This window comes from Dunckerocampus dactyliophorus, chromosome 7 (assembly GCF_027744805.1).
Source record: "Dunckerocampus dactyliophorus isolate RoL2022-P2 chromosome 7, RoL_Ddac_1.1, whole genome shotgun sequence".
Taxonomy (NCBI): Eukaryota; Metazoa; Chordata; class Actinopteri; order Syngnathiformes; family Syngnathidae; genus Dunckerocampus; species Dunckerocampus dactyliophorus.
Window position 1 is genome coordinate 5,808,717 of NC_072825.1, and position 103,784 is coordinate 5,912,500.

General features: G+C 42.2%; 6 protein-coding genes and 1 long non-coding RNA gene across 11 annotated transcripts in view; 5 read left to right on the forward strand and 2 right to left on the reverse strand.

Moving 5' to 3' along the window:
- Nucleotides 1-12,800: 12,800 nt before the first annotated feature.
- On the forward strand, nucleotides 12,801-32,220 carry rspo1 (R-spondin 1). The gene is made up of 7 exons (XM_054781760.1): nucleotides 12,801-13,095; nucleotides 16,581-16,814; nucleotides 16,932-17,101; nucleotides 23,211-23,405; nucleotides 25,016-25,159; nucleotides 26,219-26,407; nucleotides 31,407-32,220. Exons 3-7 carry the CDS (start codon nucleotides 17,005-17,007, stop codon nucleotides 31,547-31,549), a joined length of 768 nt encoding a protein of 255 aa, XP_054637735.1. The 5' UTR covers nucleotides 12,801-13,095; nucleotides 16,581-16,814; nucleotides 16,932-17,004; the 3' UTR covers nucleotides 31,550-32,220.
- A 4,620-nt stretch (nucleotides 32,221-36,840) lies between these two features.
- gnl2 (guanine nucleotide binding protein-like 2 (nucleolar)) lies at nucleotides 36,841-43,262 on the forward strand. Its single transcript, XM_054782969.1, has 16 exons — nucleotides 36,841-37,050; nucleotides 37,463-37,547; nucleotides 37,632-37,726; nucleotides 38,013-38,152; nucleotides 38,595-38,779; nucleotides 38,890-38,956; nucleotides 40,123-40,281; nucleotides 40,365-40,478; nucleotides 40,547-40,675; nucleotides 40,788-40,892; nucleotides 41,007-41,165; nucleotides 41,678-41,785; nucleotides 41,858-42,315; nucleotides 42,375-42,457; nucleotides 42,919-42,995; nucleotides 43,080-43,262. The coding sequence occupies exons 1-16, from the start codon at nucleotides 36,987-36,989 to the stop codon at nucleotides 43,236-43,238; spliced, it is 2,187 nt and encodes a 728-aa protein (XP_054638944.1). The 5' UTR covers nucleotides 36,841-36,986; the 3' UTR covers nucleotides 43,239-43,262.
- A 5-nt stretch (nucleotides 43,263-43,267) lies between these two features.
- dnali1 (dynein, axonemal, light intermediate chain 1) lies at nucleotides 43,268-49,346 on the reverse strand. The gene is made up of 6 exons (XM_054782970.1): nucleotides 49,158-49,346; nucleotides 48,655-48,782; nucleotides 48,416-48,585; nucleotides 43,747-43,925; nucleotides 43,482-43,646; nucleotides 43,268-43,413 (listed from the first exon to the last, which is right to left on the reverse strand). Exons 1-6 carry the CDS (start codon nucleotides 49,236-49,238, stop codon nucleotides 43,378-43,380), a joined length of 759 nt encoding a protein of 252 aa, XP_054638945.1. The 5' UTR covers nucleotides 49,239-49,346; the 3' UTR covers nucleotides 43,268-43,377.
- A 233-nt stretch (nucleotides 49,347-49,579) lies between these two features.
- On the forward strand, nucleotides 49,580-54,962 carry snip1 (Smad nuclear interacting protein). Its single transcript, XM_054782545.1, has 4 exons — nucleotides 49,580-49,869; nucleotides 50,376-50,469; nucleotides 52,227-52,768; nucleotides 52,851-54,962. The coding sequence occupies exons 1-4, from the start codon at nucleotides 49,724-49,726 to the stop codon at nucleotides 53,125-53,127; spliced, it is 1,059 nt and encodes a 352-aa protein (XP_054638520.1). The 5' UTR covers nucleotides 49,580-49,723; the 3' UTR covers nucleotides 53,128-54,962.
- Nucleotides 54,963-55,139: 177 nt separating this feature from the next.
- On the forward strand, nucleotides 55,140-71,324 carry si:ch211-1i11.3 (mitogen-activated protein kinase kinase kinase 5). Of its 2 annotated transcripts, XR_008572072.1 has the most exons (29): nucleotides 55,140-55,585; nucleotides 55,792-55,931; nucleotides 57,381-57,568; nucleotides 57,684-57,852; nucleotides 59,190-59,296; nucleotides 59,392-59,562; nucleotides 59,639-59,751; nucleotides 60,504-60,663; nucleotides 60,735-60,885; nucleotides 62,162-62,266; nucleotides 62,590-62,639; nucleotides 63,632-63,727; nucleotides 64,138-64,222; nucleotides 65,039-65,172; nucleotides 65,263-65,390; nucleotides 65,546-65,682; nucleotides 65,747-65,852; nucleotides 65,924-66,081; nucleotides 66,149-66,347; nucleotides 66,448-66,619; nucleotides 67,506-67,671; nucleotides 67,797-67,982; nucleotides 68,056-68,161; nucleotides 68,253-68,466; nucleotides 68,553-68,659; nucleotides 68,936-69,042; nucleotides 69,525-69,622; nucleotides 69,709-69,785; nucleotides 69,914-69,984. XR_008572072.1 is itself a non-coding variant. In XM_054782544.1 (28 exons), the coding sequence occupies exons 1-28, from the start codon at nucleotides 55,237-55,239 to the stop codon at nucleotides 70,008-70,010; spliced, it is 3,969 nt and encodes a 1,322-aa protein (XP_054638519.1). In that variant the 5' UTR covers nucleotides 55,140-55,236; the 3' UTR covers nucleotides 70,011-71,324. The 2 variants fall into 2 exon arrangements, 1 of the variants encoding a protein (XP_054638519.1); XM_054782544.1 differs by lacking the exon at nucleotides 68,936-69,042 and having other exon boundaries at nucleotides 69,914-71,324.
- A 17,764-nt stretch (nucleotides 71,325-89,088) lies between these two features.
- The window catches only part of map7d1a (MAP7 domain containing 1a), a 23,480-nt gene continuing 8,784 nt past the window's right edge, over nucleotides 89,089-103,784 (forward strand). Inside the window, exons 1-10 of one of the 2 annotated variants that reach the window (XM_054780839.1) lie at nucleotides 89,089-89,205; nucleotides 93,733-93,927; nucleotides 97,653-97,721; nucleotides 98,066-98,086; nucleotides 100,359-100,522; nucleotides 101,033-101,132; nucleotides 101,832-101,936; nucleotides 102,665-102,787; nucleotides 102,866-103,011; nucleotides 103,101-103,231. In XM_054780839.1, coding sequence (XP_054636814.1) covers nucleotides 89,166-89,205; nucleotides 93,733-93,927; nucleotides 97,653-97,721; nucleotides 98,066-98,086; nucleotides 100,359-100,522; nucleotides 101,033-101,132; nucleotides 101,832-101,936; nucleotides 102,665-102,787; nucleotides 102,866-103,011; nucleotides 103,101-103,231 — 1,094 coding nt within the window. In that variant the 5' untranslated portion in view covers nucleotides 89,089-89,165. The remainder of the gene's footprint in view (nucleotides 89,206-93,732; nucleotides 93,928-97,652; nucleotides 97,722-98,065; nucleotides 98,087-100,358; nucleotides 100,523-101,032; nucleotides 101,133-101,831; nucleotides 101,937-102,664; nucleotides 102,788-102,865; nucleotides 103,012-103,100; nucleotides 103,232-103,784) is intronic. The other variant, XM_054780840.1, reaches the window with a different exon arrangement.
- LOC129184682 (uncharacterized) overlaps nucleotides 95,057-103,784 on the reverse strand; it is a 68,692-nt gene continuing 59,964 nt past the window's right edge. For 2 of the 3 annotated variants that reach the window (XR_008571939.1, XR_008571937.1), the window contains exons 2-5: nucleotides 98,100-100,483; nucleotides 97,241-97,740; nucleotides 96,640-96,710; nucleotides 95,057-95,281 (exon numbers count right to left, since the gene is read on the reverse strand). This is a non-coding gene — a long non-coding RNA (uncharacterized LOC129184682). The remainder of the gene's footprint in view (nucleotides 95,282-96,639; nucleotides 96,711-97,240; nucleotides 97,741-98,099; nucleotides 100,484-103,784) is intronic. The other variant, XR_008571938.1, reaches the window with a different exon arrangement.

Here is a 103,784-nt window from a genome sequence, read left to right on the forward strand (position 1 = left end):
ATGCACGAGTCCGTGAGGACCAGGTAGCTCTTTATTTGACAGGAAGAACTCATGAGCTATGAAAATCTCACAACGAGTTTGTCAACTTTTGGAGAAGAAATTGGAGAAGGTAATTTCTCAATATACCAGTCTGACTCACGGTGTCATCGTACAAACAACATTAAACTCATCACACAATTACTTAACACTCAAAAGGTATACCTAAGAAATATACAAACATGTACCAATACGAGTTTAAAATAGAAAATAACAAGTTTTCCCATAAAGCATTTTGTTTGAGCAACACATTTCATTGGAGGACAAGCAGGGTACAAAATGGATGGATGCTGCCTCTGTCCACCTGAGGGACCAAAGGAGCCCAGAGCTCAGAGCCCAGAGGGAAGCTGACGTCATTGCAGCGCCCCAATGAATGCGTTGCTCAGACACAATGCATTATGGGAAAACTTTGAAAGAGTTGGGGGTTTTTTTCATTTCAAATGCGTATTGGTACGTGTTCGTATATTTCTTACCTTTTGGGTGTTAAGTTACAGTGTGATGAGTTTAGTGTTCTTAGTAAAGTGTTCTTTGTAAGATGACACTATGAGTCAGACTGTGTTGTTATACTGCGATTTCCAATGGGTTGGAAAGCTCATTGTGAGTCCACTGATAGCTCGTGATTGACTCTTGCTAAAGAAAGAGCTTCTGTTTCCTCACTGACTTGCGAGCAGCACAGTAATTAAACAATTAGTAGTGGTTCTGATGTAAAGGAGATGTCACGAGATTAGAATTTAGCCATAAATTAGCCACACTGCTGTATAAGCCACAGGGTTCTAAGTCTAAGAAAAAAGTAGCGGCTTATGCACCAGAATTTATGGTACTTTAGACCAGTTGTTTGTCATGTACAAGCATCGTAATCAATCCATTTATTTTCCTAGCCTGCCTTCTAGCCTCCGCAAATATCCAGCATTACATCACAGCAAAAAGGACTCTGACAATGCTTTTTATGACTTTCCATCTTACAAATGTAACTTCAGGCCAGCCGGCATATTCATACTACCCCTGCAGGACCACTTTTCACGGCCATTTCACTTTCACGACCTATTCTGAGGTAGGTACTTTTGAGTGCCTTGGAGATATTTGCCAGACAAAGTTGGAGGCCAATCGGTGCGCTCTGACTTTTCAGACCAAAAGTTGGAAGACGTCACAGACTTTTGTGGCACCTGGCTGGAAATGATGGTTCCTTCCATGGAAAACTGACTAATGATGAAAACGAGGCACATTAAAGGGTTGTCAAGGTGAAGTGTAAGTCATTTCAAGCTAATTAACGACCATACTGAAGGTGGTTTTGAAAGCCAAACGTGTGTCATCTTTGTGGACAATGACCTTTCCTTTTGTCATGACTCCTCCAGATGTTTTAATGGAAAGAGCTGATATTAATATCTGAATTAAAAAACAGATGGAACAGTGGAACCTCGGTTTTCGTCATTAATCCGTTCCAAACGGTCCGAAGATACCCAACAGTACGAAACCCGAGGCAGTTTTTCCCATCAGAAATACAAATGCAAATCCTATTAGTTCATTCCAACGTTCCAACAATCCTATTGTATCAAATGCTACTTTCATAGTTTGCTGCAACACTTTCTTGAATTCCATTCTCTCACCTTCTTTATTAAAGTTCTGACGCTTGTAACTTTTTTGAAGCCACGTTTTATTATTACTATTTATTATTATTAGTTGTTATTACAAATCTAATATGTATAAATATATAATATATGATTCATAATTATATATTTTATTATTCATGTATATTATTTATTATTATTAAAAGCACAGATTCCTCTAACACTCAGAAGTAAGTGGTACTCTTGAATGCCTTCTCAGTGTGCTTATTAAGAGGAAGAAATGAGACAGAAACAGAGTTGTTCATTGGTCTCTGTGCGTTCTATGAACAAATACAGCACACACACACACACACACACACACACACACACACAATAAAGAAGATTCATGGAATCACTGGCCGGAATCTGTCCATACTGTCCCAACTCTATAGGAACCACTACACCATTCTTCACAGAGAGTGAGTCACCAGTGCACGGATGCTGTGTTTTCACACTCAATTCCACAGACTAGTTTATTCAGCGGACTGTTTGGCAGTACAAAAACTGATAAATATTTTTAATTTTCATTGAAAACCGTGGATCCACCGTATGTGCCTCCTCTTTAAGCTGGACCTGAGCCGAGGAGAAGAACAACAACTGAAAAACAACAAGATTTGGCCCTGATGCGTCCCGCGCCAACTACAACACTCTCAAGGGTGGGCCAGAGGACTTATAATTTTAGACTGGCTGCCCTCAACAAACTCCCTTTTTTTTTCTTGATGGATCAGTCATCTGACGGTGCTCTGTCTCTCTCTGGGCAGGAGGATCTGGCAACCCTACGACTGTCTCTGCAGAGCCCCATAAATTTTGCTATTGCTGATGTTGATCTGTCCTTTCTTTTCCTGACTACGTCCACCCGCAGGACCAGCAGGACGCCCGCCTAGTAATGTTGCGTTAAACTTCGGCCAAATTACAAACTCAGGAACATTCCATCATATGTGCACCATTAAGTTTGGTGTGCGGCGATGTGCAATTTCTCAGATCACACTTTCTGGTCCTCCAATACTGGACCATTCCGATACACTGTGTTTGCAAGCAGACAAATAATCAACAAAAAAAATCTGCCATTTTTGAATTTGGGGTTAAGTGGAACAGTTCCATCGAGAGTCAAAACTATTTATTGAACTTTATTGACTCTATTTATTGAACCATGGCTAAAAGAGTTGTTTCAGATGGTTTGAAATCACGGGCCAGATTGGACATCTGCTCCTAGCTGGAGCACAGAAAAAAAACAAAAGCTTAACTTACAAATGTATTTGGGTCGTTGTCATCGATGCTTTCCAACTCACACCGAAACGCAATTTAAAGCAGGGATGGCGACGTATTATTTGTACTTGGATGACACACTCAGACGCAAAGCGCTTTGACGCTTCACATTTCACTTCGCATTTTCCATTTGTCGCTAATACCCAGTACAGTTACTTGAGGAGTACTGTGGTTATTGAAGTGATCGTGTTACGAGACACAATTTTTCAGTTAAACACAGCATGAAATCCAGAGAATTTACTCTTATAGCACAGCTATCATCCAGGGAGGCTGCCAATAAATTGATTGAAAAGGTTATAAAAAGACAAGCAACTCATTCGGGGGGAAAAAAGGGGCTGTAAATACAAAAAAGGGATGGACCATCAGGCACAATAATCCCGAATAAAAAACACAGGCTTTTGCTGCTGCAGTAACCCACACCAAGCTTAAACTCAACTCTGAATCCCGGACTTCACTTCCTGTCTGTCCACCACTCAGCTCCGCTAGGGAACATTTATAGCGACACACACAAGCACGAGTGCTTACTGTATGTCTTAAATGGCTTATTTACGCTTATTATGTCTGCTATATTGGGTAACACAAGTGTAATGATGACTGCAGAGGTGTTAGTTCATGTCTAGAGCGCTCTAATAATGTTAAAAAACGTATTTAGAAAGTCATGAACAGGTTTTCTATGCTCTAACTACAAAAATATTTTATTTATAAAGAAGGAATCCTACTTAGTGCAAATTCACTTATCACTGTCAGGTCTGAATGAATTAACCGTGATGAATGAGGGCATTGTAATCCGTTGCAGACACCCAAAAATGAACAAAAATAGAATTTATAGAGAATACTTATAGTTTTACATGCAGAAAAAATGCAAAATAATCATAAATGACAAATGAAATGTACAAATAAACATTGGACGTCACTTACCCACTTACTCCCTTACCTTTATTGGAGGAGTAGAAGGATGAGCAGAGGGCAGAGACAGAAGAAGATCCACACCAGCAACAACGTGACCTCTGTTTTGTTAACACCTTCCTTGATTTCCTGATTTCTTCCTTATTGGCCAGGATGGAAGTCATTGTTGATGCAGACGTCCTGTACATTCTGGCCAGATTTGACCACGTGGACGCCATTTTTGTACTTTGGATGTAGTTCATTATTGAATTCAATAGTGTTTCCTCACCTTCTTTGTCAAATTGCTGGCACAGCTTTCTTCGGCCCCGTGGCAGGTTAAGCCACCTTGACACTTGCACAATTTTTGTCCCCTCAGTGGTACGCAGTTTTGTGTGTCAACGAGCAAATTTGTTGTAAACTGCTGTGAAGCATGATCTTCGTGCCACTTGCGTGAACTAATCGTGAACTAGTCGTGAACGTTGCGCAAACAATGTGGGAGGTGGGTATATTTCGCAACCCCACATGCATTGATTTTACGCACTCGGCAGCACGTAACAACGTGCCAAGTCCCGGCATTTCCCAAGTCGTCAGCGAACAATACTGCTACAGGATGCCTTCCAAGAAGACAACCAGAGGGACAGCAAACCCAGCAGTGACAGGACTTGAAGAAGAGGCAAGAAACCGAGACAGAAGACGTTGCAAAGATGGATATTTCTCCCCCCCCCCCCCCCCACAATAATAATGCAGCTGCGAGATAATATAGAAACCTCTTCTTTTCTGTAATGGCAGCTTCTTCTCTGGAGTTCAACATCTTGTAGGTCCCCTGCAAAAGGAGGAATTCATGAAGCTAGGGGTGATGCCTGCTATAGCGTGGCGTCACACAGGACAAGGCGGGACCAAGTAACGCCACATCTTCACGGATGCAGGAAGTGGTGGTGACAGTGCATGCCCATGCGGGAACAATGCGCGTCACACGTACCACAGCATGTCATACACTAGCCGTAAACTGTACTTGACTGAGGTGTAAATAAGTCGTGCAGGAGCGTGGCATTTCTTCAAAGTGCACATTTTCAGGCAAACGTTGGTGTGCCAAGTGCGTAATTTATGCATAAACAGAGCGCAAGCAGTGTACAAACCAGTCTTCACGCGTTCAGGCGTAACATCTAAATAGGACAATTGGTGCAGCTGTCGAGGTGGGTTCCTCAGCAGCTGCAGAGATTTGGTCAACAACGAGTAGGGTGCTTAGTTTGGGCGCACGATTCCGTGGAATGATACTGTACGGGGCAAACAAACTAGTTTGTCACACGCAATGTTGTACGGTAACCGAGGTGGTTTACAAAATCCAGGACAAAATTTGGGCAAAAATTCCGAGCTTGGATTGTATTATCATTGTTTGCTTATTGTTGTCATTTCCAGTCTTGTACCCTCAAATGTGAACTGTGAAAGTGTGTCCAATTGCGTCAACAGTGCACAAAGTTTGTTTTTACGGAGACTTTCACCTCTCACTTAGCAGTTGCTGATGAACTCATTAGCCTCTGGCAGAAGAAAAACACACAGTGAAGGATTTGTCGGTGAGAGGAGGCCAGCCTGCTTCACACGGCCGAGGATGTTCCCTGATGATTAACACCCTGGACAGCTCCAAAACATGTGTGGGAGGACAATCATGGTGGTGAGTAACGCAAACAATATCTCTCGGGGAGGAGAAGCATGTCTGTATGTTAAAAAAAAGGAAAAAGTAGAACAAAAGTTGTAGAAACAATCTTGTAGTCAAATAGGGTGTAATAAAAAGTAATCCTTTTTGAATACAACATAGATATAAAACTTGTTGATTTAGCTGTTGTTGAGTTATACATCTACATGAATTTGTTAAAAACCATGTTGCAAAACCATGTCACAATTCACCTGGCGTTGCAGACAGGTAAGACAGTGCATGATATGCTGCTGCTTGCTGCATAAAGACTTAAGGTACATAGAAGGTGTACTTCTATGTACATGATGTACTTGATTTTTAAAAAATCAGATTTTATTAAGTTGCTTTTCATTGTAAGATAATATAAGGGATTTAGATGTATTGACGCCTAATCGCTAGCATTGCTAATCCCATCTTTTCCATAATTTATGTAGTTATCTGTCTTTAAGACTTTCCTCCACCTGGTCTGAACTAGCATTGGCTGGCCAACACCCCTGAAAATAAAACCTCTCTTAATACAAATCGTGAGGATCAAACCGCGGATGAGTCACTGAGAGTAGATAAACTAAAATACTGGCTGCCGCGATTCATCATTTTTTCAGTCTTGTGTTTTTGAGGGCACTGGCTTACGACGCATATTTATTGTACAAAGTTTAAGTGACTTTGACATGGACGGGATGGACTCTAACATTAAGTGCAACATTTAAAGAGCAAGCAGTGAGGGTTCGCAAGGTGATACTCAGCCTTGTGTACTTGAGAACCATAATATGGCAAACACATGTTGGCAGCCATCAGCACTTCTGGGGATGTTGTTGGAAATGCGACCGATCTTGTTTTCCAGGGAAAAGTGAAGCTATAAATACATCTACCATTCACTCGAGGCGATGGTGTTTTATGATTTTATGAGGTTGAATAATTGTGATACCATGCTGTCTGCGTGACGTTTCTGACGAGATTTAGGGTAACACTCACACACGCCCTACGTATGTGTCATATAATTAATTCGATCACTCCTCCGACCAGTTATTCATGAGAGTCGCCACCTTGCATAATAGAAAGAAATAGAATAACGCCAAATAATCCACAATCTCAAAGCCCATGCTGCACTCACTCATTAACACGTAAGCACATGTGTGCTATGCACATGTTATATAATGCAATTAGTCCTCCCACCAGTTATGTATGCTAGCCAACACCTCGCAGAATAGAAATAAAAGGACTCAAAACAATCCAAACAGTCAAAGCCACGTGGACAAGCATATGTGTGCTATGCATCCATCCATCCGTCCATCCATCCATTTTTATGTGGCTTATCCTCATTCGGGTCGCGTGCATGTGTCTTTGACTTAATGCGATCACTCCTCCCGCCAGTTATTTATGATAACCACCAGCCTGCAGAATAGAAATAAACAAAGGACTGAAAATATTCTGAAAGTCAATGCCGTTGTTCGCTCACAAGTGCGTGTGTGCGCCATACAGCATGTGTGATATCATTAGGCGATCGCTCCTCCCGCCAGTTATTAATGATACCCACCACCCTTCATAATACAAACACGATCACAAATAAACTACAAAATCGTTTCAGTAATACAGCGTTGATTAATGAAGTGAAAATGTATTCTTCTCATGAGGATTTCATTATTATTATTTATGTGGGCGATCTGGGAAAATGTGCACTGATGATGACCTTTTGAGGAGCGTGGTGTGGGAGAACCTGCCTATGTTCTTCTTCTTGAGTGCAGAAGTTTGTTCAGTCGCAGTGATGTTGTCATTGTAAAATTGAGTTGTCCATAGCAATATTGCGGTTTGATTATCGCTCCCTCGCGGTTTTTCAAAAATGAAGTTCTGTGATTGACTATGGCATACTATTAGTCAATAAATATAAAATATGAAAAAGAAAAAGGTATATGTAGTATTCTGGCGAGTCAGCCATGGCATGTGCGACATGATAGAGTGAAAAGAAGCTATCCTCCCATTCCGTGTGGAAGTGGTAAATTTGGTGGTTCTTTGTCCTTCTTCCCTAATCTGTTTAAATCCTTTCTTAAGTTTAGAATACAGTAAATAAAATGGAGGCTAAGTAGTTAGCTCGCTAGCTTGCTAATGTTTAAAGCCATGGCCGTCTTGTGCAGTGACCCTGTTGCGTGCACATTACAGTTGAGCAATGTGTTAGGAACGTAAAGGCAACTATAGGGGTGTTATAGGACTCTAATAGTGGTATATATTATATTTACAAATTCTTATAGTTTTTTTTACCAAATTATTCAATTTATTAATATTGAATCCACTTATCACGGTGGGGTCTGCAACCAATTTACCACAATAAACGAGGGATGACTTTAGTGCTTATCTGTGCGTCCAGTTTCTGGCTAACATTGAACTGGATCAATGTCCCAAGAAAGCTGCTACCAACTGACTCTTTGGGGTTGTATTTGGCCTGAACTTATAGTGACCAACAATTGCCAAAAATGGCAGTAATGGGAACAAACGTTGTCACTAAAACATGCATCCTTTGGCACATCATTGATAATTAATCAAAGTGGTGATGCTGTCTTGACATTTACAGCAGTGTTCACAGCAGGTTTACGGAAAAAATGTGACATTCATGCATTCACAGCCTGCATGAATGCATGAATGCATCACTGTACTGCTTTTGGGTTGAGCTGAGTAAAAAAGCGGAGATAAGAGTATCCTGGATGTTTCTGCCAGGGTTTCTGTTTTTGTCAGGGGATTTGTTTTGGCAGGTTAGCTTTTGTTATCCATGCAGAATTGATGCCTCATCTCACTCGTAGCAGATGTCTGGCCACCAGATGGAGGTCTTGGCTCTAGCACTCGCTCAGCTCCTGGTAGCCGTGGACTAGATCCAGGACATTTATTCCCGGTGGCGTATGGATGAGCGTTCAGTGTTGGCACAAGACGGAGAATATCCCGCTGACTCAAATAAGTGGCAATTGCTGAAGAGCATGTGGAGTCATCCGGATCGTGACTGGCAGAACAGGTTCTTCCGACAACACCTGTGTCAAGAGAGTTTTTACTATCAGATCTTTACAACTACATTGTCCCGATCAAAGAGATATTTGTGGTACTTGGTTGTCTGGTCCTTAGTAGAATCCTTTCTCCTTCGCGAAGAGTTAATACCTACAGAGCTTAAGGTAGGCATGATGGTCTTGAAGCTGAGCTGTCCCAGTCTTGAGGTTTTAGAACTTTACGAAGGACCGTGTTTTCAGTGATATCATGTAATGACTACAAATTTATGATATTGTTTTCTGTCCTGGCGTGTCCCCAGATGTTTCCTGGTCTGCGCTCTCAACCATGATTCTATCTGTTCATTTAAGCTGATATGGTTCAGAACACAAGGACCTATTGACCTGACGGTATTTTTTGTTAGGGTTCCAAAGAAAGGCCCTCTTGAAACAGAGAAGGAGGTTTGCGTCATCATCGTCTGCTTCTAATAATGTCCAAACATAATGTAACAATGTCCGAACACAAAGGGAGTCAAAGCTTTTTGAGGCGTTATGATGCTAATTTTAAGATAATTTTGATCAATGAAGCACAGAAGCCAAAAAAATATGATAAATAAAAGCTGACGAGTGAAATATGAAACAAGTCTTGAAAAAGAGGCGGTAGTCTTATATTCAGGGTCGTCTCATATACATCTTATATCTACTATCAATAACTTGTGGACTCATGAAACATCTTCATTAATGTATCAAGTGCTGTCCCGAGTCTGATTTAGGCTGAATCCCAATTCTATCCCGTACCACTTATGTTAGCCCTTAGCCCTAGCTTTTGCACGTTCCTGAAAATCAAATGGTGTCCCAATTCTCCTTAAGCCAAGACATTCATGATTAGGCAATGATTAAATAGCGACCACATTAGCCTGCTAATTGGAAGTTGTATTTTAAAATCGCTCACTAGCGAGGGGAATCTACATTACTGAACTGTACTGTAACGTTCATGTTTTATATTAGCTAGTGAAGTCTGTTTGCAGTGAACACTAGCCACCGTAGTCCACCAACAATTGTCGTGGTGAGATATGTTTATTGTATTCGGCATACAGTATGGATGGACAGGAAGTGAGCTAAATAAAAGATGTAAACAACATGGCCGTATGTGGACAGCACACCACATGATCAAACTTTATTCAACTTTAGGAATCTAACACTGTCCCATCTATTTTTTTAACATTACTCTATATTTGTTTTTGGCACACTATTAAAATACTACTATTATTACTGTATTTCCAATGAGTTAATAGTTGTAGCCTATCAATCATGCATGTGTGTCATTCCTGCAGGAGATGCTGAGCCAACTGAAGTTATCCCTCTGCTACACCACACAGCACTCCAGGACCATTCAAAAGCTGCAGTCCAGTAGGGAAAAGTCAAATGCAACAAAATGCCATTGTGGACTCTCTTACAAGAACAGTCTGAGAGACAACATCAATGACAGGAGGAGACCGACGCCAAAACAGGGAGGTTTTTAAACCTGGAAGTAATGGTTGATATACTGTATTGTTATTTCTATTTCATATGTATATTTGATACATTTTCTATTTGTATAAATGGTGTTACAGTGCTGGTTGTAAGATGTTATTTATTAGAGTTGTTTGTTGTTTTGCAATAAATGTTACTACAATTAAAATATTAGAACACACAATGAAATAATGTAGAAATGTATGCAACTTACTTTATGGTAGGAAACATTTATAATGAACAGTTGAATTATCTCATCTGCGTATGCCACAGCCAGCAAGAAGTGAAGGGTGATGATGTAATGACAATCAAGTGGTGTCCCCTCTTTTAGTGGCTTCTTCCTCTTGGCACTAGGTTTTAAGGGGTAAGATGAAGCGCAAGGGCTCAGGGGTAGAATTGGGATTCAGCCTTATAGTCCTCACGGGGGTTTAACCCAGCACCAACTGCATGAACGTCAGCTATAGTAACACCTCAGCATTTTAAGCAAGAAATGATGACTTTAATACTACACTTACATGCATAAGCATCTAATAGCTGACTGACTTTGGTTTAGGGCTCCCCCTGGGCTCGTTATTGGCAGACAGTGGACATCCTCCATAACTTAACAGGCTGTAAAAGTGATAGAAATATGCTAGAACGACCCCTGAAGCACCACTTTGTCTTTTTAAATGTCAGCTGCCAGTATCATGTGTCACAAGTATCTTCCAACATTGACAAAGGTCCATCTATAACATCTATGAGGAAGGCATAATGACATATTAAACATTGTCATACAATGCCTGTGTGCTTGCTGGGTTCAGATGCTTGACTGGCAACCGCAGAAATCCTTTAAGATGCAGTTTTGGAGACGAGAGAATAACAAACAGGCTGCAGTGTTCAAAATAAATCTTTCAGCGGGAGCAGAAGTTGTTCACACAGCAGGCTGATAAGTGTCACGTTGTGAAATAATTAAGCCCCACTTGGACAAAAGGTGGTCGATAATCTCTGCTGCAAGTGATTCTGTTATTTTCGCCTAAAAGGCATGAAAGGAAAACTGCACTTTTTGGGGGAATTTTGTCCATCATCCACAATCATTATGTGAGACATGAACACACATTTTTTTTCTCTTTTCTTAGCGTTCTAAAGATCTAAAAACAGATAAAAAGGGACAGCTCAATACTTCAAGTATGGGAACCACTCATTCCGCCTTTAAAGCCTTCTGAAAAAGACTCCAAAAAGCGCCAACGATGCTCCATTTACATATAATGTGACATGCATATAACCAAGCTACAGCGACATTGTTATTATTATTGTTATTAACATGGTTACATATACAGTATCAAACTACAGTACATTACTGGCGTATTGACACTTAGCCAGAACGCACCGGCTAGCTATTAGCCAGCTAGCAACTAGCTTCACCATAGACTCGCCTGATGCACGTCAGCACCACTACAAAAAAGGGAAGGCTACATAAACTTTGTAGGCGGCATAGTTGTGTCCCATTACGTGCAGTAATGAGCTGTCTCTTTTTGTCTGTTTTTATATCTTTAGAACACACAGAAACGTTTAAGACATGTGTGTTCATGTCTCACATAAGGATTGTGAATGATGGGCAAAATTCCAACTAAAGTGCAGTTTTCCTTTAAGGGTTACCTATAAATCCGACTTTTTAATGATGATTGAACAGTAATGTGTGCCTAGAGCCTGTTTATGAGCACCAAACGTGAGTAAAAATCTATCATTACCCTCCGCTTTTGAAGTTGCAGCTTTTTATGACGTGATAAAGGAAAATCCTCCTTCCCCATGGACACGACACCACCTCTGCTAGATGAGCCTGCCTCCTGGACACGCCCACCACTTTACAGAGGACAGCTTCTAAATAAAAATTATTAAAAATCAGGCTTCACTGCGCATCTTAAAATAAAGCCCGTAGCTCTGCCAACTAGCCGTCAGGCGTGGGAGCTGTAGTTTAATCATTTTATTTTTCTTCAGCGACTCGGCTAACCTACAGTATAGCATGATGTTAGCGCTGTAGCTCACAAAGCTGTGCTAGTGCTGCTAATGTTTGTGTCCCACTCCTTAAAGTTACGCTGTAGTATGTGATACCGTAAATCTCTGCGTTACGCAGTGATTACATTCCAACAGATAGCAAAAATCTGTGAGTAATTAAGGCATTCATAAAAGCGTCCTCCCCTTCTCTCTTCAGTATGCCTCACACACGTATTAAACATATTTTTAGGTATAAAATGTATATCAGCTCACCACTAATGAACGATGATGTAAAAATCCATGAGCAGATCCATGAGCAGTCACACTAAAGGCATTCCATTATATAAGTTTCACTTTTGCATCTCACTGCAACTATGGCGCATTCAAGGACCGCCGAGCAAAGTGCAAAATCTCAACGCTTGATGAGAAAACAGTGAAGCATAAACATGTCAAAATAACAGTGGTACATGTATGCTGGACATTTTACCTGTATTATTATACATTTATCAATTATTACCGACTTAGGGTGAGTGAAATGTATTTTCTGCGGAAAAAACTGCAAATTTGCGGGGCTGTGAATGCTGAATGGCAAATGTGCTGGTGTTCCACTGGAAATGTCATTTGTTAAGTTGGACAAGTGCAGCGTTAGATTGTATACGTAAGACGTGTCTGAAGTGCACTACAGTAATGTAGTGTACATGTATACAAGCATTCTTTAGCTACGTATATATTCAACTCAACTCATTAAGTACATGTATTAGTACTTATGTGTACTTACGGGTCCAGTGCAGTTCTCTGCTATGTGGGTGCAGAATTTTTGTGGGCGTGGCTTCCATTGCTCCTGGCAGCGGAGAGCATTGGATGCAAATATCTCAGCTAGCAGTCCACTTGCAGCAGTTGGAGGCTGCAGTGCTCCAACTTGGATTTCAAACCCTGCGGGAGCGTCAACACTTTTCATGAATTCCAATGGGGATGTATTCTTTTTTCACTTTTTTTTCTTAAAATTGGAGTATTTCCTTATTGTTTGACTGCATCTGGCAAAAAAACATACAAATTTCCAGTGATGGCAGAGTTCTGGTAGCTGTTTAATCAGTGAAAGGGTTTTTCTTTTCCTTGAAGACGCCACAGATTGATTTCACCTAACAAATCTGCAGTGGACTTTGATACACAGGTGAGCTCATCCATTTTTGATATTCTTTTTTCAGACTTTTTAAAGCATGGATAACCTACAGTATATTAAGTGCTGGTATTTGATTTCTCAAACTATGCCAGTGCACCAAATGTTGAGGCAAGTGAGTGTTAAAGCTTCAAGGGGGAAGGGGTGGGAGTGTCGGGGTGGTCTGTATCATGTCGCTCCTCTGTCTTCGTAGAGTATTACACTTGAAGAAGAGGCATCATTGTGACTTTTAAAATAAACGTAAATACCTTAGCCTGGCTGGATTTTACCCCAATGTAGAACAAAGCAGGTAGGAAAGGTCTAAAGCCAGACACAAATGTAAAGCTTTCCCACCTAGCCATAAGTTCCATTCCTGGTTCCATGGTTATCATCACATCTTTTCTCTTAGCCATCACTAAGCCTTCTGTGCCTACCTGTCAACCATCCCATTTTCACGACCTCATTTTGCCCTTTTTTCCCAGCGCCCTCACGTTTAAATAGTTGAATATATTTTACCAGTATTTTTATTTCATTTTCTTTTACCCATATTTTTCTTTTAAATTGAGGAAATTCTGGTGGGAGATCAGAAATTCCCTTATTTTCACCCATTTTCCCTTATTTTTCTGGAACATTTCCCTTATTTTATAATGCAAATGTTGACAGATATTCTGTGGGGTCATTTGGAATTGGAAGTCGTCGTCAGCATCACCAAAAAGGCAAAAAAAAAAAAAAGCAAAAAAATGCAAATAATTCTGTAATTTTTGGTCAAATTACCTTGCCCATTACCTTAATTACAATGCCCATCTCCACATTGTCCACCAACCACAAGAGTTCATGTCTGTGAGGTTCATAGACAGTTTTGTTGTGTTACCAGCGCATAGGGTGACCGTATCTTGATTACCGAAAACCAGGACACTCGGCCCGGCAATGAAATACTGAAATGATACTCATAGTTTACCCAACGTAGCAGGGATGTCCAAAGTGCGGCCGGGGGCCATTTGCAGCCCACAGCATTTTTTTTATTGGCCCATGGCACATTCTAAAAATAGAATTTAATAATTTAACAAGAAAACTAAAAGTAATTTTAGAAGAAATGTTATTAGCGTAATGTAATATTATGATGACATATAATGTCATTTTAGTAGCAAAAAGTTGAAATATTAACATTTAAAAATGATTTATTAAAAATATTATTTCTTTAAAGTAGTAATATGACAAACAAAGGACAACCAATAAAGCTGTAATTTTTAGGTTGCAGAAAAAGTTAGAATGTTATGAGAATAAAGTCAAAATATTATGGAAATAAAGTCATAATTACGAGAAAAAATTTACAAGCAAGTTAAAATAGTTGGTAAATTAAAAAAAACGGCAGAATAAAAAAAACGCTGTAACTTTATGAGAATAAAGTTAAAATATTAATATAAAATGTTTTATTCTAACAAGAAAACAAGTTGTAATTTTAAACTCTTAATATTATTATGAAAAATAATGTCATTTTAGTCGCACAGAGTTGAAATATGAAATAAATAATTTAATATTATTTTTTTTAAGTTGATATATTATGAGAAACAAACAATACAAAATAAATATGCAATTTTTATGGCAATAAAGTCATAATATTTCAAGAAAAAAATACCCAAACATTATTTAAGAAGAAAGTTGGAATATTTGGAAAATCCAAAAAAAATAACAGCAAAAATTATGGGGGGGAAAAAAAAGAGTGAAGAGCGAAGTTCATTTTAAATACACTTTTTCACCTACTGTATATCACAAAGCTGAGATGTTTTTTAAAAATATACATACAACTTCTTAGCATATCTACTGTACATGTGTTGCTTTCCAAAATATCAAAGTGGTCCTTCTATCCTTTCATTTTTTAGTGTGTGGTCCTTGGTGGAAAAAGTTTGGACACCCATGCCTTGATACCTTTAAAATATGCCTCCTCCGTATGGATAGAAAGTTGTTATATTACAAAATACTGTCTATAGCCAAAGACACAAATTCCAATGGAAGACCGTTCAAAAACCAGCGCGAAAAGTGGAGTTTTGGAATGTAGCTATTATTTTCGGAAAAACTGTACCATCTAAAGTTGCAAGAATTTAGGAATTTGAATTTGAACCGCCATCGTGCATGACGTCCCCAAATTTACGAGACTTCAACTCAGCAAGCATCGGAGGATAAACTGTGCGTTTGGTTTGCTTCTTCTTTGGCTTTTTGGTAATGCTGATTCCAAAAGCTGCCCACATGGCAGCCTTGCAGGGATTACGTCAACTGTGGCAGAGTGCCCTAATTCCACTCAATTTAATGGCACAATGAAAAACAATGAAAACTTTTTCATCATTTAAAACAAAAAAAAAACAGGACATGTCCTGGGAAAACAGGGACATTTGGTCACCCTATGCATTGCCTATCAGTGCTTGAATAATTGATAGATCCCACTTGGATCTTACAAAGGAGGCCATTTAATCCACAAGGCTGTGTTTCATAGGGCAGTAAAGGCTTGACAGTGCACTCTTAGCGCTAAAGAGCCTTTTTACTGTCACATAAACGAACACACGAAAGTTGACCTCATGTATTGAAGTCATCCAACCTGGAGGTCGTCGGACGTAATCGCTCGTCCCGAGCTGCCCCAGAGCAGAGTGTGTAACGTTGAAGTTATAAAAGAGTTTCTGGCACGTGTGCTGCGTTATTCAGCTGTTGTTCTCAGCGATCCAGGCGTGTGCTGATTGCCAATTATCTGTCTTTCATGTAAGAAACAGGTGCTGCATCTTTTGTTGCTTTGTTTTGGCTCTATTAGGACTACAGCGGAAGGCTTTCATTGACTTGTTTTTTTTCTAAATGAATACTACCATTTAGGAGAAGCTAAGTACCTCTGTTAGTTCATAATGACTGAACAGTGTTTAATTAATTCCATGTGTTACCATGTTTAATTTGCCTTAGTCACCATTAGCATTTATTGTAAAAATGAATGTAAGTCATTCATGTTGTGAAGAAAGGAAATTGTGCTATTTGGAATATACCTTAAATGCGCCAAATAACAGCTGGATTCATTTAATTGCTGAGTCTCCTATAGTTTCTGGGTGAGTGAGTGAAGTCTCTCGAATTGCTCCTCAGCTGTTGGTGTGAAACCCACGCGTTACACCTCCCGTACAGTACTGTTGTTTACAGTAAACTCGTCCGTGCTTTTTTTTCCCCTTAACATTGGCTCTGTTGCTGATGTGTTGTGCAATATACTTGTTAATAAATGACCATGCGGTCAAAGAGAGGGATGTTTTTCCTTTCCACTTTCTCATGCACTCCAAATCATTATTAAAGTTAAAAAATAAAATAACTTGTTCGAAATAATGAGTTCTTTGATTTAGGAAACGGCAGCCTCTCTCCAATTGTCACTTGCTTCCATTTAATGCCCTGTCCTATCATCATTACAGCATTTACGGTACCTCGGGTACCTTGGTACCCCTTCCAAACTTTTTCTTGACTCTTCTCTCCATCCTATGCAGGTTTTAGCACAAAGGTGTCAACCTGCAAGCCCTCATTGGAGTTAATAAGATGCACTTGTGAGCTTTGATGATAAAAGAGAAGCCTCCCCTGCAGCTTCATGGGTTGAAACGCCAAACGACCTCCATCTCCATTTTCCTCTTCACTAAAACTTGATTCATCTACACCAATGCTGCCACCAAAATCCATGGCGTGTCGTGCGCCAGCCTCGGCTGGACCCGCCGCTTCATAGACCGGTCAGTGCAGCAACCTCTCGAGTGAAACCCAAAAACAGAACGCAAGAGCCCATCCATAGAAAAAGCAGTCATCATCCATCCATCTCCGCGAACGTCTGATTCCCCTGTCGATCACAGGATAGGCCACCTGCCATCCACCACCCTCCTAGTCCACAACGGACCCTGCATAGCCAGGAAGCCAACAGGGACTATGCAGCTGGGACTGGTGGCATTGGCGATGTTCTTCCTCAGCTCCATGTGTCACGCCGATGTGGTCAAGCACTCCAAGGCCAGAAGGCAGAGACGGGGTGAGTAGGTTTTGCCAATCTTCTCTGGATTGTTCTTCACTAGTGTCAATGCTGTGAAGTGTTTACATTTGCATCTCAACGAAGTTCATGTGTTGATGTATTCAAGCGCACTGGTAATGTAGAGCGTTATGCATAGGCTTTGAAACATCAACCAATCAGAGGCCTGCTAGCTGGCCCTGTGAGGCGAATCTGAAATCTGATGGTGAAAATTTGGTTAGAGAAACAGCCCCATTACTAATAGCGTTTATGTGACATGGCCCAGCACTCCTGATTCTGAAGGCCCTGGGCAGATTACATTGACAGGGTAACACACAGAGGCTGCAATCTGATTGGACCAAAAAATCGAACGCCCCCACAGAGCCAACCTCCGTGTACAACCCCCATTAAAAAAATAAAAATTAATAAATTAAAAATATATAAATAAATAAGAGCATGCACATACACCAACACCGTGGTCGCTCCCCCAACACCTGGAAGCTGCGTCGTAGCACCTAGCCCAGGGCACCCAAAGCACAGACGGGTAGGGTACCCTTGGCTCCCAGACCAACAACCCGAGCTGCAGAGAACACGGACCGCTAGGGAGTATGAAAACACCAGGCCAGCCCTCTCCCTCCACCACCACGACAGGACGACCCCAGCAAGGTAGACATAGGAGCAGGCGAGGGGGAAAGCCAGCAAATGAGCAAGCGGGCAGATGAACGGACGACCAGCAAGGCAACCCAACACCCCGCACCAGCCGACACCCGCAGGGCAGCAAACCCCCGGAGGTAGCGCCGCGCCCACAAGCCACAAAGAGGCCCAGCGCCCAGCCCTGGCAGAGCACCAGAGCCAAGAAGGTGAGACCAGCAGTCGACCCCCCGCCCCCAAAACCAACCGCGCACTGCCCACCCACAAGCGACACCCCCACAAGCCCGCAGCTAGATGAAGGAAAGGCAAAGACGCGGAAAACAGCCCAGTGAAGCACGAAGACAGACGGCAATAAACAAGATTCAAGATTCAAGATTCAAGAGAGTTTTATTGTCATGTGCATGGTAAAACAGCAGTTATACCATGCAATGAAAATCTTATTCTGTTCATTCTCCCAAGAAAAGAAAGAAAACAAATGAAAGAATAAGAACATAAGAAACATAAACACATAAACATATATACCAATAAATTAAGCAACAACAACAGACGAGACATTAATACAAGTAAATAATACAAATAAATAAATAAATAAAGTGCTATGAGTGTGTGCGTGTGTTGCGTGCGGCGTGTGCGAGTGCTTCGTTGAGAAGCCTGATGGCCTGTGGGTAAAAACTGTTTGCCAGCCTTGTGGTCCTGGACTTCAAACTCCTGTAGCGTCTGCCTGACGGTAGGAGTGTGAATAGTGAGTGTTGTGGATGTGTGCTGTCCTTGATGAGGTTGTGTGTTCTGCGTAGGACTCTAGATGTATAAATGTCTTGCAGTGTGGGGAGGGCTGCCCCAACAATGTTCTGTGAGGTCTTGATCACCCGCTGGAGTGCCTTCCTATCACGTGTTGTACAGTTACCGTACCAAACAGTGATGGAGGCGGTAAGGACACTTTCGATAGTGCATCTGTAGAAGCAACTCAGGATTGTGGTGGACATGCCAAATTTCCTCAGTCTTCTCAGGAAGTACAGTCTCCTTTGGGACTTCTTCAGAATTTGTTGGGTGTTGTGAGACCAGGTGAGGTCCTCGCTGATGTGTGTGCCAAGGAACTTGAAGGTTTTCACCCTCTCCACCTCAGTCTCATCAATAAACAGGGGTCTGTGCGGCTCCTTTTCCCTTGTTCTTGGGTCGATGATCATCTCTTTAGTCTTATCTGTATTGAGAAGGAGATTGTTATCACGACACCAAGCTATGAGGTCCGCCACCTCTCTTCTGTATGATGTTTCAACACCACCAGTGATCAGTCCGATGACTGTAGTGTCATCTGCAAATTTAATGATGCTGGTGTTGTTCTGGGAGGCCACGCAATCGTAGGTGAAGAGCGTGTAGAGGAGTGGACTCAGCACACACCCCTGTGGGGTCCCAGTGCTCACAATTCTTGAGCTGGATGTGCGGTTGTGGACTCTGACTGACTGGGGCCTGCCTGTGAGAAAGTTAAACACCCAGTTACAGAGGGAGGGAGACAGGCCAAGTGTGAGGAGCTTATCTGTGAGTTTGTGGGGGCTGACTGTATTGAATGCAGAGCTATAGTCTATAAATAGCATTCTGACGTATGTGTCCTGGCCCTGTAGGTGAGAAAGGGCTGTGTGGATGGCAGTGTTGACTGCATCATCCGTGGACCGGTTCTGGCGATATGCAAACTGTAGAGGGTCCACGGTTGCCGCCGGGATGCTCTTTTTGATGTGGGTCATGACTAATCTTTCAAAGCACTTCATAACAATAGGAGTGAGTGCTATAGGGCGATAGTCATTCAAGCAGGTCACGTTGCTCTTCTTGGGTACGGGCACTATGGTGGTGGACTTAAAGCAGGTCGGTACAGATGCTTGTGCAAGCGACAGGTTAAATATGTCAGCAAGCACATCAGCTAGCTCTGATGAGCAAACCCGAAGTGCACGTCCTGAGATGTTGTCTGGCCCTGCTGCTTTTCGTGGGTTTGTTTTGTTTAGAACCCTGCGCACATCAGCTGATGTCACCATGAGAGGTGAGTCCTGTGTGCTCCCCAGGTTCAGCCACCCTCTCTGCTCATCAGGAGTTTGGGTATCAAAGCGGGCATAGAACTCATTCAACTCATCAGGAAGTGTGGTTTGGCTGGACGTGGCTACGCTACTCTGCTGTCGATAGTCTGTGATGTGCTGGAGCCCCGCCCACATGCGCCGAGGGTCTGAGGTGGAATAGTAGCCCTCCAGCTTCTGTCTGTACTGCCTCTTGGCCTCCCGTATGGACCTCCTCAGGTCATATCTGGCCTTTTTGTAGTCATCAGCGGTGCCCATGACAAATGCAGTCGAACGAGCACGTAGCTTAGCCCTTACATCACAGTTCATCCACTGTTTTTGGTTAGGGTATTTTCTGTAATACTTGGTGGTGGTAACAGTCTCTATGCATGTGCTAATGTAGCCAGTAACAGCAGAAGCATATTCATCCAAATCAACAGTACAATCTTCCCTCCCCGCTGCAGTTTTAAACACATCCCAGTTTGTGCAGCCAAAGCAGTCCTGAAGTACTTGATCAGTTTCTTCATTCCATACTTTAACTGCTGTACGTACAGGGGGAGCTTTTTTAAGAAGTTGTCTGTATGTTGGATAAAGGAATATAGAGATGTGGTCAGCCTTTCCAAAGTGGGGTCTTGGAACAGCCTTCAAAGCACCTTTCATGTTGCAGTAGACTTGGTCCAGGATGTTATTTTCCCTTGTGGGAAAGCTCACATGCTGGTAATATTTGGGGAGGACAGTCCTGAGGTTACAGTGGTTGAAATCGCCAGATATAATAAATACAGCGTCTGGGTGTTTGGTCTCGTGTTTATCAATGATGTCATGCAGGAGGCCTAGTGCATTAGCAGTGTTAGCTCGTGGTGGGATGTAAACAGCAGTTAAATACACAGCGCTAAACTCACGAGGCAAATAAAAAGGTCTGCATTTCACCATCAGCAGCTCAATGTCCTGCGAGCAGTGCTTTTCCATCGTCTGTACGTCTGTGCACCACCGTTTGTTTACGTAAACACAGACGCCGCCACCTCTGTGTTTACCAGACGCTAAAGTCCGATCTCCCCGGTAAGCAGCAAATGATTCCAACTGGATCGCCGAGTCCGGTATATCCTCCGTCAGCCAGGTTTCTGTGAAGGTGAGGACACAGCATTCCCTGATCTCACGTTGAGCTGTAATCCTTGCTCGTAGTTCGTCCATCTTGTTTTCAAGAGAGCGGACGTTGGCTAGCAGCAGGCTTGGTAGCGGTGGCCTCGTCGCTCTAGCTTTTAGCCTAGCATGCAGGCCGGCTCGCTTGCCTCGTTTACGCCTCGGATGCTTTGCTCGCCGGGTATTCAGCTCACCAGGTCCGCAGGCTGCTGCGTTCTCCCGGCGCAGAAGAAAGGCACAGAAAGGCAAAGAAAGAAACACACAAGCACCTGGCAAGCACAGCCGGGTGCTACAATTTCACCGGCCGACTGGCTGTCCGTCAAGACACGGGACGATCCTCGGCCCAAATGAAGGTTGTAACTGGTGCCAAGTGCAGTCCAATAACCATGAGACAGTATCTGTGAGAGAACAAAATTGAACAAAAATTGTTTTCAAAGGCCTCGTCTCCTTCAACGGCACAAAATTGCCCATTCGTAATTTGCACGAGAGCACCAAACATGGAACATTCAAAGGGGGAAGAAAGTTTAATTCTCTGATGAGAAAAAAATGTAACCTTGACGGTCCTGATGGTTTCCAACGTTACTGGCATGACAAGGAGATCCCACCTGAGATGTTTTCCACACGGCAGAGCGGATCTGGGGTGCTTTTTCCTTCAATAGAACAATGCAGCTTCACGTTGTGCAGGGGCGTCGAATGGCAAATGGCTATGTGGAGATGTTGCAAGGGGCATCCCTCATGACTGAAAGCCTTCGTCTGTGTGGTAATGACTGGCTTTTTCAACAGGACAACGCTGCAGTTCACAATGCCCACCTGACAAAGGACTTCTTCCAGGGAAATAACCTCACTCTTTTGGACCATCCTGAGTGTTCCCCTGATCTAAACCCAATTGCGAACATTTGGTGATGGATGGCAAGGGAAGTTTACAAAAATGGACATCAGTTCCAGACAGTGGATGCCCTTCCTGAAGCCATCTTCACCACCTGGAGTAACATTCCCACCAGCCTCCTGGAAACACTGGCAACAAGCATGCAAAGCATTTTTTGAGGTGATTGAAAAGAAGGGTGCATCTGCTCATTACTGAGTTCTTTTTTGAACATTTTATTTCTATTTTAGGAGGGGGGTTCAGTTTTTTTTTTAGCTATGGTCTTAAAGTTTTCATCAGCTGATGAACAGCCTATTTCAGTTTAATGGTTAGCATGGGTTAGCATGCTGGCCACACAGTCAGGAGATCGGGAAGAACTGGGTTCGAATCTCTTGGAGTTTGCATGTTCTCCCCGTGCGTGCGTGTGTTTTCTCTGGGTACTCCAGTTTCCTCTCTAATTCCAAAAACATGCATGTTAAGTTGATTGGAGACTCTAAATTGAATGAATGAATGAATGTCAGCGTGAATGGTTGTTTGTCTATATGTACCCTGTGATTGGCTGGCAACCAGTCCAGGGTGTACCCCGCCTGTCGCCCAAAGTCAGCTTGGATAGGCTCCAGCATACTCACAACCTTAGTGTGGATAAGCATAGAAGATGTATGGATGGTTGTTTGCAATAAAATGTTTACTCAAAAATGTTTTTGTCCCACTCCCATTTCTTCTCTTTTGCATCTGAAGCTCTGCTTAGTACAAAATGTAAATTCTTGCAATTTTTCAACTGGTCTAAAAATTTTGATCAGGAGTGTAGCGTGAAACCGCAAAATTCGAAAGGCAAAATCGTGAGGCATCACTGGCTCAGACCGTAATATTACCACTGATGAGTGTGTAACGCACATGAGTTTCACACAACATTTTTAAAGCGCATGCGGATGTAGATGTAGCTAAAGCTGCTGGATGCTGACCATTCATGATACAATGCATCCTACTCCCATTTTGTAGATGTAAAAAAGTACATCGGGAGGTTGCCTCCACCCACAGTGGTTCATGCCAATGTTTTTTGATCTAGCACAAATTTGAGTTTATTTACTTTGTAGACTGTGCACCCGGTGCAACAACCGTTGGCTACAAAAAAAATCATCCTTAACTAAAGGTAGCACGGTTCGGCTGCAGAACACCAAAACCACAAATACCCCTTCGACCTCCTAAAGATTTTGTCATACTTACGGTTAAAAATGACACCTTAGCTACAGCCGTCCTGCATTCCAAAAACGCCCGCATTCCGACCTGTGTGTTTTTATAGCTCAATCTGTGGGAATGCCAGTAAAATATCAACGCAAACAAATCTCCTTGTTAAAGTGGTTCATATCTTTCTGGAAACAATTTATTTCCTTTTATGTGATGCTGTCGACAAAATGACCTAATTTCTCTTGTGTGCCTTTCTCCACAGTTAGTGGCGAGGCGCTGCCATCTTGCCCCAAAGGTTGCGAGCGTTGCTCCGACTACAACGGCTGCATCAAGTGCCAGCCCAAACTCTTCATCTACTTGGAGCGCAATGACATCCGTCAAGTGGGCGTGTGCCTGGCCTCCTGCCCCATGGGATACTTTGGCATGAGGAACCCGGAAGGCAACAACAGATGTACCCGTGAGGTTTTACTTTACTGTGTGTTGCCAGTAATTCAGTAAATCTAGTGGGTTTATTCATCAAATGTCATATTGTTATTATAAGAAACCCTCCGTTTATCTTTAAAAAGTTTGTTATGAAGGCAGCATTCCCATACTTTGTAGCAGAGGAGAGCCAGCATCCTCAGTCTGTAGTCTGGTTCTGCTTATGTCTGGGCAAGCAGCAGAGGACTGGAACAATACCATGAACCAAAACGCATTGTGGTTTTGAAGATGGTGTCTGTGTTTTTCAATTTGGCCATCACATGCAGGGATTTGCCAAGGCACAATCCATGTTGGTTTTACTGTTAATTATGAGTGGTACTTGTTATTCTTATGACTCTTATTATCATCGCCATCATCATCATTATTATTATTATTAGTGGTAACAGTAGTGGTATTATGATTATTATTATTAACAATCAGTGTTATTTATTTACTTTTTTTGTTTGTTTTTTATTTTAGAATAATGATGATTATAAGAATAGTATGACGAATATGATTAATAATAGTAATATGAGGATTTTTTATTACTTCAGTGTTTTCTGCCATCCATCATTACGTTAAAAATAATTTTAATTGTCATTTTTATTGTCATTTTTTTTGTATTTCTTATGTATCAACAAGGTTTCCATGATTATTATCTCCTTTCTGTGCTGATTGGCTGAGAGAAATCACACGGTTCTGCTGCCCTACAGTGAGGAAATATGGTTCCTCCTTCAATAAGGGTCTAAATATGTGCAGTAGGACATGTTTCATTGTCATTTTTAGTTCAAATGAATGTTGATGTATGAGTTCATCTAAATAGTCTCTTCGTACATTGACCAGGTGTTGTCATGAATTTACTATCAGCAGCTTACATACATTTTAGTCTGTAATAACAGGGAATACGGGGAATTTGAAAAATATGACTCTAGAATTACAAACTCATTTAGATAGTGTTTAACATTTATAAAACCAGATTCTTCCCTAAGGGGACTATTTGTAACATTTAATGTCTCTAATGTGTTTATTTAACCTCATATGTCTTTGTTAATTAGAGACGACACTGGGGGTTTACTTTCACATGGGAATGAGTTTAGAATTTAAATTTCAACAAATGTTTTTTTTTGGGTGGGTGGGGGTATGTTTAGATCCTCTGTCATTCTGGCAAGGAACCACACGCAGTCGATGCTCTTTTAGGTCTGCACACGAAAACGATGCCAAGAAAACTGCCAACTGGCACAGAAAAGGCAACAGATTCCCGACTTGAGCTGCTGTTTTTCTGGAAAACAACAGCACATTCCGATATTAACACCATAATAAGGGAACTACCTCTCCTCTGGCGTGTATACCTCCATACCTCACCCACTCAAGTGATGTTTTAAATTAGACAAATGTCAACAAGTTGTTTGTGGAAAGAGTTGGACACACTGTCTCTGCTCGTTCACACCAAAAAACAAACACGTGTGTCGCACATGTTCTTAGGGGGCTGTAACTCATTGAAGTGTTGCTCACTAACTAAACGGTCAAAGCTGCTTTTAGCTGCCAGTGAGTTCAAATGGTGGATGAGTGACATCATGTCATCCACTTTCTCGTCTTTGTGTCTTCCAGAATGTAAGATAGACAACTGCGACGCGTGCTTCAACCGCAATTTTTGCACAAAATGTAAGGAGGGCTTGTACTCGCATAGCGGCCGATGTTACGTCAGCTGCCCAGCTGGCCAGCGCACCGCCAACGACACCATGGAATGTGTGGGTGAGGCACCTATGACTTTTAAACATTATCCACTGCATCACACTTACTGCACAAGGAGCATTTACATGAGGTAAGCCGTGTTGCGCTTGAATATGCCCCACGTGGCGCCCCACCATTCACGAGTGGGGGTCCCATTTGTCATGAGGCATAGCGCACCAAGTCAGCCTGAGGCTGATTGACATTACTCACCTGACAGTTAGTGATGGTGTAATGAACCAGCTGCTGCCCCTTAAGGCAGAGTTTGTGGGTTTGATCCCAGCCCCAGACATGTTTTTAAATTAGTTATTTTGTAGTAAAGATAATGTATTAAACAATTTGTTTCCCATGTTGTCGTACTACTCCAAAGCATGCATCTAACGAAATTCTGCTTAGGGTCTCCAATTTGGCCAGGGATGGCCCTGAGTACGCTTGACATCTAAAGTCTGTATTGCCGCGTTCAAGCGTGGTATACCTTCTGTGGGCCTTGCATGGTTACTCAGGCATGAGCACGCCATACTTGTCAGCCTTCCTGCTTCTTCCCAGGAATTTTATTTCCGTAAATTCAAACTAAATTATTGCAAAATACAAGTGCTGTCCACTGTTGGCAAGTATGGACGAGCGACTGCATGAGCTCTCAACCTGGACGCGTCACATAATGAAAGTCATCGATGCTCCTGCCAATGATGACAAGTAATCCACAAGGTCAGGAAAGTTGCAGTAATGCATGGTTTTATGATGAAGTGATGCCGCATATACTGTCATTGTGCTGAAGTCCAAAAAATGCTGGTTTTCCTGGGGTGGTGGGAAAAAAGCAAGTATGTGTCTTTAAATAAAGGTATCTCTTGATGAGCGACTTCCTGCCAACTCTCCCGATCCATTGTCCACTGTGTGGGGCAGTTGCCAAAGGAAACAGGAGACTCTAATAAACAAGAAAAATCAGAGCAATTGTGTTTGCTTGCTAGCTCAATTGCCAGTCGTGAAGTGCAATGTGAAACTAAACTTGAATAGCCGTGTTTATTTGCCATGAATGCATTTCTAACGCCAATTACTCATTGCCTTTTATGGCTATTTTCCATGCAGAATGCGAAATGGCCGAGTGGAGCCAGTGGGGGTCATGCACCAAGAAGAACAAAACATGCGGCTTTAAAAAAGGGACGCAGTCTCGGGTGCGGCACCCTGTCACCCGCTCGTCTGGGACTCCTTCTCAGAGGTGTGCAGCGCAGACTGAGAGGAGGAAATGCACGGTGGCCAAGACGCCCTGTGTGAGAGGTGAACACACGTTCCACACAATAGCAACTTGCAGAACAGTGATTCCCAACCACGGTGCCCGTGAATAATTCATTTCAACTAACTGGTCAGAAAATTCTAACTTCTTTCTTTCTTTGTTCATCTATCTCTGCCGGTAACGTATAGTGACAGGCGGAACAATTAAATGCTCTTCCACTAAATGGCAGAAGGTACATAATTAACCGGTGTATCCACGCCTTTCCATTCACACAGCAGAATAAGTCATGGCACGCTTGGTTTTCTCATGTAACGTATGTGCCTTGGCAACATAAAGGTTTTGAAACACTGTTGTAGACCATTGTATACATTCAGTACACCTACACAAGCTAATGCAATGCAGAGGATTTCTAGTATTTTGGTTACCTTATTTAGCTGCTTTAGTATGATGCAGTGCAGTTGTACAACCTCAACAATAAACATATTGTTCAATGAACTCCTCTCTGAAGTGAGCTTGAGTTCCCACTCGTGAGTCATTGACCGGCTGTGTGCTGATTGGGTTTGGTTTGGCCGAGCTTGCCAAGAGGATTCCGACTCTCTTGATTTCTCGGTGTGTAAACAATAAACTCAGTGGATTGCGCCAAAAAACTTGAGGAAAGCAAAGCTGGACACCAATCATCGCGAGAGAGGACACTGAGTCGTCTCGGTTGCGTACCTGCCATTTATCGTCCATATTCACCCGTTATCAGCCTTGCTTGCAGACTAGTCATACCTGTCAGCACTCCCGTTTTGCTCTGGATACTTGCGTATTTTGCCCTTCATTCGCATTGGCTTCACGTTTTGTTTTGTATAAACCTGCAGCACTGCTTGGATCGTGGATTTATTGGTTTGCGAGCCTCAATGGGCGACGCTTTCAAAGAGATACATATTTGGCAGATTTGTCTGGTACAACGCTTAATGCTAATCATAAAACACATCTGGAAAATCAACAGAGTGTGGCATAAACAGGCTTTAAAGCTTTCATCTGAGCGATTTAGGGGGACAACAATCAAATATTGCACAAATGCTAACGACTAGAGTGATGTCGCAACATCTTTGCATGCATAAACAAAAATAGGTGTTTGCATCATCGGCACAACAAGCAACGACATTTACATTTAAGGACATGGCTCGATTCATTCTGTTTCCAGTATGATTTTTTTTTTTTTTACAAATGATACTGCCATCTATATTATACAGTATTATACTACATGATATTATGTAATAAAGAGAGTTCACTGGTTCAGCACCGAGATGCTACATAGAACAACAGCGAACAGAGTGAGACCTCTTGTCAGTCATACAGTCGCTTTGTCTCTGTGGGGGAGGCGGGGCCGCTAGCATACACACGGCAAAAGATTCAAGATTCAAGATTCAAGATTCAAGAGAGTTTTATTGTCATGTGCATAGTAAAACAGCAGTTATACCATGCAATGAAAATCTTATTCTGTTCATTCTCAAAAGAGTGGTAATCAATACCGGTGAAAGGCCAGCATTTCAAGAAATGCTGCAAATGATTGACAGACAGTACAAATTGACTGTGAGAAAATACATGTCACAAATTCCGCAACTTTACAGCGCAAAAGATGACATATGAAAGGAAATTTTCCATTATTATAATATATTATTATTATTATATATTATCATAACAGTGGTTTAGTTGGTCTCAAAAAATGTTGACAACAATATCGTTTAGAGTCAATTTGTAGGACAATAAACATTTAAAAAAGCAATTGTCCAATCATATGTTTTCATTGCACTTTTCTTAAAATGTATGTAAAAATCTCGTCTTGTCTTGTCCTGCTCTCGTGGACCCAATCTCGTGCGTCGTCTCATCCTGTGAGTTGGGTGTTTTGTGACACCTCTATTATCCTCTGATTGGTTTGTATTGTGTTTTCTTATTTCGAGTACGCACACAGGAAGGGACTTGAAGTAAGCGGGCTCAGATTCAAATCAGTAAGACTCCAGTGTCAATGCAGGCATCTGCGTTTTACGCTGGTTAACTTCTTTTTACACTTGTGTGACACACGAGAACGTTAAGAAAACGTGATGTAGCAAAGTGAGACTTCAAACATTGCTTGTGCATTTCATAATGGTTCTATGATGGCGGGAGTTTGTCCTTGGAAATGACTTTTTCTGTTTCCATTATTTCTGATGGGAAAAAATTGTTCCAAATCCAATCAAATCGGAGGTTGTTGCGTTCACGCTTCACATCACAGGCTCAGGAAGCACAGATTTACCTCAGCATTAAAATGGTGCAGGTGTACCTAATGCTGCTAATGTGATAGACCCTTCCATGGAGCAAAGTCAGCTGTTCAGCGTACGGCCACAACAGGCCCCGTTTTTGAGAAATGAGACGTTCACCTTGGAAGGAATTCCAGCGCGGGGTCGGGAGAACAATTAGCAGTGAAATATTATAAACCCTCTCATAAAAACTTCAAAGTGGTTGGCCGGGATGAGGTGTGGGGTGTCCACTGATGAGCAAGATGACGTACTTCTTGAGCTTCATGAGGACACACTTCTGCCAAAATGCACAGGGGTGGGGGGCTGCTGGTACCCTGAGAGTGATGATGGAGCAGTTTGGGATTGATCGTGGGAGTCGACAGGCTGTGGTATAGCACACTGAGGGCAGGGCTTGTATAACAATGTGTGATTTAGTGCCGCACACATCACCCACACCGCCTTTTGTGAGGTTCCTCTAAGGAGTCTCACGCGAAAACTTCTCTGGACGCCTCATTGCATTTGTCAGGCAGAATTGTTTGGACTGGATGGAGCGGAGGTGCAATCAGGGCAGTCATAAATGGATGGAGATGTAATTAAATCCTTACACAAGAAACCACCACGGCCTCCATTTGCATGAATCTACTACCGCTGTATTGATTTGAATGATGACCTACGTTGTTTTTGGTGACATTTGAGTCGCTCTGTTAATTGTTTAACGTTTGAGCATGAAAATGACAACGCGACGGCGCCCGTTGACCTTTGTGTTGTGTTGTCGACGACATGCTGAACACTGTCCAGCCCTTGTGCGCGTGTGTGCTCCTTTAGCCAAGTTCATAACAAACATCCGTCAGTGTAGCTAACTAGCCCGCCTAGCATAAACAAAACGGACTACTTCTGAGTGCAGCCTGAGTAATAGACGTCTGTTCATTTCCACTTTCCTTGCAGGGTCGATATGTGAGCGGTTAGCTTAGCTTGTGATTTTTGCCACAAAAATGTGTGCTACTTGAGATGTTTGTTCATTATTAACGGTAAAATATTATAGTAAAGTGTTTGTCACCAATGTGCAGTAGTAGAAGGTGAAAGTGTGTTGTTCAAAATCTAGCCTTGATGATGGAATTTAGACAGTTTAAAAGTGTTTTTATGTAATCTTGTGTGTCTGTATCTTTAATGCTAATGAGCTGTGTTTGTCACGCCTGTCTCCAACAGAGTGTGTCTCCAGAAAGTGCTATTTTGCACTTTATCTACTTTTTACATACACAGTCGTCCCTCGTTTTTTGCAGTTGATTGATTCCAGACCCGACCGATAAGTGAATTTCCGTGAAGTAGGATTCAATATTTATAAATAAAAAAATATCTTTGTAGTTAGAGCATAGCAAACCTGTTTATGACCTACTAAATACGTTTATACCATTATTAGAGCCCTGTGGACATACAGCAACACACCATAGTCACCTATCCACTTGTATGAGTAGACGTAATAATGGAAAATAAGCCATCTTAGACATGAATAAGGTAAGATAGACTCACCCAACAGCGTACTTCCTGGTGGCTATTGTCCCACCAATGCAACATTACTGACACCTAGAGACCAGTGTAGAATACTACTCTACTGCCGCTGTTCGTGGTTAAGGAGAACCTCACGATGCACTTCAATCACTCTATTAACAAGCAGAGAACATAAATTAATATTCACACAGGAGCTGCTGTCGGCCACTGGCTACACTACAAACCTGCTGCTAGCACTCACCTAACAGTCCACTCTAGCTAGCTGATGTCACATGCGTCACTTCCCAGGCCCCGCTTCTTAAAGGCGTACACAACAAGTCACAGATACCGTGTTACACTTACTTCACGCCTTGTGACTCCCTTATATTTATATTTTCATTCATTTAGTCATTTTTATGCTTGAAAATGCATCATTTAGGGCATGAATATGTACAATTTGCTTAAATATGCATAGATTTTTACTAATAATAGACTATATTCAACCACAAAACAGCGATCAATTATTAATTAATTGATTTTTGAAAAAACGCAATAGAATGAGCATGCAATGTTCGAACCGTAGTGAGGGACGACCGTACCCTGTAACTCTGCACTTGTCTAACGTAATAGATGCCATATATCACATGCAACAACGTAGCGCAAACGTTTGCAACACTAGCATAGCTACGTGAGCTACAGTGCTAACATCACACTCACATTTTAACAGCAACATCATGCTTGGCTAGTGTAGTCGCTGAAGAAAACAAAATGATCACACTTACAGCTCACACGTGTGCAGCTGACAGACGGATAGTCGGCAGCGCTCCAGGCTTTATCTTAAGATATGGAGTGGAGCCTGCTTTTTTTTTACATTGTTATCCTATACACAGGGTGGGCTCTACTAGCTAGCGGCGGGGCAGAGGCGGCATCATGTCCATGAGGAAGCAGGTTTTTCCTTCATGATGTCATGAAAAGCCACATCTTCTTCTCTCAAAAGTGGAGCAAACAAGTGAGGGAGATGATAGATTTTTTTCACGTTTGGTGCTCATAAACAGGCTCTAGAGACACATATTATTGTTAAAACATCGGTAAAAACGTATGGGTACCTTTCATATGCATTGCCAGAAGTCACAATACCGCCAACGGCGCTGCTAATAGTTCCCTAAGGCTGTACAGTGTTTATATTCGTTAGTAGGCTTATAAGACAAATTACCATAGTCTATTAAATGTAGTAAGTACAGCATGATCATTTGCAACTTCTTTGCCTGCAGCCAACATATTCATTTTGCCCCACCAGACAAGAAGAACCAAGGTCGTGCGAGGGGGAACACACCAGGAGGAGACGTCAAAAAAAGCAGTCGAGGCGATGGAGCGAGAAGTAGTAAAGGCCAAAGCAGGACCACCGTCATTCCCAACATCACAAGCAGCTCCGTCACTTAAACTCCAACGGAGGCGTCACAAACCTAATCGTAGACATGTTGATGATGGCACATGCTGACATCTTGACGAGCTTGACTGCGACACAGAAAAATTCCACTGGGCAGCAAAGGCCCGCTTGTAGATGCTGACTCAGCGTGCTTGCATAGCAGATGCAGACTGGAAGCCCAGAGCTCCTGTCGGATTTGAACAAAACTTTCTACTTGTTCGTGTCATCAGAGGCGATGGATGGATCGTCTCCTCTTCAAGGTGATGCAAGGACATGAATAAGGGCATGAAAAGCTTAAGTGGGAGCACATGGAAAGACACTGGAACACATTAGTGGTTGCTCTACACAAGGTTTTCTGTGTGCTATTTTGTAAGAAGTACACTCACATTCAATCCACTCACAACTACAATGTACTTTTTTTTTTAATGATGCTACACAAAACCAGATACAGGGGCTGAATGAGCCGCGAATACTCCAAGTATAATCCATGGCTACTCAGTTATATGTTTGCAACACAGGGTTTTGATGTTTTTGCACAGTCATGAACATTTAGAGTTAGAGTTAGAGGTATTTGTATGCATCGTTTTTTTGTTGCATTATTCATTTATGCTCAGGCTTGTGACCGCACATAAACAAATATTAGTAAATCTATGTATATATTATTTCTTTTCCAGTGAGAACCCAAATAAAGACACTTCTTAAACTCACACACTCATTTAGAACATTATTGTTTTCTGGAGATTTTTTTAGAGCAAGAACCCTACTGGTATGGGATTATGTCCAAACTGACCAAGGTGGATGATGGTCAAGGGCATGGACCCCCCTAAAAAGTTCAGAAGCAGCAATTTTAGCTTTTTTTTTCATGTACAAATTATTTCAGGCAGGCACTCAATTCATATATGAAGCCTATGTTGGTGCAATGAAAAACTTCTCAACTCACAACTAGAGGCTAAGCCATCCCATCTTTCAATCCGAGTGACGTCCATTGTCAAGGGTCAATGAAGTCACACAGAACATGTGATTTTCTAGTTCAAAACAAGAACTGACTTTAAACAAAGGCTGATACAACACTGAACACACTGTAAAATATTACCAGGATTCCACAGCATTGAACAGTACTATTTCACAGTAAAATACTGTAATCCCCTGTAAAATTGCAACAAATAAATATAAAATTACACTGTACCCTTGCATAGTATTTAACTGTTATTCCACAGTAAAGTAATGTAATCAAAATCCGCTGTACTTCCACAGGATATACCGTAAGTGCAAAAATCAAACACAGCAGGTGGCGGTATGACGTTAAAGTTAGAGGGAACAATGAAAAGAAGAAGCTCTTCCGGAGTGCCACACCATGGAGCCTATTCTTTTTCTTGAGGCCTTCCAAAATGGGTCAGATGCGCATGCGCAAGGACTACGTCACTTCCTCCTTTAGCCATACTTCATATATGTAATACTGTATGTTGGGAGGTTATTTTACAAGTGACTCTTGTTAAAATACTTGGTTAGCATGCTCATGTGCTCCCAGGGAGTTCCTTAGCAAATTACTGTAATGTTACTGTCAAAGGCATGTAATATTAGCCAGTAATTTAGTGTGAATTTACATTACAAAAATGTACAGTGCATGATTGAGGCAGGTGAAGTCATACTAAAGTACAGTAAATGTGTTTCTTTTCAGCTCTCTAGCCACCACAATTTTAGCACCCACTCTCAAACTTTCAGACGCAGATAAGTCTCAGGAAAGAATTGAGTTCTTTCCTGAGACTTATCTGCTCAATATATAAGAACCTAATATTTTACCCAAGGTGACTGAGGCAACTGAGGACAGATGAGTAGGTGTAGCCTATGCTTTTGTCAGTTTCAAACCAGTTTTCAAAAATACCAAAACCAAGAAAACTATTAATGTTGAGGTCAAATGAATTTGCATTTTCTTTTTGCCGTTTCGGCGTTCACAATTTTATCACCCAACCTCAAACTTTCAGGAGAGGTTCTGTGTCAGGAAGAACCCTCTCCATTTTGAAGGTTATTTGCACCATTGCAGTTGAGGTAGCAGGGCACATGGTCATAATTGCAAATGCTATTTTTTATTATGTGCGTATTTACAAAGTCATCCAAAAAAAACTAAGATTCTAATCAAGAACCCTACCTGATTTTGCAGGATATTTTACCAAAGGTGGCTGAAATAACTGAGCTCAGACGGGTAAGTTTAGCCGACGCCTAATTTGTCAATTTGGAACCAGTTTTCGGGAATACCAAAACCAAGAAAACTATTCATTTTGAGGTCAAATGAATTTCTTTTCTGCACTCAAGCAGTCATAATTTCATCACGCAGTCACAAACTTGCAGGAGAGGTTATATCTCGGGGAAAACCCTGCTTGGTAACTGCCTTTTTTATTTCTTTTTTTTTTTTACGATCTGCGTGTTTACAATGTAATCCAAAAAATCTGACTCTAATCAAGAACCCTACTCGACTTTACAGGATACTTTACCAAGATGGCCTACGCTTCTGCTATTTGTCAGTTTTGGGGAACATCAAAACCAAGAAATCTAATCATTTTGAGGTCAAATAAGTTTGCGTTTCTTTTCGGCGCTCGAGCAGTCATAATTTTATCAACCAATCTCAGACTTTCAGGGGCTGATTTGTTTCTTCCAGAACCCCGCTAATTTTTGAAGGATTTCTGAACCAAGGTGACTGAAGGCACTGAGGTCCAACGCCATACATTATGAGTACGTGTTTATTTTCCGCGCTCTGGCAGTCACAATTTTCCGGTGATTTCCAAACTTTGGTACATTAAAACAGGCATTTCTTCTCAGCCAGTGAGCATGCAGCTCTCTTCCTGACCATAGATGTCTATTCTGTCTCTCGATGACCCACCCCATGGCTTAAATGTTTCAAGAGAAATGAATGGTAAGGTCTTCACAGCATATGAGCAGCTTTCATCATCTAACACCTTAAGGCAGGGGTGTCCAAATTGCAGCCCTTTATTTATTCTCTTAGAATATTGTAAAAATAAAATTCTGTCATTATTCATGAGATATGTTAAAAGTGCTTTGTCCCCTGTTTCACAAAGCTAGATGTTGATTCAGATAGATTACCTTATTTTGACCTACCCTGGGTTGAGAATCTTTAAAGTATAAAATGTAAGCAAGTGCCCCCCCCCAGCATCCTTCAGCTTTTCTATTCAGGAGTGTGCTGCCTGCGTTGAATGCACAAAAGCACATTTTAGCTTAACTTGACTAAACGTGGAGGTCTGCGCAAGAGATTGTAGTTGTCAACAACATCATTATTAACATTATCTGACAATTCCTCCCAAAGGGTCTTAGCCAAAGCCTGTGATGTGATTTTTGTGATCTGAACTAACAACGTTAATGAACAATATGTTACAAATTAGCATAACAAAACATCCATCTCTATTTCATTCCAACATGATGGTTTCATTTTTGTTTTGATTCCTAATACTTCACATTGGGCCTCATCTTTCCTTTAACAGACGCAGTGTACAAATGAGGTGTGGGATATGGCTAAAGACAGGAGCTTCTGGCCGCCTCTTTGCTCTATCCAGTGCTTACAGATGGGGAGAAAATGCCTTTCGAATGAGTTATAGCCTCAAATGTCAAGAAACTAGCACATGGATGCTGTTACAAAGTGACTATTAAGTTTTAACAATAAAACAGAATTTGCTTTGTGGCCTCCACAAATGTTTTTTCTCTGTTATAGTACACTTAATCAACTTGGACACAATGGTGGCTGTCGCTCTGTCTGTATTTGCAACAGATTTCTTTAGCTCCAACACAAAGTGGCCTTCATCAGTCGTTTGTCTTTGTTTAGTCGACCCCATCACCTTGCCGCTGTTCCAGTTTTTTGACTCAAAGCAGAGACTCTGCATGTTGGACAGGCTGACGTATTATCCACAAATGTGCACATTCACGTGCATAGATACGGACCTGTCACGGTGACCCCTGCCTCGATGTGTAGTGATTCCCACTACCTTTTGCCCACTGAAATGCATCTGGAATATCATTTTGCGAGGGCCGTGTGTGGGAGAGAAGACGCAAATGTTTTCAAGGCAAATTCCTACATCTGTGTATTTGATCGTCTGTGAGAAACTGAGAAGAAGCAACTGTTAACAGTGTATTGTTTATAATGCACATGTGTACTCAAGAGGTTTTATAGCTGGCTGGAAATGTGTCGCTGCTATTGTTGTTGGAACGTAAGGATTCAACTATTTTTTACATTTGATATTTGGATCATATTTTTCCGACTTATTGTATCAAGGAATGTACATGTTGAGAAATGATAACATAAGATCTTGTTTAATGTTTTAATCGTATTCTATTGCTTCTGTTCGGTGTTAAAGGAAAACTGCACTTTCGTTGGAATTTTGCCCATCATTCGCAATCCTTATGTGAGACATGAACACGCACTTTTCTGTTTTCTCTAAACATATAAAAACAGACAAGAAGAGACAGCTCATTATTGCACGTAATGGGACACAACTATGCCGCCTACAAAGACTGCTATTAAAACACCTCCAACAAGGTTTTTTAGTATTATAAACATGCTGTAACCATGTATTAACAGGTACATTCATGATAACATGGAATACTTACAGTATTTTGTCGTATTTTGTTCCTTTTAAGCATTGCCAGAACTTCCTTCCTTGGCGCATTGGTTTCACGTGGCAACATAGAAACGAAGATCTACACCTAGTATTAACTTTTCCAAACTCCAAAATAAAAACACACTGCAGCAGCCCAAGTTTGGTTAATATGCATGTCACATTATATGCATATTATATGTTTGTTTGTTTTTTTAGAATGCTTTACAGGCGGAATATGTGTTGAATACGTGCATTCTTAGCTCCTTCTTTTTATTAGTTTTTATATTTTTAGAACGCACAGAAAAGAGAAAGACTTATGTGTTCATTTCTCACATAAGGATTGTGGATGAAAATCCAAAAACACGTATTTATACATTGCTTTGCATATTATTTCTACGAATATTATTATTATTACTAATATTAATGACTGTGTTCCAATTTATGCTTTGCATATTATTACTGTTAATATTATTGAATGTGTGCAACTTTACATCAGCTATTTTATTGTTCTTTAATTGTTTAGGCTACCTATATAGATCAAACTGTGGATTCTGGGATAATCAAAAAATAATTATAGAAAACGTGATGATTTGTATTTGATTAGGATTCGTATCAGTGCATATTTACTTACGTTCATGACAGGCTCCAGTCAAGCGTCTCCCTCTGATTGGTCATCTTCACCGTCCCGTTTTGATGACGTTTTTCCGGCTCCCTTTTCCCGTGACACGTGTTAGTACAGTTTCGAGCTGAGGGGAGGACAACAGCGACTAAACTTTATATTTTGGACACATTTATATGCTGCTTCTGTTTTTTAAATATCACTGAAGGGTTGGCCGTCTAAACAGTCAAGATGGTGAAGCCTCAGTTTAAGGGAAAGATGTCTATTAATCCCTCAGCCTCCAGCAGCAACCCGGGTAAGCTAGCAGCATTAGCCGCACGGTTTGTTTATAGCTAGTCGATTGACATGCAACTTGCCAAACCTTGTGTGTGTTACCATATTTTTAAAAAGTGCAACCATAATTCCTAGTTTGATTACCTGCTGTACTGAAATGTGTCACGTTTGAGTAACGTCTTTATGTAGTTTAAAGTTCGATCATTTGGCTTTTTACATAAAAACTCCGACCGGTCACAATATTAGATACACTTAAGCAGTCTAATGAGATGCACCGCCGCAGTCTACAACCACAATGGTAGACACAGTATTACGTCAATTCAGTCTGCGTAGCAGTATCTTAGCAAATGAGTATTATCTAGTTAATTGGCGTAATTATGCTTGTGTTGTTGGTGGTCTGTGAACTGATAAATGACATAAGTACACTTTATCAGATCGGGTGAAAGGTGCTGGAGGCAGCAACATGAGGGACCGAGCCACCATCAAGCGTCTGAATATGTACAGACAAAAACAGAGATGGTAAATGACAGATTTCATTGTTTCTTGTGTGCTGATTGTGTAAAAGTGACTGCACTGCACTTAATCCACCTTTTTATTCCACAGTAATAACAGAGGAAAAGTCATCAAACCTTTACAGTACCAGTCCACTGTGAGTCCCGGCACGGTGGCCCGAGTCGAACCGAATATCAAGTGGTTTAGTAAGTATGCTAACACATTTTGTGATACTAAATTCATACTGTTTATCACAAAATTATAATGCTTAGGCTGTGGTCATTATTCTGCACACATGCAGTGGAACCTGCATATCTCTACACCCCTCAGATTGGCAGACTGTTGTCGACATACTTTAATAGTAAGAGTAACACTGTGGATCGGGGCTTAAAGACTTGTTTGATATATCCGGATCGGCGACATCAACAGCACAGACAAGCGGGTTCTGCGCTAATCCCTGCCTCTGTTTAAACTAAACCTGTTGTGTTCCAGCAAACACACGTGTCATCAAGCAGACCTCCCTTCAGAAGTTCCAAGACGAGATGAGTGCCGTGCAGAAAGATCCGTATCGTGTCGTGATGCGACAAAGCAAACTACCCATGTCTCTGCTGCATGACCGAGTCAAAGCCCACGTGAGTCCATACCAGGCTACAGAACTCCTGAGTGTAAAACAGGGCAACCTCTGAGATGATGATTTGTTTCCTGTTCTGTGGTTATCATCACACTTCTCTTCTTTGCCATCACTGGTACCCTTCTGTGTTGGCATCATAAAGAAGTCAAACTAAAAGAAAAAAAACACTCATACAGATAATCCTTCACTGACCTGAATTTGTTTGAAATTTGACGTTTTGCGTACCTTCCAGTAAAATATCTGTTTGGTGTGTTTATCCGTGACTTTACCGGCATTGAATGTCGAAGCATACCACTGCATTTGCGTTTGACTTTAGATGTCCCCCTGTATTTTTAGTTTTTGTATTTTTCACTGTTAACACTAACCAAAGCGGTGGAAAATACCTTATGATAGAATAACCCCTTGAAGTGTAGTATAAATCATCTTTATTGTTTATTTGGCAGAACTCTAAGGTGCACATTTTAGACACTGAGGCTTTCGAGACCACATTTGGGCCCAAAGCGCAGAGGAAGAGGCCCAGTCTGGTGGTCAGCGATGTGAAGGACTTGTTGGCGCAGGCTGAAGCTTCTAGTATGAGCTACAACGCAGACAAAGACAAAGACTTGGTGACAGAGGACACAGGGGTCCGGTAAGCCCCACTGAATTATTACTCACTGAATCACTTTTCCACCTCATCTTGTGGGTCCAGTCGTAATCAGTTTACATGAAAGACTTCATGTTGTCATTTTTTGACAACAGGGACGCGGCCCGTGAGGAGATCTTCAAAAAGGGTCAGTCCAAGAGGATATGGGGAGAACTTTACAAGGTATCGTTTCCTCTTCTCTTATTTTTGTGGAACCGTAGGCATGCTAGACCGGAGTGTAGACATTTCTTTTGATGCCCACATGGTGCAGCGGGTAGGTTACGTTGCTTGTCAAGTGTGTTGACTTGTGGTGGTGGTGGTGGTGGTGGTGGTGTTTTTGTTTTACACTGTGGTTGAGGTGACTGTCTGAATGATGGAACCTTCTGTAGACTATTTTCCATGCAGCTGAAGCTCATCACAGTAGCATTGCAAGTCATGTTGCCAGCTAGATCTTACTGTACCTGTTAAAGGTTCAAATGAAATACTTTGGAAGTGTCTGGCGGGCCAGATTAAAAGACTTTGCAGGTCGAATGTGGCCTGTGGGCTGTAGTTTGCCCATCCTGTGAGGATCACAGGATTAACTCATTTACATTAACAGCATTTGTTTTTTTGTGGCCTTTTTTGCAACACTTAACAAGAATATACACAGGGCGTTAAAGGACTGGTGTCTGCATATCCATTGTCACTTGTTTTCAAGGTAAAGGTAGACTGCTTTTCTATTCACGTTGCTCAACTTCTTTTTACACTTATGTGATGTGAACGGTCATTATATGTCATTAAAGTTAAAAATGTAGTGTTTTACATTTGATTATTTAACAGTGGTTTAAATTATTTTTACACGTTGTGTGATGTAAACTATTGTCTGTACATTTAATAAGCAATGGCTGCACGGTTGGCAAGTGGTTAGCTTGTTGGCCACACAGTCAGGAGATCAGGAAGATCTGTGTTCGACTGTGTGGAGTTTGCATGTTCCCCGTGCGGGTTTTCTCCGTGTACCTAGCGGGTACGGCTTCCTCCCCCATCTCAAAAACATGCATGTTAGGTTAATTGGCGACTCTAAATTGAGTGTGAATGTTTGTTTGTGTATATGTGCCATGCAATTGGCTGGCGACCAGTCGAGGGTGTACGCCACCTAGCTCCTTGCGACCCTAATGAGCGGAAGCAGCATAGAAAATAATGAAGGAATGAATAAACAATGTTAGCATGATGTTGATGATAGGTTGACATTGGAACAGATTATTTCCATTTTGATTCTCCTATGGCAAAAATGGCTTGTTAGCAATGCTAGCGCTTGTACTTGTACTTTATCCTAACATTTAATTGTTAACATGTTTAATTTGTTGCCTAAGGTGATCGACTCATCTGACGTCGTCATCCAAGTCCTGGACGCCCGTGATCCCATGGGAACGCGCTCCCAGAACATCGAGGCTTACATCAAGAAGGAGAAGTCCTGGAAGCATTTGATCTTTGTCCTCAACAAGTGTGACCTCATCCCCACATGGGTGACTGTACGTGGTTTCCTTTGGTGTTTCTCCTGCAACGTACTGTGAGCTGCTGCACTGACGTGTGTCTTTTTGCCGTCTTGAACCAGAAACGCTGGGTGGCATTGTTGTCCCAGGAGTATCCCACCCTGGCCTTCCACGCCAGCCTCACCAACTCTTTTGGTAAAGGCTCCCTCATTCAGCTCCTCAGACAGTTTGGGAAGGTAAACACGCATCCCAGCCCCAAAGCCTTCTGTTAAAATGACCCTTGTGACTTTCCATGTTCCTGCAGCTCCACACAGATAAGAAACAAATAAGCGTGGGCTTCATAGGTTACCCCAATGTGGGGAAGAGCTCGGTCATCAACACGCTGCGCTCAAAGAAAGTCTGCAATGTGGCACCCATTGCTGGAGAAACAAAGGTAGTGTTTCTTGTAATTAAAATGAGCAAATGAGCTTTGTAAAAGCTACTTGTTATGAATCCATGCAACCATGAAAACCATGAAACAAAACAAATGACATTTGGTATTCCAGGTATGGCAGTACATCACTTTAATGAGGCGGATCTTCCTCATTGATTGTCCAGGAGTCGTCTACCCCTCAGAAGACAGTGAAACAGATATCGTTCTCAAAGGCGTGGTACGTTTTGGTTAGTTTCAAGTGAAGCTGATTGGAATCACCCACAAGCATCACTTCTTTGAAGCCGTACTGCCCTTTTAACTGAAAGCTTCATGGCTTTTTCTCCTCGTGAAGGTTCAAGTGGAGAAGATCAAGAACCCAGAGGAGCACATTGGGGCGGTGTTGGAGCGGGCCAAGCCGGAATACATCCAGAAGACCTACCGCGTCCCCACGTGGACATCCGCGGAGGATTTCCTGGAGAAGTTGGCTTTCCGCACTGGCAAACTTTTGAAGGTTTGAGAAGACAACGTATGCTACTTATCACAAGTAAATTACAAATAAAATAAAAAATCTATACAGCCAGTTAAATAATTAAAATGTGAAATTGTTTATAAAAGTGTCCATTAATTACATTTTTAAATTATAATCGGAAATAATTGTATCGAACATATACATGTATTCATTTTGACAAACATATGTATTTAACATTACATAAAATATATATGTATTCCATTTGTTAACATATATACAGTGTTACCTCAGGGGGATAGGTTCCCAAAATAGAGAGGAAGAGAGACACTCCCACAATGCATTTCTTAAAGGGCCAGGCTCAGCCTGGAACAGCGTTCATACACTGTAATAAAAAAAAAAGAAGCACTAAAAAAATGCCGCAAATACGCAAAAGGTGAACTGTATTAACGTTTAATACAAAAAAAAATAAAATCTACAATTTTTATATTTTTTGTATTATGAATTAACAGTGTAGCATGTCCTCTGATTGTATTGTATTGTGTTTTCTTGGGCAGGGAGGCGAACCAGATCTCTCAACAGTGTCCAAAATGGTGTTAAATGATTGGCAGAGGGGGCGTATACCTTTCTTTGTGAAGCCCCCAGGTCCCCAAGGAGACCAGGAGGTAAATATTTCATGGATAGTCTCACAATATTCCTCCCATCTTTTTTACTATTAAACCTTTATCTCGTACAAGGAACCGTTGCCAGTAGAAGGCCCCTCAGAGGCAGTAGACGGAAAGACAGAAAACACCGCCCTTGTCCCCGCTGTTCAAGACGAAGAGAAGCAGAAACAGAAGGAGCAGCTCGACAAGATTGTCTCCAACGTGCAACAAAACTTCGGCAAGATCAACGTCGCGCCCGAATTCAACGAGGAAGACTTGGTTCCCGTGGAAATGCCCGACCTAGACATCTCCAACTTCTCCGGCTCGGAAACTGAAGAGGAAGAGGACAGTGAGGAAGAGGAGGGTGTAGAGAAGAAGGAGGAGGAGGAGGAAGGCGCCGGTGAACCAGCCGGCCAAGAGGTTCAGGTCGACGAGCCCGCCACGGCTCCCAGCAAGAGTTCCCGGCAGGTCATTCGCGAGCTGGACGAGAAGATTGCCAAGTACAAGCAGTTTCTGGACCGGGCCAAAACCAAGCGCTTCTCTGCGATACGGTCAGTCAACTTTTATCTTAGTCAGGAGACCAAACCAACCTGTTTCTCTTTTTGGACAGGATACCGAAATCTCTTTCTGACAAAGTGTTGACTGACATCAAGACCAAGCGAGAAGCCTCCAAAAAGCAAGCACAGAAGAAAGGTACAACACGACGTTTTAACAGGCTATCATGATTAGATTAGCCTTTTCATGGAAGAAAGACAACTTGATCTGTAGCAGACTCACTGGTAAATGGCTCCTGGCTTTATTTTAAAATGTGTAGCGAAGCCTACTTTATTTATTTGACAAGGTCTGTGACGACATAACATCATGAAAATACTTCAAAAGCCAGCATTTAAGTTCCTCTTCATTAAAAAAATCTATTTTGCTCAGTCAAGGACCGATAAACGGTTTCATTTGAACTGATTGTTTTGTTGAGCCTGCCTATATAGTACATTTACTGTTTGTCAGTACCATAAACAATTGGAGGATGCCTGGCGGAATACGTTGTGGTCATCTAGGACCACATATTTCTATTTTTTCCTGAGTTAGTCGAATAACACAAAATGATGCATGGTTGTTTGACCTTTTTAAGTTGAACGTTTATTTGTGTTCCGCTTTAGCTGCACCCCAGAAAAACAGGAAGAGGAAAGCCGAAGATGACGAACCTGCCCAGCCACCCAAACTTACATCCAAAGAGGTAAGCCTTGTCCTTAGCTACTCCCATTTTCCTTGAAACGAAAAAAAATATATTCATGTGTTCATATATTTTTTGCCTCTACAGAGAAGAGCGATGGACCGCGCCAAGAAGTCCAAGAAAGTGGGCGTGCGCTATTACGAGACACACAACGTTAAAAACAGGAATAAGAACAAGAAAAAAGACGTTCAGTCGGCACCTTCAGAGGGCAGAAAGGCAAAAAGGTCCAAACTAACGCTAAAGTAGAGCAATAAATATACATCAAAAGACTTTTAATCATGCTTTATTGTTCAAATGAGTGTTGGATTCACTCTCAGGGGAACAATCTTGCCTTAACTTCATCGTTGGCTTAAATGTCGTCATCTTTTGGACGCTTTTATGGAAGTTACTTCTTTGGCATAACAATCCCTTCCAGCTGGGCCTAAATGGAAATACAAATCCAAATGTTAAGATAAAATAAGACATTTTCTTATTTTTTTCTATCCTCACCTTGATCTGCTGGTTGGTTCTCTTCAGAAACTGAACCTGCTCCATGTGCTTCTTTTCCTGCACTTCTCGCTTTTCCTCTTCCCTCTTCTTGGTGGCAACACACTCGGCTTTTTGTTCATTTAGTTGACTGCTCAGCTCCTGCATCTCACTCTCCAAATCCAGAATCTAAATGTGTAAAAGTGAAGGAAAATCTGCTTTTTGCATAAAGGCTGCCCTCTGCTGGATATGCAGGAGAAGTGCACGCAATAAACCTAGTCCTGCTTACTCTTTGCTGCATGTCCACCTTGCCCTGCTCGGCCTGCAAAGCTTTCCTCATGCCAAACACCACGCTGCTCTCGTAGAGCTTCTGGTAGGCTGAGATGGTCATTTGGATCTCATCTCGGACCCGCAGCAACAGGAGGCCCCTCTCGGCGCAGTTGATGGTCACCTGTCGAATCAGCTCCTCTAATATAAGAGAGGAAATTAGGCTTATGTGCTGTTTTGGCTCCAATTGGTTCAGATTTGCAAATAACTTTCCCCCATAAAAAGTAACAGTAATTGAATTCTTAGTAATCTCTTTTACATTTAACCATTGTTAATACGGTGAGGGTGCAATATATCACATTTTGAACTGTCAGACAAAGTAAAAAGTTCATCAGTGTGCATCTGTTAAGGATGGTGTAATATGTCTACTTATTAATATTTTAATAAAATAATATACAAATATAAATAAAATAGATGTAATATTTAAATATTCCTAAGTACTGTATTAAAAGATGTTAACCGTTGCCTATACGTTAAGGAGGATGCAATATGTCGCATTTTTAACTGCCATGCCACACTTTTACACGATTTTAACATTTTTAGCGGTCACACCAATGTAAAAATCAGTTAACCACTGTCAATATTTTAAGCAGGTTGTTTGCTACAGCTCTCTTTGAAACACTCTTACCCGTCAAGAGTAAAAAGAAGTGATTCAGAAGACCCCTATGAATAAACACACGAGGAGAGACCGCACCTCGCCCGGAAGTGGGATACCGGGGCCTCACCCTGGAGCCAGGCCTGGGGGAGGGGCTCGCAGGCGAGCGTCTGGTGGTCGGGCTTTCACCCGTGGGACCCGGCCGGGCTCAGCCCGAAGAAGCCACACGGGATCTCCCCCCCGTAGACCCACCACCTGCGGGGGCAAGCATAAGGGTCCGGTGCATTGCGTTTTGGGTGGCGGTCGAGGGCGGGCACCTAGGCGACCTGGTCTTCGGCAGCCAAATCTGGTTCTTGGGACATGGAACGTCACTTCTCTGGCGGGGAAGGAGCCCGAACTTGTGAGAGAGGTTGAGACATTCCGACTAGATATAGTCGGACTCACCTCGACCCACAGTTTGGGTTCTGGATCCAAACTCCTCGAGAGGGGCTGGACCTTGTTCTACTCTGGAGTTGCTGCAGGGGAGAGGCGGCGAGCTGGTGTGGGCTTATTAATAGCCCCCCGGCTCGGTGCCTCTGTGTTGGAGTCATCCCCGGTAAACGAGAGGGTCATTTCCCTACGCCTTCGGGTTGGGGAAAGGGTCCTGACTGTCGTTTGTGCGTACGCGCCAAACGGCAGTTCAGAGTACCCAGCCTTCCTGGAGTCCATCAGAGGGGTGCTGGAGAGCTCCCCAACTGGTGACTCTGTCGTTTTGCTGGGAGACTTCAACGCCCATGTGGGCAATGACAGTGTGACCTGGAGGGGCGTGATTGGGAGGAACGGCCTCCCCGATCTGAACCCGTGCGGTGTGATGTTGTTGGACTTCTGTGCGAACCACAGTTTGTCCATCACAAACACCATGTTCCAGCATAAGGATGTCCATAAGTGCACATGGCACCAGGACACCCTAGGCCGCAGGTCTATGATCGACTTTGTAGTCGTATCATCAGACCTGCGTCCGCATGTTTTGGACACACGGGTAAAGAGAGGGGCTGAGCTGTCAACTGATCACCACCTGGTGATGAGTTGGATTAGATGGCGGGGGAGGATGCCGGACAGACCCGGGAGACCCAAACGTGTAGTGAGGGTGTGCTGGGAACGTTTGGCAGAGTCTCCTGTTCGTCGAGTCTTCAGCTCTCACCTCCGGCAGAGCTTCTCCTGCATCCCGGGGGAGGACGAGGATATCGAGTCCGAATGGGCTCTATTCCGTGCCTCCATTGCTGAGGCAGCCGATCGGAGCTGCGGCCGCAAGGTGGTCGGTGCCAGTCGTGGCGGCAAGCCCCGAACCCGATGGTGGACACCAGAGGTCAGGGCTGCCGTCAAGCTGAAGAAGGAGTCCTATCGAGCATGGATGGCTTGTGGGACTCCAGAAGCAGCTGACGGGTACCGGCAGGCCAAGCGGCACGCGGCTTCGGCGGTGGTCGAGGCAAAAACTCGGGTGTGGGAGGAGTTCGGTGAGGCCATGGAACACGACTTTCGGTCGGCCTCAAAGAGGTTCTGGCAAACCGTCCGGCGCCTCAGAAAGGGGAAGCAGTGCCCGGTCCTCACTGTTTACAGTGGGGACGGGAGCCTGCTGACCTCGACTGAGGATATAGTTGGGCGGTGGAAGGAATACTTTGAGGCCCTTCTCAATCCCACTGACATACCTTCCCTAGAGGAAGCAGAGACTGAGGATACGAACGCGCACAGTTCCATCACTGTGGCTGAGGTATCTGGGGTAGTCAAAATGCTCCCCAGTGGCAAAGCTCCGGGGGTGGACGAGTTTCGCCCTGAATTCCTCAAGGCTTTGGATGTTGCGGGACTGTCTTGGCTGACATGTCTCTTCAACATTGCGTGGAAGTCGGGAACAGTACCTCTGGATTGGCAGACTGGGGTGGTGGTCCCCCTTTTCAAGAAGGGTGACCGGAGGGTGTGTTCCAACTATAGGGGGATCACACTCCTCAGCCTCCCTGGGAAAGTCTATTCCAGGGTGCTGGAGAGAAGGGTACGACCGTTAATCGAACCTCGGCTACAGGAGGTGCAATGTGGTTTTCGTCCTGGTCGCGGAACACTGGACCAGCTCTACACCCTTACAAGGGTCCTGGAGGGTACTTGGGAGTTTGCCCAACCGGTCTACATGTGCTTTGTGGACCTGGAAAAGGCATTCGACCGTGTCCCTCGCAGTGTCCTGTGGGGGGTGCTCCGGGAGTATGGGATTGGTGGCGCGCTACTACGTGCCATTTAGTCCTTGTACAACCAGAGCAGGAGCCTGGTTCGCATTGCCAGTAGTAAGTCAAGCCTGTTTCCGGTGAACGTTGGCCTCCGCCAAGGCTGCCCTTTGTCACCGATTCTGTTCATAATTTTCATGGACAGAATTTCTAGGCGCAGCCAAGGTGTCGAGGGAGTCCAGTTCGGGGGCACTAGGATCTCATCTCTGCTATTTGCAGACGATGTGGTCCTGATGGCCTCATCGAGCTGTGACCTGCAGCGTTTACTGGGACGGTTTGCATCTGAGTGTGAAGCTTCTGGGATGAGACTCAGCACCTCCAAATCCAAGGCCATGGTTCTCAGTCGGAAAAGGGTGGATTGCTCCCTCCGGGTTGGGAATGAGGTCCTGCCCCAGGTGGAGGAGTTCAAGTATCTCGGGGTCTTGTTCACGAGTGAGGGAAGGTTGGAGCGTGAGGTGGATAGGCGGATCGGCGCAGCGTCTGCAGTAATGCGGTCGCTGTACCGGACCGTCGTGGTGAAGAGAGAGCTGAGCCGGAAGGCAAAGCTCTCAATTTACCGATCGATCTATGTTCCCACCCTCACCTATGGTCATGACCGAAAGAACGAGATCGCGGATACAAGCGGCTGAAATGAGTTTTCTTCGTAGGGTAGCGGGACTCACCCTAAGAGACAGGGTGAGGAGCTTGGTTATCCGAGAGGAGCTCAGAGTAGAGCCGCTGCTCCTTCACATCGAGAGGAGCCAGCTGAGGTGGCTCGGGCATCTAGTCCGGATGCCTCCCGGACGCCTCCCTGGTGAGGTGTTTCGGGCATGCCCAGCCGGGAGAAGGCCCCGGGGAAGACCTAGGACACGCTGGAGGGATTATGTCTCACAGCTGGCCTGGGAACGCCTCGGTGTCCTCCCGGTGGAGCTGGAGGAGGTGGTCGGGGACCGGGAAGTCTGGGCTTCCCTACTGAGACTGCTGCCCCCGCGACCCGGACCCGGATAAGCGGAGGAAAATGGAATGGAATGGAATGGAAATTAGGCTTATGTGCTGTTTTGGCTCCAATTGGTTCAGATTTGCAAATAACTTTCCCCCATAAAAAGTAACAGTAATTGAATTCTTAGTAATCTCTTTTACATTTAACCATTGTTAATACGGTGAGGGTGCAATATATCACATTTTGAACTGTCAGACAAAGTAAAAAGAAGTTCATCAGTGTGCATCTGTTAAGGATGGTGTAATATGTCTACTTATTAATATTTTAATAAAATAATATACAAATATAAATAAAATAGATGTAATATTTAAATATTCCTAAGTACTGTATTAAAAGATGTTAACCGTTGCCTATACGTTAAGGAGGATGCAATATGTCGCATTTTTAACTGCCATGCCACACTTTTACACGATTTTAACATTTTTAGCGGTCACACCAATGTAAAAATCAGTTAACCACTGTCAATATTTTAAGCAGGTTGTTTGCTACAGCTCTCTTTGAAACACTCTTACCCGTCAAGAGTAAAAAGAAGTCGACCACTGCCAATGCATTAGGAAGTGTGTGCCACATCTCATTTTTTAATAATTGTAAAAATGTGTTAACCAGTTAATGTGGCGTGTGTAATATATCATTTTTTTTTAACTGACATGCAAGTGTAAAAAGAAGTTAACCACTGCTGATATGTTAAGGAGGGTTTACTACACCTCATTTTGAAACATTCTAATGTTGCACTACTACTGTGTCGTGGGATTGCTATGATATGCTGTGTGATGTACCATCCAGTGTGAAGTTTACACTTCTATGTGTTTACCAAAGCACTGCGAGTAGAGCTCCCTGCGGACAGGGCAGATACCCGTTTCTAAGGCGCGCCTCTGCTGCAGCTTCCTGTCCAGAAGTTCCTCCAGGTTGAGGACATCAGCTCTCGTGCACGGTGCAGTGGACACTCGCTGCAGCCACACCTGGTTGCCCTCTGTCCATTCCCTGCCATGGACAAACTATCATCTGCAATGGCTTTGTTCATGTTGTAAAACGGAAGGAGATGAGAGTTACCTGGGTGCAAACATGACATGGAGGATTTCCTCATTTTGCTGCTTCGTGCCATCAGGGGGTTTGGTTTTAGGGGGAGGGGGCACGGGAGAGTCCACAGGCTGGTGCTGGCTCACTTTAAATGGACGTCCCTGGATAGAGAAACTTTTCAGCTACTTTGTCAAATACCCTAGCTTAGGAAATGATCATTTTTATTACCATAACCAACTGTAAATATACACTCACTTTTCTAACATGGCAAACTCCTAATTGTTAAGTATAAATTAAATTAATTTCTAGATTCAAATATTTTTTCTAAATTAAATTAGATTTGTTCCAAATATACTAACCAAATGTTGTTTAAAATGTTTTTATTATTCTTGGAGCATTGAGAAGATAAAATAGACAAAAGATTACAATAGTTAAGCTGTTTATAGTTGCACTTAAGCTATATTAATGTCCGAATAAACAACATACAATTAATGTTTTTCCTGTCCAATTGTGACTATAAAATGTTATCCACTCACCTTTACTGATTTCCTAACAGTGCCTTGGTTAGCGACAACCGGAGTATCATATTTCAGGAGCGACTGTAAGGGCTCAATCATTGTACTCTTTTTTTTTTATATAGTCAAATTATTGTATTATTCTTGCAACAGGTGGATTTCCATAAGGAAAAAAGTTCGCGTTGACGTTTTGCGTTGTTATGACAACACCCTCCGAGTGTTCCATTTAATTGGTCCGAGTGGAATCGAAAGAGGACGCTAGCCAGTTATGAGTTACCTTTTATTTATACGTTTAATTTAGCACAAATATCAAACGCTAGCCTTTATTCTCATGTTTTTAATGTGTTTCGATTATATTTTATTCATTGTAGCTGAAATTGCTATTGCGTCTGTGAACAAGGCAAGCGGAACTAGTGAGAAAAGGCCTGTTTTGCCGAGATGTTTTATCCGCGTAACACCGGAAGCGGAAATAGGCAACAAAATAAGTTCCAACAATCAGCTACTGGTAAAGTCCTCCGCTTTATTTTGTGGAAACGGTGATGTACGTCTAATCAAAACCGACACTTATTTCTCTAAATTGTCGAATAATGGCCAAAGAAAAGCGCCACAAGAGAAGGGATTCACCGGAAGTGAAAGTTAAGGTGAAACAAGAGAAGCTAAGCCCCGAGAGGCCGCGAAAAACACGCCGCTCGCCGAGCAGCAACACCAGCCCACCTAGGAGGAGACCTAGCAGGTTTGTTTGTTTTTTTATTTCTCTTGAGTGTTTTTGAAACGAATCTGAGACAGGGTCAACAGCTTGGCCTTCTCTCGACATCTGTGGTCTGTTTGTTTGCTAGCTTAGCTGTTAGCATTTGTTGCGCAACCGACGTGTGGCCTCTGGAAACCTTTAATCAATTTAACCACGTGAAGGGACTGTATGTAACTCAATCCCAGTTACACTTACTGAAACTAAAACAACATATAAGAACACCCCAGCCATATAACACAAAAGCGATTTCAGGCAGTTTACATTCATGTTGTTGTTAAGATAGGCTATACATTCAGGGATAGCCAAACTTTGCCAAATAGCTATCATTAGCTGACAACAAACATATCTAGTGTGTGTCATGTTGGCATAGCTTACTCAAAAGAGGAAGCGGCGGGATATAATTCTTGTAATATGAACGTTCAAATGTTGGCGGCATGCGAGGAAGGAAGCACCAAACAGTCCCATAAATTAATGACATTTCTTTTATGTAGGTCACCTGGCAGGACAAGGGACAGACGAAGCAGCAGAAGCCCACGAAGGAGAAGCCGAAGTGCGCATCGCAATGCTGACGTCAAGTTAAAGCGGGTAATTCAGTTCTAGTTTTTATTTATTTTTTTACTTGTGATCGTAAAATCAAGACAAACTTTTAGTAGTTGCCGGAATTACAATGGATTTTAATCGGAAATAATGCGATTTAATTTCTGTCAACATTTTGTGTCGTTTGTATGTGTTGACAAAAGTGGCAGTTAATTTTGCCATAGTTTTTTTGCCATGTGTGTTTGTTTTGATTAGTTGTGGTCTCTTTTCTCGTGATGGGGAAAAAGGTCTATGATGAAAATTATTTGTCACTAGGCCTGTCACAATAACATATTTTGCTTCACGATAATTGTCCTACCAAATTATTGCAGATAAATGATTTTGAGACCATTTTTTCATTAAAGTAATGGCAATATATGGCATATTAATGTGAGTACACCATATCAAAAGTAATAAACCTTAATGTCTGAAGAGTATTTTCTGATTACTGGTTTACAAGAGTATATACTAATTACTATGTATGATTATTTATTCTGATTGTAACAAAACACTGACATTTTTATTACCACATGGACACATTACCTATTACTTTTCTATGCATTAAAAGATACATGAAATACAGGAAGTGAATAAATGTACTGCAATAGATGTAAAGCGATGGGGGGTAGGATTAAATAATCTTTGCTTCTTCTTACTCCTTTCGGACGTGTGGAACTGCGAATTGTACTATGTGATGTATTTCATTGCAACTTGTATGCATGTTCAAATAAAATGAAACCATTACCATATTTAGCATTGTAATTGGAATGGCAAGAGCGTTTAAATAAATTCAACAAGCAAGATAATAAAATAAATATTGGTTGGCACAAAATAAGGACATGCGCATGTCTTATAAAAATGTTTACCTAAAAAATACTCCTGTTCAATTTAAAGTATTTTTGAGTTGCTGACAATTTCCCCTTAAACCGGGCACTCCTTCATAGTTTGTTCTTCTGTTATTAGCTGACGATTTGAGCATCGCTAAAGGTTTGTTATTAAGAAAAAAGATAATTGACTTATTAGTATTTTTTAAGTATTTATTTTAATAAAACATCTTGACACTAATATTTGGCGTTGATTTTGTCTAGACTCGCTTTGCTTTAAAAATATTGAGATATATATTATATACCGATATTCAACCTAAATATATCTGGATATGCGTTTTGGTCCATATTGCCCAGCCCTGCACGCAGTATATCCGTTCGCGTCTGTATGCAACTAATTACTAATCCGGCACAGTGTGGAAACAACTTTTTTTCAAAACGACAAAAAAAATTCTCAAGAGTGTTCCCATGTGGACAGGGCCTTAAGTTCCACTGTTTTGTATTATTTATACAACTTGTCACCAAAATTACCATGCGCAAACGGGCTGAAATTGACACCAGATGGTGTTTTATACACAACAGGCACCAAGACAGTATTCCACACTGTTTCCTCTGTTTATTCAATATGTTTGCAGTATACTTTCACATGGCTATGGTTTGAAATCACTGTAGTCTGTGCGTCATGACCCTCGAAGTACGGTAACTGCGCTGTCACTGGTACGCCTGTGAATACTCTCATTCACTGGTACCCATTTGCGTTAGCTTGCTTGTTACTCCTCACGACACTCACACTCTGTGTGCACTCGCTAGTGCCAACAAACACGCATGCACATGTCAATTTATCGAGTTACTTTTTATTTATCATGCAGTCAATTGATTTGATTATCGCGACAGGCCTATTTGTCACTGGACTTCAACCGTCTTTTTACCAAATGAACACAGGAGCGTGAAGAGCATCGCTCTGCTGGAGAAGACCACAGAAGAAGAAATGAGCTGCCGGAAGAAAGGCGTAGCAGGTGGGAATCGGACCGACCTCAGGAGAGAGACCGCAACGGCGACCGACGCCGGGAACGGGACGCGACATCTTCCCAGCAAGCCGAGCGTCGGCACCACGACGAACAGCGCAGGGAAACCCGTCGGCAGCGTGAGGAAAACCAAGAGTTTGACTTTGGGCGACCCAACAGTGGGGGTAACAGCCCGTCAGCGCCTCCTGCTGACAAGGAGAAACCAAACTTTGGTCTGTCGGGAGCGCTTACGGAAGACACAAACACGTTCCGTGGAGTTGTGATTAAGTACAATGAGCCGCCCGAGGCTCGCATTCCCAAGCGACGGTGGCGACTGTACCCTTTCAAGAATGACGAGCAACTTCCAGTCATGTACATTCACAGACAGAGTGCCTATCTGATGGGGCGACAGCGCAAAATTGCCGACATTCCCATTGATCACCCATCCTGCTCCAAACAGCATGCAGTATTCCAGTACAGGTCTGTCTTTTTACTTAAGTAGAAGTAGCTTTATGTGGTTTTAGCAGTGTCAAATCTACCTTCTCCATGTCTGCTTCTACAGACTTGTGGAGTTCACACGGGCCGACGGCACCACGGGGCGCCGGGTGAGGCCCTATATCATCGATCTGGGCTCCGGGAACGGCACTTACCTAAACAACCAGCGCATCGAAGCGCAGCGCTACTATGAGCTCAAAGAGAAGGACGTGCTCAAATTCGGCTTCAGCAGCCGCGAGTACGTCCTCCTGCACGAGTTCTCCGACACCAGCGAGGTGGATGCCAAGCAAGAGGAAGAAGACGACGAAGGCCTCGACGAAGTTAATAACGAACCAGCAAGTTAATTTTTTTTGTGTGTGTGTTTCAAAAACAGGGAACAGTTAATTATGATACTATTGTGTATAGATTGAATTCCCCCCTTTTTTTTAAACATTTTGTCTGCTCAGAGGGCTCACAGCGATAAATGTACATTTACATTTTTGTACTGTAAATAAAGACTGTGAACTATTTATCAGCCTCCAGCAACTTTTCAGGAGATTGTGGGATCATATAACATCTCTGTGTGGACTTTTCATGTTCTCCCCATGCGTGCATGGGTTCTCTCTTGGTACGCTGGCTTCCTCCCACATTCCAAAAATATGCATGATAGGTTAATTGGAGACTGTAAATTGACCATAGCTGTGAATTTTTTTTTTTGGTCTATATGTGCCCTGCAATTGACTGGCGACCAGTCCAGGGTGTGCACCGCCGCTCACTCGAAGACAGCTGGGATAGGCTCCAGCATACCCGCGACCCTAGTGAAGACAAGCAGTATAGAAAATGGAAGGATTTTATTCATTATTCATTCATTCAAATGTACATCATGCTGAGGCCATTACACTTCTTTTGTATTTTATCCATCTGAAATTTCTCACCGGCCGCACGGTGGTCTAGTGGTTAGCACGTTGGCCAACACAGTAACAGCTTGGAGATCGGGAAGACCTGGGTTCGATTCTCCCCTGGGCATTTCTGTGTGGAGTTTGCATGTTCTCCCCGTGTGCGCGTGGGTTTTCTCCGGGTACTCCGGCTTCCTCCCACATTCCAAAAACATGCATGTTAGGTTAATTGACGACTCTAAATTGCCCATAGGTATGAATGTGAGTGTGAATGGTTGTTTGTCTATATGTGCCCTGCGATTGGCTGGCGACCAGTCCAGGGTGTACCCCGCCTGTCGCCCGAAGTCAGCTGGGATAGGCTCCAGCATGCCCCCGCGACCCTAATGAGGAAGAAGCGGTATAGAAAATGAATGAATGAATGAATGAAATTTCTCACTGAATTCTCTACATGTGAATTCCAACTAATTCTGCTATTCCTGATTTAAGATGGTCCTGGTTTTAGTGGTCACAAAAAAAGACAAAGAAAAATAAAATGTAATGTAAAATGTGATCAAAATGCGAAGCGGGCATAATTATGTAAAAATGTTTAATGGTTTCAATGTAGGTATTCAAAACAATGTAGGTAACTGTTCAAACTATATGAAGAGGTTCACGTGGATCTGAAAATTCAAATTAATGAAATTATGATTGTTAAAACCGAGCATTATTTCCTTTTTAAACGCACATTAATTAGTGTAGCGCTTGGGTCGTGTGATTAGATTGTGTAAGTGGCAGGAAGTATGAATGGAGTATCCACAGTCTGATGAAATCTCCTTACGAAGCCTGAAACTTCAGTAGATGCCATTCTTGTGTTAATGAAATTGTTTCTTTGTGTATTTGTAATTGCAGTATTCAAGGCAGTCGTAATAGCAACAGCAACAAAGCGTGCGAAGTGAAAGTACAAATAAAGTAAGAATAAAAGAAGTTGTGAAAATACAGTGAAAACTATCCAAGGCCAAAGCTAAATGATGGCACATTTTCTGTTTTAAAAGTGTATATATCTATAAATACACCGGACAAGACTGATTAGTGGAGGTTTAATGTTCAGTGTTCGGTTTGTGGTACGTTGCTACATTGGAAATAGCACAAAAACGAGTAAAAAAAATAAGTAACTACTTTTACTTGAGTACAATGTGTCTTTACATCTCTGTTCGGAAACATTAACTTCCAATAAAGCCATAAAAAGGATGCACTTGTTATGTAATCCAGCGTTACAGTTAAAAAAAACTATGGTCACAGCAGAGGAAGTTCTGAGGATTTCTTTTCAACTTTATTTTTATCGTAAAAAGTGAGGACATAAAAGGTCAGAGGTGATCTCGTGTTTTTATTTATCTTTTAGTCAAGTTGGTGTCGCGTTGGTGTCCGGTTTTAGGATCTGTGGCGTCACTTGTGGAAGGGCGGGGTTTCGGGAATGTTGGCGAAAACCTCAATGGGCGGGGACACACCTGGAGAACCACAGGCGATCTACACCAGGCAGGACGCCTGCTCGTCTACTTTAAAGTATTTTAAGTATTAATAAAATTTAATAAAAACGACATAATGTACACGACGGAACGCAGGCGGATGAGCCTCCGCGAGACGAGGAGGCGGGAGAACGGTTGGCTGTTGTCGGCTGGAAGTTTGTGGCAGGACCCGCTGGCCATAGAGCTCAGCTCCCGAATCTCCACCAAGCAGCACGTCGTCTCCCCGAGGAGCCGCGGCCGGCCCGTGACAGTGGTCTACATCGCCAACGAGGAGGCGGCGGTGGCTTCTTCCCCGGCCGAAGGGAACTTGCCTCTGGTGTGTTTAAAAGAAGCGTGCGCGGAGGCCCGCGCGACCTTTAAAAGTATCCCGTTTGAGAGGATCTCCATGGCGACCACGGACGTTCTAGATAATTTCTACAATGCTGGTGAGTTTTCACTAATTAATGTTGATCTATATTTCAAAGCAACCAGATGAGACATACAGTCACACCACGGCTTGGAGTTTTCCCTTGCCTCTGTCGCCAAAGTGCTTGCTCGTGTGGGGTTCACTTGTGAGGAGTATGGTTCTACACCTGCTCATCGTGCAAAGTGTTACTAGCTAAATTGATGACACTGATCTCTATCCTCACAGACGTTGCTGTGCTTGAGATGAGCGACTCTTTCTGCCAGCCTTCCCTCTTCTACCACCTGGGAGTGAGGGAGAGTTTCAGCATGACAAACAACATCATTCTGTACCGCTACAAAGACGACACAGACATGCAAGCTGTCAAGGTAGAGCTGATGGGAGTGGAGTCAGTTGTGGAGGCTTTACAGTCTTTTGCCTTACGCACTATTTCAACCAGAGACTAAATCAGGGGTCACCAACGTTTTTCCTTGTGAGAGCTACTTTTACAAAATGAAAATTAGCCAAGAGCCACTCATTTTTGTAACATTTATTTTCATAGCTTATTTCAGCACTAAGAAACTGAATATGCTTGTTTTACCAGAACATTAACAAACTGCTGCTATCCACAATTTACATTTTGTATTTCACAATTTTTTTTTTTGTAGTGTTCTCACATTATAAACTGAAAACCTGAATGAAAAGTAGGCTTGCAGGCACCTCAGGGGGTCGTGGGAGCTCCCTGGTGCCAGCGGGCACCATGTTGGTGATCCCTGGACTAAATCATTCACACATTATTTTGCTTCTCTCTAATCATAGCCGATGACAAATGTTGCACCGATGATAACTTTCTATACTCACAGGACAGTTCATTGGGTACTTTGACACAATCCAATAAAATTCTTTAGAAAGATAATTATACCATGTTTGGATTTTGACACTGTAAGGCATTGGTTCCCTAACCTTTCACAGTCACGTACCACTTTAGACATCTGACTGGAACTCATGTACCCCCTACACCTGCACACCACACAATGAGACATCTTTGATATATGAGGGGGTTTTTTTACACATCTTTTTATTGAATTTTTTACAGCAAGGTCATCTCAGCGTATAAAGGATATACAGCGATATAGTACACAGCTGACCAGCAGCACAACGTTCAGGGGAACAACAACCAAGAGCTTACAGTGGTCCCTTGTTTGTCGTGGGGGATAGGTTCACAAGATAGCCTGCAATAAGTAGCCAACTTAATAGCCAACTTTATTTGTTTACAATTATCATATATGTTTTAAGGCTGTAAAACCCCTCACAATACACTTTATAAACTTCTCTCAGACAGGTATTAACATTTTCTCACATTTTAAACTCTCTCAAAGTTCAAATTTTGCTTGAATTTTAATGATCATCATTATTTTTGTAATATTACTACTAATTTTGCTATTTTTTATGCTGTTTTTTTTTGTTTTCTTGTTAAATTATATTTTTAGCTCATTTAAAAGCCACCGGCCTCAAATGAACCCCAGGCTGCACTTTGGACACCCTGATTCTGATTTTCTGGTCTTTATCTACATGAGAAGGTCAAAATATTAGAAAATATTAGAAATAGTACCACTACAACTACAATAAGTAATAATAACAATGAAATAATAATACATTTTTCAAATGCATACCCTTTGACAGACATTTGTACGACTTTTTCGTTTTGGGGCATAGTTATTTTGAGCTGTAAACAGAGATGTACAACTAAAAATTATATTACGCATTAATGACAAGGCTGTCCAGTGAAAACAATCCCATGACAGGGTTTTCACTTTTCTTGTTCCTGTGTCCTTCAGGAGCAGTGTGGAAGCTACACATTCCTCCCGTACGTGGTGACGCCTCAGAGCAAGGTGTTTGCCTGCGATGGCGCGATGATGACCGGCATCAAAGAGCTGATGCAGCCTGGCTTCCAACTGGACTCTCTGCTCACGCCGCTGGTGGACAGACTGGTTCACGTGCTCAACAATGTGCACGTGCAGTTCAGGTCAGACCTCTCTCAAAATACCATCATCTCACATTACGCCTGCCTAAGCGTGTTTATGTCACCTTTTGTTCTCTCTGGAGATCTTTGAAGTGACATTGTGTCTCTATCCCGACAGCGAGTACTTCCGGGAGTCCATCAGGCACGACATCCGCATGGCCAGGGAGCGTTTTGGCGGTCAAGCCCTGAGCGAGGAGCTGAGCCGCATCCAGAAGCGTCTGGACAGCGTGGAGCTGCTCACGCCTGACATCGTGGTGAACCTGCTGCTGTCATACAGGGACATCCAGGTGAGGACTTCACACAACACTATGGACTTATTTGCAAGGATCATACAAACGTTCCAAGGTAAGATTCAGACACTTTGGACAAAAGATTTAGACATTTGGAACTGGTTCCTTGAGAGTCCATTGCATCCTGAAGCAATTGAGGCACAATGGAGTGCACTATTTGCTGTACCAGAAGAGGCGCTGTGGATTCAGTTTGTAGGTTACTTTGTTGTATGGTCCCTCACTCTAGCGCATTGTTTCGCAAATAGTGGGGCGGGCCCCCCATGGGTGGCGAGGTGAACTGTCGGGGGGGCGTGACAGGCAAGGAGGACTTTCAATATTAGTGCAGACCTGCCAGACCTGATAAGTGAATTTCTGCAAAGTAGGATTCCTTATATATAAATGGAATATTTTCATAGTTCGAACACGGAAAACCTAATACGACGCTGTAATTTTTTAACATTATTTAACATTTTAACATTATTAGAGCCCGCTAGACATGAAATGACACCTCTATAGTCACCTTTACAATCGTATTACCCAATATACAGTAGAATTGTCGCACTCGTGTGTGTTGCTCTATGTGTGTTCCGGTGCCAGGGGAGCTGAGAGGGGGGCGGTCAGGAAGTGACGTCGGGGCTTCAGAGTTGAGGTTTAGCTTGATGCGGGTTACGACCGCAACAAGTCTGGTGCTTGTGTCTCTCACCGAACATTACCCAACATTACTGACACCTAGTGACCAAAGTAGAATACTACACATAATCACTGAATGCTTTATATGTATATTTTACTTAATTTAGCCATTTTTATGGTCGAAAATGCTTAATTTAGTTTTTAAAAAAAATAAAATAAAATTAGCTAAAATATGCATATTTTGAGTAATACACAAAAGATACATATATATGTTGAAAAGGAGATATATCGGAGTGGTGGTGTGCATGGAGGAAATGGGGGTTCAGTGCCTTTCTCAAGTGCAATTAGTACATTAGTACATTAGTGCTAAAGTAGCATCATCTTTTGCTTTGTGTCATTAAGTCCTAGAAGACTGAACCATAAATATTTAAAGATCCATTTTTGAGCTAGTTCAGCACCATACAGCTGTGGTAAATTTCACATATGCATGAATAAATACATACATTATTAAAACGGTTATATAGCTATAGCTATTGTGTTGCAGATGGTCACCATCTTTGTCTTTATGTTTTGCTTGCTACAATGTAGCGTCTGTAAAGTAGACTACACCCTTAGGAACATTGGGCTTGACTTAAATATGTACAATACTTCACCATGCAGAGGCCAGATAGTGTATGTCCTGTGTGCCCATTGTAGTCTTGATGTGTCATTTGTGTTTTTCTCAGAACTACGATGCTATGATCAAACTGGTGGAGATGCTGAACAACTTGCCCATGTGTCTCGTGGCAAGACATCACAATATCAAGTTTCACTACATATTTGCTCTAAACAGGTACGCATACTATTCCTGTTGCTGTGCGGCGTTCAACTGCACTGAAATTTTGACCTTTTTTGACATAAAAAAATCATGAATTCTTGTCCTACCAGGAGGAATCAGCCAGGGGATCGCGCCAAAGCCTTGGAGGAAATCTTGCCCATCGTGGAATCAGGTGGCAAGGTGGTGTCGGACGTCTACTGTCTGTGCGGTCGCATCTACAAAGACATGTTCATCAGCTCAGGCTTCACTGACCAGCACTCCAGGGATCAGGCCTGCTACTGGTACAACTATTACTAGTATCACTACCTTCATAGCAGTATCATTATTCACCTTTCCTGCATGTGGATGTATTTGTAGGTATGGAAAAGCCTTTGAGACGGAGCATACGCTTCACTCGGGCATCAACAATGTGGTCCTTCTCATGGCGGCGGGACATGAGTTTGACACCTCCATTGAGCTGCGCAAAATAGGTGCTCAAATTACTTCTCTTTGTCAAACATAAAGTCTTTTGTTGCTTCTAACGTTCATATCATTCAACATAAATTATATCATTAATTGCAGTACTGTGTGGTCAACATTTATATTCTGTTATGCTTCTCATATACATACATGCATTGGTGTGAAAAAGTGTTTGCCCCCTTCCTGATTTCTTATTTTTTTGCATGTTTATCACACTTAAATGTTTCAGATCACCAAACAAATTTAAATATTAGTCAATGACAACACAACTGAACACAAAATACGGTTTTGAAATGGAACTTTTTATTATTAAGGTAGAAAAAAATCAAAGCCTACATAGCCCTGTGTTTTGGGCCACCCTTAGCAACAACAAAATAAAAAAATAAGAAATCAGTAAGGGGTCAAACACTTTTTCAAACCAATGCATGTGGATGGATAAATGTATTGTCCCTTCCTCACACAACAGGAAGTGAATTTCTTTCCACAAGAGTTTGGATTTTTTACACACATTTGTCCCAAAACACTAAACCCATCCAAACATGCCTTTTATGGACCTTGCTTTGTGCACAGGAGGTCAGAAAGGGCCTTCTTCAAACTGTTCCCACAATATTGGACGCATATGATTGTCCAAAATGTCTTGCTAAAAGGAAGAATTAAGATACAGGACGGAACTGCAAGGTCTAATCCAGCTCCAATACTTTCAGCTGTGTAGTGTACGTTGATTAGCCCGACCAGCTATTAATGTTAAATGACTGGTTTGTAGGTGTGGCCATAAGCACTCTGCTGGGCCGTAAGGGCAGCTTGGAGAAGATGAAGGACTACTGGGATGTGGGCTTCTACCTTGGCGCCAACATCCTGGCTAACACGCACAGGAAAGTCATCGAGGCTTCAGAGAAACTCTACAAGCTCAAGGCTCCGATATGGTGAGACCACTCTCCATTAGAACTACATGAAACATCACATCTGCTTTATTTTCTTCACTGCACTTTGTCAGGTACGTGGCATCCGTGATGGAGACGTACGTTCTGTACCGACAGTTTGCTAAGCCTCCTGAGGTGAGGTCTCCCAAGCAGGACACGTTGGACTTCTGGATGGAGCTTCTGTTGCAGTACTGCAAACCCAAAGTCTACACCGACCACTGCCGGGTGAGAGAACTTTGTCCTACACGGTGTCGTTAACCCTGTTTTTGTAGAGTGTGGTGCTAACAAAGCTAAAGGTCATAGGTTTGATTCCCGTATGGGCCATCATTCATTTATATTGCAGTAGTGAAAGCATTGTGTTTTAATCTTCAGGAGTCCTTTTAATTTACTGCGCTAGGAGCAGAAGAGCACAAAAAGTCATGTCTCAAACAGTAAATATGACAAATTGGACTATTTTTCCAACTAAATGAAACTCTGCAATTACAAATTGCATGCTTATATTGTGCAATGACGTTTAAATATTGTGGTTATAATGGGAGTCACTGGGACTTTTCTAATCTCACGGGACCTCACAGAGCAGTAATCTGACACTGTAAAAAAGTAAAAAAGCATCAAAATAGATTTGATTACTAATCTTATATATACTGTATTTAATTAAGCGTGATCTTTATCCCAGCCCAGCCTCGTCACATCCTTCACATTTTAGGATTAAATGGAAAATAACTCAGTGTGTGTGTATTTTTCAAATGGGCATTTTAAAAGGTTAAAATAATAAAAATAATGACACCTTTGGTATTTTTAATTTGGATTGAAGTTGACTGAAAGATCTGAGCAAAAAAATATGAATCTGTTATCTTTTTATAGCAGTATTATTTTTTTTTTTTGGAAGAATGTTTTTTGTCCTCTTGGGACCTTAAAGGGTGATACATTCTCCCCAAGTATCTGGTTGACCTATGAACAAATTTTATGATTTTTCATGAATATAACCTTCTTGGGGCCAAAATTCTGAGGAAAGAAATCGACCCAAGAGAATTAATAATACAAATAATACTTGAATTGTGGAAAGCCTATGCAAAAGCAAGAAAGTGTGGATGGTTATGTACAGTATACTGTATGTATGGTTAATATATGAATGGTTTGTTTTGAAATTCGAAGCACGTTTTTACCTCCTAATTGAACTTTTTACTTTACCTTCTCCTACTGACTATGTTTCCTTTGTAAGTCCTAGCAGATCTCTCTTTGATTTGAATAATATCTAAGATGTTCAGTTGATGCAGTTTATAGGTCTTGCACCTTTTTCTTTTATTAACCTGTAAACTAGTTGACTTGTTAGAAAAACTCTTTACTGGAATTATCCCAGCCAATATAATAAACCTGGTAAATGTATCTGATGTAAAAGCTAAGTATAGCGTGTGCTACTTGTTGGCGCTCATCTTACTTGCTTTAAGTCAGATGATGAGCCCGGTTCGACTTTGAGTGAATACAAGCGTTGTTTTTCCAGGTGCTCATTCTGGAGCCCAGTAAAGTCCTTCAGCCTGCTACCGTGTCTGTGAGTGAGGGGGATGAAAGCTGCACTGTCCAGTTGAAACACGTCACCCCATTTAAGGTGTGCAAACCTCCCCACCTTCTGTCATTGTCTCATCTTGGTTCTACGTCTCAGGACTTGCACAATCTAGAAAAGGCCCAACTTTGTCCACTGAGCTCATCTTTCAGTACAGTGAATGTTTGGTGCCAAGTATGAGGGCGTGTTCTTTGTGCAAATGCGTTGCACCTCAGGCTGTTTACTTTCTTTTTCTTGTGTGCGTGTTTGTGTGTGTACGTGTACGAACTGCACTCCACTAACCTTTATGAAGTTGCCCTGTCATGCACAGTGTGTATATTTCCTTTTTAAAGCCGCTGAGATGAACCATGTCATGTTTATACCAACAGAAAGGCTTACACCAGTGGACTTTCCCAGCTGCTGCAATCCGGGGAGTGAGGTATGCTCCAGTGCTGTTGCGTGTGCTGACATCTTTACAAATATGTTGGGGTGTGTTTGAGCCTGCAGCAAAAGCAAGTGGAACCCAAACACTCACATTTGGCTGCTGGTTTGAGGTTGGGTTTCACTTTCACGTATATTCTCAAGACATAAAAGCTTTATCCATTTTTATCATTGTTGAACACTATTGGCAGAGATGTGCAGTTAAGCAACTTTTTGTCTTTTTGTGGCAGTGGAAAACACACACAATACAGTGGAAAAGTGTAAAAAAAAAAAAAACAGCTGTTGTAATGGAAAAAAAAATGTTGTTTTTTTATGAGAATAAAGAAACTCATAATATTATGAGGAAAAATTACGTCATTTTATTAGCATAGAGATGAAGAAGAAACTTGAAATATTTGGAAAATAAAAAAAAAAAAAATAGAAAGAAAGAGCAAAGACCTAAGGTCACACTAATAATACACTTTTTCACTTATATCCCAAAGCTGACATGCATGTTATTCTTGTACTATGTATAAGGTCTTAGCATATCTGCATGTATTGGTTTACAAAATATAAAAGTGGCCCTGGCATCCTTTCATTACTGAGTATCTGGCCCTCGGTAGAAAAAGTTTGGACACCCCTGCACTAAATGGTAGTAGGTACTGCAATGGTGGTTAAACTTGGTTATTTTGACATCCTTTACCATGGATATGCAACAGAATGCTTGCCATACTGACCTGAATCATACCAGGAGCAAACAGGGCTTACCGCGAGGGGCCATTGAGGGAGCCAGGCCTGGCCTGACTGCCGGTTGCTTTCCCCCATGGGGCCCTGCCCTCTCAGACCCATCGCCCACAGCGGGATCCAGCACAATGTGTGCAGTACACTTTCTCTGGGAACGCTTTTACTGTATATCCCGCCTCAGCGGAATTAGCAGGGGAAAAAAGCCACATACAAATGGATGCATTGACGTTATTACGTTGAAAAAAACTCTTGTCTGTCCTCTCCAAGCGTGTCAAAGATCGATGAGCGGAGCTGCTTCCTGTACGTCCACTACAACTCTGACGACTTCCAGCTTTGCTTCCCCTCTGAGCTCCACTGCAAAGGGTGAGTGGCCCATCAGAAGTGAAGAATCCTAAAACACACGACTGTTGTCAACGCATTGATTCATTCAGTAGGTCGGTTGAGAGGATAACCTTGAAGTGGCATCAGCAGTTCCTTCATGCCCCAAAGAAAAACCCATAGTTTTTCAATAGTTTTTCAAAACTCATAGTTTTTCAATACTCGTGATTATCAGTCGGGTCAGCTGTTACTTGAAGAAATATACCAAAAAAATACTGTCACTCTTCACAGAATGTGGGTTGGGGGAATATGGTGTTAGTCAAGGAAGAACATTTTGGGGTACGGGTTGTGGATCATAGCAATAAAAGTTCTGTAGATTTGGACAATCGATACACTTTCATATGCACTTTGAATCCAGAGTATCATGAATGTTTCTTCCCCTGTTTTCTCCTCAGTTTCTGTGACATGGTCAACTCTCTGCTCCATCAGGCTGAGGATGCCTCTCAGGACGTCAGCCATGTCACTGATGGAATACTCGAGGTTGGTCACTTTATTTGATGAAAATTCAATTGCTTGCATTGCATCTTGAGTCAGATGTGAGTGAAAAGTAAATCCCTATTTTAAAATATGTTTAAAAATCTTTCTTTATTGTATTTTTGTGCATTTGTTCTTTAATAATAATCTTTTATGGCCATATTATTGAATATTTTTCATGCTAGACAGCGCATCTCCACATTTTGCTATTGTCGTTCGGAAGTGACCGAACGCCCACTTCCCCGGGAGACGGATGGGTCGTCATGGTCCGTATGAGTGGCTTGCCAGGAGTCCTGACTTGACACCCTGTGACTTTTTTCCTTGGGGTCGGTTAAAGGAGCAAATATACTGTGCCAAACCGAGCAACTATGTCTCCCGTCCTGCTAGGGTTCCTGGTAGCTGATAGCGAATTCTGGTGCCCATATCAAATTAAATTAATATGCATTTCTTGTAAAAATAAATAAATAAATAAAAGTTAATAAATAAATAATAATTATTTTAAAATCGATTGTTACTTTTCAATCAATATAGAATAGCAATGTGTTGGATTCAAAAGGTGCAAGGCCATACTGTTCTAATCCAATCCTTAAAGTTTGCGCCACCTGCTGGATCTTGTTAGTCACTACACCTCTTGGCCCTTGAAATGTGAAAAGAAACCATCACATCTGCCTTTATTCGGATCGTCACCAAAATTGACTGGGTGTCTGCTCAGCACATGTGCCACAAAGGCAGTGACTCTCAACTTTGCGCTTTAACGTCTGCCCTCTTAAATATCCAGTTTGTCATTAATGGGATCCTTGCCATCTTCCTGCTGTGTTGCAGTACGTCTATGAGACCAACGAGAATGCTGGCAAGGTGGTTCTCGGCAAAGGGACGTACGGTGTGGTGTACGCCGGGAGGGACATGAGCAACCAAGTGCGTATCGCCATCAAGGAGATCCCAGAGAAGGACAGCACGTGAGTTGGACGCTGTTAAAGTCCTCTTTCATGGGTCTAGCACCACTTAAAAACAAACACAACCCAACACTTGTATTTGTGTCCTGATAGTTATTCCCAGCCTCTCCACGAGGAGATCCGGCTTCACAAGAGGCTGAAGCACAGGAATATTGTCCAGTACCTGGGCTCCGTCAGTCAGGACGGTTTCATCAAGATCTTCATGGAAGAAGTACCAGGAGGTCTGCATCTAAACATGTTGACTTTGAATAAGAAGGAAGTTAACTTGAGAGGGATTCATTCGGAACTACTCACTTCCTTTAAAGCAACTTACAGTCAATATTGCACAATGTAGCGTCTCACACCATGAAATGTTGAAACATTCCCGCCATGGCAGGAAGTTTGTCATCCCTGCTGCGCTCCAAGTGGGGTCCTCTGAAGGACAACGAGGCCACTATCATCTTCTACACCAAGCAGATCCTGGAGGGGCTCAGATATCTTCATGACAATCAGATAGTTCACCGAGACATCAAGGCAAGCACCTGTTTTTGTTGTTGTTTTTACCAAATGCCTGTTTAAATGTATGTTTTTGCTGCAGGGTGACAATGTGCTGATCAACACTTATAGCGGTGTTCTGAAGATCTCCGACTTTGGGACCTCCAAGAGGTTAGCAGGGATCAACCCCTGCACGGAGACGTTTGCTGGTAAGATGGCTTGAAAGGTGCGAGCATTTGGGTTGACAAAGACATGTTTAAAGAGTATTTACCGATAATAGGAACTCTTCAGTATATGGCGCCAGAGATTATAGATCAGGGGCCTCGGGGGTATGGAAAACCGGCTGACATATGGTCCCTCGGGTGCACCATCATTGAAATGGCAACAGGCCAAACTCCCTTTCATGAGCTGGGAAGTCCACAGGCAGCCATGTTTAAGGTAACGATGGAACAGGCTTAGTATTCTAAAAAGCCTGGTCGTACTAATCCCAATCCTCCTACCCCAGGTCGGGATGTTTAAGATCCACCCCAAGGTTCCAGAGAGCATGTCAGACAAGGCAAAGAGCTTCATCATGAACTGTTTTGAGCCCGATCCGGACGACCGGGCCACGGCAACGGATCTGCTCATGGACACCTTCCTCAGGTCGGCTCCCAGGAAGAAGAACAGGGCGGTGCAGGATTCTGACCCTGAAGACATTTTTGCTGGTGGGACTTTTCGTTTACAATACGATGCATGCGCAGTGTGATATCATAACAGTATCTAAGGACATCATAACAGCGCCTGATGAATGGTTTTGTTTTGTAGGTGACTACCAGCGCAGCCTATCAGTGCCAGTCTCCATCCTTGTGGAGGACACAGACACAGACTCATACTCGGATTCATTGGACCTTTCATGCTCCCTAGACCTCAGGAATACGCAGTCCGCCTTTAGAGCACACATCTCCGAGAGCCCACCCATCAACGGACAATTCCTGCCGTGAGTAACTGAACATTGTTGGAAGAGAAAAACATTTTAATCCTGGGCTATTTTTATTTTCCTTCACTATTTTTCTTATGTTGTATGTAATCACTGCAAGCACTATCTTTACACTAGTCAAGATCTTTTATATGACAGCAACGCGCTGCTGTTTTTAAGGAAAAACGGCAAAAACGCTTGCAGATGTTCTATATAACAGGAGCACTTTGCTGCTTTTAGGAATCCATCCATCCATTTTCTATGCCGCTTCTCCTCATTAGGGTCGTGAGGGTATGCTGGAGCCTATCCCAGCTGACTTTGGGCAACAGGCGAGGTACACCTTGGACTACCAATCGCAGGGCACATATAGACAAACAACCATTCACACTCACATTCATACCTATAGACCGATTAACCCAACATGCATGTTTTTGGAATGTGGGAGGAAATCGGAGTACCCAGAGAACCGGGAGAACATGCAAACTCCACACAGAAATGCCCAAGGGACAATCGAACCCAGGTCTTCCCGATCTCCAGACTGTTACTGTGTGGCCAACATGCTAACCACTAGACCACCGTGCGGCCCGCTTTTTTGGAATCTACTGCAAAAAATACAAGTACGGTAAAAGATCCTCCATATGACAGGACTGCTGCTGTTCGCAAGAATATATTGCAAAAACACAGGTCAAAGTTCCTCTATTTCCTAGGTTCCCAAGGTGGGAGTGGGATACGTGTACCCCTAAGGGTACACCAGTTGTAATGGGGGATGTGAATAAAAGTGAAAACCAATGCGCGCCTAACACTCACAATTACACGTGCGCCTGAACACCTCACGGCGCAAGGAGAATGGAGCAGAAAGGAGACCGGGTTTTAAAATAATGTTTACTGCCCCACCCCTGCTGTCCAGCGTACCGGAAGAGTCCCCTCTGGACATGAGCAGTCCGGCATCCACAGATGAGAACATTGGTCTGTTCATGCTGAGGAAGGACAGCGAGAGGAGAGCCACGCTGCACCGAGTGCTCACCGACTACATCGCCAACGTTGTGGCCAACATACAGGAAGCTGTGCCTCAGGTAAGAACAAAACACTTGTAGTTTCCTTGCAACACAGTAGCATACATCTTCTACATCTTCCTCTCGTTGGGATTAAAAGACCCAAACAGCGTACCATTAGTGCGAATCACACCTGTTTTTAACAGTACGGCGAGGGGTCATCGCTGACTGAGGTACACATCACTAAGCTCATCTGCTGCTTGCGAGACAACATCTGCTCCCCGGACAGGAAGCAGCTAACCAGCAACCTGCTGGAACTAAGAGCAACTCTGCTCTCCACCGCAGTGCCCCAAAACGGCCTGCAGGCAGTGCTGTTCAGCTTCCAGGATGCGGTATGTTGACTCAAAAGCATAATTAAGACACCTGGAAGCTTTTGTGGATTAGATGTTCTTCTGTTTGTTGCAGGTGAAGAAAGTGTTGAGGCAACAGCAGGTGAAACCTCACTGGATGTTTGCCCTGGACAATCTGCTGAGACAGGCCGTGCAGGATGCCATCACTGTGCTTCTTCCAGGTTACAGCACGTCATCTCCAGTCCGACGCACATGAGGCTGACCACTGTCAATTAACTGATTCACTTGATCCTCCCTCCCTACCTACCACAGAACTGAAGCTCCAGCTGCAGTCATCATTCGAGGTAGAGGACAGCACTCCCGAGGAGCAGCCCCCCGTCCCAAATGGCGACCTGCTCAACGAAGCGGCACACTCTGACCAGTCAGAACCTGTGAACAAATTGGTTTTGGCGACGTCGGATGACCTCCTAGACAGCAACTGTCCCCTTAGCGATGAACTGAGAGACCTTCGAATAGAGACCAGAAGGTGCACCACCAAAGTTTTTTTTTTTTTTATGTCCCTGCCTTATTGAGGAACAAGAATTTAAATGTGTACTTTCTGTTGTCTCTCAGACTGCTGAGGCTGCTGAGTGACAAGGAGAGAGAGTACCAGGACCTCCTGCGGACCTCAGTCCAGCAGAAACAACACCACATTGATGCTATGAGGAGAGACTCTGCAGGTACGAGATATTTAATAAAGCCCACAAAGGAGTTAGTTTATGCAAAATAACTGATGATCCTTAATAAATAACAAAAAATCTTCATAAAAAAATACTAGCAGGGTGGGGTGGAGTGGAGTTTGCGTGCGTGGGTTTTCTCCAGGTACCGCCCACATTCCCGCATGCTTGTTGGGTTAACTGGTCACTCTAAATTGTCCATAGGTATGAATGTGAGTGCGAATGCTTGTTTGTTCTTTATGTGCCCTGCGATTGGCTGGCTGTACCCCCCGCTCGAAGTCAGCTGGGATAGGCTCCAGCATACCCTAAGTGAGGATAAGCAGGATAAGAAAATGGATGGATGGATTATGGAAGACAAGACAGTGGACATGCCTTCTTGTCTAATAGTGAGTTTGCACCATAACAATTTTTATATACAGTATAGTATGTAACATGTATTTTGTAATTTTTTTATTTTTTTTTCCTTATGAAATGCATTTTTATGCGTAAAATAAAGTCTGCAATGAGTAGCCTCTATCACTAATAAGCAGCATTGGAGGCAGGCCCATCATAATAAAGTGTGCTTGTGTTGAGCCGTGGTGTTGTGCTGTTAGCTATTGATTGATCACACAATTGCATGACATCTTCAGTGTTTGTCATCTGGCCTACCTACCAGTCAATGGCGGCCACCTCCTCGGCTTCAGGCTTTTATAGTTTCTGCCTGACCGGTTTGTGTCAGGGGTGTAGTCTCAAAACCTGGCTACATGAATATTCACAGCGTCTGCATGGACATGTTTTTCATGTTTCAGTGTGATATTTTCATACCGAGGCACATGTTTTTGTGAAACTGGATCCATCATGGCCTCCTTGTTTGACTCTTACAATGCAGATGATGACTCGACTCCACAGAGGAGATGTCACCCAGAGGTAAAGGACATGGTGCGCTGGCTGGAGGCCGTGCCTGTGGATCACAACACTGTTGACAAGGTGATTAAACAGCAGCGTGATCGCTGTTTGACACCTCTCCATCTACTTCCTGTTTGTTCTGATCATGTGTCACCCTGTTTACCTAGTTGGTGGCTCACGAGTTCACCTTGGACTGTCTCCTCCACATGGCCTGCAGGGACGACCTGATGTACTGTGGAATAAGGTGAGGACACATCTTGATGAACTAAACATGATGAAGGCCAATATTCATCTTCCTAAATGTCCAATTACACGTGTCCGTCCTTTGCATCTAAACCCATGAGGTTGTTTTCCCCCCACTTTCTTTTCCAGAGGCGGCATGCTGTGTCGCATCTGGGCGGCCATCACGGCTCATAGGACGTCCCAGCGCAGCATACACCACCAGGACAGCGATGGTGCTCTACTTTGACAAGACACCTTGTGTAGTGGACAGGCTGGTCCTGTGAGCGTTTTTTTAGTATATATTTTTTTGTTCTTACTTTTCACTATGAAACACATTTGAATGTAAAAACTGTGAGTTGTTACATTCTTATTTTTGTACATCTTTTTTTACTATACCTCCAATGCAAAACTTGCATTGAAAAGGGTTGACTTTTACGTAAAATGAATCTTTTGTCCAAGAGAGAGTAACTTATTCATCGATGTTTGTTCAATTCACTTCCAAAGTGGCGAGCAGGAACACTTCTACTCTGTGCTTATTTGCTTTGACAGTGCTCCAGTAGAACACGCGTGCATGTCATGCATGTGTTCATTAAATTATTCAGCATTAAATGAAGTCTTGTTATGGTATTACCTTTATCATATCTACTGTACATGTACTGTCATATATGACTAAAATGAAGGAAATGAGGAATGACTAAAATTAATTATATTTTTAATGATGAAGACTTGTTAGAGTCTTTCATCCAAAACCCTGGTTAGGGTCAAGGGTTAAGGTTAAAGGTTTTTAATTAGATTAGGATTTCAGGCTGGGGCGAGGGTTAGAGTCAGGGCTGCACAATTCTGCAAAAATATGAATCATGACTTTCTTGCTTAGAATTGAGGCTGCAATTCTCTCTGATGATTATTTCACACACACACACACACACACACACACACAGGGGCAGCGGAGCTATCACTATTTTTTTCCACAGCACTAGTTTAGCGTTGGGTTAGAATATTCTGCAAACCTACCAACTCTTTTTCTCAATAATATGACCAAAATATAACTTTTGTGTCATATGAAATGGTTCTTTTTAATAATATTACAAGTATATTCTCAAATTGTGAATTTTTTTTTTGCAAATTCATGACTTCTTACATTATTATAAGTCCATCCATCCATTTTCTGTACTGCTTGTCCTCACTAGGGTGGCGGGCATGCTGGAGCCTATCCCAGTTGTCTTTTGGTGAGAGGCGAGAGGCAAGGCCAGCCAATTGCAGCGTACATATAGACAACCACTGGCACTGGCGTTCATACCTATGGACAATTTAGAGTCTCCGATTTAATCTACATGCATATTTTTGGAATACCCGTGGAGAACCCGTGCACGCATGGGGAAGCATGCAAGCTCTACGGAGATACGAACCCACGGTCTCCTGACTGTGAGGCCAGTGTAGACATTCTTAAACATGTGGCCTTCTTTGGACCGCGTCCCACATCTTGCAGACTTTCATGGAAATCGGTCAAGCAAATTTAGCATAATCCTGCAAACAAACAAACATCATGAATACATAATCTCCTTGTCGGTGCAATTTTTACAATAAATGCGTGCGTCCTCTTGTAATTGCAGTGTTAGTTTTTATACAAAACCCTAATCAAGTCTCATGAAAACTGAACCTAGCACGTTAAGGTGGACTGAGAGCAAGCATGATTTCCTCACGTTTATACCTTATTTTTATGTTTGCTGGTGAAGGCGGAGCAAAGACATTGTCACATCATGAGGGCTGATGTTTGGGGGATGTCAGCAGGCTTTGTGGGGGATTGGGGACACCATGCTACACTGGGAGGCCCACAATCTCTGGGATTACGGAAATCACAGCTCCCATAACACCAGCGGACCCGGACCATGTGACAAAAGCGGCTTCCGTTGCAAAGTCGGCTCTAAGGAACAATTCTCCTAATGGTCCCATGTTATAGTATTTTTCTTCAAAAGTGAGCATTTGAGTGCGTCTTCTCTCAAAAGTAAAGCTTTTTTTTTGTCACATCTGGTGCTGTAGGGACACATTTAACTGTGACACATTCTAAAATGATCATTTTAATTGTTTATGAGTTCGTATTTGGAATATTTGGAAAAAACAGCAGATATTTTAGAATTTAAATTAATTTTAGAATAAAGTCAAAATAATAAGCCAAAGAAAGCTTACAAGAAAAAAAGTCACAATTTTACAAGAAAAAATAATGTCATTTCAATAGCATAAAAGCAAAAAGATGTAATTAAAAAAAAAGAAGTACCTAATATTATGAAGAAAAAAACCTCAATGAAATAAAGCTGTAATTTTTGTTGGTTGGGGGGAAAACTTTTAATATTCCAAGTATAAAGTCAAAATATTAGGGAAATAAAGTCATAATTTGCGAGAACAAAATTTACAAGTGTTGGAGATTAAATTCTCCACAACCTCCTAAAGGTCAAAGTACCACTTTGGAAAATTAATTCAGGCAATTTGACCTCCCCCTTGCGTGTTGTTTAATCTCCAGTTATGAGAAGGAAAAAAGACTCTCACACCAAATTAGATTTTCAAAATGTATTGAAGAATAAGTCAGACATAATAATGGAAAAATAAGTCAGACAGGATATCTCGCAGTCGTACAGAGCCCTGGACCCCGTTTCATTCACCTGCTGAGGGTTCCCCTCGGTTGTCCCATCTGTCATTTTTATACTTGTTTTGCTGAGACCATTGGCGCCGGTCTCTCCAAAGGTAACTTTCTCCTGGTTTCCTTGACCAAGTTTGTGACGCCAGCAGATGATAGTCGGCTCCTTCGCCGTCCCGATAACACTTACCGGTACTATAGTTGTTGACATAAACAAAACATTCTTTTCCTTTGCCTACTTCAAGGCTCAGGCCTACGTTTATCTGGTTTGACTACATTCTGGACCATGTCTGGCTGCTGACCCTGGCTGGTGCAATTTGTGGCGAACAGTATTCCTGTTTAACCTTTGACACGCTTAAACAGACGTTCATCTACTCAGCTTATTAAGCATTATTTCTATAAACTACTTGTTATCATTCATTAAACTTTTAGACTCATTGATTAAACAGTTCTATATGTATATATTGTATATATATTGTATATATATGTATATATATATAATTAATAATTATTAATAATAATTATTAATAATTATTTACCCACTCAGTAAATTATTTTTTTTCCTACACAAGAAAGTTCAAATATTTGGAAAATTATATTTTTTTAAAAAACAGCAGCAGATGTGAAAAAAACAAAAGAAATTTTACAAGAATAAAGTCAAAATATTAACAGACAAAGGGTGTATTTTCTAAGAAAAAAAAAGTTGCAATTTTACAATAATAAACTCGTAATATTATTTAAAAAAAATTATCATAATTTATAATAATAATAATTTCTAAAATGATCATCATTTTAGTAGCATAGAGGTGAAATAGTATGAGAAACAAACAAAACAAATACAGCAATGAAGTTGTAATTTGGGGAAAATTAGGTTGGGGAAAAAGTTATAATGGTGAGAGTATAAAGTCAAAATATTACGGGAATAAAGTCATAATATTACGAGAAGAAAAGTCAGAAGAGAAAAGTTGAACTAGTTGGGAAAAACACCCAAAACAAAACAGCAGAAATGGAAAAAAATAATACGAGAATAAATTCAAAATATTATGAGAAAAATCATCTAATCGAATAACAAAAAAAAAATCACAATTTTACAAGAATAAAATCGTAATATTACTGGAAAAAAATGATGTCATTTTAATAGCATTTCACCTCCAGCAAAAATCTGAAATGCATTTTTTTTCCTAAAATACATCCAGTAGAACGTCTAAGCATGTCTGCATGTGTTGGTTTAGAAAGCATCAAAGTGGTCCTTGCATCCTTTTATTTTTCAGTATGGGGTCTCGGTGGAAAGCGTTGGAACACCCCTGTGTTAGAGCATCATTAAAAATTCACTTTTGCGTGATAGAGGACCTTTTAAAGTTCCTTAGCACAAGTCCTACTCAGAACCATGACAGTCAAGCTGCATTCGAATGCATGTGTTTTGTCCTGGAGTTCTCCCAGTTTAAAAGTTTCCCCCGCTCATACATGGAAGCAGAAGGTCGAGGGGAAGCCACTCCCTCCTTCTCATTCACATTTTATTTCCTGCCTTGCTCGCTCGCTGCCCTTCTCTTCATTGTGTGTCGTCATGGAAATGAAAGCAAGTGTTAGGGGGGTTTGCAATGAAGGGAGGAGGGTGCATTGGGAGGTGGGGGTGTCTATTATTGAAGCAGTTTGGGATTGGTCGTGCCTCTGAGAGGTGCTGGAATGAAGCGATTCATGCACTCATAAACAAGAGTGTGCTCTGGAGCAGAAGGGGGGTGGGAGGGCACTCGCCGGTAGCACTGTGGAATGACATGACACCCGTTCATAAACACACACGACTGCATACATCTTCACATAGCTCGCATGCAAACGTGTACTAACAAACACAGTCGGCCATGATCGTTCATCCATGCCATTGGATGCAGCGTCTAACCCTTAACAAGTGACAAATACCCAATAACTGCTGTCAAAATAGTTTACAGTGTTCCCTCGTTTACGGGGGGTGAGGGGTGGATAGGTTCCCAAAATAGCCCGCAGTAAGTCTGTAAAACTCCTCACCATACACTTTATATACTTTTCTCCGACAGGCATTAACATTTTCTCACATTCCGCTCCTGTTTAAACACTCTCAAAGTTCAAATTTTGTTTGAATTTTAATGCTCAGCCTATTAGGTTGGACACAAGAAATGATTAAATGACTCACGCGTATTTCACTCATATGACCATGCCTGTTTGTCCTGGCACCTTTCCGCTGTAGCGTTTTTGTATCCTTGTTAAAACATATTGCACGCCCTCATAATTTCCTCACACGGTTAGCTTCTTCTGTTTCTCCTATTGTTCACAGTATTGGCGGTTAGCAAGCAACCCATACGGTTAGCTAGCTTGGTAGCCATGACCGCAACAAGAGACGACACGAAGGAGACTGATTGACGATGGTCTACAGCCAATCAGGATGCAGAAGACAATGGGCGGTGCAGACAAAAGAGAGAGAATAGTAGCGTTGCAACCGGATAGCTGCTTTGGCGAAGGAATGGTTCAGATTAGCGGGTGGAAGTCTACCGCATCGATAAGAATGAGCCATAAATCTTGAGGTAAATCCACTGTGGAGCCATGCAGCGAGTATCGCGAGATCGGTTCACAGTGTCCCATAAACAACGTGAGAGCCTGAGCTGCCGGCGAAAGTAATGTTGACTCGTAAATAGTAGCGAGCACGCTAGCTAGCTAGCTCTTAGCCGGCCGCTAACCAGCGCGCCTGGAACTGTTTATGACTCACCACCACTTACCGCTATTTACAAGTCAAGCTAATCACCACAAGATATTTTCAACCCCCCCGACCCAAAAACCCTAAAGTTTGGAACCAACAGAGGTGAGAATGGTAACTTTTTTGCTTTGTAACTTATTTACTTTGAAATGTTCCACGGTTCTTACCTACCTGGAGTGTTGAAAACCTGGAGTGTTGCACATTGTTATGACATTATTATTGTATTCTTATATAATTATCATTATTGTTATGACATTTTGAGTATGGGATTGTTTACTTTTCCAAACTAACAGTGTATTATTGATTGGACGGAGGCCCAAGACTTCTGTTTTCATTGTTATATTAGATATACGGTATTATCACTGCACACCGTATGCAATGAACCTTACTTCCATTTCTAGCAACATTAAGACATGTTCCAAATGTTGCAATGTAAAAATAGAGATATCAGATTGGTCTGTGTCTAAACAAGAAAGACATTTGACATGTTATTCTGCTTGCTTTATGTTAGCCAGTGCCTTGCAGCATGCTTGGGGATATGATGTGCTCTCTTACACATTTGAAAATACTGGAAGACTGACACTTTCATATAGCCGACATCTTTATTGTATAATGTAAGATTCAATCAACAAACATTAACCGTAGACTCGCATCGCATCACATCGAATGGTATCATTTGTACGCTGCGTCGGATCGTTCTGTTTTAAAAAATATCGGAACTTGTGTATCTAAATTCGAATAGAATCGTCTATCGCAAAGAGATTCCTGGGGAATAGAGACACTGCTGCCTGTGCCAAAGCAACAAAGCTACAATACTCAACTTCCCACAATGCAATTCTTCTTAAAGGGCCAGGCTCGGCCTGTAAGAAAAAAACGGCCTGTAAAATAACAAAAACAAGCACTAAAATCGCACTAAAAAAATCAGCGAAACAGCTAATTCGCAAAAGGTGAACTATGATGGAACGAGGGAACCTGTATATCTATTCAACAACAAAAAATTGTAAAAAAAATGGCACAAAATGTCCCCACAATCTCCTTGTGGGGATTAGGAAAGCCACACTTCAGTAAACTTGCTCAAAAATCAATCAATAACCTTTGATCCTGCCGAGTGACGACAAAAACATCTAATCACTTTCGAAACAAGCTGAAAGACTAATAACTGACGACGTTGCTTTGCAAACACGACCGTCTCTGATTGATGGCTCAGCGCAACCACATGATTGCTAATCCATACAGACCCCTCCCAATCAATCACTCCAATTAGAGATGGAAAAATGACATATTCTGCTGGTAAATCCCTATAATGAAGACTACAATCATTTCTATTTTTAAAAACTTACATTTTGAAAGGGACTACAGCAATTTTCTAGGTTTGAAAATAATAAAAAAATGTCAACGTATGTCAACGAGTGCACTATTAAAGGGTTACAAATGATTCACATCCAGTTAAATATATATATATATATATTTATATATATATATATATTCTACTGGTAAATCTATATTAGCACCACAAATACAATGAATATTTTCAAAACTTGATAAAATTAAAAAAAAAAAACTAAAATGTACAACAGTATTTTTTTTTAGGTTTAAAAATAATAAAGAAAATTGAAAGTACGTCAAAGTGAACTATTAAAGGGTTACAAATAATTAAATTCCAATTAAAAATAAACAAAATTGCATATTCTGAATACCACAATCATTTCTAAACATTTTTTAAGCATGCTAAAATTTTAAAACAACAAATTAACATCCAAAGTACTGCTATTGTGACCTATAGTGACCTATTAAAAAGGTTAAATGTGATTTAAGTTCAATGAAATAGAGTGAAAAATATATATTGATGTTCTATTCTAAATCAACATTATGATAATAAATATTTTGAAAAACGTAAACTAAAACTTGTAAGTTTTGTCATGTACTTCAGGATTGTTCTGGGGTTAAAAATAATATTTGAATTTCCAACTCTTTAGGTGAGTGCCTCACAAAGGGCAAGTATCCCTCTGGATACTTGTTCAGTGTACTCTTACTAGTATTGCTGGCTGTTCTGACTACTTTTTAAAGGTAAAACATTTCAAACACGAACAAGGTTTCACTCTTCTGTCAGTAAGTTTGCTTTGGAGCCGTCGCTTCATTCTTTCCTTCCAATTAGTGGTCACCTTATCTTCACGTCTTCCTCTGTGGTGTCAGCAAAGCTGTTCCTCGGCGCTGCTCTGTCCTTTCGCCTCAGCAGCCGCATTGAGGATGTGCGCTGACGCAATCACTCCCTCGGTGAGCCAATGATTTGCTGTAGCGATCCCCCCTTTTTTTACTATCACCACGTTCATCACTTACACGTTTTGTGTGTGTGTTCGTGCGTGTGCGTGTGCGCGTGCGCGCTTGTGGTGCAGCTGCAGCTCCAAAATCAAGTCCTTTCATCAACACGGAGCGGTGGGAATAAGGGGTGGGGTGGGTGGGGGTTAACTTCCTGTGTGCAGATGCATCACACACATGCCCCTCTCACTGGTTGCGGACGTAATCTCCTGATTGTTTGAAATACCACACATGACACATTGGTAACTTCGAAAGCCACACAGTTGAGGAGGCATCAAAGGATGAACGCCATCACGTTTTACTTTTTCTTTGGCTTTTCCCACCTTCAGCACAGACCCCGTGTGTGTTGTCATTTGTTACTAACGTTAACAGACTCTTTTATTGTTATTGCACTTTACAGGGGTCAGCTTCTTTTTACACTTGAGAGACAATTAAAACTGTTAAAAAATGACGCTTGAGGGACACCTCTGACGCTGACCACCGTCCTCTTTCGTCTTTCAGGTAAAAGATTCATTTATTGTCTTTAGATGTCAGTTTTAACAGTGGTTAACTTCTTTTGACGCCTGTGTGTCAATCAAGAATGTAACAGAAATGACACATGGGGCAGATACTGTATGTGACACAAATCACCTTCAAAGATGCCTTCATTCAAGTAAAAACAGTTTTATTGCATTCTGTGTTGATGGTGACACTGGTTTACGTCTTTTTACACTTGTGTGCCAATTGAAGCCGAGGTCACAACCGTCGTACGGGCAAAATCCCTGCAAGAAACACATGAAGGGCGAGCGTGTGACGTGCCGTAGACTGGCCGCAGACCGGCCACCGAGGGTCTTCGTCATGGCAAACAAACTCAACGTGCTCTTATGCTTTTGTTCGGGTTGCAAGACAAACTTATGCACTTTGTACATCTTTGTGCGTTGTCCCTATGGCCAATGTGTGTCTTTTGTACGTTTTGCTGCTGTCAGGTTTGGGCAAAATGTCAGTTTTGTTTGTACGTTGCACTTGAAACACATTTTGGGGAATGCTAAAAGCACTAAAAATCACATGGCTGAAAAATTGTTCATCCAGATCTGACCTTCTGACACTAATCACCTTGAAATACACCTTTGCCCTTCGTAGTACAAGTAAAAATACTTTTATTATTAGAGTTTTATACAGTGCTTAACTTCTCTTTACACTTGTATGACAGTGAAGTGCGTTAAAATGTTCCTCAAATGACTCATAGTTGCCTTTTAATTCCTCCAAAGCCCACTGCAGTGCACTCTGACCATCCCCCCCCCCACTTTTCCAGTTGCAGTGACAGGTGGCTGGGGGGTTTCGAGGGGGATGGGATGGGGTATCGGGGTCGACCGCAGCTCAACAGCTGCACAAAAGAGCCCCACTGGGGTCCCTTTAAGGCTGGTGTCCCCTTCTCTCAAGTGTGCCGATAGGAACCGCCCGCACCACCACCCTCAAACGGGCCCTGCCCCCCACCACCTTGGCAGATGCTCCCCTACAGACCCACAGGTGGTAAATGAGAAGACAGTTATGTAACATAGATGCCTTCACATTTGAATGTGGATCAGTGCACGCTGCACAGCCTACTAACTTGTTTTTAACAAACACAATGAAAAGGAAAATCAAATGTTGTCTGCACTTAAAATGCATGCATGTCCACATTAATGAAAGCTGCTAATTACTGATTAACCAGCGTAGGATGCTTTCCATTGTAGAAAATAAAAGTTGTTGCAATTTTGTGGGGGTAAAACAAGAGCGAGTGGAAAATTCATGTCGAAAACGCATCAACTGTCACATAGCTAGCATTTTTTGTACATGACAAACCATCAGGCAAACACACTATAAGACAAGTAAGTTGCAATCAAATTTAAAAGCATTACAGTAAAGTACATGTATGTAGAAGTTCGCATTCAAAGTGAGCAGCCTAAGGAGTGTTGTAGTTCAGTGATGGGAGCAACCAACGGAAAGGGGGAGACCAGGCGACATGTGACATATACTGTATAAATAACCTATTTACTGAAAAATACGCTCTAAATTCCATCTAAGCCGTTTAAAACATGCAATGCAGCCTTAGAATCGATTTAATCTACTATGCGTGTTACGTATTGTGAAATAGACTGATAACATCACACCTCTATTTGATAATGGTACAGTCCAGTCAGACCCGCTCGGGACTGTTGCAGCGAGCTCAGCATCAGCTTGAAAAGAGAGCTGGAGAGAGAAGACATCCACTCAGTTTTTCTTCCATATTGCTCCTTAAAACCATTTTTATTCATTCACACCCTTGTGGTACCACCATTCCAACCGTCTGTGGACTTTTCATATCTGGGTTTGTTTGTTCCACTCTGCGTGAGACCGCCAGAGAAGCACCGCGGGAAGTGAGTCAAAGTTCCCCCGTCCAGTGTGAGGGATGAGCGGACTGCTGTGCGGCAAGGAGTCGGTGATTGAATAAACACAAGGACGGACAGCAAGGGTGTTCTTATCGCCGCCGAAATGGAGCAAACAAAAGTTCCAGCCACAGCGTGTAAGTATTTTGATTTAGTTTTCACTGTCGTCCTCGTAAGATAGCGACTCGTTTTAGATGCACCGGCCACGTTGGTGGACGCCTGCATTGTGTCCTTACTTTGTTGTTGCATGTAGTAAGCAACATGAGGAGTACTTATGCATTGGATTCACTAGCAAAAAAAGTTATTGTTTTTAAGCATTTTTAGGATGCCTAACACCTCTCTATGACTCCAAACGATTTCTCTAAAAAACAGCATTTGCACTATGAGGTCATCTGTCCCATCCCCCTTCCTTATGTTATCTTCAGCTCCCAAATAACTGTGGTCAAATGCATCTTCCTCCTTGCTGCTGGTGTCCTACGAGAGGACATTTCCCAAAATATGCATGGATTGGAAGCACATGATGGACCTCCTCAGCAGCCAGGATGGGAGATGCACCATAAAATCCCATTGGTTCCATCTTCAATTGTGCAAATACAAACTGGGTATCTGCAAGACGATCTAGTGATTATGCATGGCTGAGGATTGAAAGAGAGGAAAGCAGACTCACAATGTCACCCGACGACAACAGAAAACTTCCTTCCTGTTGGGAAGCGGGGGTTCGGTCAGTATGTTTTGGCGTTAGATCAAGTGAGAGGAGGCGGACTCCACCCTGATGGTGGGAATATTTAGTGCTTGCCAAACTTTCTCCACCTCAAGACCCACACTTTGTTCCTCCTCCAGCACCAAAATACACAAGACTACTAAACCAATGTCTTTACATTGACATACAGCGTACGTAAACTACACAGAAAGTCCTTCCCTCTTTACGTTCCGATTTCTGGGCATGACAAAACCTTCTCTGCAAGCGACTAATCCCTCATCTCAGGCTGTGCAAGCTGGGAAGAGCTGATCAATAAATACACAGTCCATGTTTGCTTTGTGTGAGTTCTTCCTGACATTCACTTCATCAGTAGATTCAGTCATGAACAAAAAAATCAGGACACCCATTGATGCAAGTCATCTACTCCTGAGCCGCCACGCACAAAATGGTGGAAATTTGTCAAAACATGCACCTCTAATGTGTTTCCAGTGCTATTATTTTCCTGCCAAATACACCACATGGCGGCGATGTTATATACACCACATGGCGGACTTGAAATTTGTCACAAGCACACACATCAAAGCACACTAAACAACCCAACCTGTTTAGACGAATCGCTATGACCTTTAGCGGACTGACATGCACGTGTGTAAAATTTGACAAAGATGGGTTGAAAAACATAGCAGACATCAAGCAAAACATGTTTACAAAGGCACGGGCGGGACATTGATGATATTTGTCTAATGATTATAAAACTTTAGAGAATATCTGTACTTTGCATTCTTAGTAGGATCTCATAGGGAAGTCCAGTAACCCTATTTGGTCACACCAAATAACATCTACAGGATCTACTTTGCCATCCCCACAGGCGCTCATTACATGTGTTATTAGTCACACCGATTAAACATGTTTGTGTTCGTAGCAGTCCTCTGAATGCGTCCTCGTTTAGTGAATTAGAACACCCCATGAAACATACTCTCCTCTCCTCGGTACTTTTACTCCCATTTTCTGCGGTACTTTGGATATGCGATGTAGTTTATCCTATCCATAGCCAATATTTTCTGATTGAACGGATATGAAGAATGGTCTCTTGTCATGTCGTGACAACAATCGGTTCGCTGTGCTCTGCTGTAATACCAGAACAATCATCAAGCAACGACAGAATCATTTTGGAGCAGTGTTGGCAGGATGATACAAATCGCCTAACTGGTGCCAAGGTGAGACAGTAAAACAGAGTGGAACCTTGGTGGTTAGCATCATTAAGCCGTTACAGAAGGCCAACTCTAACCGAAACATACTCTAACTAAATATATTTTTCCCATAAGAAATCATGTAAATTAATCCAGTTAATCCTTTCCAGATTGGTAAAAATGTTATCACAAAATGTTTTTTATAGTTTTACATGCATATGTATGTATGCATATGAATTAAAGGGATAAATGAACATTTAAGGTTACTTTTACCTTCACTGAAGACGTGATTATTGACAAAGACACGATATGGCAGCGAGATCAACACGGGCACCGTCTTCATGTTTCGAGTTATTCCTTGAATTCAGTAGCGTTTCTCACCTCAGCTCTCTGCTTTTCTTTTGATCACGGCTGCAAAATAACACAAAAATGGAGCCAAAGAGGCGTTACAAGTGCCAGCATTTTAATAAAAAAGATGAGAAACACGATTGAATTCAAGAAATAACTCATAGTAAAACACGAAGGTGGTGTTAATCTTGCTGCCGCATCGTGTCTTTGCCAACAATCACATCTTTAGTGAAGGTAAAAGTAACCTTAAATGTTCATTTATCCCTTTGATTCACCATTCATATGAATTTAGAATTGTTTTATGCATGTAAAACTAGAATTGTAAAATCATTAAAAAATGTTTTATAACTCTGTTAGTTAGCAAAGAGCGACAGTCTGCCGTTGATGACCTCAAAGACGGGTGACGGAGCTGACTTCTGGTTCCTGTTTCCATGTATTAGCAAGCTAATAGGCTGCTAACAAGAAAGTTTTCTGATAAAAATACATTAAGAACACTGTTTGACTCACGCAGTGTACTTATAACACGACAAGGCGTGCGCCATATTGTATGCTAACTGAAAAATTTACACAAGCACAGGCACAATTTGGAGTAAAATTTTCTACGTTAATGGAAAAACACGCTAACGGGGGCGTGCGCTAGCCAAGATTCCACTATATTGAAAATTACTGCATTTTAGCAACCAGTTTATTATATTGCCTAGAAGTGTACAGCTTGTATAGCCGAATTCATGTTTCCCCTCAATGAACCGCAGCTCCCCTGTGTCGGCAGCAGTCGTGCAGCCTCAGACAATATGACACAACCACCGATATGCTTGAATACAGGCATGACACCATTGTCTTGCTACTCACTTGTTTTGCCAGCTATTTAGACAAAAATGGCTGTGTGGTGACTCATTTTTGGTAGATTTAATACGAGAATGCCATTTAAAAGGATTGGTTCTGTGTGGAAGTAGGTGACTGTATAATTTCTGCATGAAGTTACTTAGTAAAATGCATTTTAAGAAATGACCAAGCTGCCAACACATTCGGTTTGTTGTCAGGACTGCTGACAGTCATGGTCGTCAGCCATGTTTTTTGTTTATGAAAGGTTTTTTTCAGGTTAGGCCCTGTAGGTTTTCAAGTGGGATATTTCCTAGTAGTCTCGAATGAAGCGTGAGCGGATGCAAAGCTGGTGCAGCTTGGCTAATGTCAAAGTAACACTTATGCAGCAAGAGAGGCAGACGTATTGTTAGAGGGCATCTGCTTCTCATCATCTCGTCATTTTTTGTGTCGTCAATGACAAACTGCAAGGCCGTCAATGCGGTGGTGGTTTTTGTCTTTTCTCGCTGGACACAAGAGGAAGTCTGGATTTGAACCGTGTCTTTCCATCACGTCTGAAAATATCCCGTCCGTGTCTACCGTGTGCTCTCGGCCGTCGTCTGACAGTCACCAGACCTGGCTGCTATTCTTAGAATGCTTCCTGCATAGCTGAAAGACACGTATGTACGTATCAACGCAACATCCAGTATGTCACCATCAAACATCACGTATGAAAAGTTACTCAATAATGGCTCATGCCGTTTCTTGTAGGAGAAATGTTGGGACACGGCCACTGACAGCCACCATGTTTGCCAGGCTTTCATGTGAGCAGACAAGAATTCAGATAATGATAGCCTTTGGGGTTAATTATGCGTTGAAGCGACATGACATAACGGCTCCAAGAGGCGCTACTATGCAGTTTATCCACTTTTAACATTCTAATAGATGCCATATATCACATACAACAACATGACTTTAAGGAGTGGGACAGGAGGACACAAACGTTAGCAACGCTAGCATAGCTATGTGAGATACAGTGCTAGCATTACACTCACATTTTACCAGCAACATCATGCTAGGTTACCGTATTCGCTGAAGGAAAACTAATTGATCAAACTTACTGCTGCCACATCTGTAGCTGACTGGCAGATAGATATTTGGCGGACCTCCATGATGTATTTAAGATGAGTAGCGAAGCCTGCTTTTTCTCTTTTAGTTAAGTTTAATGTGGTGGATGTATAGAGGTAAATTTTTAATTATATAACAGGGGACCTTTAATAAAAGTTAGCTACAAGTTTCAAGAAAAAGCACTGTAGCATAACATTGGCGTCCAATGAAAAACATGTACAATCTTCCCTCTTTTATCGCAATTAATTGGTTCCAGCCTCGACCACGATTGGTGAATTTATAGAAAACCTGTTTATGACCTTCTAAAAATGTTTTTTAACATTACTGGGGCCCTGTAGACATGAAATAACACACCTGTAGTCCCCTTTATACTCGTATTACCTAATATTGTAGACATTATGACATAATAATTTGGGGAAAGTTCCTTGTCGTATCTCGGACGTAACGTGGATCGATCCATCCTATCCTCCCTATGATGTTTGTCACGTGATGGATAGACAGGATAGCCAGTCTAACATTAATTTGACATACATAGTACAATAGGACAAAGTACATAGGACAATACTGCTAGCTTAATTTACACTACATTGTGCGCCGCTTTTGCGCAAGCTATGGGATTTCTGAAGTGACCGCCACTTTAACAACAGTAATCTACCGAGCTAACTAGATAGCCTTGAGAATAAACTTAAGAATAGGTTAGAAATGCAGTGGGAAAGAAGGACAAAGTAAAAAGCCAAAAACATACCACTTCCACATACTGAATGGAAGGAGAACATTTTTTCACTATATCATGGCTGACTTAATGTAGGTAATGTCTCATCAATGTAACATTACTGACACAGTAATGACCAGAAGTCTACATATGACTTGTCTTTCAATATCTTTTGACTAATAATAGGCTATAGTCAACCGTGAAACAGCGATCATTTATTCATTTTTGAATAACTGCGATAGAGCGAGGGTGCAATGTTCGAACCGCAGTCTAGCGAGGCACGACTGTATCTCCACAAATTGCGAGCTTGTGGTTTATATCAGAAAAAGAAAAGGCCCAAATTAAGCAGAAATGTGTGTTTTATCGGACGGAAACTTGTTTTCTTCCTGATATTCTATATTACAATGGGGAAAATATCAGCAAATCAGCATTTCTCAAGGAAGAAAAGGCATCCTGGTCTTAAAAAGCACCACTTGTGTTTATTGTGTGTGTTTCCGCATGGAAACAACCATTCGTTTTTATTGAGGGAAAGTCTCGGATCGTATATTAAAATTCAAAACAGAAGTTTTTTTGGTTGTTAAATCGGTGTACTCTTGGAATTGGAAAACATTTGCTTGTTTTCTCGATCAAACTAACAACTAATGATTGTGCGGCTCTCGTGCTGCTTTCACACGGCTATGTCGTGTCTGCATGTATTGAACACTCAGCTACTCTGGACCTTTAAACAAACGAGCAGGCCTGGTCTGGCGCGGAGTCAATGCTTGCTGTTTACACTGCGCTTCCTGTGTGTCTGGGCCCCTTTGCCCCCACCCTTACGTCACCCTTTTGAGGGGGCAGGAGGGACACAGCAGGGTAGAGGTGGGTGAGGAGGTGGGAAGCGAGCGATGAGGTAGTTCATTAGTCCCGCCTGGTTTCATCCCAAATGAGATTACTCGTGTTTCCCAAGTTTCTCTCATTTATGTGCGGTTTTCACGAGCATATCTTAGGCTCCAGCATACCCGCGACCCCAGTGAGGATAAGCGGCATAAGACATGGATGGATGGATGAGCATGTCTTATTTTATCATATGTACAACTAGTATGTGTTTCCTTGGGCTTCATATTGTTGGTGGTTTTTCTGTTCTTATCTCATTCTCTAGCTATTGGCCTCATAAATACGACTTGTCCAAAAACAGTAGCTGCAGTGCTAACATTGCAATCACGCTTGGTTAAAACAAAATGGCAGAGCTCTGGGCTTTATTTTAAGATGCATCTGTGTAGGCTCTCAGTCGTACAGGAGTTGTCCATCGAGGGAAAGGCTTCTTGAGACGTCATCTGTACTTCTGTGAAGAAGGTGTCGGACGTTTCGCTCCTCATCCGAAGAGCTTCGTCAGCGAACTAACAAGTGCTGGTAGCCTTGGCCTTAAATACAGTACGAGTGGGCGGAATTGTTGTGCCAACACCCTCCTCCTATTGCTTCCTTACACTAAGACTGAGCGGAGTTGTGGTCTAATCCTCTCCTGCCATTAGCACCTCCGAACAAAGGGAAGTGTAGCGCCCTGTAGTTGGGTATGAACGACTCTGATACTGACTCGTTAGCGTCTATTGTTCTCGCTCTGGCTCCACCTCATTTATTTTAAGATCTGTGGCGAAGCCTGTTTTTTAAAATTTGCACTTGCATTTTGATCAGTATGTTCTACACATCTTATTCTATCATATCAGCAACTGTTATTTCATATTGTCGGTAGTCCTTTCTGCTCTTGGCCTCATGAATATGGCATGTCTTGTCCAGTTGCAATACATTTTTAATTTCTAGCTCGCAAAATTGCCTCCAAGTGCTTTTAGATTATACTTCATTTTCTCTTGGACTCGTTTTCAGCTAGTTTGCAGTGGGATTTCTATTGCTTATTCATTAATGTGCATATTGTGTGCTGCTGGTTATGAATGTTGGAAGATTGAAGTGTTGCTGTGAGCGCTACATAACGCAGCGGGTATTTATAGCCTACCCAGGCAAAATAATAGGCTGTGAAATTGGATTTGCGCAAAATCACATTCTTTGTGGCAGCATTAGACGTTGTTCCGGTTTTAACATTTACTCCTAGTGGTAATGGACTTCATTCTCTGTGTTGCCCAAACCAAGGTGACCTGCTGAAAAGCTTTCCGGGTTTTTGGCTGATCACCTGCTGATTCTCAACCTGCTAGTGTGCGCACTGTGCTCATGCATGCATGCATGCACGTGTACATCCGCCTCTGCAGGGCTCTCCGTTCTGTTTCTGCTCTTTGGAATTGGAAATGGGTGCATCTGCTTCAGGCATCGTCCTTTGTGAGGCACCTGCAGCTGGAGGGCACTGATGAACGGTTTCCTGAACTTATGATGTACTTCCTGGCAAAGAAGAATGCAGGAGTGGCGCATGTTGCTTTCAGTGCTAAGATGCACTAAAGTGTTTTTCCATGTCCAGCATTCTGGACTGAGTAAATGTGCATCGATTTGTGAGGATGAATCATGAGAAATGAAATGTCACAGGAGGTCGAATGGCTCTCGGCTGGGGTGACGTCCCCCTCAAGGGAAGTCCATTTGCACGCTGGAGTGTAAACAAGGCGGGCGTGCGGCAACAGAACGCACAGTTCAGTTCATGGGTTGCTGATTTCATCATCCTATTTAGCACACCTGAGCAAATGGTAGCGTGTTCTCTTCAAAGCACCGCTCTCATTTGTGTCAACCTCCGAATTTTTCCCAAAGGAAATAGTGGAAATATACCATAATTTCGGGGCTGTAATTTTGCCGATTATGAGACGCTTACTTTTTTCACACGCTTTGAACTCTGCGGCTTAAACAATGATGCGGCTAATTTATGGCTAAAAAGGAACTACAGTTCCCATGATTCTTAAACTACAGATAAAGGAAGTAGTGAATTGGTGTCGTGAAGTGGATGGTAATATCACGTTTTGAAGTCGATTGTGAATTTGAATGTGCTGATTGTGTTTTGATCTGACAAATCTTAAGTAAGTTTGATTAAATGTAGAATTACTACAGCTTCTGCTTGGACTGCTTGGACCATGCCAGCTGTTGAACACCAATGAAAAAAAGTATCTTACATCATACTCATTTGAGCTAGCGAGTGACACAGGGAACATTGAGTGTAAGGTAGGATTGCAAGGTTAAGGCCCTCTCCATTCGTGGGATTTTTTTTTTGCAGGGCTGAAAAAGATTTGTGTCCACACAGCCGGATTAGTAAATACTTGCATCCAGAGGGGAACGGGTGACTGGGTGAAAACGATGCAGTACATAAGGCACACCTACCTGTGTGCTGTAAACAGACACGCACACAGAACCACGCGACAGCAAAACTATAGAAGAAGAAAGAACGCATGCGCATAAAGTCCCTTGTCTTCCGCCTTCCGAGGCTAGTTTAGACTGACGACAAAGTGGAATTACTTTTGCAAGTCATTTTGCAGTATGATCAGGAAAATGTCAACTGGGGGTGAGTCATGCCAGTCGAAGTATTCAGATATTTTGTCGACTTGTCACTTCGCTTTCAGAAAATAGCAGTTTGCTTGTCTGCACAACAACAAGAAGCTTGTGTTTTTAGATTTTCCACTCTGGAAGTTGTTTTCCAAAAATACCGTTTCAGGGCACCCACAACGTTTCCGTTTTCAGCCCCTTATAGTGTGTCTTTCTGTTTTTACAATGTGGACACCTCTCGACAAGTGCGGCCCATTTATGTACAAATTTATTTTTTCTCTTTAAATTTGGTGGACACGGTTTATATTCAGGTGCGTTCGGAATTTACGGTAATTGATTCATTCCAGGGTCGAGCTGTTGCCATCATAAAACCTCCAATGGCTCTGCAGGCAATGTTTACGTAACATACTGTGTATATTCTTCTTTCAACACCCCTGGTTGAGACCGCTCTTCCTTCTGGAATAAGTGTGGCTAAAAAGCCAAATAAAAACAAAAACAAGCAGCTCCTGTGAGATATGCTGGTGTCCGACAAGTAATACGGACACAGGCCATCAGGCTCTTCAACGAAGCACTCGCACACGCCGCACGCAACACACGCACACACTCATAGCACTTTATTTATTTATTTGTATTATTTACTTGTATTAATGTCTCTTCTGTTGTTGTTGCTTAATTTATTGGTATATATGTTTATGTGTTTATGTTTCTTATGTTCTTATTCTTTCATTTGTTTTCTTTCTTTTCTTGGGAGAATGAACAGAATAAGATTTTCATTGCATAGTAGAACTGCTGTTTTACTGTGCACATGACAATAAAACTCTCTTGATCTTGATCTTGATCTTGGTCTTGGTCTTGCGTGACATCCTCTATGATCTTCTGCAAGCTGCTCATAAAAGCATAAAAGAGCCACAAGCAGCTCTTTTATGCTTCTGCTGTGGCTCCAACTGGTTTATGCTTCTGTGTGGTCACTTCACCGCCCCTTCTGACGCCGCCGTGAGGTTTTCAAAGTTATGCGTTGTAGTTGAGTGCGTGCCATGCAGTTCTCCGCCGAAGTGCAAGGGGCGGTGTTTTCTGGTGAGTCAACTATTTTGCTTGTTAGCTTCTACGCTGCTAATGACAACCAACACGGGGAGTGATACTGGACCTGGAACTAACAGACGTGTTACAACACTTTTATTGCAAAGGTTGATTGAATTTGGTGCAGAAGGCTTAAGAAACATGAGTAACAGGTGTGGCTCGTCACTCTGCCGGGAAGACAGAAAAGGAACGTGACAATACGCTTAAGGAAACTATGTATGTAGCGTTAGCTTCAAGTTAGTGGTCAAATAGGTTTTGTGGCGCCAACTGGGTTTTTAATTTGGTGGCCCAAATGGCTCTTACGATGCTAAAGGTTGCCAACCCCTGATCTTGTGGAATAAATGTTGTAACAAAAAGCCAAAGAAAAAGCAAAACACATCCCAATTGGTTCCCCCCATGTGCTGTGCAGTACATGCTAGCATACATGTAATACAGATATCCTCAAAGTTGTACAATTATAAGACAAATGGCCTAATGATTTATGGACAATTGGTGGCTAAGTCATGCCCTGACATTTTGCTTGATGTCGGCCATGTTCTTCCACCAATCTTGCTCACATTTTACACACACGTGCCTGTGCGTCTAATACAGTTGTGTACCAAATTCCGTGGCGATTCGGCTCAACACCCTAAATTTAGACTTGTTAGTGTTTTGTAGTGCGCATTCGGCTGTGTGAGAAATGTCACCACCATGTGGTGTGTTTGTCAGAAAAATAATAGCACAAGCAACACAGCAAGGGTCCACGTTTTGATAAATTTTCACTCTTCTGCATGCAGCAGTTAAGTAGCGGAAGAGTTACTTTACACAAACAAATGCAGACGACTAAGTTACATAAAACTCAGTGGAACAATACGACAATGGACTTTAAAGTCCTTAGTATCACATTGTCAAATTGAAACTTGAACTGCATTGCACGTCGTCATGATCACATCGTTGTAGCTTTACTCTTCCTCTACTGTTCATGCTGCTCCTTCGTCTGGTAGCGCAGACTGCATCAATCAGCCCCCATTTCAGTCTCTCTTGCCAAGCAGCATCAGCAGTCCTTTCCTTTAGCTTCCATCCCTGTCTTCCTTTGAGTGTCATTGGTATTCATTGCAAAACCCATCCTAGCACCAGTGTTGCAGGGCTGGGAATGTCAGGGTGCGTCACGATTTACGATACGTGGCTAACGATAACGATAACATCTAAAATCTAGTGCAATGTAACTGTCAACATTATTATTTGTTGGGTGTCTGACAACTTATTGTCTGACAACTTATTCAGAAAACAAACATCTCATGTCTCTCAATGGATCAAATCTATTAAGTAGAAACATAAAAATTATTTAGCATTTGAATAGAAAAAAAATGGTGGCTGTGAATGGTTGTCGTGCCGCCCGTGTGTCGTAGTTCAGTGATAAAATCGTACATTCTGCAAAGTCATATCCAGTTTTGTGTGTAAAAGCCAAACACGAGTCCACACTTGTGACTTCGACAATGCTAGTGGATCTTTCAGTTAACTTCACTGTTTTATTTCTCTTCTTCTGTGACTTCCACCCAATTTTTTCTGCCTCTACTGCATCGTAAAGTTAAACATCGTGATAGTTTGTGTTGCCCCAAAAATCTCCCCTGTGCAAAACAGCATCAACTATTCATTGCCATCCTTTACAGTTTTCATTCTTAGTGTCTCTCTGCTGTGTTTTGGCTGCGCTCCGTCGCCAAGCAGAGACCACAACAAAGGCTCGCCCCTGTCAGAGCATATTGCCGCCTGAGGAATCCTTACTTAATAGTGTCGTGCTTTGACACACAGTCTCATCTCCCAGCTGAACTCTTTCCTGGAGTGGCAGCCTGATAGATCGCAGGCCATGACGTAGCTTTTGCTCACGCCTCCATGAGCTCAGACAACCTTTTCTCTTCAGGCCTTCTGGACAACTCAATGAACGACTCTAATCATCTGGAATTAAAAGCCCTATAATACTAGGGTAGTATTCTTCAACAAAATCTAGCCCTGTTGCTGGTAATACAACGTATAGTTAGGGTGCCGGACAAAAGGACACAAACGTTAGCAACACTAGCATAGCTATGTGAGCTGCAGTGTTTATTTGAACAGCAATGTCATGCTAGGTAGGTTAGCCTATTTGCTGAACAAAAAATGATCAAACTTACAGCTCCCACGTCTGTAGCTGACTGATAGTCATCAATGTTTTAAGATGTGTAGCGAAGCCTTTTTTTCCCCAAAGCTGTCCTGATGATATTTTTTTCTCACATTTGGTGCTCATAAACAGGCTGCAGGGACACATATGACTGTTATAACATAATCCAAAATGTATATTGCAAAATATGCACGTTTGTTCATACAGTCATGCTGCTGTCCCTGAGGTCATACAAACAATTAGAAATTGGACCAAAATTTCTGGAGAAAATATGGCTCAAAAGTCATGGAAATCTTTGGAGTTTCAATCACTATCACCAAAGGATTAGCTGTGGGCGTGTGATTTACTTTTTCTTTGGCTTTTTTGCGACACTTGTTTTTACAGTAGTTAAATTCTTTACACTTGTGTGACAAGCAAAAATGTAATTCTTTATGAACATTAAGCGGAGTGTTTTATTGTTCTTATGTTTAACTCATAACTCGGGCTGTCTTTGAGAAAGGATTTTCACAGGCTAATTTGATACATTAAGATTTGGTCTATAATCGACTAAGTTGGTCGTGTTTTTTTTGTAGCAACAACATGGCTTGAAAAACAGCAACTTGTCAAAACTCAGTTAGCAGCCTAATTTCAATCAGTTTTAGTTCAGTTTTAATATTTGCGCCTTAAAATTCACCATGGGGATATAAAATTAAGTTGGCGTAACAGCCTTACATATTTTACTGGTAAATGATATTCAGTGATGATCCAGTGATGTTGGTTGTTGTTTCGTGAAATATAAGAAGCTGCTCACACAAGTTGCGCTTCACTTTCTGGAGTCATCTTTAACCTTTTAAAAATACTTCCACACTTTGGATTATTTTTTTTTTTACTAGCTATCATGAGCCAATAAATCCGTAGATGTCGACGGTCTTCTTAGCGTTCAAAGCTGGCGCTGACCTCAGATCCTTTGGATTGTGCCACTGAAGCGGCTGATTTTATTAAAGCTTTGTAAATATGTCATCTGTTAAACACACACGTCATTTTCAATTCTTTAGTCGCAGAAATGAGGCAGCATCGAAGGACATATTGTTGAATGTCGCATCTTCCACTGTATATGACAAGTTCTTCGAACCTGCTTTGAATCTTTACAAAGATCTACAAGTACTATTCTACTGTATGTATATTTTGAAGTTGTTAGTTGTGGGTGAAATGGAAATCCCATAGTTGTAATTGTTACATTATTGAGGAATGAAACTTGGATTCGGTTTGGTCTTTTCTTGAGTGATGATTTAACCCTGGAAAAAGGCCACAAAAAGTGACACAAATATTATAGTTTTATTGACTGGCTCTGATGCGACCTGGACAGTACTTGTATCCTGTAAAATAATCTGCAGTGGAAGTCATTACAGATGTTCTGCTATGCACACACAAAACATGCATACAGTTTCTGCAATTACAAGAACATTGGAAGAATCTATTGGTTACTTTTTGTGTCCACCACCGTCACGCACATTGAACACTTTCTGTTTTGCTTCTAACAGACAGCAGCTGCAAAGCAAGAAGCTAGGCTATGGCTAAATTACGTCATGTGCATGAAACGTTATTTATGTATTGATATCTAAAAATCATGTGGTGTCCAATCATCATGATTGTTATCACGTATAGTTCAGTGAGTGCAAGATTTTATTTGGCTCTTTTTTTCATGAATCTTTTTACGTACTTTTTATGACGCGGCAGTGATTGAAAAATAAGCAGGTTTTGAATTTTTACTCTCGTCAGGTTTTTAGTCGGTTCGGAGAACGTGTCGTATTCATAGCTCCTTTTCCAGGAGTTGAGTGTGCCATGCAAATGTGTGTAGTCGGCACAAAGATGTAATGGACTGTCTCTGGAGTTGCACAGCAGTCTTCTTGCTCGCTATTGGTTGCAAGTTTTTGAATAGCACAGCGATGCTGTAATAAATCTTCAGTGCGTCTCAACATCCGTGACAGCCGCCTACTGTCTGTGCCGGTAATAATTTACAGCGTGTTGCCGCAGTGTTTACCCTGGGAGGCTAAGCAGGAGAAACCGGGTGCCAGAATGGGAACACAGGACTCGAGGGTGCAGACTGGACAAAGCCGAGGGTCCCCTCCGACGAGGGCCTTTGTTGGGCCTTCAAAGCCGGGCCAAACTAATGTTTGAGTTGGACATTCAAGTTCAAGCGGCCTGCCAAATAGTGAGTCATGGTTCTGAGTGACAAGCCAACCTCTGGTATTAGTTTGATACAGTGAGAAGAAAGCCAAGCATTCTTCTCTTCATGCCTGTTGCGCATAGTTTCTTCGAGAGCTTACGCCACTAAATGGAATGAGGATTGACTGGTTGTGTTCCCTGTCTGTGCGTTCACCTCAGCATTTACCTGTTGTTTTCCGTTGGACCAGCTCCCCATGAATCCCTGAACACAAAGGCAACCAGACCTGACCCAGAGGGTGCTAGCAGTCCCCAGAAGACCGCCCAGAGGATGGAGTCGCCGGCAAGGAAAGACGCCGAGCGGAGATTGACCACCCCGACCAAAGCCGACGTGATCCCTGCATCTCCGAGGTCGCCGGCTTCACCCGCCCCCAGGTCTAAAAGAGGTAAGGTTCATCCGGTTCTCTGAAACTCATAATGGACTGGGGTTTGATAATGCAGGCCTGTGCACTTCGCTGGAGTTAGCTCAGCTCTCTTGAGGCAAAGGTAGTGCTTTAGTGAGGGAATACATAAGTGAGTGCATTTGCTTTCAGACCCGCAGCCAAATCCAATAGAGAAATAATACTTGATTGTTGGAACAGAAAGCATTTTGAAGTAGGGATGTCCGTCCAATGTAGACATGTATCCTGCACCTGTCGCTAATGAACTTGAAATAGGAATCACGTTTTAGTGAGCGTTGCTGAGAATTCCGACCTTGAACCCTCCCCAGAAGCCATTAGCCCTCAGCCCATTGAAGTTGAAGAAGCATGTTTGAGTGTTTCGGGAATGTAAGCTTCTTTTCTTCTCTCTGCTGTCTTTTCTTTTCTCCAATAATCCATTTTCCGTGGTCTCGGACTGGCTTGAGGTGTTTTCTCCTCCTATTCGGAGAAATAGACTGGTTAAATTCTTCCGATTCATTCAAAAATGACCTGCTTGTCCTCGTTAATTGCGGGCTTTTGCAGTCTCCAGAGGAGTTTGAAGGGGTAGGGGGAGTACTTTGTAGCCCCCTTAATTAAGCAAAGTGAATAGTCAGGCTATTAGCAGGAAGAGATTGTTTTTGTGGTCTGATTACTTGCTACGGTCGGACAGCAGTGAATCGCTTCCAGTGGGGCTGTGTCGTATTGTATTGTTCCTATCCATGGTAATAATTACTGAGGGAAAAGTATTGTCATTATTCTATTCTACTGGCTTTAGACAACCGCCCCTTGTATCCTGTTGTGGTCTTTTTATACACATTTGACAATGTTTGTATTTTTGTTAGACTCCTCCTAAAATGCACAAAAATGAATCACGGGGTAGGATGAAATAAGCTCGGCTTTTTCCTGTAAATTTTTCATGTAACTTTGTGAAGCTAATCAAATAAAACCATTACCATTACAGTGGAACCTCGGGTTTCGTAAGCCGCGGTTTTCATAGGATTCGGTTTTTACAGTCTCGGTCATCATACGGCCAAACAGAGCATCCACGCATTGATGACTGAGTGTGAAGAACGGATAGTGATTGAGTTCGGACACGATAGACAGATTCCGGCCAAGAAATCCTCTAATCATCTTTATTATGTGTCTGTGGGTGGTTCATTTGTTCATAGAACACACACACACACACACACACACACACACACACACACACACACACACACACACACACAGAACGATGTACAACTCAGTATCTGTCTCCTTTCTTCCTCCCAAGCACTGTGCACTCAGCGCTGACGAGGCGTAGAAGCTGCGCTTCCCGAGTGTTCTGTCTTCTGTACTATGCCTGCAAAAGAACACAACACCAGCACTTTGATAAATTATTTGAGAAACACTATTAAATTCAACAAAGAGGTGCTCGCAATGTACAAAGGTAGTGTCTGTTACAATAGGATTGTAATGTAAAGGTTCCTAGTTCTATCTTTAAAGTTCCGTTTGAAACAGCGTGGCTCTTCCGTTCCGCTCATCTGTGTGTGTGCTAGGCGTCAGTCCAGGTAAAAAGAATTCATTTATGTGTTTCATTCCGTCATTTATATGTATTTCTCATTGTTTTCTGCATGTAAAACTATAATTATTCTCCATAAAATGTGTTTTTTTGTTCATATTTCTGGGTGTCTGGAAGGGATTCATTGGATTTACATGATTTCTGTCAGAACAAACGACTTTGCTTTTGGAATGCATTAATAACAAAAGCCGGGGTTCCTCTGTACCATAAAGGCCAAAGCCTGCACCTACACTAGCTGTGATATCTCCAAAGCTTTGGGCACGTGATGTTATGATGTCACTTGGAACAAGATGGCGCACGTGCAGCTTTCCACAGTCCTATAAATATCAAAGTGGGTCAGGGGTGTTTTTTTCTTTTCTTTTCCCTGGGAGTCTGCGTGGCATATTGCTTACAGTTCACACCTCCCACTGTTAGGTAGATGGTGCAGATGTTCTTTGATGTGAAGCATCTGGCCTGTGATGACTGAGATATCAGTGAGGATATCCCACTAAGGGAGAAATAGCCTCTGGTATTCTGCTAACTAATAAAGCAGTACGTTGCAGATGAATCCTGCTGCTATGTGTATAGTTTTATATTTCTATACAGGCATTTGATGGAGTCAGTACATTTGTTTCTATTTTGAACGTTTTTTCATCACTTGATTATTATTATAGTATTGATTATTATAATGTGCATGCCCTCCATTTACTGTAGGCAGCCATGAACCATGGCAATACTTACAATCAATTATATACTTTGATAACAAGTAGGCCTGTCAAGATAACACATTTTGGTGGACTGTAATTGTCCTACAAATTATTGCCGACAAATGATATTACTGTCAACATTATTTTGAGACCATTTTTTCATTCATGTAATCATAATATATGGCATAATAATGCGAGTACACGGTATCAAAAGCAGTAAACTTGAATTTCTCAAGAGTATTTTTTTAACATTGCAATTGGAATGTCAAGAGCTTTCAAATAAAACAACATACCGGTAACACATTAAAAAACAAAACAGACAAAAACACGGCCAATGAAAATAAAATAAATAAATCATATTTGCGTTTGCCCACTTGCAGGCTCCACTTGCTAGCAGCCCCGACTCGACCCACTGGCACAAAGAGACTGAATGACTGACGGGGGTTTACTCACTCCATTCTGCTATAGAACCAAGGCGCCCATGTGTTGAGACAGAGGCACAGAGTGAGCCCTCGTCATCCAGCCTGTTTGGTAGAGAGAGAGGGGAGGAAAACAAACACAAACGCACATGTCAATTTATCGAGGCCGGCAAAATTATCAAGTTCATTTTTATTTATCGTGCGATTCATTGGTTTATTGATTATCGTAACAAGCCTAATAACAAGTGATGACATGTATAACAAGTTGGCACTACAAGCTAAGAGACTACTGCCTGCACCTCCCAAAGATATTTCCCAAAACTCATAGGTAACAGCTTATTATTTTAACTCTAATAAAGATTTGGAGTGCATGAGAAAGTGGAAAGGAAAACGTAAATGTAATGAAAACATCTGACCAGATGGTGATTTAGTAACAAGAATATTACACAACACAGCAGCACAGAACCAATGTTGTAATAGCAATAAGGGGCAAACTGCTCTTACAGAATTAATACCGTTGATATGAGTTCATTGCAAACAACGGGACATCAAGTGTAACATGCATGACTTTCATACAGACACCTGACATTTTAAAGCACACGCAGAGGTAAAGCTGCTGGATGCTGATTACTCACGATTACTCACGGTACTTCAAATGTAGTTACTGCCATCTTTTGAAGTTACTAAAAACGATGTGAGGAGGTTGCCTACAGCCACAGCTGCTAATTGCTTTTGGAGATCACGCACCTGCTGATATCGAGACAGGGTGGTTAATTGAATAGAGGCATTAATTGGAGCATTTATGGTGCGCGGAAACATCTTTTAATATTTATCATTGATGCTGACAGACTCCTGTCCCTGTGATGAGACATGCATTCCTCTTGGAGTAAAGATAGAAAAGCCTTTCTTGGCAGCATTGGCAAGAATGCAGCCACACTTTCTATGCTGATGAGTCATGGTGCGTGTTATCTGTCTATTACGATAGTACGTAGCATCCTGGTACAACAGTACTTCATTAACACAGTTGTCCTGTGCTTGTCATGGCAGACATCATGAAGTCAGACGAGAGGCAGCAGCTGGCCAAGGAGCGCAGAGAGGAGAAAGCCAAATATCTGGGTAAGTGGAAACAGGGGTCCTAAAGAATAAGACACAGGATGAGCACGCCCCCTAGTGATGGGGGGAAAGAAAGTTCTGGGACAGGATTTGAGAAAACCACTTGAACGTCCGCATGCATGCTCACATTCTTTTATGCTTTTTTGCATGAGCTCAACTCCAAGTTTGTGCCAGGGGTCCCAATTTGTCCCCCAAAAGATCAGACTATTGTTGCTGATTTGGCTTTACTTCATATCACTTTGGGCGAGTGGTTTTGTTTAAACACGCAGCAACACCACGCTGCACTGCTTTGCATGATTGACACTTGCTTGTCTTCTCTCTCGCCTCCCCCTCCACCCCCCCTGCAGAAGAGCTCAGCAAGCTACAAGGTAAGCCACTCACCTTGTATTAATGGGTACGTGGTGATGGTGGGGGTGGTCCGAAGCCTTTGAGTGGTCATTCCTGTTCATTTGGATCCATGTAACACAGTTCAGTTGCTGGGCAATACATCAACAATGAAGAAGGAGCTCAAGAATCCAAAGACATGAAAATGGATCAGAATCATAGTCAATATTTTCATGAAGACTTGTACAAATATCCCTAAATTTAACATGTTGTCAAGGGAAAATCAGCTTCTAACTCCCAAGATAGACAAGACAAGTTCTTTGAGAATAATGAGAAGTACAGATAAATCAAATTTGCATGGAAGGAGACAAAGCAATACAACCTCAACAGACGGCTTCAAGAGAAGATGTCTAACTTCTACAAAATGCGATGTTACTATAAAGGATGTGCATATGTGAGGCAAGGGGGAATCTAAAATGAGAGGCTAAAGCTATCTGCTAAATGCCCAAAATGCCTAAAGTCTATTGGAATCAGGTGATAAGCATGTGGAGGACTTGTTTTGGAGACAAGTGGCATCTAACTTAGAGCAGATACTCATAGCAAGTCATTAATGAGACATTAATGACATTATTGTGAATCTTAGCAAAAATTCATATGATTGTTAGCTCATAATTATAACTTATTATGTGATATATTGTATTGATATTTGTCATATCAAATGGAATATTGGACACAAAACATTTTATATAACAATAACAATAGAACAATATTTCCCTGACAATGCAAGCACCAGATGGCTATTGGAGTAGTATTTCTTTAAGTTGTGGTGATATTGCCCAGCTCTTTAACTCTTTCATTCACATTTAAATGTAATCTTCCTTCATTCTGAACACCATAGATACATCTTCCATAGACCCATCACTCAGCCACCATTAAAGTGCAAACTATGTGTTTAAAAAAACCCAACATTTTAAAAGATTTTTTTTCAGTGAACTTGAGCCTCGAGACTGCGACATTAATTTCCGTGAGATGAAAATACAAAAATAACTACTTCAATTAAAGCGTAGGCTTTTATGGGAAAGCCCAAAATGGGTCGCCGTCGGATTTATAACTTCCGTTATGATCCGGAGTTAAAAATAACATGAAGGTCCTAAATGACATAAAACCTCCATAAACGTGAGTTTACAGGAGTAGAAGGCATGTAGTGACACCAAAACATCATAACAACCTCTAGATGTATGTCAGGGTGCACTCACAATAGACAATCTTTGGATGCATGGGATGATTGCTGATGCTCATGCAGCAGCACGTGTGGGTGACAAACCTGGACAGGTGGTATCATCAATGTGATTGTTCCTCCCATTATCATTATTAGTGATATTATTAGTGATCCCAACTTGCATAATAGAAAATTGATGGATGGAAAATTGATGCAACAACATCAGAATAGTTGCAGAAATACAAAGGAGCGCAGAGCAGTGTGAGTGCACCCTAAGGATTCTGTGCTTTGTCGTCGAATCCAGTTGTGTTGTTGTGGAGAAAACACGGCGCGGATCAATCTAATTGGGGGATGAGCGGGCGCACCAGATCTGGGCGCGCCAGATGGGACCCATCTAATACCCTCAGTCAAGACTTGGATAAAAGAAGCTTGCGTTTACGATATCAGCTTAAAGGCAGATCTAAGAAGACTTATCTTACCCAGTCAACATGTTTCACATCGAGACTCACTAAACGAGCGTAGAAAGTACTTAACTAGAGGATGTCTGGCTTTCTGTGCAGGCTATGGCATCAATACGTCATGTTGGACACTTTTGTAATGTTATTTCATGACTTCGCTTCGGTAAAATCCGATCATGTTTGTCAAGAAAGACACTGAAAAGCATCATTTTTAAAAGAAACATTGGACACCTGTTGGCTATTCAAGACCAGTTGCTTTGCTTGCATCAAGTGCTTTCTCTCTTGGGACTTTGTTGTTGCAAAGAAACACTGAGAGTTGCCTTTGAATGGCTCAGGGCGCAGGAGGTGATTTCCACATCAAAGCCAGAGTAGTTTTATTGAAACTGACGTCAAAGCTCAGTGCGATTAACTCGGAAATAATTTGATCTGTTTTGCCAACACAAAGAGTTTTAGATGTGCGGTGAACATGAGAGAGGTTTAACTTTGAATGGTCTTACACCGGATCTGTCAGGAAAACCCGCCAGTACTTCAAAACAGATTTCACGTCTGCATGAAGTGGAAAACGGAAGTTACCGTACTTCAATGAGGATATAGCGGCGCACACGCATCTCACCTCGCTTTCCCTCTCTGTGGTCTTAGCGGCTAAGAAGAGCGTGTGGCTGGAGAAGGAGGAGAAGGCACGGCAGCTGAGGGAGCAGCAGCTGGAGGAGCGGCGCAGGAAGCTGGAGGAACAGCGCATCATGGCTGAAAAGCGCCGGGCCGCCCTGGAGGAGAGGCAGAAGCACAAGCTTGAGAAGAACAAAGTATGCATCGAGACTAAACAACATTCAATACACCTCATTTCCACTAATCGTTTCCTCTGTGCTAATACCGCTATAATTGCATCATCTGCTTGATCAACCTCACTTTATTCAATACACAACATTTTTCCCCATCAGGAAAAAAAACAAGAGAGTGCCACTAGGTGGCAGTAACGACCTCTGACGCGTCACCACCAAGCTTCATGGGCAAAATGTACGAAATGGTGGTGTTAATTGTCACCCATGTATAACATTCTAATTTAGTTCACAAGAGCATACTATTATTGTCAATATTTATTATTGCCATCATTGTTACATATACTATATTACTTATACTATTATTACACAATACATATACTGGTATATTAATATAGGCCTCTTCTCAAGTTAACCCTTTACTTCAAATAAATGCCTGCTACTGGCTGAGGAAACATGGTAACACAGCTTTAACAAAAAAAAGTTACATAAATCAACTAGTAGTAGTTAACCTGGTAACTACTGTATGCTTTCCAGGAACGCTACGAGGCGGCCATCCACCGCTCAACCAAGAAGACGTGGGCCGAAATCCGCCAGCAAAGATGGTCCTGGGCCGGGAACCAGAATCAGAAGGAGAGTGAGTATCCGAGAGACATACAGAGAAATACGGCCGATGCTGCGCTGGAATAGAAAACGATTGTGTGCAATGATTGTGTGGAAGCCGTGGAAGTAAAAGATGCCTTTTCGCCAATATTGAAGTGTTCCAATGTGTTCAGCTGCTTTATTGCAACAGTTGCAGTAAGATGGTGCCCACCCCGCCTACAAGTAAATGATGGTCCTACAGCTCCTGGTACTAAACAATGTCAGCACGATGGACATTCTGAATCCCACAAGTCCCGAGGGTCCATGTCTCTTGTAATCATCTCAGCCATACGCAAGGGGACTAACGACCATCAGTCTTGCCCTTTTGTGCTCACTCAATGATGTGAGCGTAAATAAACTTGAAGCGGCCGCTTTGGATTTGTTGATAGATGCTGATAGACGTGATTGGAGAATCATTAAGGTGGATGCAGAGGACCGCTTAGTCACGTCATACCTCCAAGCCAAGGAGGTTGTTGTTCATCAGCAGGAGTTTGTTTGTGTGCACTATTCAAAAGTCCATTAACAATTCTGCGAATTTGAGAAGATCAGGTTGCAGTTTGCTGTCTTGTATCTGAATACTACATGACCGTCCGTCTGCTACAGTATAGTTTCCCCCGTGCCGTCCGCTTCCTGTCAACTGTATGTGTGTGTGTGTGTATGAACATGTGTGTGTGCCGCTCTCTTGGCTTCTCAGGCAGGTGCTCTGTTTCCACCGTCAACCTGCCCAAACACGTGGACTCGGTCATAAACAAGCGACTCTCCAAGTCCTCCGCCACACTGTGGAACTCCCCCAGCAGAAGTAAGGCTACAAGTGGAATGACCAACCCTACCAACCTCTCCTACCCCACGTTGAATCCAAAATGTGTCCATCACTCCTCCACCACCAGTGCCCGCCAACACTTAAACCATCAGTGTCGCCCTTTTCTTGTCCTTGCACTGTGCTTCCGAAACCCTTTCTTTTTCGGGGTTTGGTGCACGACCTCTGCATGTTTGCACTTTGAGTTGGGTATTGTGCGTATTTGTTGTTGTGTTGTCTTGTGGTTGGCTCATTTTCTGTGGTGATTTCATTCCTGGTGTCCCCCGTTTTGGTTCATTGCTCTGTTTTTGAGTTGCGGGCCGCAAACGACTTATCCTTTGACTCAGCCTTTCTTCATGCTTCAGTTGAGAGCATCCTTTTTGTTATCAAGGTCTGCCTGGAAGAACCTTCAGAAGTAAAGTTAGCGAGTGAGTCAGCATTTTGGGGAAGGTAGATAATGTATTCGTAGGATGAGGAAGAGCTGCTGGTAAAAATAGTCGCAGCTGCACACACACGTTTCACGCCATCACACCAGAGCGCTAGTTTAGTTTGCTTTACCAAAAGAAATGCTGATCCTTGCAATACAGCAGAAGCTATGGTTGAAAATGTGCTGACTCACCTATTAGACAAGCATTTTGAAGAGCTTCCATCTTCACCATTATGGTGTTTTTGGTTGCTTAGGTTCAGCATCCATTTAGGGCGACCGTTAATTATTCTCTCTCAACTCGCAGCCCGCAACCTCACGCTGAGCCCATGGGAGAGCAGCATAGTGGACCGCTTGATGACGCCCACCTTGTCGTTCCTCGCCCGAAGCCGCAGTGCCGCCAGTGTGCTCCCCAACGGAAAAGACGGCCGTAAGTCGTCGCAACTGCAGCAGCCACCCGAAAGTGAATCTAATCGACTGCGAGTTTGTAACAAAACGTCTTCTTCAGAGTCTCTGCTGTGCCCCCGCTCGTCCTCCGCCAACCCGCTGACGCTGTGCGCCCACCAGCCCCACCGCCGCTGCTCCGAACGCTGGAGGGTGACGTCCAGCACGCCTGACATCACTCAGCGCCAACACAGACGCAGCTCCACACCCGTACGTTGCACAAAGTCAAAACAGCCGCCCTAACACATTAAAAACCTTTACTGCTTTGCCTTACATTGTGTTGGACTGTCTTGCACCAGATGGACAGAACCAAAAAAGAGAAGAAGGACAAGGAACGGGAGAACGAGAAAGAGAAAAACGCCCTGGCAAAGGAGAAGTTCCTGAAGAAGAGGCAGTCTCTTCCCAGCATGAGACACAGACCAGACCTGAGGTAAGACACCCAATCCTCTTTTTAATGCATTATTTATATTCATTCATGCTCCAAACTTTTATAATACAGGTGGTCCTCGCTTTACGGCTTTCTGTGTTACCTGCGTAGACAAAAGATTCGCTTGAGAAGTAGTTACAGTGCGGTGCGCCGTTGAAGTACGCGCTTTATGCTCAATATTGGCACTTCTCAATGGCTTTGACTCTCACGACCATCATAAAGATGGTGTTGTGACGTCTACTTGGACGTTGTAAAGATGACGAGGAGGTGGTCGATCAGCAATCTCTTTATTGCAAAAACAAAATAGGCTACTGTTGGCCGAACCACGCCAAAACAACATCAGCAAACTCACCTGTCCTCTTTGCACGCGGCTACACACACATAACTGCCAGGTCCCTGATCCTATGAAAGCGACAGTAATAACTAAGCAATGTAGTGGTCTTATTATTGAAATGGAAAGGTGGCTTGTGCGTTGGCTTTTATTTTTGATTATGTCAGTTTATTTAGTGTTTTATGACTGTGTTTTTATCATTACTGTGTGAATGACTTAGGAGTT

Bases quoted from the DNA above. Each gene is read 5' to 3' on its own strand.
- rspo1 (XM_054781760.1), top strand. From the start codon at position 17,005: ATGCAGCTGGGACTGGTGGCATTGGCGATGTTCTTCCTCAGCTCCATG. The intron at 25,160-26,218 runs GTGAGGCACCTA...TTTTCCATGCAG, and splicing joins CGACACCATGGAATGTGTGG to AATGCGAAATGGCCGAGTGG. The intron at 26,408-31,406 runs GTGAACACACGT...TTGCCCCACCAG, and splicing joins CAAGACGCCCTGTGTGAGAG to ACAAGAAGAACCAAGGTCGT.
- gnl2 (XM_054782969.1), top strand. From the start codon at position 36,987: ATGGTGAAGCCTCAGTTTAAGGGAAAGATGTCTATTAATCCCTCAGCC. The intron at 37,051-37,462 runs GTAAGCTAGCAG...ACACTTTATCAG, and splicing joins AGCCTCCAGCAGCAACCCGG to ATCGGGTGAAAGGTGCTGGA. The intron at 37,727-38,012 runs GTAAGTATGCTA...GTTGTGTTCCAG, and splicing joins ACCGAATATCAAGTGGTTTA to CAAACACACGTGTCATCAAG.
- dnali1 (XM_054782970.1), bottom strand. From the start codon at position 49,238: ATGATTGAGCCCTTACAGTCGCTCCTGAAATATGATACTCCGGTTGTC. The intron at 43,926-48,415 runs GTAAACACATAG...CTCTTATATTAG, and splicing joins GCTCTACTCGCAGTGCTTTG to AGGAGCTGATTCGACAGGTG. The intron at 43,647-43,746 runs GTAAGCAGGACT...TTACACATTTAG, and splicing joins AGGTGGACATGCAGCAAAGA to ATTCTGGATTTGGAGAGTGA.
- snip1 (XM_054782545.1), top strand. From the start codon at position 49,724: ATGGCCAAAGAAAAGCGCCACAAGAGAAGGGATTCACCGGAAGTGAAA. The intron at 50,470-52,226 runs GTAATTCAGTTC...AAATGAACACAG, and splicing joins CTGACGTCAAGTTAAAGCGG to GAGCGTGAAGAGCATCGCTC. The intron at 52,769-52,850 runs GTCTGTCTTTTT...CTGCTTCTACAG, and splicing joins CATGCAGTATTCCAGTACAG to ACTTGTGGAGTTCACACGGG.
- si:ch211-1i11.3 (XM_054782544.1), top strand. From the start codon at position 55,237: ATGTACACGACGGAACGCAGGCGGATGAGCCTCCGCGAGACGAGGAGG. The intron at 55,932-57,380 runs GTAGAGCTGATG...TGTGTCCTTCAG, and splicing joins CAGACATGCAAGCTGTCAAG to GAGCAGTGTGGAAGCTACAC. The intron at 59,297-59,391 runs GTACGCATACTA...TTGTCCTACCAG, and splicing joins TACATATTTGCTCTAAACAG to GAGGAATCAGCCAGGGGATC.